Genomic DNA, 113,647 nt, shown 5'->3' with positions numbered 1-113,647 from the left:
TGGCATTAACACCAACACTTTATCCGGTGCTTAAAAATGAGGTTTGTCGCTATTTCTAATATACTGTATTTGATTTATTTATACTTGCAATGTAATAATGTCTTAATATATTCCATGTGCAATATTATATACAGAACAGCCTATAGGCTACAAACAATAGCATACATAGAGCATTGGTAAACCATTAGCAAAAAATAGGCCATGACTGTGCTTTTAACTGCTCGGTGAATAAACATGACAAAACATGAGTAAACAAGGTCACTCAAACACTGAGATGCAATACAAATACAAACAGGTATTAAGGTTTAGATCAAAGTTTTCTTTTAAACCCTTATGTGATTCGCAGCATTACTTTGTGTTGTAAAAACCATGCACATAAATGACACAACAGTGACAGTGTGTTCACAAATTTTGTGTCAAGTGGATCCGTCGCCATCTGTCGCTTATTTAACTTATCTTATTGGATATGAGGTGTACCGGGTAATTTTCTTTCGTAATATTTAACTTCTTATGTATAATTAGATGAAGTCTCTTTCTACAAATGACACTAAAGTGATTGTGACTTCCCTTTTATACACACCAACAACACCTATTTTGTTAAATGAACTTTTTCGAAACCGGAAGATGGCGGAGCTGATCTCAGTAATATGGCGTCGCTACGATGAGCCGACGCAGAGATGAATCCTGTTTTAGAAAATGTTCTCAATATGTCGGTTGTTTTTTGTTTAATTAGCTACAGCTGTTTTGTCCAACCATATTATCGCCTAATAACATACATATCTATGCCATAAAAGCTCTGATTCATACCAATTTGGATGCAAGAAGAGCGTCTGTGTTGCTGTTGAACGTGGTCGAGAAAAGATACGTGCACCGTGGCAGATTAGGTTGGAACCTATAGTCCCATGCACAAACAACATATTCGTTCCTTCAACGCTTGTACTAAAATGTTGTATTTTTAAGTGTTATACACCCTAGTTGTTTATTGGCATTCTGGACTTCGGCGAAGAAGCAGAAACAGAAGAAGAAAGAGCGCTTATATCAAGTGTTTCAAACCCTGGCGCCGTGCACTGCCATTTAACACATTTATCTTAAAGTGACATTGTCAGAATGTGTTTCACCTGCTATGATGGAGGTGTGATGTTTGTTTTGTAAATTGTTTGCCCTTTCTTAGTAAATTGCAGTGACTACAGTGAGCAAGGGTGCCCTCTTGTGGCCAATTGAGCCTAGAAAAGCTACAGAAGTCAAAAGGAGAAATAGGATATCTAGAGTCTAGAGTGGTTATTTCTATATATGGTAGAGTTTCTATATACATTAACATTTACATTTTTATATATTTACAATTTCTCAATTTCTATACACATATAAAACATGCTGGCCTGCACTTTTGGGTTCGAAACTATTAAAAGGTAAGAAAGAAATAAGAACCTTCGAGTAAATGGTTTACTTGGGGAACTGAAAAATGTTTCTAAGTGTGAAGTTTTTATACGTTTCATTTCTTCCTAAATGAAAATGACATTAATACCCAGATAGATACCCCCCTGTGTGCATCTTTTCAAACACATTTGTGATTGTTATAAGAGATAATAAGATACAAGAAATGTGGTTCTTCACATATTTGTCTTCCGCTGGTTGAACCAGTCAGACAATAACAGAAAAAGAAAGTGTCCGCCCAATTCTTTATATATGTCTTTGCACACAGTGCTGTTTCATCAGACGCTATGGCAAGTACTGCAGTGCTGCTGCTGGTTAGCTTTGCTCTAACTGTGGGCCCAGCCAGAGCTTTCTCTGGGGGGTCTATGACTTTCACACCTGGAAACAGGTATCCAGATGGATTAGTGGAGGTAAGTGAGGGGTATAGGTTACAAATGAATATATCCCATTTTAATGTACTAATGTGTATTATAAGTCTTGGTTTATTGCTATTGTTGTGTTTGAATGCTATTGTCATTTAGCTGTTACAATTTGTCTTATTTTATCGGTATTATCAGACAGAGCGAGAGAGAAAAGAATGTGATGCTGTAATATAAACTAGTGCTACTAAAATGAGTTAGACAACATACATAAGGAACTAAGGTTTTTGGTCAGAAGTTAGTTTAGTCAAAATTAAGTATTGTTGTTCGGGCATTTTTAGAAAAAAACTTTCTCCATATTTTCATAAATCTTTTATTATTTTATTTTTGCAATAGCTGTTGGGTGAACATTGTTCTTTACAGAATTAACTGTTATAGAATAAATCTCAGTCCAGGACATATTCATAGGTGTTTTTATCATTTGAAAGACAGTATTTTTTAAACTTATGTACTTGCTATTTCTTATGTACTTGCTATTTCTTATGTACTTGCTATTTCTGAATGTACTTGCTATTTCTGAATTGCTATTTTCTTGCTGCTTCGTAATTATACTACTGTTAAAACATTGCCAGCAAAAACATTTGTTTGTGAAATAATTCTTGGAATTCAAACTTAAAGGGGAAGCTCACCCAAAAATATATTTTGTGTGATTTTTTACTCAGCCACGTGACGTTAAACAAGTTAAGAGAACTTCCGGCGTCTTCGGAGCACAAATGAAGATATTGAGGTGACATCCGAGAGATTTCTAAGCCTCCTCATAGACATCATGGTGTCAGTTGTTGCCAAGGTCCAGAAAAGTACTAAAGACATTGTTAAATTGCTTCATCCGCTCATTGTGGCTCAGTTGAATTATTTTGAATACTTGATGTGCGAAACAAACCAAAATACAGATCGATATACTCTCCTCTGTCTTGTCAGTGAACGTGCGTGCTCTTGTTCTTCTTGGACAAGAGTACTTAGACGCATGCGTATTAGGTTTGTGTGCCAAACGCCGCATGGGGCTTGCCCCTATTGGACGCCAGGAAAGTGCCCTCGTGAACGTGCGCCATACATGGACAATATATCGATTAAAGTCTGTATTTTGCTTTGTTTTTCTTTGTCACATAAAGTATTCTCGTCGCTTCAAAATAAATCAACCGAGCCACTATGCGCGGATGGACCAATTTAACAATGTTTTCTGGACCTTGACAAAAACTGTCACCATAATGTCTATGATGAGACCTGGAAATCTTTCGGATGTCACCTAAATATCAGAGTATAAAATCGTACAAAAGTAGATTTTAGGTGAACTTCCCCTTTAAAGGTGCATCATGTGAAATAGCCTTTCACGTGAGAAATCAAATGAGAAAGATTGATTCAGTGTGACAACTAGCCCCGTCTCTTCTTTATGTGGCAGGTGCACGTTTACTTCAGAGAGTCCAGCAGGGGTCTCTGTGTTTCTCATCCCAGCTGGACCTGTGATAATGGAAACTGTGGTAATATCATCTACGCAGGACCTGAAGTGACAGATCAAGACCGCTCGGCTCAGAGTCTATGGTGCCAGTCAGAGGTTCACATGACCACCAATGTCAGCAGTAATGCTCCCCTCATACTCCAGTAAGATCAGTTTTATTCATAAATAATCATGTTTTTATTAATAAGCTATTTGTTTATTTTGTAATATTTTGCAGTTCCATTAGTTAATGAGTGAGTTTAAAGTCAGGCATACCTTTATTACTTTGTTTTGATAAATAGTTAATTTAACTTTCATTTGACGAAACAAATGTGCATAGAAAAAACCAAATGCTCATAATTACACTGAAAAAGATTAAATGTTCTTCGTCAACCTATTAAAGTTAATAGGTAAAGTACATTAGGAAAGTAGCCAATAGGTCAGCAAGTTACAAAGATTATCAGGCATTTATCATCTCTAAGCGTTGTGAACAGGATTATTATTTATTGAAATAGCTGTTGTTATCTAAAAAAATGTCTTTCAGTAACTCTGGTTGCTGCTGGGAGGATAATCTTCATAGTGTCGGTGGATGGACACTACAAGCTCATGTTGACACGGGACGACGGTCAGACACTCAATCTCCAAACAGACCTCCAGTTTCAGCAGCAATACCCTATATAAGGTATGTGCTATTAGGATGCCACAAACAAATCGTGTTTATTATTATATTGATCTCACAAAATGGATTTGTCTATTAAACCGCAACAGCTTCATTTTGCCTTCGTTATGGTTCTGTGTTCAGGATCCCTCAGAATTGTTTCCAGAGTCTGCACCTGCTGGCACACGACCCAGATGGAGATGTTGTGAGATGCAAATCAGACATGAGCGGTGATCACCCAAATGTACATCTGGATGAGGTATTACTTTCTTAGGACAAAAAAGCTCAGTTTTGGTAGAATTGGTTTTTGTGTCTATGTGTTAATTCAGGTCTGTGGTTCTCAAACTGTTTTGTTGTAAGGCTCCTTTTGTGTAGAGTTCATCGCTTTGTGTCCCCCCCATATAAAGACATAATCTTAAACTTAGCTATACATCAATTCTTTTAGTTGGTGGTCTTATTTTTCTGATGTTTGGTGGCATCAAATTTATGGTAAAATTCTATATTTCATAAAATGCCACAAAATCTGTGGGCCCCCTGGATCCATCTATGGGCCCTCCATTTGAGAACCACAGATTTAGGTCATATATATAATATGTTTATAAATATATCATATTTGGGAAAAGCAGACACCCCAGGGATGTTTTATAATCCATTCTTTTGTATCATTGGCTAACGTTGTTTATTTTGACTGTGTGTAGGACTTGTGTACTCTTCACAGAACTGGTTCATTGGACTTGGGTCTGCATGCGTTCGAGCTCATGCTGGAGGATTATCCAGTTTCAGAAATAACTGTGACCGATAGTGAAGGAGTCTCTTCAGTCAAAGATGCTTTCAATCTGACTTTCAACTCCAACCCCACAGCGCTCAGTCGAGTGCCTCTACAATTTGGAGTAGAAAGTATGTGAAAATTGCATTATCTCCACATGCAAATATATTTTCTGTTTAATACCCCAAGATGCGATTATCTTCCTATTCCTACTATGGAAAGTCAACGGGGGACAATTTTGAAGTGAACTACTCCTTTAAATCTTAAAAGAGATTTTATGATCGTCAAACAACTTTATGCCTTAATATAGAATCTGCGGCTTTGAACTTGGTCTAATTTTGTTTTTTAATACAATATTTAAAAGAAATGTAATGGGAAGTATTGCACAATGGACAAACATTTATTAATCCACATATATTCGATTTTATTATTTGAGACTTGAGTCATGTCCAAAAGAATGCAAATGTGTTTAGGCTTAGTCATTTGTGTTAAAGAACCAGAATAACTGGTTTTATTAAAGAAAAGAGAAGAAACATGCAGGACATTTCAAAAGGACAAACATAGAAAAACACTTGTTATTGTTCATTATATTGTTGAATGGAAACGAAAACAAAAGTGAACTTGTATTGTTTGTACAATACAGTATATGTGAAAGCGATTTGAATAATAATGCGTCTCTGTGATATTGTGTTCCACTAAATATCCAGATACAATTATAAAGTACATAATCACAACTGTGTGAATGAAAGGGACACAAACAAACGACAAGTTAATGACGACAAAATGTTAATATTTTGAAATTATGATTCCCTAGCATTATTTTTCATGAATTATGTGCTCCAGTGTATTTAAACATCTCCCTGTAACCCGTCTTGCAGTTCTTGCACCAGTTCAGAGTTGTGTGCCAGGTGTGGACAAGCCCAGTTTCCTGACACCAACTCCTTTACACGGAGATGTACATAACGCCGCTGTGGGACACGCTCACGAGATCTTACTCCGGGCCCAAAGTTCAGGCAGCAGGTCTGATGTTGCTTAAAAACACTTGACTGCAAAGAAAATTCAGTGTCTTTCAACACAGGCCATGAATGATCTGATCTGTCTTTTGCAGCATCTTAGACTTTCAGGTCAGCGGGCCCTTCAATATGTCTAAGACCCTGAGAGACGAGGGTCACGGAGTTACCGTGGCAACATTGAACTGGACGCCGCAGGAAATGGATTTGTATCGTCACGTACCTGTGTGTTTCACAGCGGAGATGCTACACAGGTAATCGGAGGTCTATCTGGAAGCCTGTTGGTAGTTGATTCTCCTGTGGAGTTTCTGAGAAGCTCGTGTCTGTTTCTTCTTTCCTAGTCAGTCGGAGATGAGATGCATCGTTGTGGTCGTGGCCAAAGCAAGGGTTCTGACAGGTAAAGAGATTCATTTCTTTATTTCAAAGGTCTCCTAATACACTTGATACCAAAATGAAAATGTTATCTATTAAGGTGAAGCAGAAGTGATCTGTGGCAGTGACAGTATCAGCATTGTCGTGAATAAAGCCTCAATGGAGGGAATCGATCAGAACTGGCTTCAGCTGAGAGATCCCACCTGCTCTCTCACGTCCAATGACACTCACATCCTGGGCACGATGTCCCTCAACACCTGCGGCACTACCGTCGAGGTGCGGTAACTTATGGGGTTTTACAGTTCTTCTTGAATCTTGCTTGGCAGCCCAGTAAAGCTAGAAGCTGCTTCTGCATGATAAAACTTCATCTTTCCATTCAGGACTCTGGAGACTTCATGGTCTTCAAGAACGAGATCAACTCCTTTGAGACCCCCAATGCCGTAATCACCAGACGCAATCAAGTCAAGATTGGCTTCTCCTGCCAATATCCCAAACTGGCCAGTGTCTCCAGCCACTACGTCAACCATAAATCTGACTACATCTTCACTGAATCCAGCTTCGGCACGTTCGGTTACTCGTTTGAAGTGTATACAGACAACAGCTTCAGTAGTCGAGTGGACCCCAACCTGTATCCGGTGGAGGTTAAACTGATGGAGAAGCTGTACATGGGCGTTGAAGCTCACTCCGCTCTCCCGAAGGTCAGACTCTTTATTGAGTCGTGCAGGGCCACTCCAGAGGACAACCCGTATAGTACTGTCTATTATGACATCATAAAAGACGGGTGAGACTTAAACATCATCACATTTATTCCTTTTACGAGTGCTTTTATCTAAAGCCACTTCCAAAAAAAAGCATTAAGGAGTTGCTACGTATTACAACGTCCTTCAAATTGCATTTCGTGCAGTGTGTAATGTTGCTGTGTGTGAATGGAAGCAGTCTGCCAAGTTGTAAAACTCAAAGAGAACAAATAACAAAGTTATTGGTTTGGGAAAAAAGAAGTCGACTCTCAATCACGCGGAGAAATCGTCTGTGGTTCTGATTTCCGCTCCGAGTCAGATTAGCATCATTGCGTGTAATGATCATCTGACCAATCAGATCAGAGTACGCTGACAGAAAGGGGGGTTTATACAGATGACTCGCCGAACGAATCATTTGGGAGTCAGTTAAGAAGTAAGATAATAATAACGGCCGTTTATTAGAAAATGTATGTACATAAACTTGTTGTTGGACGCTCTGTAAACCAAATTAGGACCCCTAAAAATCACAAAATATTTACTCTTTAATATGTTGTTTTAGGAAAATAATAATAAACATAATAAAATATATTATACATATATCATATTATATAACTTTTTTAGTGTCCGTCTAAGGCATTTTTCACCTGTTGTATATTGCTCAAAAGTACGAGCAATATCAATAGCAGGCACTTCAAATGATAGATGTAGTGCTTTTAATGTATAGTGCAGGGTTTCTAAGTGCTATCCAATAACCAGTGAGATGCTGTATATTCATGCCACACTGTACTTTCCGAAATGAAAACCTGTTGGTTGCTAGATTTAGATTATTGGCTGTCTACAAAAAGGTTTCAAGTTCGTTCTAGTGAAGAAGGCAGGAGGTCTACTTCAAAATCACACTGTCAAATCTCACAATGGCTTTTTTCTACTGTCACACCTCCTGGCAGCATATTACAGTAGGACAGATTATATGTTATTTAAATGCAGGATTTCCATGACAGTCCAAGCACTTAATCCTCAGACACTTGATATGTGGCCTGATCTGAGAGGTTTTCTATAGCGATTTTTGCTTTACTTATTATAAGTGATAATTAATACAGATATTACGACAATACAATGTTTATCAAAGAAGGCATTGTTTAATATGACAAGAACACAATGAGTATATTGTACAATCTTTTAACAAAGGGACATTGAATCCGAAAATAGAAATTCTGTCAAAATGTATTGTCATGGTATATGACTCGATTCTGTGGAACACAAAAGGTGATATTCTGAGAAAACAATTGTTGTGTGCTTATCAACATTCTTCAAAATATCTTCTTTTGTGTTCTGCAGAAAAAACAGAATGTCACACAGAAAATCATGACAGAATTGTCATTTTGTGGGCCCGATCCCCCAAGGCATTTTTTAAAAAGATTTATTTATATAGGTGTATTTTGGATGAAACGGTCAAGGTCTACCCAAGCGATTCCATGAAGTATGATTTTGCAATCCAAGCTTTCAAGTTCTCAGGACGTTTTGATGAGGTACGTCAATCATATGGTACAGGGATGTGATGTGAGCGGGACTGTTTGACTTCAGTAGAGTAATTTGTGTGGACAGGTGTACATCAGCTGCTCTGTGATTCTGTGCGCGGAAGAAAACCCAAATTCCAGATGTGCCCAGGGCTGTCTCAGCCAACCCCTACGCAGACGTAGACGAGATCTGAACCAAGAAACGGCGGGACATTACATCACTCAAGGTCCTCTGCGGGTGTCAAGAGAGACTCAGCATGCTGCGTATGGTATGTTTTAAGACTGTTACGCTCGATTTAAACATACTTTTAACTGTGCGTTTAAAGCAACGTTTTGCACATATAATTATGTTACGGAGTTTTAACCCTTGTTTTTTTATTTTGTAGCCTCAGATAATGGAGGTAGTGGGCACATCAGCACAAGCACAGGGGTCTTTGCGGGACTCTTCATCATCACCATCATTGCGCTGGTGGGGCTGTTGGTCTATAACGTCAAAAAATCACGAGCACTTGACCGTACGCATCTGTTGTCCAGTTTCTGAGATCATTTAGAGTAGATTCGTAATCTATATCTACCCAAGTTATAAATGGAGTTTCAAGTCGTTATGACTCAAAACTAAATAAACAGTTCTGTAGGGTAAATAGAACAACAATGATCTTTTGGATGCCTGTTCTTGTTCTGTAGCTTTCAGTTTAGAGCCTTAATAACTTACATTTTTTTCTTTGCACATAACATGCTTTAATAAACACAAGCCACTTTATATAGGTCATGTATTGTTGTGAAGTTTTCAATAACTTTTGTGTGGATGTTGAGAATGATCTGGCATTTATTTACTGTACGCCCAAACACATCCTTTAACAAAATACAATCAGTAAATTATTAATAATCTATGAGAATAAGACAAAAAAAGTTAAAAGTTCAAACTAAGTGATACTGTTTATTATAAAGGAAAGAGAAAGATTCAAATATCTACATTATTTAAAACCATTTCAAATTCATCTTCTATAAAGCACCTTTGTTTGCTGTCATTGTCTATTCAGAAAGTTACAGTAAGAATGTAAATGAAACGTAATAAAGTGTATGAAAATATGTAGTAAATTGTGTGTACATTAGTGCATTTTCTGTAAAAACTCTTTATCAACTGAAAGATCTCAATAAAGATTTCGAGAACAGTCTAAATTCCTGTGCTATTCCTGTGTTTTTGGAATACTGAACTTCCTGCTGTCTGAAACAAAGTGACAAAAATGTGGCAGTGAGTTCCTGTCACTTGTATTGTTTAGTTTTTCAGGTAAATAAAAGATTTTAGATTTAAGAATACATTTCTTATCAGCATATTAAAGAACTATGTTTTGAAATCATAAGGATGTGAAACGTGGTATTGAAACATTTTCGTGTGTCTCCCATGTGAAAAACAACATGATTTTTTGGAAGAGCAAAGATTTTCTTGCGACTTGATTATTCATTATAATTATTTTGGGTTTGTATACAAATCTGTAATTTAAGTCCATGTTAGAAAGTAAATGTTTATGTAAAAAACTTTAAAAGCGTAATTTCTTTATCTGCATCAGTTCAAAAAGTCTATCATGTAAAATGTTTTAATAGCAATTCAATATATCCTTTTTATGTTATTGTTTTAAAATAGCTTTTATTGATAATGGACTCGTAGCTAAAACTTCATTTCAGCTTTTCTATTAAGTATTGAGTTGACAAATGAATATGACAACATGTCATGTGATCTCAAACACACAATCAGTTTCATTTTAAGTAAACAGATCTTGTTCCAATGTTTCCCTATGTGCTATAACTGACAGGTAGGTTGAGTGCTCACATTTTTTAGATGTCATTAAAGAACCTGTCAATCAACATCCGCCAAACAAAGTGAGTATTTCAAAACAAACAGGATAAAAATAAGGAAATTCACATGCTTGGTCAACATTTTGTGCTCTATTGAGCATAAAAAACTAGACATATTTTTTGCCTGTGCAACTGAATGAAAAACTAAAACTCTTATCTGTGTTGGGAGTCAAGTTTTCCATTCCAACTTGTAGTTGGTACAGTGCTGTGTTTGCTCACGTGTATTGTTTCATTGTACCAGCATTTATCTAGTTCAGCAGATCATTCAATCGTTTTTATCTGAATGATCTTTTGCATGGCGTGTTTTTTTATAGACAGTCATGCAGCATATCCATCTTTCTGTGATACTGTGTTATTCCTAGACAAAAGTGTAATTTTTAATAGATCTGGATTCCTTCTCAACATGAAGCGTGACAGATAGAAATGTCAGCTTTCAAACAGAAACTTAAATTAGAGTTAGTGTCGCAAAATAGTAAAATACAATTTGAAGTTGAAGGAATATTTTAAATATCCTTGGCCAAACCATTAGATCTTATGGTAAGATGTATTATCTTTATATGGCTCTGTGTGCAATACAGCTTTACAAAAGGTTTTTTTTTATCACGAGTTACTGCATTCTTACCTAAATAAGTTGTATCAGTTAAGATTAGTTAATGCACAGTGAACATTAACATTTTTATTGGCTTTAACTAATATTTTCAAAGATTAATGAATGCTTAAAATTGCTCATTGTTGGTTCATGTTAGTTTTATTTTTCTTTTATATATGGAAAGCTTGTGTGGCTTGCTGTAGCGTTAAGAGAACCGGTTTAGGTTGCAACCATTTGACATAACAGATTGTGACGCAAAAAAAGTACTCGGCCTCCGAGTAAATTTTCTTTTTAATGTTTATGAATACTGAGACAGTTACACTGTTTTTTAATTACACATGTATAAAGTCAATACCATTGTAAATATATTAAGCCATACATCTATCTTTACCCAAGGTTCCTTTTAAAGTAGTGTAAAGAATGCTTGGTACATGATTTTCAGGGAAAAGGACATCTAATGGTTTCTTTGTTTTCTGCAGTGAATGTTTTCAAATAAAGTACTTGTCCACATTTTGCCTATTGTTTCAGTCTCAAAAAATGTAATCTTAATATTTAAATACTGTATATCGGCCAATATATTTATTATCGGCTTCCAGTGGTAAATAATTATCTGTTATCGTTATTGGCATATAAAGCATATAAGGTGACTGTTATAAGGCCCCCTGTTAAAAAAAACAGCTCGACCCTAAAGAGATAGTTAACTACAGACCTTCATCGAATCTACCTTACATTTTTAAAGTAATTTAAAGGTAGTTTATACTCAATTATGCTACTTTATCCAAAGGCATGAGATCAATGAAAAATTCCAGAAAACTGCTTTGATCAGAGTTACAAAAAAAAAGCTTTTGCCGTCTGACCGTAGCTTTATCTTGTTATTGGTGCTGCTAGACCTCAGTGCTGTATTCAACACCATTGACCACAGCACACTCTACGTTGGCATAAATGGAATAGCTTTGAAATTGTTTAAATCTTACTTTTATGTTTCAATTTGTAGCAATAAACAATGAGGTGTCACTTGTGCAAATCACAAGTCCAGTACGGTGAACCGGTTAGCTTTCACTGCAATTCTGATGACACTCAACTTTTGTATTTCCTCGAAGCCTCACGAAACACAGCAGTTCAACAGAATAATGGAATGCATAGTCGATATAAAAAAACTGGATGAGAAACAACTTTTTATTACTGAACTCTGACAAAACAGAAGTGTCACTTATTGGACCGAAACCCTTCATTCATAACAACCAAATTTAGGAATAGTCTTCATAAAGACGCATATTTTCAACCTTGCATACACAACACTTCCATTATACAAATCCTCTGAGGGTTAAGGCTGCATTAAATGATAATATTTCACCTATTATCTACCTTTTTACTATATTTATTTTCTTTTTATTTAGCCTAGTTGTGCAAGCACTGTCGAGCTTGCAGAGATGCTGCAGTTTCCCTGGTTGGGCCTGGGTTTTCCAAAGGACTGGGGGGCTGCTGACATCAGCTTTAGAATGTAACGTTTTAATATTTATAAATATAACTTTAAAATGTAGCATTCTGCTTCATTTATTCATTATTACATATAGTAATTTATAGTCAGTTAATATTAAATGTGTGCTTCTCTGAGATAACCACGCTGTGTGTGTGTGTGCACGTGTGTGTATATTGGGCTTTGTGCATGTGGGTGTCTATGAACCTGTGCGTATATGTATTCTGTGTGTGTTCACTTCTTTTATTTTAACTTTAATGTCTTGCTTATAGTCAATATGTTTCATGTATAGCTGCTTTGAAACAATGAAAATTTTAAAAAGCACTATATAAATAAAGTTGACCATCCTGGTAATCAAGTCACAAAAGAACAATGAACAATTTCTAAATACAATTGAACATTTCAGTTCATTCAAAAGACAAAACGGTCTGAAAACGAAACTAACTACTGGTCTTTTCTTGAATGCATTTATAAGTTTAAAATGATTTGGAAACAAAAGGCAAATAAAATTAGTAACGTTGCTTAAATCAAGGCTGCTGCTAGAAAATTCCATTCAAAAAGGGTTGAAGTGCTTTACATAGCAAGATGAATGATACAATAACAATGGATACGTTACATTCCGTTTACAAGAAGTCACAATATGACAAACTAGAAATGTAACAAGCTCTTACATAAATAATAATTACAAATCTTTACAATTTCATTTTAACAATTGTCTTTTTTATTTCTCCTGAGCAGCATGGACGTTTTATCTGAAACTTTGATTTTCAGATTTTTTGATGTGGTCTTTTTTAGTTTAAAATAATTTCTCCATAATATATCCCTCCATTTGATCTGATGGTATTGTCCAGTTGCAGCATTTTAAAAGAAAGTCATTGATTCCAACACACTGTATGATTAAAATGAACACCAAGGCAGTTGGTACTATCACAGGAAACTGTGTTGCTGAAAGTAAGGGAGTTGCTATGTAGTGCAGAAAACAATTGTGGCAAAGGAATCTGAGACTTGAAAAGAAACTCAGAAAGAAATTAATCTGGCCTTGATTAATCTGGCAATTCAAAACACTTTGACGCATCAATTTTCAATGTGAATTATATACAGGTAGACACTATGAGCCCTTTAATGTATTTGATTTTTGTTTTACACAAAGTAAAACCAAGCTTACCTCATTGCCTTTGTCCTGTTTATATTAGTGTTTGGTGTTTGTTTGGTGACTATAACAACAACTAAAGTGAAAATAGGTTTGTTTTTATAAAAGGTCTGAACTGGAACAAAAGCAAAAGAAAAACATTCTTGTCATTGTGGCGCTGAAGATCGATCTAATGCTCGGGTGACGCAGTTAACTTAAATTCAGATTTTGTCATGAACACATGAACACAAAACTATTTTGTATCGTCAGTGGTGTCAGTGAAAAATACAGAGAAATATAAAAAAATAGTATTAGAGTCTTTTTGTATTACAGTCATGTATTCTTAATTCATTTCACATCAATATTTAATTGAGAAAGTTTTAGTATGAATTTATAAATGGCTATGGCCTAATTATAAACTATATTTTTTACAGTGGCAAATATATTTTGATCAATCTATGTTATCTGCTTATATTTTTGTGAATGATTTTGGTGATAATATGTTTGAAAAAATATATATAATTTGATTAGAAATGTATCATTTTGAATCAAATCAATCGATAGCGAAATAATTCTCAGATGACAGGTTATACCTGATATGATTTTCATTTACGTTCATATGTGGTTATCAAAAAAATGTGAAGGTTTCAGGTAATATATCGTATTTATGCGGCTTATTAAAAACTCATATTTCATTGCAATAAAATAATTATTTTTGTTAGATTTTGTTTTTGTGCCACCTATTTTAAAAGGCTGGTGATCTTGTTCATCATATACCATTGGCATAATCGATAGCCAAATAATTTTCAGATAACAGGTTTTACCTGATTTACATTGTTTTCTTACTCTGATGAGCTTTCTGGAAACGTATACCTCAACATGACATGCAATACTGAACCAATCGGCGTGATATTCTCTTTTGAAATATATTTAAGATGTAGTTTTTGATTAATATTCTTCTATTCTGAGAATTTCAGCTCAAGGATTAGTTATTTCTTTAACTTTTAAGAAAGCGAACAAGTATTGTTAGAAACAGATTTACACCCCACGTCACATCATTGTTAAAGAGGAATGCAAAAGAAAACTGTCACAAAGGCAAACACAAATACAAGATTAATATTAGGTGACACTATTTGTCACAATAACTTTACATTACGTATTACATTCAAAGCAACGTTCTGGAAATGCATTTAGATTCAAATGTAATTATTATTTGATTTTCCAGGAAACCAAACATATAATATTAACAACACGGTTTAGAAATTGAGCTGTAGAAAAGAAAACCTAAAACTTAAATGGTAGAAACTAACTTAATCTCTTATACTCTGGACTGGCTTGCATTTAGTGCAGTAGACCTTGGAAAGTGTGGAGAGGTATTTGCTTTAAGAATCACAAACAAAGGTCAGATCAGTTTCGCATTTTGACCATGTGATTTCTTAGAAGAGGCAAGGAAATGTCCTCATATTTTTTGGGTGTGATTTATCAGCACACATGTCAAGCTTGACAACCCATCCCTTCTCACCTGAGATGAACTGTATATAAGAAGGTGCACAGGTGAGCCTAACAGGTAGAGTGAGTCGGAGGATTCAGGTACCATGATGTCTTCAATAGTGGTATTGAATCTACTTCTTCTAGTGTCCATCGCTTCAGCAGGACACTATTATGGAGGCTCACTGACTTTCACACCTAAAGGAACAAATCCAGATGGGAGCATCAGGGTAAGGTTATTTTTCTTTTTTGATAAAGAAGTGTATTTATTAAATTTGCATTATTTTATTTATGTAGAAAGTACATACTGCAAAAAGTGGTTTAAGGGATTTTGTTGTTTAAATCGGTAATTCAAAATAGTTTTAACCTGGCAAAAAGATGAGAAAATCTGCTTAAAAAGTAATTTCAGTGAATCAAAATGCATATTTTATTTAAAAATGAAATGTATAAAATTCCCAAACAGTTACAATCATACAAAATACGCCTGTTTAAACCAACTGTTTAGTAAACATTGTAGTACATAAGCTATTTATTATCAGATTACTTTTCATATTTACAGAGACACAGATATATTGAACTGCAACTGTTGAAGTGTAACTCACCAGCAATGTAAAAACGTTTCTCTTTTTTACCAAAAGGTTGAATTTCGCATCAAGCAAAGTTATGATGAGATTTCATGTTATTATCAACCATATTACTGCACTTCAGGAGACTGTGGCCAAGAGAGCAGTCAGCTCTTTGGAAAGGTTGACCGCAGCTCTAATGGGAGAAGTGGTTACACTAACACCTGGTGCCAAAATGAAGCTGTTGTCACAAGAAACGTCCACGGAAACACACCATTTGATATGGAGTATGTCTTCTGACAATTATTTTTGTTTATTAAAAAACATTTTACTTTGTGTTTTCTGATCCTTTTGTGATGGTATTATAGAGATTATTCCTGCTGCTGGGTGCCCACTGTAAACAATGTTGGCTATTGGAGACTCTTGACACACGTAGATCTTGGCATACGATCTGACACACATGCACCCAACCACTCCCCTCTCACCACGATTTTACCACTTATACGGTAAGACAGTTTTTTCATTGAAATTGAAATATTCATTAGTGAGACTTAAAACGAATAAGAATTATTAATATGTCAGGACCATATTAGAGCCGTGGTCTTACCATATTGTTGACAATTTACATTTTAAAAGCTTTTTGTTTTTCTTAATGGACAAAATACACACAAACCAAAATCAGGAGTAAACAATGACTTAAGGATGATTTTCAAAAGCAGTATAAAGAGTGCCTTGGTGATTAACATGTTTTTGTATGTTCGAATCATTAAGTGTCCCCCAAAACTGCCCTCGTACCTACCCCATAATGGCCTTTGACCCAGACGGTGATAAGGTCAGATGCAGATATGGACTTCAGCAGAACAGTGAATGTGACCGGTGTGACCAGCCAAGTGGTTTCCAACTAAATCAGGTAAGAAACTGTAAATCATTTGGGATTTAATCTGTGGCATGACAAAAGTTCACAATACTGTACCTGAAAAGTTCACCCAAAAATTTAAATTCTGTCAGCATTTACTTACCTTTGAGTTGTTCCAAATCTGTTTACATTTCTTTGTTTTGATGAACGCAGAGAAAGATATTCGGAAGAATGCTTAGAACCAAACATAGTTGGAAAAAATACAGAATAATTTTTTTTGTTTTGTTTAACACAAAAGAAGACATTTTGGAGAATGTAGGACAGCAAATAATTCCCTGACACTTTTGACTACCATTGTATTTTTCCTACTATGTGAGTCAATGGGGGGCGAGATCTGTTTGGTTATAAGCATTCTTACAAATAGTCTCTCTGTGTTCATCAGAACAAAGAAATGTATACAGATTTGGAACAACTCGGAGATGAGATAAAGTTTCAGTGAAAAACCTTTACGTAATGTGTTCATATTAATTCCCCATAGCATGCCTGCACTTTAGAGTACAGCAGTACCTACAACACAGGTGTGTATGGATTTGAGCTGGTTCTGGAGGACTTCCCAAGAAAACACACCACTCTCGCCTACTCTGATGGTTCGCGGTCTTACAGGTGCCCTCTAGGGAGTGCAAGGAAAAAACGTTCATCATATTACACAACTTCATACCCGACCAGTACACCGATAACAAACCCATACTGGTGGTGGTGGTATTACCAGCAAACTACCACTATGCCACCTACAACTACCGAAGCACCTACGACTACCCCGTGGTGGTGGAATCATTATCCAAATAATGTTGCTACAACTACACCATCATGGTTGTTGTGGCATAACCAACAAACTACCACACTTCCAACGCCTACTCCAACGTCACATCAACGTTCGTATGAACCGTTCAGCAAGATTCCACTGCAATTTAGTTTCCTTGGTAAGGTCACCTCTATTATATGTTCCATTTAAACTGGGTTTTAAGTGTGTCGTTTACAAACCTTTGTTTGGATATAATTTTAGTTGACCCACCTGCTCCTTCCTGCACTGAGGGACTCTACATTCCTCAATTTTTGTCACCAACCCCACAAAATGGAGAAAAAATTCATGGCGCACCACTTCGTGAACTAGAAATTCGGGTGAAGGCCACAGCAGTTTATACCACGTAAGCATTAAAACCTAGTTATACACACTGTTGCATTGTATTTCATAAACAAGCATTACATAGCGGTTTTACAATTAATTGATCCTCAATAAATAAAAGTTTTTAATATGTGCCGTTTTTATCCCCAGCGTTAATGATGTCATCATCAGTGGCCCCCTGAACATAACTAAGCATGCTTTGAGCACTGGAGAGTACGCCATCAGATGGACACCAATGAGGGATAACCTTGGAGAAAGTTTTCCCATATGTTTTATCGCAGAGGCCTCAGATGGGTGGGCAATGCATTCAAACTTTTTTAGATACTGCCAGCAACCCTTTAAGTTAACTCTTCCTATGTATTTCCAGAATGAACATCTATCAGTCTGAAATGAGATGCATTATTGTCACCGTTGGACGTCACAACGGTTTGTTAAAACATTCTGATTTATCATATTCTTTATCAGTGTCAAGCACAAACAATGCAAAATCGTTGATTAATTCTTGATTGCATGTATTCACAGTAAATGCACACGTGACCTGCACTGGAACCAACATGGTCGTTGAAATCGAGCAGCAGAACTCTATTGGCCTCCACAAGGACTATCTGCGACTCAACGATCCAGCCTGTACCTTGGAGTCAAACGACACTCACGTTTCAGCAAACATTTCCCTCAATGCTTGTGGTACCATAATTGAGGTAAATCTTTTTTTAAGTATTTGCATTTGCTTTTACTCCATGGAAACAGAATGACAGTTCCCATTGTGATTCTATTTCAACAGGAAGATGAACGCTATATCATTTTTAAAAACGAAATTGTCTCAACCGATGACCATCACAGCATCATTACGAGAAAGCATGAGGTAGAAATTGAGTTCTCTTGTCGTTATGAGAAGAGCAACAACATTTCAATGGAGTTCACTGCGAGGAGACACATATACACCATTACAGAGAAAGGCTTCGGTACCCTCACGTACAGTTTCGGGCTCTTCCAAACGGAGGACTACAATGCAATGATGAACTCCTATCCAGCAGAATTTGACCTTGGGGAAATGATCTACATGCAGATTGAATCCCAGTCTTCCATAAACAACACCGAGCTTTTCGTCGAGTCGTGTGTTGCGACACCCAACAATGACCCCAACTACCCAATGCCCTATACAATCATTCAAAATGGGTAAGAACAGGTCACCAAGAAACACAGATGCAAATTAATTCACAATGGACCCTGTAAGCTTTTTTGTATCCTGTTTCGTGATTGGCAGTCCATTCATTGTTTTACTTCAGGTGTGCCTTGGATGAAACGGTAAAGTTCTACACAAGCCATGAGCCAAGTGTCCGCTTTGGTATGGAAGTCTTCAAATTTATTGGCCTTTACGATCAGGTAAAATAAACAAACTTGAATCCTACAAAGGTTTACACATGTCCTTTAGCAGCAAACCTTATGCGTTCCTCTCTTCTCATAAGGTGTTCATCAGCTGTTCAGTAATCCTATGTGAGGCAAACAATCCCTACACCCGCTGTGCTCAAGGCTGCATGAACAGCACCGTCGCTCCACCATCCCACCATCATCACAGAAGAGATGCTCCAATCCAAACCGCCAGTCACTTAATCTCTCAGGGACCCCTGCGACTGAAGAGGAGCGTGGAGCGTGAAGGTAACAATGTTGGATACTTTATAAAAACTTAATGATGAAGTAATCACTCTGCCTTTAAAAATATGTCCACTTACTTTTTGCAAATACAAAGTCAACTGGCGATATTGCTGACGTTTCATACTACCAATACTACATATTAACTGATGTCTTTGTTGTTTCCAGTGACCTCTACAGCTTTGAACCTGAATCTAGTTTTCATTGCTGGATGTCTCCTGGCAGCGGTTGGCATGGTGTGTGGTGTTCTTATCTACAAAACCAGAGGACCACAGATCAAATATCAACCTCTTCAGTCGAGTGGAATTTAAATCCTCTCAGACTACTCTAAGAAATCATGTCTTTGTCTTTGCTTTCTCAGGGAAGATCTTTACTTTTAAAAATGTTTAAGGATTTAAATCAAATGTTTGTCTATGAATGCATGTTGTGGGGACTTTTTAGGACTTTTTATATATACAATGCGTATACTTCTAAATTCTTCCTATGGAATTCTTATTATTTCTGATGACAAATAAAAAGTACATAATCTGTGTATCTGATTGGTTAAAACAACACAAACCCTCAAAGAGTGTACAAGCAGATTTAGAAATGTAATTGTTCTATAAAAAGTGGTTTACTGACACAAACCTGGATTGCTTCATGTTAACTGCGTTTCATCGCTTATTGCTCCCTGAACTCTTTGTAAGTCGCTTTGGATAAAAGCGTCTGCTAAATGACTAAATGTAAATGTAATTTTAACAGTATGGGGTGGTGCACAGTCCCCGACAGATTTAAATATTATATCTCATTTACATATCTTAAAATATATCATTAGTGCAATTGTTTTGTCTCAAGATGCACACCAGTAATGTTTTTTGTAAGGTGTGTTTTTAAAACGATTAACATATCCTAATTTATTTAACTAAAGCCTAGTTTTAACTAATCCAGCCCCAATATGTATTTTTGTTGCATTATGCATTATTTTAGTTAAGCCACGCACAACCTGTGGTCAAGATTCTTTCTTATACCAATCACATAAAACAGTTAACATTTAGTATAGAGTAAATAGGAAGCTTCAATGTCGCATTGCAGTTACAATAAATCGCCGTTCTGAATATCAATGTGCATTTTGACTAACCAAATCACCTGTATGTGATTTAAACCTAATTGCCAGTCTATTATGACGTTATTTTTATGTTATTTTACAGCTTTTTCAAATTAACTATGAGGTGAAAGCGTCCAAGCTTCGACTTACCTCCTCCTTAGAATTCCCGCCTCCTGCAGTCAGCCTCCTGTGCGTTGCTTATTCAAGAACTATCTCGCGCGCCCAAAGCCGTTGGCGGATTCATTAACTCAACTATAATTGTTTTCTTTGTGCCTTATTGTTTTGTAAGATGTTTGTGTGGTTTTATTTTATTTTGGTTGTATAAAATGAAGTGCATATCATGTTTTGGTTACAAGCAATATAAGCTACAGAAAATGCGTAATGCATCACAAATACATTCATAAGCAACCTCAAAATCACTAGGAAAAAAAGTTTCATGATTTCTGTTTTTCCGTTGGTTAGACATTTGAGAAAGACAAACAGGTTTTGTCTAAATGGCGTTATATCTTATGTCAGGTCCTTATTGTGGAGCGGTGTTGGCCGTTGGCATCCATGCGAAAAAGCAAAAGAGCAAACAAACTTTCTCATGTTCATTTCCTCACGAAACTACAGATACTTCCAACATACCTATTATTTGAAACGAGATACGGTCACCATTTACTTTCATCTGTAAACCCATGATTAATTGAAAAGAAGTTATAGAATTAAGGCTATATCTGGCCTCGGTTTTGTGTAATCCGAGAGTAACACCGGTAGGTGCGGGTTTATGTCCGACAGGTGGCAGACACGCATTATGATTTATACATCACGGGATTAATGTTAATTTGTGCAGAAATAAAAAGGTTGTTGAGATTAAGAGTCATAAGGGGTAAAGTTCATGTGCATCCTAACCATGTGTTTGGTAATTGAGCTATATGTAGAAATTAACCAAATCTGTAGACTTAACAAATATAGCCGACATAAATGTATAGTATTGGAATACCTTTTACTTTTCAGCTCATATACAAACTGCTATAATGTTTGCCTACATCGTCACTCTTGTTAATGTTAGACACCTGCAGGATGTGTAACTTGGCCTTTAAATGGCATCGATTTTCTTACCTGACGCCACTTAACAAGCAGTTGTTCCCATCATTATGGGCTCCTGAGTCACAGGGCACAGCAGGGAGCTTCATTAATCGATTAAACTTCGCCATATTTACTGTACACAGGAGATGGTGCTATATGATGAAATTGGTATCATGTGCTCTTAATTGTCGGGAAAATGTTTACATCAGGACTGACATTCATGCACCTAAAAGACAATTTAAATAAGGATTATTGTGCAAAAGAAAATCAGTAAATGACATTATGTCTGTGGCTCAGTGCATTCTTTGGCTTTAAAGAGGACTAATCACATTAAGTGGACAAAATACTACCTCGGTCTGATCTGTAGCTTCAAACTAGTAGTAAATAGGATTCTTAATTCTTCTATAAATATCCTTTTAAATAGTTGAGCAAGAAGAACCTGCCACAAATACTTAAGTCAAACTAAATCCTACATTCTGGATAAATCAACTCTATGAGGATTCGTATTTATAAATAGTCTGCTTTATTGTTAATTAATAACCACATCAAGAAAAAAGTATGAATGCATAAGACGTGTGAGGACAAATAATGAATGATGTTTTAGGTCCAGCCTAAACATTCAAAGAAAACGCACAAATCATTTACTTGATTTATTATAATAAATATATTGTATGTACACTCATTTTACCATAAGTATCATTCATATGTACAATTCAACTATCATACTAAATTGTTGCCAAATATGAAAAGACAAACCACCCAAGCTTCATTTCTTCAGTGAACAAAACAGTGATGGGCCACGTGCACCAACAGTTCGCCGAGAGAGATACACAGATATGTCACCTATACTGAACAAAAACAGATTTCCTACCTGTTGAATAATCTGTGACCGCAGTCGTAAACTTGACCTTGTCTTCATCCAGTGATGAAATGCTCAAGTGACTAAAACTATTTTGCATGATAAACATAGAATGTGTATGCCAAATCTACATTTTCGTGATGTAGTGAATTTCTTTTCCCAATAAAAGATCTCACACCTGATGGGTTGTTAAACCTTAACTTTCTAAACTAAAGCAACTAAATTGTTCATTTCTCTTTAAATACTGATGTCAATTCTTCCCATCAAAATGTTGGCAATGCGCTTGTCTCAACATCAAGAGCATTTTAAGACGTATACATGCCTTCTGTCGCAACGTGTCGTTGCCTTTCATGTACATTCAGACGGAAAATCAAAAGCCCTGAGCCACTGTCGTCCTGACAGGCCAAAAATATATGCATCACAATCTTCAGCCATTATAAAGAGTAACTGTCACTCAAAGATTGATCACCAAATATCCCAGAATTCCAGCAATGAGTAAAACCGCGGTGAAAATGATGCCCGCGAATACTTTCATCAGATCAGTTTCTCCCTCCACCGTTTCTTTAGGTTCCTCCTCGCAAATGGAAATAACACCGACTGACGAGTTTCCGACACTGACTGTGGATTTCAACTCGGCTCCCGCTTCCTGTTTCGCCTCCACGGCCCACGGGGCCACCTGGACCTTCATCTCCATCTCCTCCATCATCTGGTCCACCTGCGCGATTTCAGTCTCCAGCTCTTTGAGGTCGGTGGTGTCGATGTTCGCATCCGCCTCGTACTTCATGTTTTGGACGCTCATGGCTCTGGCCGCCACGGTCGTGGTGCTGCCGGTCATCCCGGTCTGGATGAGGTGTCTCGTCGGCACTTTCAGCGGGAAATCCTGCCCGATCTCCAGCGATCGTTTCATGTCCACCTCCAGTAGCTCCATGCTGCTGGTGAAGAGCACCCAGAGGCGCTCGTATTCCGCGCGGTCATCTTTGCTGATGTTTTTGTCTTTCAACAGAGCCGTCAGTTTGGTCCTGTTGGCCACGGAAAGCTCCTGCGCCTTTTTACGGGTCTTTTTCAGCTCCTCTCGTAGGTTTTGAGAATCCGACGTGCTCCCCAAAGCGCTGACCAGATGCCTGTAGCAAGCCGTCACTTTGTTGAGCGCGTCCATCATCGTTTTGCATTCGTCTTTGCCCATGTTTGCGTAGCTATGGATACGTCTCTTACTCGAAATCCAGAAAACAAGTGCAAGACTAGTGATCGGTGGTCAGTCCGCTTTATTAATAATAAAAGCAACACGCTGGTGCTGATGCTGGTGCTGATGCTGCGGTTTCTATTTTCCACGAAAGCGGAGCAGCCATTCAAATGCAGGGAATTCTTCACCGTCCATGTTCCCTGACGGTGACAGAGAGCAGTCGGATTTATCACTAAATGGATCCCTAAACGGCTTTAGTTTCGCTGCCGCAGATTAGACGGCTTCGGTATGTCCGCGCAGTGGGCGTGCGGTGCGTGCGTGAACTGAAAACGCTCGCTCCTCTTCGTTGCGCGAAACGTTAACGCGCGCCAGATGCCCATTGGAAAGATAACAGGTGTTTGTTTCGAAACTCCAAATGGTACGTCTGCCTCGTATGACGTAACGCGGGCATTCCGAGAGAGCGATGTAAACATTCGGATCTTCTAATGATGGAACGTCAACAAATGTCTGCCAGCTCTTCCGGTGGTTTTCACGTGAATTGTTTGTCTGAGCCGATGATGATGTTGAGATTCTCAGAAAGGAGCAATCCGCTATTCTCTAGGCTTTGGTGATGCTTAAATAGCCTTCCAATAAAAGCTTGCTATAGCAGAATAGCCTGCAGTCAGTGTTCTCTAATAGTAGCCTGCTGGAAGATCAGACAAACTTGTCGCGTTCGGTTGGCCAATAGCACCGATTCTTTCTAACATTATAAACCTGTAAAAGTATACATGAACCTATTATATTATATTACATTATATGAAATTATTCAGGTTGGCTAAATAATCAATCCAACTATCTATTTGTATTTATATTTACCACCGTAATAAAATTAGCAAAAATATGTATTAAATGTTTAATTAAATAAACATTTTATTGTTGTAAAATAATTATGAATTAAAGTTAACTGAAAACAGGCAAAAATGCATGCATTAATGGTGCCAGTAGGCTAGAACAGCCTTAGTGGACGAAGAGGTTATAGTAATGTGTTGTAATGTCATGCCATACGCTACCGGGGGCCACTGAGCATGCATCAACGTGTGCAGTCCGGGCCTAATGGTGAGAGACGGACTTGTGACCAGAAGATTGCCGGTTCGATTCTCAGGGCCGGCGTCGGGTGCCATTGACGGCTTCCTTAAAGCAAGCATCTCACCCCCACCTTCCAGGCACAGCATGGATAGCTGCCCACTGTGTGTGTGTGTGTTGGGGTAGATGGACACAGATGCCAGATGACCTTGTAACAAAGTCTGATCAACCTGCGGAGGGTGTCTTGTGATAAAGGACCGAAAGACCCAATGAGGCTGAGGTGACGATGTGTCTCATTGATGGGCATAATCAGCAGCACGTCACCAAAAGGCATCTTTCACCCAGGAAAATGGATGTGACAATGCGATCGGACACACAACTCATGATATGTCTCTCTGATAATAGCAAGGAAAGATAAGTATGTATTTCTGTAATCATTTATCCCCAAACACCAGACGAACCCAGTGAAACCTCAGACCTAGAAAATATAGCCCTTCTTTACACATATAGCTCCAGTGAGTTTGGAACACCTCACAACTTTATCCATGATCAGAAGTGTTGACGCTGAGTAGCTTACGGGGTTTATTCTGATAACCAGCAGAGCTTACAAAGGCTTACATTTGGACTTTAAAAGAGCAAGTCATTCTTGATTTACATGATGCAAACATGCCAAAATTGGACTTACATCAAATAGTAAGATGCTACTCATAAGATGCCCATAGATAATTGGCCAATTGCCATATTTCCATATGGTGTAGACTTTATATTTGTTTTGAATGTAGGTACATGTTTCATCTGTACATATTTCCTCTGTTCAACAGCCTCTGTTCCGTAGAGGAAACACATAAGAACAGCTTACTTCAAAGTGATAGTGCAAGAACAATCTTTTGAGTCTTGATAACTTTGTTGCGACTTGGATTTGAAATGCGAGTGATTATTTGCAACCCATTCTCATCATACAATACGCCTATTCTGGCGTGCAATTTTAGCATGCGTGCATATTCAGTGGCATTTTGTCTTATTAACCTGTCCCCTAACCCCAAACTTTGTTAGCGTGCGTGCATATTGTAATCTGCACCATATAAACCCTAAACCTAATAGTATTATTTAAATAATTTCAATGTTTCCTGTTCATGTACCTTTCAAAATGGCTGCTCTCCACCGAGGTGCAGGCAAACATTGGCGTTTCTTACGTAGGCAAAATTGAAGTTTGGCGTACGTATTGCACGTTTTTGCAAAGGCATTTTATTTCCACGCACATCGATGAGAACGTGTAGCAAACTTATTTGATGCATTTCTGAAACTGACGATAAAGTGTAGTTCTCGTACAGTATTTATACATACATTGTATACATTTATACAAACCTGTATGACTTTCTTTCTTTTGCAGAACACAGAAGAAGACATTTTGAAAATGTTGTTTAGTGGCCATGTAGTTTGGCCAAATGTATTTTGTCTTGTATTGAGATCATTAATTCAAAAAGAGAGACAGAATCTTTCCAAATGACAAATCTTGGAAATGTGAGTCATATAAAGAATAATATCTCCAGCATTGTATAGTTTTTCAGTTTAATGACAAGGCTTTGTTTTCCATATGGGTCACTTTCACTTAATCACCACTAGCAACCACTCAACCGTGTGTTACATTCAATAGCATCTCATCTCAAAACATCTTATGCAACATTGAGCCTCTCATTTACAGACAGACAATTGTTTGACATAATGAATCCAGGGAGAGATGGATGACATATCTTCCTCTGCATGTCTTATTAATCATTACAAGTATGTTGACAAATTATATTGATTTCACCAATAAGAAGCAAAGTTCCATTCTAGTTATGTATTTCAGTCACATTTTAAATCTCACAGCATTGGTGAGATCCTTTCTGAAACTTTGATGGAGACATGATTTCCGAACTCTTTTTCTCAGGAGAAATATCTGAAACGCAGACGAAACGGGATACACGGGTGCATTCCCTGCGAATCAAACCCATGATATTGATATTTTCGGCTTTTATTCAAAGCAATACAGGAACTCTTATTCATTACAGGGACTTGATCTTCAATGCCATATGGTGTTTTTTTGCTAGAGAGAACGAAATCATCTGAATGAGCAGCTCTGAAATATTTGCTCTAGATAAAAGACACCATGTGGAGTTTAGAATGCCAAATATATTTGAACAAAGGATCAGTCATGCATTAATAAGGAGTGAATATTGATTTCATTTCAGCTTACCCTTATAGCACACATGCAAACGCAGGTCAAAGTCACGGCCGTATAATGGTTTTGAATCTGCGCTGATAACAGGAATGTTGCAGACAGAATCCCAGACAGGGACCAAACTTTGCTTCGGCTATGTCATCATTGTTTCTTTCAAGGAGAAGCTTCCAGGCTTCTCTCCGGGGACTTTGCCTGCAATTAACTCGCTGTGAGATGCCATGAATAAAAGCTGCTGCTAAATTATAAAGAACCTATTAAGAAGACCGCTTGACGGGTTGATGTTGTCCGTGTTTAAATCTCTAATTAAAGTATCTTAAATACAACTTCTTGTTCACAATTATGATGTTGTATATTGTTTTACTTTACAATATGAGTCATGGTTTGTCTGAGACTGCACCTGCTGGGAGACCCTGAAGGGTTTGCCTCACATAAGGGAAAAGACCTCCACAATAACCTGCTGTGTAGAATTTGCCATTCTAATCAGTACCCGGACTAAAAACAAAGCACGTCCCTGCAGGCGCTGACTCCCAAATCACATCTGAGAGTACAGTATGTTTGTAATTCATTGATAATGTCTTCAATTGGCGCAAACAAAAAATTGCCATGTTGGTTTTTTCTTAATATAGGTTTTCTGGACTACTGTGTAAATAACATGGTAAATAAATCTGGAAATTATGCTCATACTTTGCTCTTTCATAAAGAGTAAGTATCAGTTTTACTCCACAGGGTTGCATCAGAAAACCGTGTTTAAATATTAACAATATCAAATAATATATATTAAAAATGGTAATGTTTGTTTTCAAAGGTTTTGCTGTCACACCAGACATACAGTAGCCTTTATTTGTCAACTATCCGTATCTGTTATCGGTACAGTCAATACTGCAAATGACTTATATTGAGTAAAATGTATGCTGTTCAGATTTACATGGGTGCAATAATGGGGTGCAAACCGTGGTACTCTAAAACAAATACAACAATTCCTTTTGTTTTCAGTCACACAGACATGGTCGTTTTTCATGATTTTAACTCAATTTCATACTCATTTCTGCTGTGACCAAATTTAAACAGCCAAAGCGATTGAGGAAATCAAACTGATATACGTCCAGCTCTTGTTCAGGGAGAACGCCGGCTGATGGTTAATGGCTCTTTTTTTCAGTGGATGGAGCGGTCAAGCTCTTAGTCATGAAGGGCAAATGAGTCCACCAGCATCCGGCAGATTGTCAGACATAAGCATTGAGGTTTCCAAAATATATTGTGTTTAAAACATACTCTTACATGAGAACAAATCGTTGAGCTGGTTGAGTGAAAAAATTAGATGTCAGTTGTTACTCTTGAAGACACATTAAAGTCACTGGTGTTTCTTTAGAGAAAAGACTCACATGTGTCTCCTTAACAGTGACAAATCTCAACAAGTTACTCAGGTTTGAAGAAAATATTTGAATATAAGATAAAACATTTCTCATCGGTTTCCTCCGATACGATTATATTATGCTATCCACATTTTTAACGCATTATTGCATTTTTCTTCCTCTTAAGAAATTTGAGGACAAACATGGATCTTATTCATTTTAAACAAACGTGCATTAGACATCTCTGGGTCTCAAAGTACTGTATAAACATAGAAGAGCTTTTAAGGCCCTTGAAACACTTAGACATTTTCAAAACGTACATATTAATAAGAAGTACAGTACAGGAAGACTTACAGCGGAGTGCTTTTTTAATACAGAAGCTGCAAAGTAGAAACATATATAAATGGGAATGGGTCGAGTGCGAGAGGTTGGTCTTTGGCACAAACCAGGATGATCTGCACATGCTGTAATCCAGATTACCAGGGTACTTTGGGCCTCTGGATTAACACCATAATGCCTCCTAATGCTCCTTCTAATGGAAGTAGCCCTTTCCTCCATCTTCTTCTGGATTTACATAGATGCTCCTCCTTCAGCTCTGGGTTTTACAATAAGAATATGGAACGCTTCATCAGCAGAAGGTTTATCTATATGCATTTGGCAGTAAAGGTTTTATTATTCTGTTTTCTCTGGGAATGCAACTCGCAATCTTTGTGTTGCTAATGCAATGCCTGAGCTATAGCTTTATACTGAAACACATCTTAGGAAAATAAACGATTTTTATTTTAGTAAAGATTTATTTTTGTGGGTACTGTTATTTGTGTCATTAAACTTTAGTGAGGCAACAGTTCATTTGCAATTGTTTTTCTCTACAGATACCATTGCAAGCTGTGGTTACTGCTGAAACATGAATCATTTTCTGATACATTCTATATGTATAAAACATTTTCTTTTTAGTTTTCATATTCTCACTAGCTAATACTGCATTGGAAACAACATCGCAATTATTAACCAACCATGACAAGCATGACTTTTCACAATTTCGCGTGGCAATATTTCATTTTCTAATTCTAGACTTTTAATAACTAAAGATTAGAAAGGGTTTTTGTGCTCCATGTAAAGCAACGGGCCAATGTGCTCAATGAGTGAATGTGAGCCGTACTTTTTTAAGAAAAAATGAGTTTTTAAGAAAGCATTGAATACACACGAGGATTTAGTCTGCAGGACACACTCAGACGAACATAATCGATTGCTTATAAATGAATCTATGACGGGCTGTTTTGACCCATTTTAACCCATTGTTGGGTTTTCTCTAAACCCCTTTTTTTGGACCCAACACTGGCATTCTTAAGAGTGTATGAGGAAAAAGCTGCACACCAGCCGGACAAAAAGAGTAAAAGGAAGTTTATTGAATTATTGATGCCCCACTCCAGAAATTCAGAGACTGTGTAGTTCCCTCTGCGGTCACACGCAATACCTGTCCTGATATAACCTGAAATTCAATGTCAATGTCAATTTATTTCTATAGCACAGTTAAACACAACGGCAGTTGACCAATGTGCTTTACAACAAAATCACAGGCAATTTAAAAAGAAAGAAAAATCTTTTAATAAAAATGTATTAATACATTCTCCTCACTTCTACTCATGACCACTAAATGACTACCATAAATCCTTTTTGCAGTTTTTAATCCTATCTGCACCCTTTTAAAAGAAGAAGGTTTCTTATTATATGCACTAAAGGTTTTTATCATCTGCCGATATTCTCTGAAGACTCCCGCACCGACCATCTCTTCTCTCTAGAAAAAGGGATCATCCGGACGGGAGACAGGGCATCTGTCAGCGTCAGTTTTAGCACTAATCCAATCACATCTTCACCTGCAGATAGCCCAGAACTTGAGGTGAAAGTGAAAAGCTCTAGTTCTCAAGCCCTCATGTCACCTCATTCTGATCCCATGCGAGACGAAAAAGCTCTTTCTAACAGATGCTTCCAGAAAATGTGGAGTTTGAAAAGAAAGAAATCATCTTAGCGGTTATTTATTTCAACAATTAATGCCGATTAATCAGATCGGAATAAAAGTTTGTGTATAATACAGTATATGTCTGTGTACTGTGCATAGTAATTTTGTATTTATAAACACATACACGTACATGCATATACATAAGAAAAACATCAAATATATAAATGTGCATGTGTAATTTGAATTATTGGCAACTATAGATAAATACATTGAGATTTTGACTATATATATATAGTATGCATGTATGTGTTTTTGTGTTAATAAATAGTAAAAATACTTTTATTCGGGATGCTATTAATCACGATTAATGGTTTGACAGCCCTAAAATCTACAGTACCCAATTACTTTTAAAACAGGTTTCTTGGTTTATTTTAAATGGCAAAAACAGTTAGGTTTTTCCTTTTCAACACAATATTCTGTTTCACTCAGTGAATACATCAATTAATATCAAATGTTGTTTTATATTAAATATTGACAAATAACATTTTCAAACCTGAATGGCTTTATTTTTGTCAAGCTTTTCTAAACGTTTTTAGGTTTACCAGTTCCCGTCCTTCAGAAAAGAGGAAGAACCTTAAGCTAAGTAATAATATTAGAAATAAAACACAGTTACATAGCTGTGTTTAGGTTTGTGTAAAGGCATATTGATGCAATGCAATATCCACCTTTGTGTAATAATATTATTTGACATCTTTTCACCAAAAGATAAAAACAGCATCTGAAAGCCACACATCTCTTTTACTTTTAAACTAAGAACTACTTTACAGCAGTGTGCCTCATCCAGGCGTGCAGTTCAAAAGCCTTTAATGATAATCTGAAATATTAATTTAGATGAAAACATGATGTAAGTGTCACATTACTCCAGAGCACTCAAATTATTCATTGCTAAAATGAAACATCTCGAGATACTGAATTAAAATGCTGAAATCTTTGCTTGAATTTACAAAAGAGGAATTCAGTTTGTCTGCAGAGAGCATGTTTAATAAAGAATGGTAAATTATAGTTTAATAGATTAGGCCTTTTTCCCAGCTTCCCTAGTTTTTCATGTTGCATTAGTGAGATGATAAATAATTCAGGTTTAGTCAAAGGTGTCACAGCACCTGTGTCTGAATCATTAGTCCCTCATCATCACTTTTGACTGCCAAGTGACAAAATCATTAGCACTTCAAGACACTCTGAATACTATAAGTGAACAATTATAATGTTTTTAAATCAGCACAGATTAAAGGCAATACAACAATGCTATTGTCTTCATTTGTAAATACATACAAAATGCATGAATATAATGAAAATAAAGTGCTGATTTTGATGGTGTTTTCAAAATGTGACACGTGATTTGTGAAAGCATCTATATGCGTGTCACTCAAATACAGCATGGTTGTATTATGGTCTGTTTACATGCATATCTATGAGCTGGATGACATTTTCTTGATTGGAAATTCACTTTGTGGATCATGTTGTGTAAAACCAAGCTGTTGGTCGTACTCTAGGCCGACTGTTTCTGAGCAGTCTGGGAAACTCCTGCTCGCACGATTCAGCCTTTAATCTGCTTTAGGGTATTGCTGGCTGGCGTGTGGCTGTTTTTTATTTATTTATCAAGCAGACTGCTGGAATTGGTGCAATAGTGGATAAACTGTTGTGGCAGAGATTGTAAGAGTGGAACAGGAAATCCTTTGCTGGCAAATCTTTAGTGAAACTAAAGCCAGATGAGAACCCAACTGATGGAGTAAAATGTCATGAAGCCACAGCGCCTACACATCAGAATAAAACATATTTTATTAGGTCATGCAAGCATGGGTTTAAATGTTATTTGTGTTGTCCTGAAATAAAAAATAGAAGCAATTGTTCAAATGACTACTTTATAAGGTTACCTTTTGTCCTCTTCAGATAGTTTAAAAACGTTAAAAGTGTGGAAGAAACGGCTGGTCTATAGCGCCACCCAGTGGTGAATTAGGTCAAATGTGTTTTGAACTTTCACATTCACATACACATCACGTCAAATGATTTATTCAGACACATTTATCCGTGTTAAACTTGAATAGTAGTCGCATCACAACGTCGTTCTTAAGAATATATCGCTACCACTCTTAACGCTTAAGAATGACGTAACGTTAAGAAGCTTCCGGGAAAGCCAGCCCGAGAAAATAGTTTAGTTTGCTGAATATCTTCTGGGTTGTTTGACAAAAAAGGCAAGTGTTATTATAGGCCATTTTGTATGTGCTTTAAGTATAAAATAGTACACGGGTTGGGCTGCTCCCAAACAGTTTGCGATTGCTTTAACACTTCTAATATAAACTGTTCTCGACACAACAAGATTAAACTAAACGTTAAGCCTACTCGTTATAGTCTACTTTAGGATTGAAAACATCCCATAGTACGAATTTAAGAAAGAAAAGAATATGTATAAATTCAGAGAGACCGCTTTTGATAACGACTCGCGAGGTGTTTCCTAAACGCTGTCAAAGATGTTAGTCAAAACAAAGACTCTGCACTTGTATTTCTATGAATGGGGAAAAGCGCAACGCTCAGTACAGCCGACCGTTCAAGAGAAAATGGCCAATCGTTAATGACTGACGATTGGGGCCAAAAGCAAAGTTACTTTTTAGTTTAAAAAGTTTGAAAATTTTTATAGCGGGTTAAATCTGAAAAATATCTGTTCAATTTCAGGTTCCTTTCGAACACTAAATTACATTAATAGGTTGGACGTTGTGAGAGAATTCTTCTGCAGATCTGGGAGCACAAAAACAAGACACAGAGAGGCATCAAGCTTTTGAACTCATTTATTTCAGAGAAGAAACATCTTTATATAGTGCACAATACGACACTTGTTAAAACCAAATAATGTATAGAAACTATATGGAAGAAACATATTTATATAGTGCCAATACGACAATTGTTAAAACCAAATAATGTATAGAAACTATATGGAAGAAACATCTTTATATAGTGCACAATACGACACTTGTTAAAACCAAATAATGTATAGAAACTATATGGAAGAAACATCTTTATATAGTGCACAATACGACACTTGTTAAAACCAAATAATGTATAGAAACTATATGGAAGAAACATATTTATATAGTGCACAATACGACACCTGTTAAAACCAAATAAGGTATAGAAACTATATGGAAGAAACATCTTTATATAGTGCACAATACGGCACCTGTTAAAACCAAATAATGTATAGAAACTATATGGAAGAAACATCTTTATATAGTGCACAATACGACACTTGTTAAAACCAAATAATGTATAGAAACTATATGGAAGAAACATCTTTATATAGTGCACAATACGACACTTGTTAAAACCAAATAATGTATAGAAACTATATGGAAGAAACATCTTTATATAGTGCACAATACGACACTTGTTAAAACCAAATAATGTATAGAAACTATATGGAAGAAACATATTTATATAGTGCACAATACGACACCTGTTAAAACCAAATAAGGTATAGAAACTATATGGAAGAAACATCTTTATATAGTGCACAATACGGCACCTGTTAAAACCAAATAATGTATAGAAACTATATGGAAGAAACATCTTTATATAGTGCACAATACGACACTTGTTAAAACCAAATAATGTATAGAAACTATATGGAAGAAACATCTTTATATAGTGCACAATACGACACTTGTTAAAACCAAATAATGTATAGAAAATATATGGAAGAAACATATTTATATAGTGCACAATACGACACTTGTTAAAACCAAATAATGTATAGAAAATATATGGAAGAAACATATTTATATAGTGCACAATACGACACCTGTTAAAACCAAATAAGGTATTGAAAACCACATGTCAGACAAAGATAGTTTAGTTTAGAATAAATCCCCTTCCAAGACATTTAGCCAGCTGTCCGCTGTGAGCAGTAAAACCACACATCGGCTCCACTTTTTCATTCATTTATGTGATAATAAATCTAACAACATCTTCATGGAGTAGATAGGACTTGGTCGGGTTATGAATGATAATTGAAGGAGATGCCCGCAGGCATTACAAATACGACCCCTGAGAGCGAAGACTTTTCTCCGAGGGACTTTGGTACTGCAGTTCTCTAGATCCGCCGGTGGAGGGCAGAGTTGCGGCGGCGCGTGTTCGGATCTGTCACTCATCACACAGCAGAAGCAGCAGAATGATCGCGCTGAACCCCGGAAGTGTGTCTGTGTGTGTTCCTCGTTGTTTATTTCACATCTAGAGAATCTTCAACAGCCTTCCAAATGAAATGATTTCTCTATTTGTGTTTATCACTCATCTGAGGATCACAGCCAGTGGATTAAAATAATCGGAAGCCGGTGAGTACAGGAAGCCGATCCTCATCATCATGTTTGAATGGCTGCGATTTATGAGACGGAGTTCTGTTTTTTTGAAGCCATCGCAAATGGCAATAACAGGTTGTGTTATTAAAAGAAGAGTTATGTCACGTGTTTAATAAACAGGTGGTGTTTTAGATAAAGGGTGGGACGGAAGAGTAACGTGTACAGATCAATGTGTTTGTGGATCCTCGAAATCAATGCAAAACACATTTCCGTCTTCTTTTATTATTAATGTAAATGATATGTTTTTATTTTCAGCCGTAGAAACATTTTTTTAAATGAGTGTCACGTTTTATATGTTTTTTAATTCATCAGTAATCTAAAAATCTTATGGATGTGTTTTGGCACTGTAGAAATCAAGCATAGGGATATCAGATCTGTTACATGCGGACGAAAAGTGATTTTATTGCGGATGATGGCTTTATCACACCATTCTCAGCATTACCAGACAAACATCTGCTAACCAGGTTTTGATCTATGAATGAAACTTGATCCAGAAATAGTTATTTCATCATGTACTCGCATGTCACTCAAAATCTGTATATGACGTAATATTCTGTGGGACACAAATCAGATATTTTGAGGAAAGTCATAGAGGTTTGGAATGACATGAGGGTAAATAAATGATGTTTGCGGGTGAACTGTCCCTTTAAGAAGCCTTGTTGGATTTAAGTAGTTTTTCACAGTGTTAGTTCTTTAAATATAAATACATTGAACTCTAACTAAATATAGTTAGTATGAGATTATGCATTTTTATTATCTCGTTTGTTTCTCTCAAATTGTTAATGCTGTGCTAGTAATGCGTACTGTACAGTTCTGGCACGGCAAGTCAAGGTTATAAAAGACCAGAGGATAACTCAAAGTTACACACAGTGTAATATCTGTGTTTTATCTACTATGCAAAGTGCAGTTTAATATTTAACTTTCGACGCAGTCAAATGTTTTCCCCTTATTAATATTCATGGGTTCTCACCCCTCACTTTTCAAATCAGGATTCTGATCATCACCCCTGGGGTTCAGATTAGACTTGTATAGAACTGTTTTTAAAAGTTGTATATGGAAGAAAACATTCGAATCTGGATTGCTCTGTGTGTTGATAAGCTTTTCTTTCTTGGATTTATTCACTTTTAACGTGTATGTGTGTGTCTCCTTCAGGTCCCAGACTGTGGATGCCTTTTAAGTTCAGACCCAACAGGGTTTGAGAGGATGTTCCTGTGAGGGTCACTCTGTATGGTGAGTCATTTCTGTTGTTTACATCTGAACAATCCCTCACGGATGAAGGGAGAAGAGTTACCTAAACCATATCCACAGACCAGATTATGATGGATGTGATGTGTTCCTTTTTGATCGTAGCCAGTAGGGGATGTGCTGGCATTCACCCAGAACGTTCTAGCAACCGTGTAGCAACGCACATAACAACACCAAAGGATCTTCTGCATAGAAATCACTGCACTGTTTGATTTAAATATGACGATTTGAAGAATATCTGATCAGTTCTGCATTATTTCTGTTTGATTCTTAAAGACGTTCTCACTGAAGGGCCAGCGTGTCAGTTTTTGGCACTCGCACACGTCTGTCTTTAAGGCTGTTTGCTCTTTGTTTTCTTCATGATTTGCATCTCAATGCATCTCTATGTAAATGAGTCGCTGAGTATCAGCACAGACCCAACGCAGAAACTGAACTGAAAAAACTGAAAACACCCCCAGGTGTGTTTAAGCCATGAATGACAAGTTTGGACATTGAATCTTTAATGAATCACAATCATTGCTCATACTTGGGGTTACATATTTAAAGGTGGGGTAACAAGCTATTTCGTGCATTCTGACTTCTTTACACTGTTGAACGTGATTCACTCCGCCAGGGTTCGTACAGGTTTTGGAAAGGTTTTTTCGAACATGATTCCTGTTTCGTAACAAACAGGACGATTCTCCCCCCGCTCATGCGTCATCCACCGAGCGAAAGACCCCGCCCGTCGCCCACACGTCAACCAACCAGCGGAAATGCTGCTTCACGTCCTCTATTTGTTGGCAATCGGCGTGTATGTGCATAATGTAAACAACACGAAGGGATAAAGAGATGATGTGTTGTGTGCTCGTGCTGTAGTTCCGGTTCCCCTGCCTGCCTCCAGCAACTAGTGTTTTTCCGGAAATAATCGTACAGCTGTATCTCTCTTTTATAAATTTGGTCAAATTTAATACTCTTCGAAGATACAACGTACACAAATACTACTCAAGATTTATATGAGATTGGCAGAAACTGCGTGTGTTACTTCATTTTTAAGAAACTCCGGGTAGTGAACTTAGTTGTATTGTTTTTAATGTGAAGGTCTGTCCCTTTTTCCCTCTCTATCTGTCTTCATTTTCTATTAATTGAATATTATTGTAATACAAAAACGGTACATTTGTATAGCAAAAGCATTTTTAGCAGGGCTGTCCAGTACATGTTTTGTACAAGTGACAAAAAATATAGAAATGTGTCTTTTTCTGTCTCAGGACAGAATGCAGTCTTCGGGACACCGGTTGAGGGACGTGGAGCAGCATCAGCCTCTGCTCAATGGAGGAGAGGAGGAGGTGGCCTCCGGTCGCGTCTGGTTTATTCAGGACAGCTGCGGGCTGGTGTGCGCCTTCGTGACCTGGTTTCTGGTGATGTACGCCGAGTTTGTGGTCAATTTCGTCATGCTGCTGCCTTCAAAAAGCTTCTGGTACTCTCTCATCAATGGCGTGGCCTTCAACTTCCTGGCCGTGCTGGCGTTGACGTCGCACCTGCGGACCATGCTGACTGATCCGGTAAGAGACTATGGGACAAGATGCTTCTTTATGACATTTTTAGCTTTTTTTATAGTAAGTACGATAGGTTTAGATTTCACATTTGGTGTTATTTATTCATCTTTAATGTGTTTAAAGGCTGTGTGTTTATTTCTCATGTTGATGGAGTGTATTTTGTTTTTTAGGGAGCGGTTCCTAAAGGGAACGCCACTAAAGAATACATGGAGAGCTTGCAGCTGAAGCCAGGAGAGGTGATCTACAAATGTCCCAAATGCTGCAGTATTAAACCAGAGCGAGCGCACCACTGCAGGTATAAATCATCACTGATAATAACAGGCTAATATTGTAAATAATAATTTCCATATTGTCTGGCTCAGTATGATTCACTCAAAGTTTTGGAGTTTATTTTTAATTTATGATTTTGATGGAGTGGGGAGGAGCTTTGCATTGTAAATGTTAATTCATATGTATAGTCCAAGGAATTGTTTCATCTGGAAATAAGAAGGAATTAAGCTTTTTTTTATAAGAATAAATGTTCAGATGCTCAATTTCAAAGTATTTGGATGTATTTTTTGACATCTGATTTTCTGCTGGTGTTGTTGTTGTTGTAGTATCTGTAAGAGATGCATCAGGAAGATGGATCATCACTGCCCGTGGGTCAACAACTGTGTGGGCGAGAACAACCAGCGATTCTTCGTCCTCTTTACTGTAAGTGTTCCAGAAAGCAAACTCCCGGGTCTATTAAAGAGCTGCACGATATTGAAGAACATTTTCTGAATAACGCGATACATTGAAAAATACTTGCAGACCATTTAGCAATATTTTAATCATTTGAATACACTGTGCATTATAACTAGTGAGGTTGTTTCTGACCTGCTTTTCAGTTTTCTGGTGTTCTTCAGGCTTTAAAACAAAATCCATATGATTACATCATCATTTGTGCAGATGTTTTTGATGGTTATCATTCAGTATGATCATGGCAACCATAAACAGCTTACAGAAAGGCTAATTTCAATCCTCTAGGTGTCAATCTTTATTTGTTGTATCATTATCATTCATAATAAAATATTGTAGTTTATTATTGAAAGGTTACAATGTTACAGTGTTTATTGCTTTAATATGCTCAGCTAATCCTGGTAAATGTTATAGATGGTTTCATAGGATGCACGCACCTGGCCTGAACTTCTGGTCTCTGTTTGGTTATCCTTCTGGCTAGTAATATGCCAATTTATACTGGGTTTTATTTGTATTATATTGTATTGTAAATTAATTGAAACTACATAATGTTTGTTTATGTTGTTGCTGTTAAAACCGTCTATAGGAAAAGGTATCTGTGAGGTTTAGCATTTTGATATGTTGAGTTTATGACATGTGTTTTTGTTTTTTTTCAGATGTACATAGCCTCTATCTCTTTGCATGCGCTCTGTCTCAGCGGTTTCCACTTCTTCACCTGTGTTAAAGTCCAGTGGAACGGTGGGTAATCCCACAGTTATACTTCAGAATGACATCTCGCACAAGTTACATAATGTTTAATATAACATGTCAATGTTGTCGCACACTAGGACGCACTTGAGTTCAAGGAAATTCCAGCATTCCCTGTGTTTAGATTATCTGATGTGTGTGTTTATCTCTGTGTTGTGTAGAATGCAGTGATTTTTCTCCTCCTGTGGCCGTCATGCTCCTGATTTTCCTGTGTTTAGAAGCGCTGCTGTTTCTCACCTTCACCGCTGTAATGTTTGGCACTCAGATTCACTCCATCTGTAACGACGAGACGGTGGGAGCTGCTTGTTACTACATAACAATATTATATTGTGTCATTTATATTTTAATATAATAGTGCAAATAAATAAGGTACCTACAAAGAATGCATTATTTGAATTGAAATATACACCCCACAATCCTACCAAACCAACGCAACATTTTAGATAAAGGAACCTGCTGACCGTGTTAACAGTAACGTAACTTTAACGTTTTCTCCGCGTAGGAAATTGAAAGGCTGAAGAATGAGAAGCCCACGTGGGAGAGGCGGGTGCGATGGGAGGGAATGAAGGCCGTTTTCGGCGGCCCGCCCTCTTTTCTTTGGTTCAACCCTTTCGCTGGACTTCGCCTCCGGCGTCTGCTCATGGTCCGCGGTCGGAAGGGCGGGGCAGAGTTCTCTGTTTGAGCGAAGAATGACGTCTGTAAAGGCACACTTGTATGCCTATAACCCCACTCAGATTGGAGTTCTTGCTTAATGCTGTGGCAGGTTTGATGGCACTACAGTAAAATCCCGCACAATTATTGACGTGGCCCCTGGAACGATGAGGCCGCGACTCGACACGGCCCGTATGTGTCCACACGTTATTACCTCCTAAGGCGGATCGTACTTGTTATGTTTGCATCGTCTTCATGAACGCGCACACTCATGGATTTAGTTTCTTTTCAAGTGGACTAGGTTTTGGAACTTGGAAATTTCTAGACATTTAAAGGATGTCAATGGCTCTTATTCAACCTGAAGAAATCACTTGCTGTTTAAATTGAGCAACTGTGTAAAATCCATTCTCATCGCCGGTTACAAAATGCTGGTTACTTAAATACATCATAAACCAAACAGAATTTAGTATGGTTATGCGTTTTGCCAAAAATTGTTTATTGGGTGAATCTCTGTTAGAGAATGTCACGGTCATATTTCACCTCTAAAACAAAAGAATAGATAGTCTTGTTTAGGACCATTTAAATGTTTTTAGCATAGTTGACATACAAAAGTCTCATTGTTTTTCATGCAATGTGAATGTGGACATTCTATATTGAAATCAATCATAATATGAGTTCATGAGTATCATTTTAGTATTTGTTGGTGCTTAACTACATACACGCACCACAGATTTCTTCTTGATTTTGTGGTGATATATTTATCTTGAGATTCACCCTCTTAGGTATTAAGAGCTTGCAGCTAGCATCTATCTCATGTTTAACACACAATGTAAGTGATGATGTCATTTGAATCATCTTATCTTCATGTATTGTAGAGATAACTAGAGCCTCGTTCTGTAAAATGAACTCCATTCCTACAAAATGCTTATAGCTAGATGGACATGGTAACTATATGAATCTTACACATGCTGTTCTGGTAGATAAAGATAAATCACATTATGAAATACAGTACATGATAAAAGTATGTACACATCAGGTCCATGATACTGAGCCAGGAACTGTGGTTCACATGTGCATCATGGCAATAAAATGAAGTGATGGACACTTTTTAGATGTTTCTTCACTTGTTCTGCTTAATTCATATAGGCTGACTATCATGTTTTTATTTCATGTCGAATTGTGTTTCGTTGTCATCACTTTTAATCGGTAGACTGCGTATATCTTAGTTTAGAGGACGGTTTTATGGTGACCACTGAGTTTTCCTTTTGGAAAATGTTTTTATGTAATAAAGCTGGAAGCCGTTTGGCAGGGAATAAAACACTAAATTGTAATTCGCATTTAAAAAATGTGGAGCTCAAACCATATTGTCATATTCTGTCTGTAAACATCAAGAATGTTTTGTTCAGGTGTGTTTTTGGTTGACGTTGGAAGTTCAGTTTGAGGGCTGAGAACAAGTCGTTTTGAATTGCAAAACACCATTAGTTTCATTGCAGTAGGCTTCATTTCCCTGAGTAAAAAGCTATTTGTCTTTGTATCTTTTGTTGGGTAGGAAATGTGACCCGAACAGGTTTTGTGAGATTCAAACTGTATGAATAATCTTAAATTTCTTCTTAGAAAAAATGCCATATTAGAGAACGAAAATAATGTTTATCTATATCTCTAGAACGGTACAGAAGGTCACGTGAGGCTTTCTATCAACACTCCAGTTCAACAATCATGTGCATTAACACTCACTGATATTATGTTTACAAACTGTTATGTGTTTCAGTCAGTTGTTTGAAAATTCATCTTTGTGTCACGGTCCAATGTCCATTATTTTCTATATGAGATGAGGCCAGATGCATTTGAACAAAAAGGCAATTGCATTTGAACCAGAACTGACAAATGATTTTTGCATATTTATGATGCCAGATACATCAATATAGATCAAATCCTTCAGAACGATCTTGACATCAGTGCGTTTCCAGCATTTTAATCATGTTTTGAGTGTGCCGATGTTGTGATGTGATTTATTTTTACAACATTGAAAGCCTTTGTTTTACACATTCCCTTAAGAGATTTCATTAATATGCTACTAGAGGTAGTATAAATTTGTATACTTTAAGAGCAATGCATTGACTTTAAATGATGTTCCTCAGATTAGACTGGCTTTAAATTCTGTTTTATTAAACATCCGAGTTATTCATTTTCTGTAAAGGGAATATGTATTATATGCAATCCCTAAAGATTGTGTGATGAGACGACATGCCTTTTATCAGCACATCCCTAAGAATGTATCTCATACATTTTATACATAGTTTTTTTTGCAAAGAGGAATAATTATTTGTAATGTTTTTTTTGCATTAGACGTGTTTTGCATTATGTACTCTGACAGTATTTGCTTGACATCAGTTCTATTTCTAAAAAAAAGTAGAGTTGTGATTCTAGATATTACTTAGGACTGTGAAAATAACTATAAGCAGAGGGCTTTGGTCTTTGAAAGATTGTTGAAAGCCTTGGATTTGTTAACAAGTGTGATCCCATGATCAGTGGGATACCTGTTGCCACAATGTCAGCAAAATGTGGAAAATGAATCTCTTAACTTTTCCCCATATCAGATCGTTCTTCTTACTGCCCTGAACATGGATTGTTTAATACAGAGTTTGCAGGCAGAAAGCGGAGGTTATAAAATGATGTCTGTAATAAACGTGTAAGCAAATATTGTTCTGATACGTTCATCAAGTGTCATGATGTTCTTTCTTATGTAAAGTTCTTTTACATAATAGTCATTAGATTTAAAAGCTACTGCAACGCAGTTGTGTTCAGGCCTTTTTTAAGTCATGAAAAGAGACTATCAAAGCACTTCTATTCAAAACTAAACTTAAAACTACTAAAGTGCTGAACATCTACTCACTTTTTTAATAACTATATTTAAATTTCCTAAAATGTTAATGTTTTCTATGACTGCAACACACGTCTGACTCCTAATTTAAAGATCAGTGTATTTCAATAAACACTTTATTTTCTATTTAAATGGTTTGCGAGAGTTGAAAAGTAACTATTTGTCTTATATTTCATTTGATCCATAAAGTAACAAGCATGCATTTCACAACCTTAAGGTGTCATTTAATTATTTCTTAACAGAGAAAACATGGGTGTTGATATCACTGATACATATGGAATGGCGACGCTTTCCTTTGAATGTTGCACTTGTAACTCATAATAAGTGTGATCAAAACTTCGATTGAATGTAGAAAATTGTCCATTATGAGTTTTGGAGTTGGTATGCTTTTATGTGAGCGTGTCTTCACTCCTGATGTATTCCCCAACATCAGCCTGATGGAACACTACGATAGACATGGGATCAACTTTACGACACTCCTGTGTGGTCTTCGCTGCAACTCCAAAACCCTGAAATTGAGTGGTTAAGGCACAAATTAATATTCAAACGTTTCAGACAAAAAACACTTTAAAAGAAACGTCTATATTTTCTCTCCCTTACAATCCTTCTAGTTCTACATGCTTCTTTGTACCAACTGAAGAATGAAGACAGTAAAATGTACTTAAACGTAGACTCCACTTTAGACGACAAGTTTTCTACCCCGAACATTTGTAAACACTGATCTCTTACCAGAGGTACATCTGCCATGGAATACACCACCACTCCCTGATACTGCGCTGTGTTTTCTGTGATCCTCCCCAGGCCGGACTTTAAAACGTGATTGCCATACAGGAACGACTGCTCCGCCCCAGGCTTCACCCAAACCTTAAACTGCGATATCGTACACAGGGTGCATTGTAGATAAATAACAATCAATGGATAAGTGAAATTTACTATGCATATTATTAAATATTAATATTTTTGAAGACATTTATGTTGGCAAAGACTGAGCGACATCAGACTGAATGATCACCTTGGCGTAGGGTGCAAGAAAATCGAGAGCTGTGATGTGCAGACGGAACTTCTGTGTCTTTGTGAACTTTCCAAAACATGTACCAACTGACACAAGTTTATTTCTGGCAATGTTTGTGGCCAACTTCAGCATTTTCTCACTAGAAGGAAGAATGTGATGATATCGAAATCATTTTTTATTGATATTCACTTCAACATTATATTGAACCATTAAAGACTGTACATTTAGAAGTTGACTAAATCATTGTCATCTAATGCATCTTGTCATATATGCTGAATGTTTTACCTCATATAGTATATTCGATCATTATGAAGTCTGAAACAATAAGTCCCATCAGGCCGATCAACAAGAAGTTTGATATTCTCTCCAATGCTAGAAACAAAACAAATAAATAAAATGTATATGTTCATTGTGCCCAAAAGAGAGGAATGCCTAAGACTTTGTGGCTTAAAATCCAAATACTTTATCATTATCCTTCAAATCATTTTATGAATAAAAATGAAATGAATACCAATACCAGGAACACATTACAGATGAACTACATAATAACATGGTAAAAATAAACTGTAGGCAATAGGCACCATAAACAATAACAAATACGGCAAAGGACACATTAAATCATATAATACAAAACAATAGTCATTCAAATGGATTAAGTTCCCATAATACACAATAAGCACATATCCATTGTGTCATAAAAAACTAAAATACATCGAAACGTTTAATACAGAACAATGTTACGTTGTATCCGATCAGAATACTTCGCTCATTTACACTTGATGTCAAACTTCTAATACACGATATAAAAGGTACAACTTACTATTTAGAGAGCTTTTCAAACATCGTTTTTGTTTCTTCTTCGGTTAAAGGACGCATGATTTATCGTATATTAAAATCTTTAAATTCTGTAGTGGAGCTACGAATATCGCAGCACTCGCGTTCCGCGCACGTGTGAACCGTGCAGCCCGTCGCGCAGCTCTGACGTCACTCCTTTAAATAAAGTTTTCTGACGCCTTTCGAATCAACAACACTTCGCTTTCGAACATGGCTGCCGTAGACGTGGAAGACGAGAGTATCCTGGCGTCGATCTTCAAAGACAGCTTTCCAGAGAACTGGAGGGAGAATCCAGACTTCGCGGCGTATTTGTCGGAGTTGAGCTCGCACGGCGTGGAGACATTAAACCGCGAACCCGAGCGTCTTTCTGAGGAGAGAGCTCAGATTCTCCAGCAGACCCGCGAGCTGGCCTTCAGAAACTACAAGACCTTTATCAGGACCGCGGACTGCACACAGAAGATCTACACGGACTTCAGCAAAGTGGAGAACAGCGTCTCGAAACTACTGAACAAGCTCCCCAGCTTTGGAGAGAAATGCAGGTATGTGTCTGATTATATGAGATCTGTTGTCGTATTCAAATGTATTTATAGGGTCAGATCGTTGACAGGTGTACAAGGAGAGAAAATCGTGCAGTGTGAGTGTTTTTCTCAAAAAAAACCCTACATAGACTTTAGATGGGATATATACACAATATGCTCAATTTATACCAAAGGAAATACAAATGCATGGAGCCTAATGTAGGATATTGTACGCTTTACAGACTGAAGAATTATAACTCAACAATTGAATGATATGAGGATTTACAAAGCAATAAAATGAGCAGAGAGAAGAAACATAACGTTACATAAATATGTTATACTGTAGTGGAATTTCATTACAAACCTTTTGATGCTGTTTGATATCAAAACCTTTACAAGGATAGATGTGACCGTAGAGGTTTGTATGATGGAAAAGATGACCTTTTTTGTTAACTTAAAGAAAGATGTTTTTCAGGGAAAATGGAGGAATTGGGTTGCATATGTATCAGAAAGAAGATCAGATTTTGCTTCTATACTTAAATAGATAAAAATCAATATATAATGTTAATAATATATGATTGTATGTGTATGTAATAATAATTCTCATAAGTTATTTGAGAATATAATAAGCCATCTGAGGTTGTTAAGGATTGAGTTTAACTAAGACACGTGTTCTTTCCCTGGATGTATATAGTATTATTATGTTTTTATTATTTACTTATTTTTTTGTAAAAGAGGAAAATAAATTATATTTTGAAACAATCGAACAAATCGAGAGTACACAGCAAGTAATTGTTCATACCTGCATTTGTTAAAACACTTTGTGATTGTAATGAGCATTATGTAAACTGAAATATACTGTATTGTACTGAAATGAATGATCAAAATAAACATAAAATAACAAAAGACATGTAGTGGGCTTTGGACCTTATTCAAGTAGATTTGATTGTGTTCCATTGGTTCTCATTACCAGTAAAGACCAACAGAGACGATTAGTTTCCATTAAACCAATCCAATCCCATTAACTTCGATAGAATTCACCATGGTTCCTATTGTTGCCTTGTAAACAAGAGTTTATGTGATTCCACGAAAGCATTTAATTCCGATTACACATGTTAACATACTTCTAAATATTATTAGAACCGCTGTGTGAGATTGTTTTGTGTGCCTTCAGGGGTTTCATTAAAGCAGCGGAGGACATCAGCGTCAGCAGACGCATGAACAGTCTGACACTGAATCGACACACCGAGATTCTGGAGATCCTGGAGATCCCTCAGCTGATGGACACGTGTGTTCGGAACGGATATTATGAAGAGGCTCTGGAGCTGGCAGCTTACGTCAAGAGACTGGAGAAAAAACATTCATCACTGCCTGTCATTCAGGTACGTCAGAAAACTGATATTTGTAGTAAAATTATGTTAAAACAAAAAGTAATCAAACCGCCAAAAACATGGTTATGACATTTTTGCTATTATAAAACTATGGTTCATTTTTGTCAAAGATTTTTATCTTTGTTCCCATTTAGGGAATCGTGCAAGAGGTTAGAATCTCTGCTCAGCTTATGCTAAACCAACTCCTCCAGCAACTGCGCAGCAATTCGCAGCTCCCGGTGTGTCTGCGTGTGATTGGCTATCTGCGCAGAATGGATGTTTTCACCGAAGCCGAGCTGCGTGTCAAGTTTCTTCAAGCCCGCGGGAGCTGGCTGCGTTCCATCCTTGCCGCCATCCCAGGCGACGACCCTTATTTCCACATCACCAAGACCATCGAAACCTGCCGCGTTCATCTGTTTGACATCATCACCCAGTATCGCGCCATCTTCTCGGACGAGGATCCATTAATGCCGCCCGGAGGTCAGATGCTGAACGAGAGCGCCATCTTTCACGGCTGGGTGGTCCAACAGGCGGCGCAGTTCTTGGAGACTTTAGACCGAGATCTCCAGCGTGGGGTGGGCAGTCGCTTGGACTCTCTTCTCGGTCAGTGCATGTATTTTGGCCTCTCCTTTAGCCGGGTTGGGGCGGATTTCCGCGGCCAGCTCGCTCCCATATTTCAGCAGGTTGCCATGGATACATTCTGCAAAGCTATTCAGGAGGCTCTGGACAAGTTCCAAGAGGATATGAACTTGTACACTCTGATTTCTTTCCCATCAATACTTGGAAGCGCCATTCCACCGGTGGCTCCGAGCACCCAGCCGGGCACACTGCAGCCCCCCATGGCCCTGCTGGACTTCCCACCGCTGGCCTGCTTCCTCAATAACGTCCTCACAGCCTTTAATGACCTAAGACTGTGCTGTCCTATTGGACTTGCACAGGAAGTTAGCATATGTGTTGAGGAAGCGCTTATCAAGGTACTCTTGTTTCAATGCGGTCTAGCTCATGTACATAATACAAAATTGAAGGTTGAAATTTAAGATAGAATTACAAAGACATCTAGTTTTCCTTTCTTTTACAAATTATAATTTTCTCTGGTTTGACCTGAATGATTTTATGTTCCCATCTACAGGTGACCAAGCTGATCCTGGTTTTCCACAAAGCCGAGGAATCGGCCTTCAGCAGTCGAGAGCAAGAGTTATTTGTACGGTTCTGTAGTACCTTTGCTGAAGATATGGTGCCTTTCGTGAACCGATGTCTACAGGTTCTCTTTCCTCCCACTCAGCTCGCGCTTACACTAGGTAGGTATCCATGACATTGATATTATTGTATAAAATTTCTAAAAATCAAGAAAAAGTACATAACAGTCTAGCTGTTATGACTGTGGTCAGTTATATGTGCTCCTTCTCATGTTAAGAAATATGTTTGTCTTGGCCATTTTTCATTGATAATACATTTCGTTGCACTGTACTTGTATGTGTGTAATGAGATCACCAAGCCTGCTTATTTTTCTGCCCATCCTCTCTTAACACCTGTTGTATAAAGAAGCCTTTTCTCCAGTTATTACAATTTTAAAGGGATAGTTCACCTGAACATTTTTTAAAAATAATTTATTCACCCTCATGTCATTGTTGTGCGGATGAAAGAGTCATATAAATATTTTTAATTATACGAGTGTGAATAAATAATACGTTTTTATATTTGAGTGAACTATCCCTTTATTAGATAAACTTGCATCCCGTTCCACATAGTCACATTATCAAAGACAACTGAGTTACAGTTTCATGTTGCCTTTGAGGACACTGATGCCTTCATTTTTTAAATCTGTATTCCAGGTGTCCCTCCAGCACAGGTTTATAAGTACGGCAGTATCGGCTGCATCAATGTGAACACGGTTCTGGAGCCACTGGAGTTTGTTCTGCCCAAGAAGGAGCCCGTGATATCCGTTTTGGATCTCTGCACTGACTTAAACAGCCTGACTACATCCGAGTCTGATCTTCCAACAGTCAAACCTGAAGAAAGGTTTACAGAAGAGCCTGTTCCTCCTGAACAACAGAAGCATACAAAAGAGCCTGCATCAACACCTGATACTCAACTTTCTCAAAAAGAGGACATTTCAGTAGAAGCTGTGACTTTAGAATCTGACACTACTTTACATGCTAAAGACTCTACAGAGGATTTATCCACAAAAGACATAAATGTTGAGGACATTTTGTCAGAGTAAAAATATGAAGTGTGTTCTTAAATGTATCCCTGGTTCTTGGTGCAGTTTTGATAATTACAACCATCTGGACAAGCTTAACCCAGAGCTTATGTTGATCATTATCCGCCAATTTATTTGGTAAAGATGAAATCTATTTAGCTGAATATGGTTAATATTTAAATTGTGGAAAAATATTAATTGAATCACTGGGTGCATGTATGTTTTCTGTGGGTCACTGAAAAAACCCTGATGTGTTTGGGCACTGAAGCCACCTTTAATATACAGATGTCAATGCATTAGATATAGTAAGAACAGATATTGTAAAAGACTGCAAATCATTGGCACAGCATACTTTTAAGCATAACAATTTTTAACCATAAGCAATTATAGACTTTTTAAAAACAATGCCCAAATAAATGTTTATTCTTAAAGGGACAGTTCACCCAAAAAGGACAATTCTTTCATCATTTACTCACCCCCAGGTTGTTCCAAACCTGTATACATTTCTGTGTTTGGTTGGACACGAAGGAAGTTATTTGATATAGTGTTAGCAACGAGGTGTCTGGGGAACCATGGACTACCATAGTAGAAAAATTATATAAGAATATCTTTTGTTGTATTTAGGAAAACAAACAGTTCTGGGGCACCTTTGACAACCATTTTAATAGTAGTCAATGTTGACTCAGAATTCTTGTTGCTAGCATTCTTCCAAATATCTTCTTTTGTGTTAAACAGAACAAATACATTTATAGAGGTTTGGAACAGCTAGAGAAATTCAGACAGAATTCTCATTTTTGGGTTAACTTTCCCTTTAACCTATAGATAATATGAAGGACTATACCTGTTTCATCTGCTCTGATTTTAGAGTTACATGCAAACATTGCACAAAACATCAAAGTAGTTTTGAGAGAAGATTGCTTATATGTTATCTAACACAATGTCATTTGTACATTTCTGATTGTGGCAATTGTCTAGGTCTACTCTGCCTGGAATTTGACTTGTCTGCGTTGACATTCATGTCTGTTCTATGCTTTTTGTTTTTGTCACTATCTGACTTTTGGCCGGCTGTTTTGGGAGAAGAAATATAATAAAGTTTTGTTTAAATTACATTCAATATCAGACTAAGTTTTCCAATCACATGACTTTAATTTGCGTGAACCAAAGGTTTTCAGATTTAAACAAAAACAAAACTGCATAGAAACAGACCAGTTGCATGGTTTGCATAAATTATAACTTTTAACCAGATTACCACGTTAAAGGCATGATGCATTATTTACCACAAAAATATAATAAACTTTGCATATCTCAAATTCAACTAGTATGTGGTTTACATAAATATATTATTTTACACAAAGTAAAATAACGGCAAAGTTAAGCACACTGGCAAGGTAAATACACCATTTTAATGAAGAATATTGTCGGAAGCTTCTAAAGTCCATTTTTTCACAATGACAGAGTGGTGCCAGCACATTCACTTTTTAACAAATTTTTTGCGTGCCGCATTAGGATTCATCCGTCGTTTGCCTCCTCCGGTCTGGCCCTCCCGCAGGTGTAAGGTCGCCGACCTGCTGTAGATATCATGCTCGGAGAACGGAGAGTTGCCAGAAATATAATCCGGGTCAAACACATCAGTCTTCTGGCGAGCTTTCTTAGAAACCCTCTGCTGCGGGAACCGCTGGTCTTCCACCAGATGAGGGTTAGACACGTGTTTTCCTCCATGTGGCAGAGGTAGAGAGTACTGCAGAAGAGAAGATGCGAAGGATGTTCAAAATCTAAGCAACTTTATTGTGCAGATAACTGAGATCCTTCGTTCTTTTCTTAGCGGCCTTTAGGATGTTTCCGTAGAAGGCACCTCAGTATGGTTTGAACAGAACTGATGTGAGGATCAATGTACTCACCCTCTTTCCTTTTGGATTCATCACTTTAGGGTTCCTGGAAAAATGCATCTGCATGGAACCGTCTTCATTAATGGTGACAGCAACCTTCTTCAAAGTGTTGTTCCCACAATGTGGACAGAAAGACTTGTTCATGTTTGTTGTCGTCCTGAAGTAATAGAAACAACAATGTAAATAAGAAAATTAATTAATAAACAGTAATAGCAATACCATTTTTAATTACACGCAAATGTAGGACACTAAACTACAATAATAAGTTCAGTACTCACTTTAAGCAGGCGAAACAGCGAAGAATGTAGCTCCTGGTGTGTTTAATGAGCATCCCGTTCACCGAAAGCACATGCAGTCCAATCTGAATTAATACGTTCTGCCAGGAAAACAGGAAGAAGTTCAATAATTTTGTCTTATTCAAAGTCTTACTTATCCGTGATACATTCTTCTAATGACAAGGTTTTCATAATCTTTAATAATGCATCACAGCTTTCTGACAAGAAGTACCTGCATGGCGAAATCTGTGGTCACACAACCCACTTTGACATCTGCTGAGGGTCCACAGTCACCGGCCTGCATCTGTACTTGTTTAATGTTGCTGGGAGTAATCCAGTCCCCACCATCATCTTCATCATCATCATCCTCCTCGCACTCTTCATCACTTTGTTCTTCCTCTTCCTCATGTTCTCCACCATCAAGGTCATCAGATGCAGTCACATGACTGTCAGATGACAGGTCAACAGAGTGCAGCTTCTCTGCGACATCTCCAAAAGCGTCTTTCACCGTGACCTTTTCTGCCGCCTACAGAGAAAGAACAGTAAGCGACACAATCACCTTTATTCTGACAGCCGTGTATATGTCTCTGTTTTCTCACCAGTAGCTCGAGCAGGTCAAATTCAATGCTGGGCAGAGGGTTCCTCCAGAACTGAAAGGTGTTGAACTCTGAACCGTCTTTGTCTCGTGGTTCATTTGTTGTAGGTGAATTTTCCACAACAGCACCCTGTTTACCTGTTGACTTTTTTCAGATTACATATAAGGCATTAAATATTTAGTGGTAGATCTGCATAGTCATGGCTTAATATTTACTGGACATTTTAGGCCTGAATGTTCCTTTAACATCATTCAAATATCTTAATAATAATCTGAAGGTTCTTGTCGTACTTTTGATGGAAAGTGGAAACCAGCAATACCAGCAGGAGTCTCTGGATGCCTTTTTGTGCTGCATATTTGAACCTTAAACAGAAAATGTCTAAATAAAAAACATAAATAGCTTTTATTCATGATCAACCTGAATGATTCAAACATCTGTACCTTTTTCACTGGCTCTTTTTTAAGATGATCAGTACCCACATTTTCAGTTTCCAGCTGATAAGTCAGGGCTATGACTTTGATGTCTGTGGCTGACAGACTGGGGTAATCTCCTGTCTTTTTAGCAAATTCTGTGACTGTAATTTAATAAGATCAAATTCAAGACAAAGCACTGAAAACAGTCTTTCAGCATTTAAAAAAAGGCATTTTATTATTAATATAGTATTAGTAGAAGTTGGATTTACCAAGTCTTATGTACTCTGGTAATGGTTCTTTAAAATTCAGTTTGTATGGAAGGAAGGCCAGGTTCCTTTTAGTTTGTTTGTCCCGAATTTCATCAACAACATCTTTCAAGGTGTAGATGTTCTTTCCAATTTCCTAAAACAAGATATGTAACAACAGATCATTTTCCACATTTGATAAGATATGCAAAATAAATGCCACTATGCCACACTTATATTATAAGTACCAATAATATATATATTAAATGATGCCATCACCATGATACCATTTTTAAAAACCATGTTAGCACAATAAAACTTTGCTAACTTGCGTTACCAATAACCAGGCCTTACATCATATTTATAGAATAGCCACAACAATATTATATTATTACAGTACATCAAAGAGAATGTGAAGCGTATGTCATGCCCTATATTGCGCCGCCATCTTGTGAGGATCATTCTCCACTGCTATTATTGTTTCGATATGTACCGTTACTTGTTTTGTTTGATATATTGAGACATCAAAAGTGAAAGAACCAGGGGCTGGATTCACAAAACATTCTTAAAAAAAACTTCTTAACTGCCATAACTGAGAATTTTTTTGTATTCCCGAAAAAACTCTTAAGACAGTTCCTACATGTATTGCACAATATTGATTTGCAAAGCATATGTCATTTTATTCTTATGAATAAAGAAAACATTTAGAACTTTCTGACGAGCTTCCTATCATTTATCTAAAGAACAATCTTATATTTTGTCTTAAGAACAGTTTCGTGAATCCGGCCCCTGGACTCTGCGTAATGCTATGGCAGTTTTTTTACCACAAAATGAGAGACCTTCCATAGTTATAATTCCTTATCAAACAAAACACTGCAGTGTGCGCACTAGCAGCGATCCTCCCAAGATGGCGCAACATTCAATACGGCGTGACGTAGTTTCACATTCTCTATCTTTAGTCACTGCACATGTGCCAGAAAACGTATCCTCGTGCAGCAGTCATGAACTCGTCAAATAAAGCACGATGCCACCGACAACAACTCACGTGCAGAGGAGCTATAACTAGGAAAGCACCAGCATCTGCCACAACATGCTCCACCATAGCAGCCGCCATCTTGAACGAGCTGCCAATCGCGCCGATCTCGCGAGAAGCCGCACTCGCCACGTGAGGGTGACGTCGTTTGTTGACGTTCTGATTGTGGGGAAAGATGGCGGCGCGCTGGAGCAGTGAGAATGTGGTGGTGGAGTTTAGAGATGCTCAGGTACGCGCTCAATGCACCTGTATGCGTGCATCACATTAACGTGCTAGATTGTCCTGTGCGAAATTGCATTGAAACTTTGATGTAATGACTTTGTTTATTATTGTGTGGTGGCTTTAGTGTGTAAGTCACAGTTACTGTATTTTATAATGTGACTGCACATCTCTGGTAACTTTGTATTAGTTAATATCACCATCATGTAATAGTAATAGTACGTCGATAAAATGTATCGTAGTGAAGTAAAGTAACACTATATGTAGTAAAACATCCAAATATTAAATACTAAAGCACACTATAGTTTTTATTTCATTAAAGATATTAATGAATATAAATTAGCAGTTAACAGCAACTATAGTACGTGTCGTGTTTTGGCAGAGACTTTTATTTTCCTAATTTGCTATTTTATAATTTAGGGTACAATTTGCTTTTACAACAAGTACAAGTACTTTGGAAACTTTGTTGCATTTATGATTTTAAAGTAATTTGAAACTTTGAAAAACAATTGCGGCACCATATGAAAAGGTAACATGTAATACAAGGAATGTGGAAAAATATATTAATATATTAAATAAAAAAATGTATATCTGTTTGAAGTCATGTTTTATTGAAGTGTAGATTCAAGCAGATTTTGTTTTTTCAGGCTACTGCTATGTCAGTGGACTGTCTTGGCCTGCACGCAGTTCTCTCTGGGTGTGTACAACTTTAACTAAAGTCACATCAGCATGTTAACATTCCCTAACATCTGTGTCCTTAGAAACATTCCCCAGTTATTGTGTAGATGCATCTGTTATGAATTTATCGTGGCTTTCATTCTTTGTTTTAAATATCCTTATTTTAGAATAAAATTAAACTCATCAAAGCTACACAATAATACAAATATAACTGTGGAAATTATGATGTGACTTAAATGCTAAATATATTAAAACTGTGTTTGTTTGTTTGTTTGTACTGCCTCTCAAGCCGTCTTTCCATTCATACATTTAATTTCATGTCAATATTATTTATAGGAGACGATTTTTATATGTTGTCAATCTTGAGACGCCGTCTGAAGCTCCACGCAAAATCAGCCGCCAGAGCAAATGGGATGTTGGGACGGTCCAGTGGAATCCGCACAGAACCGAGGCGCATTTATTTGCTGCATCTGTATGAAAGCTTAATAAATAGTACTTTATTTAGGACAGTGTGAATTCTTAAGTCATGTAGGTTTTTAACATTGTTTTTAACACTCTTTACATAGAGTAACCAGCGTGTCGATCTGTATGCATGGCGTAATGGATTTGGCGAGCCACACACGTCTTTGCAAGGCCACACGCGTGTTATAAGGTGACGCATGTCAACTTCTAGAGCTGCCCTACTATGAACTTTGACCCCAATGTCAATATAATGCAGTATATTTCATTGTTTTTCATGAAATGTTAAATCGTTTCAGTTGCATTGCTACAGCTTTTGTTAAAAGTATTTCTGGCGTTTTACTGGTGTTTCAGTGATTTGGACTGGTCCTGGTTTGATCCAGAATTGCTTGTCACTAGTTCTGTGGACACATACATTTACATATGGGACACAAGGTACGGGCACAAAAACAGTGTGTGCTAAACAGTAAAGAAGCAGTTTGTGGAACATCTCATATTTGAGAAGTTTTCTTGGTTTTTGTTTCCAGGGACACACGGAAACCGACTACGGCATTGTCTGCTGTGGGTGAGTGTAAACATGCTGCAATTTGACTTTTTACTCTATTTACAATAAACAGCTTGTCCATTTGTTTTATTTTGTGCTCATTTATTCTCTTGCACTTATTAGCCGGAGCCTCTCAGGTTAAATGGAACAAACGGAATCACTACTGTTTGGCCTCCAGTCATGATGGAGATGTCAGAATCTGGGATAAGAGGGTGATTATGTCATTCTGCTTCATTTTAAAGCCACAGCAAACAACAAACTGATTTTCTTTGCTGGGATTAAGATATTTGTTGGAGAATATTGTTTTTGTTTCAGAAACCCAACACTGCAGTAGAGTATGTAGCAGCCCACCTATCAAAAATCCATGGTTTGGATTGGCACCCTGATAATGAATACATCCTGGCCACTTCTAGCCAAGACAACTCTGTTCGGGTGATTATAACTCTGATTAGTCATCGTGTTGCTTGTATTTTCTTATTTAACTAATACCTTCTCCGTACGGATCTACCTCAAAAGTTTTGGGATTACAGACAACCTCGGAAGTACCTTGATATCTTGTCGTGTCAGGTGCCTGTTTGGAAGGCCAGATACACGGTACGCCCAACTTTAAAAATAATCTGTATTACTTTCCATATTTTAAATATAAATGTGACTTCTACATATTGCCTTCTCTTCCTTGATCAGCCCTTCTCTAATGGGCTGGTTACAGTGATGGTTCCTCAGCTCCGCCGAGAGAACAGTCTTCTCCTGTGGAGCACGCTGGACCTCAACAGCCCCGTTCACGCTTTTGTGGGACATGATGACGTCGTGCTGGAGTTTCAGTGGAGACCGCAGAAGGAAGGTGAGAGTTCATCTGAGCGCGAGAGACACAACAGGGAGAATTCTGGGAATTTAGTTTTTTGTTAACATAAAGAAAAGTCTAAACCTATATTTACTTTGCTAATAACTGTTCATCATCTTTTTGTGTTACGATAGACTTAGATGACAATGTTTGTCCAGTTGTTCTCTTTTCTGTTGAATATCCTCCTGTTCCTCATTGCAGAGATAAAATGGCTTGCATTTGCTGTTTTTGACTACAAAAGTACATTGCTGGTACTGTGGAACAGTAACAGTGTAATTGTAATACTTTGATATACATCATGATACAACATTTTCATATTTATGTGTACTGAAATTCACATGATACTGTATGGAACTTCAAAGAACCACTGCATGTTTCCAAAAATGTTCATTACTTTGCTTCCTTATGTATGTAGCTTATTTAATTAGTAAATTCAGAACAAGCGGTCAGTCATTTTATAATCTCCACTTGTATTTAAGGTTCCAAAGACTGCCAGCTGGTCACATGGTCCAGAGATCAGAGCCTGAGGATATGGAGAGTAGACCCTCAACTCCAAAAGGTAAAACTCATGAATATCATTCAAATGGACTCTGCAACAGTTTGGTGACTGTATGCGTCTGTTTCACAGCTGTGTTGTGCGAATGATATCGTGGATGAGTTGATGGAGGGCTTGACCCTTACTGCAGACGTAGATAAGACGCTGCGATCACAGGACTCTGAACCTCCACTCAGTCCTGGACTGACAGAGAATTCACAAGGTGAGTACTTTCCACTCTATGGGTTTGATAACAGTATTTAGTCTGACAGCAACAAGTACAAGTATATTCTTCATGAAAGAATTGTTTAACCAAAAATGAAAATGTTGTCATTACCTTCATGTCAATTACACCCCCATGGGCTTTCTTTGATTTTCTGAACCAAGACACAGATTTCGCCAAATTCTTCCAAAGGATGCAAAAGCATTATAAAGTAACTCCACACCACTCATGCTGTATATTACAAGTTTCCTAAAGGCATTTGAATCAGCTTTTGGTATAAAAAAAACTAAACTAGAATCCATTATTTAATTTAAGTTTGTACCTGTGAAGTCATTTGAATGACATAATAAGTTTTTATTTTTGCATAAACTTTAAAATTGTTGTACATGTGGTCTGATTTGTGTTCTAAAAGGATTCATTCACCATTGTTCATTCACAGATCAGTTTGAAGGCCCGGGGTCCGGTCTGACGTCAGGTGGTAAGAATGATGTTTCAGGTTTGCCTCAGACGCTCCAGCAAGAGTTTTCTCTGGTCAACTTGCAGATTCGCAATGTCAACGTGGAGGTCAGTCACCTGTGTTGAAAGCCAAATCGTTATCCTTTTTGCAGAATTCCAATAAAGGACATGTTTGATCTACAGCCTCAGATCCTTAACCACCACGCACACCCAGAATGCATTGTCACTGTTTTTATAGATGGATGCCGTTAACCGCAGTTGTTTCGTGTCAGCCGACTGTGGAGCCAACCGTGTCCGTCTCGTCGTGAAGTTTCCCGCCCAGTATCCCAACAACGCAGCTCCGTCTTTCCAGTTCCTCCCTCCAACAAACATCTCATCGTCCATGAAGACCAAAATACAGAAGGTTGAAACAATAACAGAGCTTCATCCGTGAAACTATAAACTATATTTACAAAAATGAAAAACGTACAAGAAAAATTTTGTCTCTTGTAGATCTTGACGGATACATCGCTTCAGAAGGTGAAGAGAAACCAGAACTGTTTGGAGCCGTGTGTTAGACAGCTGGTGTCTTGTTTGGAGTCCGATATGGTGGGTGATCTTGAACATCACTATGATAATTCTGACTTTGGGTAAGAGTTTTGAAACAACACAGAACTCTGTGTTGCAAAGAAATCCAGTCCACAGTATTTGTGCTGCAAACATAATTGAGACCTGAATGATAATATACATATGGATTGAAGGAGAGACCTGAGCCACATATAGAGATCTAGAATTCTACAATTTTCTAGCAACTGTTTGTTCTCTGTCTCCATTTGTATGGCCAGGAGGACGGTACAAACCCCTATGGGCTTACCAATCCGGTGACACCTGCCCTTCCCACTTTTCCCAGAGTGACCAACACGTACGGCTCATACCAGGACGCCAACATCCCGTTTCCTCGCACCTCAGGGGCTCGCTTCTGCGGGACAGGTTGACTGAGATGACACCTTGCATCTTTATCATTAACATTTTTAAACCTTACGCTTTAATGGATATGGGGTCTTTAAAGGGATATATCACCCAAAAAATTTAAATACAGTCATCATTTATTTACCCTCATGTAGAAAACCTGTATCTGACTTTTTCTTCTGTGACAAACAAAAGAAGATATTTTGAAAAATGGCCCAGTGGTTTTGCATCCATATAATGGAAGTCAATGGGGTCCAGCATATTTCAAAAAAGCGTCTTTTGACATCTTCAGAAAAAAAGAACGTCTTACAATAATGAATTCATTGTTAGATTTTGGTGAACTTTCCCTTTAAAAGTTTGTTAACATTTCTTCCCATTAGGTTCCTTGGTTTATTTCACACGGCCCATGACTATGCATCGTACAGTCCCTACGACTGAACCCACTCCCAGGTAAACTTACAAATGCTGTCAAGCGAAAGTAAAGATGAATGACAATTTGATATTTCCTGATAGTAACCCTATTTGCTTATTTAATCAAGAATGATAGGATTTGTGTTGAAAGACAGGTATGTGTGTTCGCAGGTCACTGTCGGCCCTCTCCGCGTATCACAGCGGGGTGTTGACGCCCATGAAAATGCGAACAGAGTCTCAGTCCACGCTGAGGCTATACAGCGGGAGTCCAACACGCACAGACAAAGATCAAGTCTCCATCTCATCTTTTTACTACAAAGAGCGAGTAAGACTAGCTGTCCTTCCTGAGCAGAGAAAAAGACTGCAGACATTAGCTTGAGTGAAACAGAAAGCTTTGCTAGACTAAAAAACATGTAATGAAACATTTCTTTATTAGGTGAAGATAAACCACACAAGTACCTCAGGGCTTTTAAAACATTGTTGATTGTTTCAAAAGATCCCTTCGTAGATATATCTTTAAGACATTACACTTCTACTAGAACTAGAACGTCTTCTGTTAAGCTCTCCTGTTTTCTTTATATTCCTTTGGGTTATTTTCGTTTGTCATCCCCATCATCTGCTTGTTTCACCTGTGTTTAAATGCATCATTTTCTCATTTCATGGTCACTGTTGTTCTGTGCTGTATTCTGATAGTCTCTGGTGTCATGTCTCCCTCACTCATGTTGCTGTGGTCTGTTTTATCCAATCAGAAGCCCCCTCTGTCTGCCTCCCGTCGCTGGTCTGTGCAGACTATTCATGACTGTCCGGTATTGACCTCCGCCCCTTCCTGCCTCTATTTCTCTCTCTCTAATCTGCTTCCTCTCATGACAGATCACTTGTCGCTTGCTTTCTTACATCTGCGGCTTATGTTTAACACATCGGCTTATCATTCGGTGGATCATCTTATGCTTTGAAAATCTCTCTCTCTCTCTCTCTCTCTCTCTCTCTCTCTCTCTCTCTCTCTCTCTCATATTATGGGTTTGTATAAATAGGATCATGTCTCATTGCCTAGTAGTATGATAATAATACCAAGGATGCAAAACTAACATTCCCACGTGCAAATAGATAAATACAGCAATCATTTTTATTAAATGTGCAATTTGTTCACCATTGGCAGGTTCTGCAAACGTCAATTTGAGAGTTTATTTGTTCACTGTGAAAATTAATTGTCATAACTCACGCTCTTTCTCTTTAGTGCATTTAACAAATTAAAGACTTGTAATTATTTTATGGGGTGTCTCAATGTCAGATCACCACACAATTATCATGGCCAAAATAGTTCATTGTAATAATATTATGGCGACATTTATTGAAATAAATAATAATTGCTCAAATTCACCTTTCATTTTTAATGTTTTTGGCCAATAACACGCGCAAAATATTGGCACTGGATTATTTATTTATCATGATCATGTGTAGTATTAAAACATGATCAATAGGCCTAATGATGATTATTAATATTACAATTATTGACAATACTGTTATATTGTGACACCCCTATTATGTTGAATATAATTCTAACATTACATATAGTGATACATACTGTAAAAATAATTTAATTGAGTCATATTTTTTAATGGGGTTTAATCATGACATTCACCCTGCGTGTCAGATCTTTAGTATATAATAAATTCAGTTATTGATAAGAATGTAATTAATCTTGTTGTTTGTGGTTCTGGTGGGGTTCAGAAGTCACGCCGGTGGAAAGGCAAGCGAGAGGGATCAGACTATAGCAACAGACCCATCAAACTGGCTGGTAAAGTCATCATTCAGGAAATCTCCTGTCTGCTTCCTGTGCACAAAGCCCTCGGGGAGACATATGTGTATGTTCCATTCTCTATCTCTAGTCACGACTATATTACTCTTTCAGATTATATCTATCCCATACACAGCGCCAAGTGTCTCAGATTTTATCAATCTGTTCACACCTGTGTCTGTTTCATTTCTTTCTCAGGTTAAATGTTAATGACATACAGGACACTTGTCAGAAGAACGGAGCAGCGGCCTTAGCTGTTGGCCGCAGGGATTTAGCAAAGGTGATTCTACACGCTTTTATATTTTGGGGTATATGCAATGAAAGAAAAAACAGTAAGAGGAATGTTGAGAGCCCATCTTCCTCTAACTTGTATTATATATTATATAAATATATTGTATACATGACATATATTATCAAGTTACATATTATTTGTAATTCAAGTCATTAAATGTTGCTATTTTTTTGTAATGTTTATATTTCAAGTAATTTAAGTATTTTGACTAATGTAAGGTAATGCTTATAATGTTGGGGTTGTGATGAGTTTGTGGACCATGCAGAATTCGTTCTTTGCTGTCTGGCAGGAATAGGCCGATGTAAGCAGTTTTATGATAATTTACAGTCTTTGGAGTCCATTCTAACTGACTGCAATAATACAGGCAGTGCTCAATGTAATGTATCTCGCTGTCTGACTGGTATAGACTGCAGTTGGCAGTTGTTTATAGTCTGTCAAGACCTATAAATATCAGGGAATTAAATGAAATCTTCAGCCAGTGGGAAATCTAGTTTCATTTAACCTAATATCATTTTTTATAATCCAAAGCAGTGGCGAAGAACCCAAACTCCAATGATGAATAAAACATAGGGAGAGACCAGTCTCAGCCAGGAGGGCCAGGTCTCCTCTGGCGTGTTACAGCTGCACTCAATCTTTTTGAGTAAATGTTACAGAGTAACTTTTATTTGCAACTCATTTGCTTCAACTTTTATTTGTAACTAATAGACTAACTTATCAAGAGTAATAGAGTAACTGTTTGTTTAATGAAAATCATCTTATAATGTTATGTTATTCTTGCATCTACAGTAGTCATATATTAACTTGTTCACATATTTAAAAGGCTGTTTTTGGTCTGCACTATTAATGACCCACTGAAATGTCTAGAAATGAGCAGTTTGGTTCCACTGAAACAGTAAGTTAGGGCATATCGAGTGTATCCACCCCTGTTGAAAATACCCAAAAGCATTTTGTCTCGAATTTGAAGAGAAGCTAAAGTACAAAATCATCCCATCAAATCAATTCATATTGCTGGAAATGAGACACTGTTTTTTTAGAAGCTTACAATAATGATCAAACTTTTTTAATTAAATGTGTTCTATAAGGTATGGGCTCTTGCCTCGGCTGCCACTAATCTTGACCTCAATCCTGACCCTGACCCTGATGCTGGGACACCCTGGGCCAAACATCCTTTTGGGCGACAACTATTGGAGACATTGTTAGTTGTGGTTTGTGCATATAAACATTACACAGAAAGAAATGACCTTGCTTAACCTTTGACATTGTTTTCTACAGGCTCGAGCACTATAGTCAAATGAGTGACGTTCAGAGTCTGGCCATGTTGTGTAGCGTGTTCAGAGGTCACACCAGTCCTCAGGAATACTTCACTCTGTACGGACATCAGCAGGCGCGACCGGTCATCTTCACATCTCATCACTCTCGATATGTATGTTTTTTGATCAAATGTCACTTATGTCACAGTGTGTAATTTTCTTATACTTTCTCTTATCTGAGCTTAATATGCAGAGTGTAAGTAAGATATCTGTTTGGCTGTACAACAGATGAGGGAGTTTTGGGAAATAATGTATGATGTATTCATTTTTTTTTTTATTCAGATTGGCTAGTGGTGCAGAAATGATGCACTATATATAGGGATGCACCAAATTGTAAATTTTTGGCGGATTTCCGATTATTCTTTATCATTGGAAGTCGATCACCGATATATTGGCCGATATACAGTATATTAACTATATAGTAATATAACATTTCCTAAGACTGAAACAAAAGGCGAAAAGTGGACAACTGCTTTTATTTGAAAACATTGGCTGCAGAAAACAAGCCATTAGTTCTCTTTTTTCCCCCTGAAAACCATGTACCAAGCCTACTTTACACTTGTTAACTGTTCTTTAACCACTTAACCAAACTTTTCTTCAATAAACAAATGATAGATGTTTTTCCAGAGCAACCAAGAAAAAAATTGTCTAACAGGTCTCAAAACAGACAGCAGTTATGCTTTTGTTCCTATCATTTTCACATTTATAGATACGTTATCTGCATACTGTACCTACATCAACCAAGTTTGGCTAATTGCAGTAAGTGAATGATCACGACAGAAAGACACTGTACTGTATTGTATTTTAACTGTGAGTAGTGTGCAGTTAAAGAAGTTTAACCAGAGGAAATTATTTATGATTTATCGGCTATTATATATCGGCCCCAATTTTATAATCGGCCGATAACATTAAAAATTATGACCATTTATAGTGCATCCCTAACTATATGCCTTTAGATTTTCGTCATTAGATTTTTACCTCAGGATGAGTTTTATAAGAATATAGACTTTTGATAAACATTTGACATATTTGTTTGTTTGTGACGTTTAGCCCAGTGTCACCTCCAGTTCTCTAACATCTGGATCATGTTCAAGTACCTCAGATTCTGCAGCCACTCCTTGGAATATGGGTGAGATAGTACAGGTGTTTTTACTGAGGTTAGATTTCGTAAATGTTGTATTTAATTGGCGTTGCTTAGTCTCATTAGTTTTCTGAAAACATTAGGCAATACATTCACAAAATGATCTAATTATCGACATTTTTTATTCACACTTGTTATTATTCATTTTATTTATTGTTTTGTACATTTGTATTTATTCGTTTTATTATTTTATTTTAATTAATAATAGAAGTGTACCTAATTGTAAACAAATTTTAGGCCTGAAGATGCATGAAGTATTCACATAATCAAAAATATATTCCGATTAAAAGCAAATGTCTTCATATTTACTGACGCTTGTGAACGGTTGATCTGTTCAGTTTCAGGTGGTCGTGAGTCTGAACATGCACCGCCCTGGGGAGAATCCTCTCCGGATGACTATCGCTATGCAAACACTGACCCACGAGAGCGAGAGAAAGAGCAGCACGATATGAACAAAAGGTAAACATCTATACCCATCCGTTACTCCTTGCGTGTCTCCAAATGATTAACGCCATAGTTCTTCTCATCCACAGGTTACTTGATTCTTCCAATGCCTTGCAGTTTGATGACTTTAAGAAATGTTACGGAGAGATCCTGCACCGCTGGGGTTTGAAGGAAAAGAGGGCAGATGTTCTCAAATTTGTTTCTTGCCCTCCAGAGCCCCACAAAGGCATAGGTACGTTTCAGGAATGTCTCGGGTTCTGTACGATCGCTGGTAAAATTATATATTTCTATACTTTTTTTGTTCTTTCATTTGTAGAGTTTGGCGTTTACTGCTGCCACTGTCGCAGTCAGGCCCGAGGCACCCAGTGTGCCGTCTGCAAGCGTTTCACCTTCCAATGCGCCATCTGTCACGTAGCTGTACGAGGCTCCTCTAACTTCTGCCTAAGCTGTGGCCACGGAGGACACACCAGTCACATGATGGACTGGTTCCGCTCTCAAGACGTCTGCCCCACTGGCTGCGGCTGTCACTGTCTTCTGCAAAGCACTTTCTAAGACTTTCTGAAAAACCCTGATGACTTGTAGGAATAGTTCACACACAAAAAGGAAAATTCTGTCATCGTATATTCGCCCCAACGATTGAGAGATTGTAATGGTTGTAATTAGTACCTATGGGGACTGAGGCTTTTTAAGCTTAAGCGATAGTTTAACCAAAAATAAAGTTGCTGTCATCATTCATTCACAAAACCTGTATATGATTCTGCTGTGGAACACAAAAGAAGATATTTTGAGAAATGTGTCCGGGTTCTGTGTCCATGCAATTTGGGCCAATGTTGTTTGTTTGCCGACATTCTTCAAAATATCTTCTTTTGTGTTCTGCAGAAGAAAGAAACTCTTACAGGTTCGAAATGACATGAGGAAGTAATAAGTAAATGATTCAATTTAAAGAAAAAGAGAAAACACATTGAGTGTTGAAAAATAATTATCATTTGTCGCTAAACTATCCCATTAATGATAAATATAAAATCACCAAAGAAATTATTAAAAGTATTACAAAAGTAGTTTTGAAATATAATCTTTTCAATGACAGAATTATAATTTTTGGTGAGCTATTTCTTTAAGAGAGCAGATTTTGATATCGTCAAGATATGCCTCACAATTCTTGGACTCCTCTGCAGGAAGACGTTAAGAAAAAAACGATTATTGCCGTCTCGGTCAACTGACTGTTCAAGTGTTCAATTATGTTCTATACAGGAGCCTCAAAAATTTATCTTACAATAGGTCAAGCCAGCCTAGTGAATTCAGATGTTAAGTAGTGCTGTTTTTTTTGCACATTTCTACCTGTTTAAATGAGTAGATGATATAGTTGCTCTACAAGGTGCCAACGAAGTTAATCTGTGAATCATTTGTTAAAAGGGAAGAGACATATAGCTTATTGCTGATTTTCTTTTGGGGGGGGGGGGGAGTTCTACAACATGTTTATTTTCAGATAAAAGTTTCAAACAACTATTTATAAAGTTTGTTTTTGTCCTGCAGAGGAAAAAGGTCTTATGGACGAACCAGCATGTACAGTGTGCCACAACACATCTGATAGGACCGTGACCAGTATGCCAGTTGATTTGTTGGTGTAATGCTGCAGGAAATCTTTCTGGATTTTGTTTAGTGAATGTCCTAAAAACAATGTTGATTAAACATGTTGATTCTCATCACTACCTCGTAAATCAAAGGGCAAAAATCATATTATGTTTTTTAACTTGATAATAGCAAATAAAGCTATTAAGGATGTCTCGTACTGGCTTAACTTGATTCTGAATAGCGACTTTATTAAATAATGCTGACCAAAAACAAACATTTCCTCTTTGAGTTGTTCATTACGGGCAGGAGAAATCTAAAAGCACATATTAACTTGAATAATATCAGTGCCATCTTGTTGCCATGCTTTACATTTTTGCTTCGTATATATTAGTTGTATACTGTAAAGGTTTTTCTACTTGCAAGAAAATAATTAAACAAACACATAACAATCTTTAAATATTATTACCCGTTTTGTTTAAGGTATTAGCTTTGTTATTATACTGTCTTGTATTTGAGAGATATTTTATGATGTCTGTTTGTTATGATGTGGATTAATATAGACTCTCATTGATTTTGGATTGGTGAGACAGCTGACCTGCCTGTGACCCTGTTTAATGTACGTCACAATGCAGAACAAGAATTCAACAGCAGTACCAAACATCTGGGGTGTGAAAATCTATAACATTATACTGCTGTCAGGTTACAGATAGGCCTATATCTCATATGTTAACAGCCCAAGTAATGGACGTTCTTTTACTGAGGGCATATTTTCAAGACGTGGTCAGTAGCATCCATTGAATTCGTTGTAGTGTTTTTAAAATACATTTATATTATTCACAACAGACAAACCAAACAAATATGTGACCCTGGACAACAAAACCAGTCTTATGGGTAAAGTTTTCGAAATTGAGATTTTTACATCAACAGAAAGCTGAATAGTTAAGCTTTTTATTGATATATGGGATGGAGATACAAGAGTGTAAAACTCTGGAAGTAAAGGGTGCAAAAAATCTAAATATTGAGAAAATCATCTTTGAAGTTGTAAATCCGAGGCACTGTAGCAGGCCATCCACTCACAAAAATAAAGTTTTTCAATACTTTGGGTTGAAAATTCACAAAATATCTTTATGGAACATGATCTTTACTGATTTTTGGCATAAAAGAAAATCTATAATTTTGACCCACACAATGTATTTATGGCTTTTACTAAAAATGTTCCCGTGCTACTTAAGACTGGTTTTGTTATCCAGGGTCACATATGTCAAACCTGTGAATGAAATTGATTAAAGTGCTGTTTTTTAACATTTGTATCTGTTGAAGCGAGTACGTTACATTTTTGCCACGCAAGATGCCAACGAATTTAATCTGTTATTTAATTTTAATCTGAATTTAATTTTGAACGTAATATGTGGTTTTGTAACATTTGATGTGATTGTTTCTTTAAGAAATTAGTTTTAAGAGAAAACAACAACGTGCGCTTATAAGCGGAATAATCACGGATTTAAAAATAATAAATAAATAGTCACTACTTCACATTTTATTAAAAATGTATACAATAATGAGCACGCTGACACATAAGGTAATAAACACATCAAATCGTCAATATGAATCATTAAATCCTCCGCAGTTGTCTGTGTGAAGTGCGCTTCTTTCGACGTTCGAGAAATTACTCATTCCACCATGGCGAAGGCTTCTCTCATGAATATTAATATTGTCTTGCATACGTTGCTTGGTAACCCCACGGCAGCGCCTAGTTGCTTAACGTCTTAATTATTCATAATCCACGCCTTACACATAATATTGTTCGCTAATTGGACGGTCGTCTGGCGCTTATTCGCTACAGCCTATCAATAAGACATACGTCACGGACAACATTAATATTCATGACGTACGCCTTCGTCGTAGTAACGTCGCTTCAGTGCAGCCGGTCAGCGCAACGGCAGCGATAGCAGCCAGATTCAGCTGTTGTGGCCGAAGATGGCGGCGTGTGGACGTGTTCAGCTGCTTCTGCTCCTCTTGAAGCTCTGTCTTCTCTCCGTACACTCTCTTAAACCTCCTCCGGGCTTTGGGAACGCGCATCCTCAGGCTGTCGCCGTGCAGCAGCAGCTGAGAGCGGCGGTACCGAATCCCGCCGCCGCGTCCTCCGGGTCTCAGTACAGAAGACCCACCGGCTGGAAGCTGGCAGATGAGCAGGCCTGCCGGGACGACGTGACCCGGCTCTGTCCAAAACACACCTGGACCAATAACCTGTCTGTGCTGGAATGCCTGCAGGACGGGAAGGAGGTGAGGCAGGACCCTTGATGCTTTTCTTCTTTATTGTATGGGCTCTAATTGAGAGGAAGGGGCATCAATAGTTTGATCTCATATGGTACCTTTGATGTATTGTTATTTTTCATTTGATGCATTACATCTGGTACTTCACGTTGTGTAGTTCATGTGTTTATGATATTATTAATATATTTCTCAATGGTTGTTTGTTAATCATTTGGTATGCACAGAAATTCATCTTTTGTCTTCGTTTATGTGCCTCTTCTTGTTTTAAACCTGTTTGACTTTGCTTACGTACAGCACACAGAGCTGTCAAGAGCCAGAGAAGAAGTTCATAAAACTCATAGTTCATAATCCACAAGCTTGTGTGAAAAACAGACCGAAATGTCGACCATTTATTTACAGAAAACAAATGCCATTTCATCAACTTGATAACCTTTTCTATGGAAAACCTTTTCTTGAACATCATCTTTTTTGTTTCACGGAGTAAAGTCTTATGGATTTGTAGTGAGAATAGGGTGGGAGTGAATGATTTACGATCATTATTGGGTGGACTGCACCTTAAATGCAGCATTCGTAGTCTAACACTTGTAGTGCGGCTTTGGTTGCTTTAAAAAAACAGGCTTAAGATTTGTTGTTGTTGTTGTTTGCTGTGCTGTTTGACACATTGACCTAGTTGTGGGGATATGGAAATGTTTACAACCAACTTTTGTCTCATCAGAGTACTGTGGTGCTTCATTTATTCACTTCAAGAAATTTGATTTGATGGGTTGTGCTGTACAGTAAAATCAAACTCACGTCCTGTATGGCTCCGATGTATGAAAGATGTTTTCTGTATTGTTGTGATGAAACACAAGCTGTTTTAGAGCAGTTTATCAACAGCAGTTTATCTTTACCTTCACATGATCGTCTGTAGATGACTGAATCAAAATCTGAGTCTCGCTCAGTGATGCTCTCATTAAAGTTACAAGTTTAAACCTGTATAAATAGGACCATACCTCTCTCTCTCTCTCTCTCTCTTTAGTAATTCACAGACTCCGACTTCTCATTAGTGTTGAATCGAGGTCTTGCTCTTCAGTTCTTGATAACTCATTTCAACACCTGAGAGACCTTTAACATGCCTGGCTATTAAGTGCAACCTGTTCGGGGTGTTTCGTTGGCTTTGAAGTGCAACATTGTACGCCGCACTTTAACTCATCCATCCCGGCCTATGCTATCGTGTTAATTGCTCTCAGTTATGTTTAGTCACCCAAGTGTTTGGCTTTGTTTCTCCTGTTGAACACAAAAGAAGATATTTTGAGAAATATATGTTTACTGTGCATTCATATGAGCATTGTTTGGTTACCACCGTATCTGCGTGTTTGGTACCCATTGTCAAATCTCTTGTAAAACGGCATACCACCCACGCCAGCAATAGCCCGCCGGTTTTGGCATAGGCGTCTGAGAGAAGATACTAATTACGCTAGCATGAATCAAACATCAAGCCAAGCTGTGAGCTCATCTCATAGCCGCTTCCTCTTGTAACTCATGCCAAGTTTATTCGCCGGCAAACGGCTGGCTCGGCAGTCTCTAATTATTGAGATAATTGATTTGTGGAGGGTCCGTAACAGCTGTGGCCTTCTGAAAAGGTAAACGATGTCCATAAATCTCTCTCGCGCATCTCCCCGAGGTCACGTAAACCCTAGTAAACGCTGGAGGCGGGAGGTGAGGTGGTCTCGGCTCAGATGGGCCCCGTCTTTTTCACTGTCATTTGCATTTTTAGCAGCTTGCTCTACCGGTGTGACGCCGTGGCGGGTTCATTGTAAACAAAGCACCTGGCGTGACTGATGTGAGACCCTCCCGTGAGATCCAGGGGTTTGAGGAGAAGCATGGATAAAGAGAGTAGCTCTTAATCAAATATCTGTTTGGTGTGGATAAATCAAAATGCTGTTGTTTGCTGTAATGCTATTGCAATCTTATTCAGGGGAGCATCTGACAGCGCAGTGATGGATTATTTACACGATTTGTTGTTGTGTTTATGTGTGACTGCGGTCTTATCAGCTGTGACTGTAAAGAGTTTAGCGTAGACATGTCGATATCACACACTAGTACATCTAAAAGGAATTGGAATAGACTAAATACACAAATCTATAATTTTCGAGTCTGTTGGTTGGCTGCATATTTTTTATTTTATTTTTGTTAGAGGGATAGTTCACCCGAAAACAAATATTCAATCATATGAATCCTTTATTCACCCTTGTGTTGTTCAAAATCTTTGTATGAATCTTTTCTCTGTAAAACCAAAAATAAGATATTTTGAGAAATGTTTTAGTGGTTTTTGTCTATGAAATGGAAGTCAATGCGGGGCAGTGTTGTTTGGTTATCAGCGTTCTTCAAAATATCTTCTTTTGTGTTCTGCAGAAGAAAGAAAGTCATACAGGTTTGGAATGAGACGAGGGTGAACAAAAAGCAAGGCAAAATCTTTCATTTTTGGATGAGCTGTCCCTTTAAGGATTTGCCTCTTCTTAATACGTCTGTCTGCATGTCAGACCAATAGCTTTTGGCAATAATGACACCTGAACTGGAATATCTAATTGTCATAAATTTTATTTTTAGCAAAATGTAATGTCTTTTGAATTGTGGTTGACTAATGTGCGGAAATCCAGTAATGGGTTGAAGATGTGCTGCTGACATCCATTGTCAATTTTCTTAAAGAAAAGAATCAGATGTCTCTGTTGTGATTTGACCGTCAGTATCAAATGTGTTCCTGACTGATAGACAGCAGTTATTATTATATATAATGTACTTATTTTCTTAAACAAACACACAGTATATTTTGACCCTTTACAGATTGTTTAACATTTGGGTTTGACTAAAATGGAAATATTGTCAATAAACTGTTAAAGAGTCTCTTAAGTCAAAAGCGACTCTTTCTAAAATATTCCTGAGACACTTCACCTTAAGATGCGAAGCTTTTACCTTTCGTGGTTAGTCTGTTGCTGAAATGATTAATTATTGTAGTTTCTCGTTGATGTTTCAAAGTTAGTTAACTATAAATAAACACACAGGCTGTTGTGTTCAGTCACATGAAAGATTCAATATGACAGTACTGAGGAACGTCTGTTCATGTTTACCTCCTAACTTAAGGAACAGGTGTAAAGTTCGTAGAGCAGTAAATGATTTACATAATTCTTTCATGTCTGATCATTTAAAAATAAAACTATGAGCCGTATGAGTATGACAGAGTCAAAAATCTGCCAGTGAAAGAACACAATGGTCTTACTTTGGTATTGTTATAATTTTAAATACAAGTAAATGTGGCTTTTCAAGTACACAAAGCAAAGGCAAACAATTTGTTATAGAGATAAAAAAATGGTGGCTTTGTGGGTTACTATCATGTTTGATTGTTTGTTTAGTCTGTGTGGTTTGTCGTGTGTTTGCCATGGCCAACAACTGTTTATTAGATTGACGTTCAATTGGTAGTTTATTACCAATTCAGTTCATACTGAACAAAGCGGACATTTTTGTTCACTCTTTCTCTAGTCCTGTCTAATCCCTTTATCCTTCTCTCTCTCGTGTTATTTTCCTATCACAGCACTTATTTTCTCACGTGTGGATGTATGTTGTGTTTTCTGGAGTTGCACTCAGTGCTTTTTAACAGGTCTTTTACCAAAAGAGTGTCTAGGTTTGTCTTCTTCAGGTTCGTGCTGTGATTATTCCTTCTGAAAGGCTGTTAAGCGCTTGAGCAAAAAAACTACAGCACACCTCTAAACACCATTACCGCATTCCTACAGTTTCTGCTTTTAATATGACTCTGCCCACAATCTTCTTACATTAGCAAAAAATGGGTTCGCAGTAATGAACTACTAGAGAGTATGTACTTGTCTTGCATACATCATGCGACGTTTTAGGATGAGACACGTTATGACATGACTGAGCAAAGTGATTTATGATTTTCCCATGATGGATAATAAAATGGCAGAAAAATGATTATTTGGGTTTTGGGTCACATAGCATTCACCCAGAACGCCTTAGCAACTGCAATATTAAAGCCTTAGCAACCACTTATAACAACCCTGGTATTGTGGCTGATAGTTTTGCACAAAGAAACATCATTCATGTTCTCTTTACAAAAGCTTTTGAATTTACATTTCTAGCAGTGACAATTCAATCCCAAAATATGAAAGCACGTCCACGCTTTAACTGTTTTGATGTCATCATGGGTCTTGGAGTCACAATGTGTTCTGTTTCAATGATATCACTTACTGAGGTTTCAAATCTGACCCTGTCGCTGTCCGTGGTGCTGAACAGGTGTTGTTAAAAGATAGTTCACCCAAAAATGACAACGATGTTAATGATGTCCCAGAACTGTCAGTGGCACAGATATATTTATTTGTGTTCATCTGAACAAAGAAATTTAAACCGGTTTGGAACAACTTGAGGGTGAGTAAATGATGACAGAATTTTCATTTTTGGGCCAACTGTTCCTCTAAACACACATGAGGAACTTGCTGTACTTATCTTGCATAACAAGAAGGAAGAAATTCAGTATTCTTGGCATTACTTTAGGTCTGACGCAATGCTTGTTTGTTTGTAACTCGCTGAAAATCATTCAGAAGTCAATTCCAAATTTACTTACGCACAATATATACATTTAGGTTTTTATGTATATATGATTTTCTTTCATACAATGTAAAGTTAAACATGAAATTATATTTTTCTAAGTGAAGGATCAAAGTTGGCGAAATCCAACCCGTACTGTAATAAACTGTGCTTTTATTATTTTATTCTGTCATTACCTGTCTTTATCTCTTGCTCATGCTGTCCTTGGTTTACTCTGGTCATTTGTAGATGTAGTGATGCAGGTTGTATTGATCTATTGATCTTTCATAATACGGTAATTTTAGTCTTTAAAAGGAGAGAAATGATATAAATGTATATGAAAGACTTTTCCATTTGTAACATTCACCATGGTGAAAACTATCTCTAGACCTTTTGAGCATTGTAGGCCAGTCTTACTAAAATCTATGAACCTTGCCCAAATGTATGACTCCAAAAAACTGAGCCATCCAGAGAAAACTACAGTATTCAAAGTTCATTACATTTACAATATCAAAAGATCCACATCTGCTCCCATCACCCTACAGTCACAGAGCCCTGACGTACAAATAGAAACACACACTTCTGGCCGTGGTCGATTGATCCACTTAGATATCAGTATGTTCCTATTTAGGTAGGGCCTGTGCTTTGTTACAGTATGTAGATATGTTTGGAGTATGTAGATAAGTTTGTAGTTGTATTCTCATGATCCATGAGTCAATGGGTTCTTCTGGCTTGTGTTCGGTTAGGGACTGCAGTTATTGACTGTTCACACAACCCCGCCAGAATGAGAAGAAACAGACCCGGCGGCTGAGACAGTCAATACTGAGAAAATATGGTCAAAAACTTGAAATGTTTGATGGGAGCTTCTGTTTGTGTGGCTTGCGGCAAAGCATTTTCAATAATTACTTTAGCTTGTTGTTTCATACAGTTAATTTGCAACATGTTACAAAAAGGCAAAATAAAAGTCAAAGACTAAAAGTGTATATTTTTTCTCTCTCTCATTGTTTTACAGGAGACTGAGATCGCTGTGGATTGCAACCATGTAAGTGTTATAACACACATGCTTCATGAGCAGAATTACCATGAGTCATCTGCTTCACCAGACATCTGTCACTCTGACGCACCTGTTTACAAGACCCTGTTTGAGATGTTCAAACAATCATACGTTCTCTGTAGCTTTCTGTGAGCATGCGTCAATAGGGTTTAGAGAGCAGGAACATCAGTGAGTCATTTCATAAGAATAATGCTCTAATCGCTGTCTAATGGTGACTGCAGCCCACATTTCATTTGCTGTGGTCCCGAGAGGAGGATGTGATTCTCAACTCCTCATCTCCACAGCTGTGATGTTCTCATTACACTGCAGGACAGAGGTCTGCTCCACAATTCTCAAAAGAAGATCATGATTCAGGTCTCATTATGTGCGGTGTGTAGTTGAGGAATAATTATGATTCAGGCCTGATTCTGACATTTTTGAAAGTCGAAGCAGAGAGCATTTATCAGCACTTTTAGGGCCGTGTCACTATTCATTTGCAAATTGTTTCACTTACATATAAAATGTTGAGCTTTGCTTGTGTACCAGTGACAAGAACATTAATTTCATCTCATATTCCCTTATATATATATATATATATACATATCTGTCTGTATCTGTCTGCCTGTCTTTTCATTTGGCTTGTGTGTCTGTCTATCCATTTGTCAATGCGTTTTTGTGTCTGTCTGTTAATATACTGTATCTGTCTTTCTGTCTATATCCGTCTGTCTGTCGGTAGTTGTCAGACTCAGTCTGTTTGTCTGATTGTGTGTGCATGCGTGCGTCTTATCTGTTTCTGTCAATCCATCTGTCTGTTTATGTATCTCTGTCTTTCTTCCTGTCTATATCTTTCCATCTGTCTGTTTTTTGTCTCTATTTATCTATCTATCTGTCTTTTCTGCGTATATTTATCTATTTGTCTGTCTATTTGTCTGCCTTTTGAACTATTTGTCGATTTGTCTGTCTGTCTCTCTGTCCCTACCTAACTGTCTGTCTGTCCGTCCATCCAGCCTGCCTGCCTGTCTGTCTGTCTGTCTGTCTGTCTGTCTGTCTGTCTGTCTGTCTGTCTCTACCTGTCTGTTTATCCATTAATAATTCAATTTTTCTGCCTTTTTATCTATCTATTCAACCGTTTGTTTGTCTGTCTCTCTGTCCCTACCTTTCTTTCTATCAGTCTGGCTGTCCTTCTGTCTGTCTGTCTGTACCTGTCTATTTATCCATTTATTATTCTATTTGTCTGCCTTTTTATCTATCTATTCAGCCGTTTGTCTGTCTGTCTATCTATCCGTCCGTCCATCCGTCTGTTTGTCAACTTGGCTGTGTCTGTCTGCCTGTCTTTCTGTCTGTATCGGCCTATTATTCTGTCTTTCTGTCTATTCAACTGTTTGTTTCTATCCATCAGTTTATCCATTTATCTATTTGTCTCTTTGTCTGTCTGTTTATCTATCATCTGTCTGTCTGTTTATCTATCATCTGTCCGTCTATATCTATCCATCTGTCTGGCCATCCTTCCGTTTGTATCGGGCTATTTATATGTCTGCCTGTCTATAATTCTGTCTGTCTACCTATTCAACTGTTTCTATACATATATTATCTATTTGTCTCTTTGTCAGTCTATCTGTCTGTCTGTCAGTCTATCTATCTGTCTGTCTGTCTCTTAATCTATTTATCTGTCAGACTGCCTCTCCCTCTGTATACTGTATGTCACTTAGGTACCTTACAATGTTTAGTTATGCTGTCTTAAACCAGAGAACTGACATTAATATTTTTCAATTCCTAATGGTTGTTTTTCTTTTTTGACAGCTGTTGTGGAACTACAAGCTGAATCTCACTACAGATCCAAAGTTTGAGTCGATGGCTCTTGAAGTGTGTACAAGCACTATGTTAGAGGTCAGTTTTACCAGCAACATGCTGAGCTGTTAAACATTTCATCTGCAATTACCCAAGAAAGGAATCATGGTTCTTTTGTACGGTCCACGATAAATCATTGGGCATATCGGTATCGGCAGATAAATGGTCATCGGTATCAGCCGGTTCTTCAAATAAGGCCGATATATTAAAGCCGATAAATAATTTCCTCTGGTTACACTTCTTCAGCTGCACGCTGCTCACAGTTAAAAAACAGTACAGCATCATTCTGTCGTGATCATTCACTAACTGCTATTAAGAAAACATTGTTTATGTAGGTACAGTATGTACAGTATTTATGAACATGCAAATTATATACAAAAGCATATTGTTTAAATCAGACTGACGGCTGAACGTTACACATGTGGCCATTAAGAACATTTCTCTGGGTTGCTATACATCTATAATGAGTTTATTAATTAAAAAAGGGGATATTTATGTGATATAAAATAGGAAATGTTATATTCATATTTAGATCCTTCATATCGTACCAATGTTAAATAATTATCGGCCAAAATGTGCATATCGTGCATCCCTATTCTTTTTGCAACTGTATGTCTATCTGACTAAAGCAGAAACACCTTTCCCGCAAAATAAATGAAGTCTACATTTGTAATGCACTGTGGTTTTATGTTTGACGGCACTCTGAGCTGCAATCATTTAATTAAATTCCCAACACACAATGCACCATTTCTCACTGGCGTTACTAAGAGCTTGTGTGCACGGTTGTGGTCGAACTGACAATTTAATTAGAATTATAGAAATGGATTTCAGATCGCAAATATAAAATATGTAGCTTCGGTCCTCGACTATTCCGCCTCGCAGATAATAAAAAGACATTTAATTTGTTTCTCAGCTGAAAGAGTGTGCGGATGAGGAAAGAGGGAAAGGCTATCTGATGTCCTGCCTGGTCGATCACCGTGGCAACATCACTGAACGCCAGTGTCATCAATACATCACGAAGATGACCAGCATCGTCTTCAGCGACTTTCGGCTGATTTGTGGGTTTATGGACAAATGCAGAGAAGACATCAACACGCTGCAGTGTGGAAGCATCACGGTTGGAGAAAAAGTATGTTTGCATACCCGAAAAAGTGTAGTGTTTGACTTCCAGCCCAGTTAAAGCCACAAGCATTCAGACGGCTCAAGAATATCCCTTTGGGAAACCAGAAGATGCTGGCTTGGTACCAGATGGCTCGGAATTATATTGACTATAGTGCCATTCCTAAAATGTTCACGTTCTTGTTGAAACACGGGTACCCAGTCGCCACGCTTTCCTTGCTCCCCCAAGTGCCGAATGTATTTGCTCTGCTATGTTATTACTAAAGGGGACAGTCCACCTAAAAATTAAAATCTTTCATCATTTATTCATCCTCATGTCATGTCTGTGACTCTTTCTTCTGTGGAAACAAAAGAAGATCTTTTTTGAAATGTCTCAGGGGTTTGGTGTTCAATGGAAGTCATTCGGGGTCAATGTTGTTTGCTTACAAGCATTCCTCGAAATATCTTCTTTTGTATTTGGCAGAAGACAGAACGGTTTGAAATGACATGAGAGTGAGGAAATGATGACAATAACGCATTTTTGGGTGACCCATGCCTTTAAGAAAGCCTAAGGCACACTGAGTTATAGGCAAATACATACATTTTTACTCTTTAGAGACTTTAGAAGGTTTAGTTTAGACGTTATGCTACAGAAGTTAATAAAGAAGCTATTTTAATCAAAGAGCAGGAAAAAAGGGTAGCAGTTTTGCATCAATGATTTTCTGAAGATGAAAGAGGATTCCGTATCTGGCTGGATGCCTTGAGTGTTTTATAAATATACATGACATACTTCATGTCTTGCGGTCTTGTAGATAATGAGTTGTTCAATGAGCACTGAACAAATTCCAGCAATATTTCTCACATGCATATAGAACATTTTGTCTCATTACATTTCATAAAAATAACTGTGAACAGAAATACATCTGGAGATATTCAGTGGTACTGGTTTTTCTTTCTGTAACCTTCCTTTCAAAAACCCCAGAGATCTTAAACATTACAATAGTATGATATTATCTATAATTACAGCCGTGCTGTTCATTCCTTTAGCTGTTTTTGTCGGTGTCCCCTGACGTTCGTGTGTTTTCGTTCTTGTTGTCTGTGTGTGTTTGTATCAGGACCTGCACTCACAGGGCGAGGTGATCGCGTGTCTGGAGAGAGCTCTCGTCAAAGAGGCGGAGCAAGAGGAACACACTCATCCTATCAAGAGCGACTGTAAGAAAGCCATCATGCGAGTGGCAGAACTGTCCGCCGATGACTTCCATCTTGACCGTTACCTGTACTTCTCCTGCCGAAATGACCGAGAACGCTTCTGTGAAAAAGTGTGTGATACACAAACAAACGAAGTCCACATTAAAAATCCTCTCAAAATAAATGTACAGTCAAAGGGACAGTTCACTCAAAATTGTTTTAAATTCTGTCATCATTTTATCACCCTCAAGATTCTTGGACCTGCTGGACACAAAATAAGAAACTAAACAGTTCTGGTGCACCATTGACCCCATAGTATTTTTTTCTGTACTATAGAAGTCAATAATGCCCCAGAACTGTTTAGTAACAAACATTCTTCTAATGATTGTTTTGAGGGTGAATAAATGATGACAGAATTGACATTTTTTAGTAAACTGTCCCTTTTAGTCACATTTTGTATGCGTCTTATAATTGAGGACTCTTATCCTAATCTTACAATACTATGAAGTGAAGAGAGTATGCAAAACAGCACAACAGAGCCCTTCTCTCGCTGCTGTAATACCTGATACCTGATGTAGGGTGTGTGCTGGCATGAGTTCACTGACAGCTGTCACTCAGGTCCTGTGAGTCAGATGGACGTGATTTAACCACACGATTACTTTGTCGTGGGTTGGAGTGTGAAGATGAAGTGATTTGACATTTCGTGCATGATTTTGTTTTCCAGACTCAAGTGGGAGAGGGCCGAGTGTACAAATGTCTGTTCAATCATAAATTTGAGGAGGCCATGTCAGAAAAGGTGCGTCACGTATGTCATTATCGGTGTATATTTTAAAAGAACGTCGTGGGATTAAAACAAGTTGAGCTTTATCAATTGTGCATTTGTAGGAGGCTAACAGTCGCCAAAAGAACTTGAACTCATCTTAGATAATGAAAACAATAAATAAATGGTGTATACTTTAATAAATGAGACATTGCAACGGTTAAATGCATCCCTGATGTTATACCCAGTTAAACTCGAAACTTGCACATTTTATGCATAAGAATACAATAAATAGACAAAACAAACTTCAAGGAATTTTTCACTTTCAACATACATTTTCATGATAATTTACTCAGCCTGTTGTCATCCAAGGTGTTTATGTATTTTTTCTTTAGTCGAAAAGCATATAAATTTTTTTACGAAAATGATCGATCGTTTCGCTAGATAAGACCTTTATTTATCGTCTGGTATCGTTTAAAGCTTTTGAAATTGCACTGAAACTGTAATTTTGACCTTCAACCGTTTGGAGTCCATTGAAGTCCACTAGATGCAGAATAGTCCTGGAATGTTTTCATCAAAAACCTTAATTTCTTTTTGACTAAAGAAAAAAATACATTAACATTATTATAATAAAACGTATGTTGAAAGCGAACAATTCCTTTTATTCATAATAAGGACATATACAGAGATCCACCGACAAGATTTACTTTAGATATTTCAGGATTCAGCAGCTTTTCAGCTAAAATATCACACATTTACACACAGAATTAAAATACAACGATTTCTATGGTCCCAATTTGAAGTGCATTTCAGTAAACACGATCTCTGTTTTTACAAACATATCAAACTGATTGTTTATTGTATAAACGGATTCATTTCAAAAGGACAAGCAGACATATTTAATGTAACAAAATTCACAGGTTTGTTTCTCTTGAATGTCAAATTTGAATCAGTTGTATGTTCAGGGCCGTAGTTTAAAGGGTTGTCTGCTCTGTTTGTGTTTGTGTAACGTTATGAATGTCTGTGACCTCAATGAGCATTTCTATCCACAGTGTAGAAACGCCCTGACCACTCGACAAAAGCTCATTGCTCAGGATTATAAGGTCAGTTACTCCCTCGCCAAGGCCTGTAAAACTGACCTGCGCAAATACCGCTGTAACCCGGACAGCAGCATGCCCCGGGCACGAGAGGCCAGACTCTCTTACCTTCTCCTGTGTCTGGAGTCGGCAGTTCATAGAGGTTTGCACTACATTTGAACTAAACTACCGTTTTTACTGTGCGATTTGACTTCTAATACTTAGTTTAAATTTAATTTTGAGTAAAAAATTGCCTTTTTAATCCAAACGTGAAAACTAGTTTTTTTTGTTTGTTTTCAAGATTGGGTACAAAACAGAGCTGTGCAATACGAAATATTGCACATGTGCATATCGCGATGGTTTGCGATAAATAATCTATTTAGTTATGTATTGTCAAAGTTTTAGGTCGATGAGGATAGTATAGAATCTATCTGGCACGCGGATGTTACGTGGGATATACGTGCTTGCTCATGATAGCGTTGCTCATGAAAAAGAAATATCGTATTGAATATTGAATATCGCATTATTTAGCATGCTATTGTATTTTTCCTCGATATCGCACAGTCCTAGTACAAAATACACATAAGTAGTGTGAATGCAGTACGTTTGTCGATTGTTATATTCCCTCCCCGCTCCCATGGCTCAGGTCGTACGGTGACCGGAGACTGTCAGGGTGAGATGCAGGACTACAGACGCATGCTGATGGAAGATTTCTCTCTGAGTCCTGAGATTGTGTTGCACTGCAGGGGAGAGATTGAAGCCCACTGCTCCGGACTCCACCGTAAGGGCCGGACCCTTCACTGCCTCATGAGAGTGGCCCGGGGGGACAAGGGCGCGGTGGACAACTTCTGCCAGACGGCGGTGAGAATCGCTGGGGTCTGCTTTTATCACGAGCAAACAGACGTTTTATGTTGTTGGTGTGATAGTGGGTTGGTAACGTTTTTGTAGATGAAAAATTAACCACACACAGGACAAAATGCCATTTTTTGCCAGAGTGACAGACAACTTGGGTTTAAGGTGCTGGGGACAGTTTTCAGAGAATGACCTTGTGTTTTTTGTCTGTCCTGTAGCTCCAGACTTTGATCCAGTCGGCAGACCCCGCTGCTGATTATCGGATCGATCGAGCTTTGAATGAAGCCTGTGAATCTGTCATTCAGACGGCCTGTAAGCACATCCGCAGCGGAGATCCCATGTGAGTCACTCCAGCATTTGCAAAACGCATTCTACTCGGTTCTTAATGTACAAGACTTCAGGGGAAACAAAAAACTGTAACTGCGGTCTGTTTCACTAGATTCATTCCCAAAATGTTTGGACCTCATGTTTCAAGGAAAGACAGATTTTCTGAGTGTTCACACAGTTTAGAATAGTCTCTAATAATCAGAAAGTGTTGTAATAGTTTTCCTTAATAAACTCTATTATTCATTTTTTTTATGTTTAAAACGAGTTGCTTGGATATTTTGTTATTTAACACAAAGATACTGGCACATTGCAGTCCGTCATTATCTTTTATATCAGCAGGTTTCCTAGCAATACACAAAATCCCAATATGTTTATATTCAGATTTACTGTGGATATTATTTCTGCAGAACATTCTGTGAATGGGATGTTGAAGGGTTTTGTGTGTTTTAGGATTCTCTCTTGTCTCATGGAGCACCTCTACACAGAGAAGATGGTTCAGGACTGTGAGCATCGTCTTCTGGAGCTTCAGTACTTCATATCAAGAGATTGGAAGTAATCAATCAAACTTTGGATATTCTTTACTCTTGCTTTATACAGTAGATTTAATGCTTTGCTATTGTGTGTGTGTGTGTGTGTTGCAATTTTTCAATCTATAGTAAGAGTAGAGTCAGTGAATGGATTTTGTGGCACGTATTGCCTTTCCAATGATGTTGCTCCGTGTTTATTTCACCGTCTGGCTTTGAGACAGATGCCCACACAGTGCCATTATAATAAAACCATTAGATGGTCATAACTTCATTCACAGCTCATTGCTATCAAGTGATTTTTAATTACAGCGGTTTAAAGGAGGAATTTGGTTTGATGGTCTATTGTGACAAATTGGCAGTGTGGCAACTTTGTTGTTGTTGTTCTGTTCTGTGTTGTGGCCACGCACAGTTTTGCTTTAATGCTTGTATTTCCCTTGATGTAGTGGATTGATTCTAGTTCATGGCACTAAATACATGTACTCCCCAGAGAATTCTGGCACAACCAACAAAAAATCACGATACAACTGGTTTTGGTTGATACTTTCATTTTTTTTCTTGTGCATCCCCTTAAGTGTCATGTAAATTCCATAGCAAATATAAATTATGATCATTAAAGGGATAGTTCACCTATAAATAAAATAATAATAATAGTGCATGTTTTATCTGTGGAACACAAAAGAAGATATTTTAAGAAATGTCTCTGTGGTTTTGTGTCCATACAATGGAAGTCAATGGGGCTCAATGTTGTGCGGTTGCATTCTTTCAAATATATTTGTTTATGTTCTGCAGAAGAAAGAAAGTCATAAAGGTTTGGAATGACATGAAGGTGAGAAAATGATGACAGAATTTTAATTTAGGGACTATCCCTTTAAGAATCCTTGTGATGACTGGACATTATGTAAAAACCAATGACATTGGGCTATAACAGAAAGTTTATATGCATCATCCCTTTGGCATACGGCTGACTCTTTGTCTTGCGTGTTTTTCCCATAGACTCGATCCTATCTTATATCGTAAATGTCAGAACGACGCGTCCAGACTCTGTTACACGCCGGGCTGGAACGAGAGCAGTGAGCTCATGCCTCCTGGAGCTGTTTTCTCATGTCTGTACCGCCACGCTTACCGCACAGAAGAACAGGGCAGACGGGTAAGAAACATGGTAACAACTTATGGTTAGGTCATGAATGTTTGATGGGGGTTTTCTGATCATCCACAAAAGACAATGATAAAGAATTACACAGTGATGAAGAGTTTTTGACAGCATGGATCTCTCAAACCTTGGCAATTTAGTGACTACTAGTACTTTGGAAGTACTTTAGTGATATTATCTCCCAGCAGACTGAGAGCTTGCGCCTCTGTGTGTAATATGAATCAGACGGTGTAGGCTGTCTGTAGGTGTGAGACATTAGCTGTATAGGGTCTAGTGTAGCCATTTCTATCTCAAACTGTTTAATTTCGACCTGGAAAATGTTTCTAATCTGGATATATTTTAGTTATCAGATTATATGCTTTTTAGTAAAGCAGATTAGTTTTCTAGCAAGTGTACTAAAATGGCTTGATTTAGATTGTACAATACAGTTTAAAAGGTTCACATACTCAACTTATGAATATTTTTCCACATATTAGAACGATAGTTAACTATTTACGAATTACGTTGCGACTTATAAGGTTTAAAATAAATCAAAACTTTGCCTAGAATTTTGCTAGCCAGGTCTTAAATGCTTCAAGAACTTCCCATCTATTCTGAGCTTAGTTTGCCTGCGTTTTCTTCATTGTTCAGTCATATTAAGTCAATATTAAAGTGGCAGGTCACCCAACAAAGGACAATTCTGTCATCATTTACTCACCCTCTTTTCATTTCAAACCCTCTGTATGACTTTCTTTCTTCCGCGGAAAAATATGTTTTTACACAGTTATACAAATCAGATCTTGGTAGTTGACAAATAAACTGCATATGTTCTATAGTGACAGCTAAAAGTTTGGGTGCAATTTATATTATAAACATATTAAACATGAGTTAAGACACAATTTCCGACCTTCAGATCTAACAGATTACAGAGACATTTGATTTTAAGTGAGCCTAAACGTATAAACAGTAGCATATTGACGCTTTCCTTCTGAATCCTCGTATGTCCAAATTCACTGCTTTTCAGGAAAACGCTGTAAACTTGACAAACACTTTTTAATACATTTTATTGGTAAGATAATTGCACAACCCAGTGACAAACATAAAGGGTGACGAGTTATTATGATGTATGGCAAAAAAAGAAAATCAGGAAGTATGGAGAGACGAGGATCCAGATGGACAGCAGCGATATATAGAATTTGCTTGAAAAATCAAAAGAGCTGACGTATTGTCGTGATATGTGATGTTGTGACTTTAAATGTGACGCGTGTAGCTCACGAGAGACTGTAAGGTGGAGGTTCAGAGAATTCTTCATCAGAGAGCTTTAGACGTGAAGCTGGATCCCGAACTTCAGAAACGCTGCGTGATCGATTTGGGCAAATGGTGCAGTGAGAAGACCGACACTGGACAGGTGAGAAATTCAGAGTAAAGCCCTTCCGTACTTTCAGGATAAATAGGGTGGTTTCATTTGTTCTGGTCTGTTTTTAGGAGCTGGAGTGTCTGCAGGACCATCTGGATGATCTGGTGTCAAACTGCAGAGACATAGTGGGCAACCTGACAGAACTGGAGTCAGAGGTACACTACAGAATTTAGAAAGGAACAGCTTTTTTGTTTCTTTAAACTTTATTCGAGCCTACTCATTTTATTCTTCATACAGTCGACAAACATGCGTTTTTTGCAGTTTATATTGTTAAAAAGCACAAGCGTGTCCCATCTGGATTTGTGTTTACACTATTTACAGGACATTCAGATCGAAGCTCTTCTGATCCGAGCGTGCGAACCCGTCATTCAGAACCACTGCCGTGTGAGTACTGACCACACAGACTGTAACTGTCACATTTATTACTTTATTCCCAGAATTCCTCACTTTGGTCTGATCTTTTCCTCTAGGATGTAGCTGATAATCAGATTGATACAGGGGGTCTTCTGGAGTGTCTGGTACAGAACAAACATCAGAGAGAAATGAATGATAAATGTGAGGTGGGAGTGACACATTTCCAGCTGGTAAGCCAATAATGGACAAACCCGGTTTGTTGTGTTTCCTAAGTGAAATAAATGTATATGTTTCTTTTGTGAAACTGTATAAAGCTATGTAAACATATCAACATTAAAAAGCCATAAGTTTGTGTTTGTGTGTATCAGATGAATGAGCTCTACAACGTTTAATACGTGGTTTTCTGTCTTCCTTCTTTACAGATTCAGATGAAAGATTTCCGCTTCTCCTACAAGTTTAAAATGGCGTGTAAGGAGGACGTGCTTAAATTGTGTCCCAACATTAAGAAGAAGTGAGTTTGTAAATTAATTTATCTGAACTACTATTAAAGTCCCAGCGAAATAAAAAAATATTCAAATTGTTTCATGAAATATTGCAGCGTTTATAGTAAATGGCGTATCAATGTGGGTCATTTTCTTTTCTGAGATATGAGTACCTTCATAATCTTCAATTAAAATCTGAGAACGCACTTCTGCCCAGGAATTATCTGTTAACTCCTCCCCTTCACCTGTCAGTCTGCTGCCAGTTTCATTTAAAAATCAGTGCAAGACCTGTTTTTACACATCCAATCAATTCGCAGTGAAAAACGCAAGCCACGCCCACTACTTTCCATTAAAAAATGTGTCGCAATACGGAAGTCAAAACCATCACATCTTCCGATTCAGGGGGACTTTAACAAGATGTGGATTTCCTTAGGTGTTTCTAATGGATTTTCGTATAGTGTTTGTCAACTTTTAGTTTTTTGCACTACGACCTGAAAAGGTTGGTGGTAGTAGTCCTCATGTGTCATGCTTGAATGTTAAACACACCAAATTTACATTTGAGCCAGCCTCTTGTGTGTGTGGGCCTACAAATTAACATTTTGACTAAACAGATCTAACGGTGAAATTAGCATTTGCATGTTATCTCTCAGTTTTCCATACGTTCTCTTCATATGTGAATGTGTTACCCTCGTCATGTCTTGTGTGTTTGTTCACCTCAGGGCAGATGTGGTCATCTGTCTGAGCACCACGGTGAGGAACGACACGCTACAGGACGTGAAAGATCAACGTGTTTCTCTCAAATGTCGTAAACAGCTGAGGGTGGAGGAGCTGGAGATGGTGAGTCCAGAGGATGTCTTTTGTATACCACAGACAAGCATTTGCGCTCTTTAGAGCTCCTTTCAGAAAAGTCATCAAACTTTAAAAAGACATTTAAGGATCAGTTTTCAAACATTTAACTGAAGTGTTTATGTTAAAGGGATAGGTCACCCCAAAAAGGAAAACTCGGTCTTCATTTACTCACCCTCAATTTGATCCAAACCTGTGTTAAGGTCTTTTTTCAGTTGAACACAGAGAAAGATATTTGGAAGAATGTTAGCAACCGACAGTTCTGTGGCACAAATGACTACCATGGTAGAAAAATAATATTGTATAATTGTTTTGTTGTGTTGAACACAAAAGAAGATATTTTGAAGAATTTAGGAGTTCTGTGGCACCTTTGACAACCTTTAAAAAATATCTATTATGTTACTTGTCAACGATGTCCCAGAAATGTCAGTTGCTAAAGTTTTTCCAAATATCTTTCTTTGTGTTAAACAGAACTAACAAATGTATACAGGTATACAAGAAACTTAATATTTCTTCTAGGCCTTAACTGTAACTGTAAATGCGTGACCTGTTCACTTTTACCGTTTAAGTTTCTTGTTAATGCTGAAAGTTATCATGAATATTCCTTAACTGAAGCATTACATATTTACAGACTCTCACTCTCTCTCTCTCTCTGCAGTCAGAGGACATTCGACTGGAGCCCGAATTACACGAAGCATGTAGGAAAGATGTCCACAAGCTGTGTTCCTCTGTCCCCTATGGAAATGCTCAGGTAAAGGTTAACCGAACAAATCTCTTTTATTCAAATCTCTTCGATGCAATATTAGACAAAAGGTTTTGATAACAAAGCGGTCTGGTCGGGACAGCATCCGCTCACAGACACTGTGAGGTCGATTGATTTGGGTAAAATCGCTGCCGGTGTTGATGCATTTGTTCTTATCTCCTCGACGCCTCTCCACTTCATCTCAGATCATTGAGTGCCTCAAAGAGAACAAGAAGCTGCTCTCTCAGACGTGTCATCAGAAGATCTTTAAGCTTCAGGAAACAGAAATGATGGACCCCGAACTGGACTATCAGCTGATGCGAGTGTGTAAGCAGATGATCAAGGTGAGATGATCGGACGCTCACGGCACATTTAAACAACAATATACTATAAAAGTGTAAAAGCTTTCCCCGTGCATCTTTTTAACGTTTCGCATACAGATGTAAAAACGTTTGTAAACCACGTTGCGTCAATTCCCTCTTAGCTTACTCTTTGGTGAAGTTGAATTTGTGACATATATTGTTGTTTCTACGGTGATGTTATTCTTCAGATGGTTTTAGTCACTATGCACTCCAGAAGATCAGTAGCAAAAGTCTGTTTCAATTACTTGAGTTCAATGGGGCTGAAGGGAAGGTCAGAGAACTCTGTTAAAGTAAACAAGTCATCCCTCTTTGTTTTATTAGTGAAGCCATAGTGTGTGCATTTATGAGAGAATTGCTCGATTTTAAATCCATTAGACCTGTTTAGTATCACATTTAATCCCTATTAAAACAGTGACTGAATACGTTATATAAGTCTTTCAACATGGCGCTAGCAACACCGGGTTCATGGGTTTGACTTTCTGGGGAATTAATGCAATGATAGAATGTACTCATGTTCTAAACCACTTTGGATAAACGCGTAGATGTAAATGTCGAGTAATTGTATCTAAATATACTTCTCGAGTCATTCCTAGTGCGAATCAATTCTATGACGTTTTCACATGAGTTCCATGTTGTATGTTTAGTGTACCGGAGAGAAATTAATTGCGATAAGTTTGGAAAGTGATGTTAGGGCTGTCAGGATTATTAAATAATCGTCTCATCGCGATTGTTTGACCTCATCGCGATGGTTTAGGATCATCACAGTTATTGCACATCTCTATAGAAGACACTAGGGGGAGCTGTATGCCTGCATATTGCATATTTTAGTGTATGTATTGTAATTAAAGTATGGTAATACTTGTCAAATGTACCACCACAATCACTTAAAAAGAACTAAAGCAAATACCATATATATAACCTGCAGCACAATTTAATATTATTTAAGCTAAGCTCAGTTTGACAAACAGTCTACCAACATATTATAGAAGTCTTGCAAGTGAGAAAAACACAGACTAGAAGCCCTAAAACAGACAATTAATCGTCATGATCCAGGGGCGCAACTACCCAGTGTTAGGGGGGTATGCAGAAACAGTTTTGGCGCCCCCCTGCTAAATAAAAAAGTGTGCCGGACATCATCATGTATGGGCTTGAAATAATAAAGGTTTATTTTAAAAGTATTTCAGACAGCTACTGTAAGCCTACCATAATTATATGGTATATGAACACAAATATATCAAAATGTATTCATGGAAATACCTCTGCCATTTCTTTCTTTTTGCCGTATCTAAAACGTACCGAAACGTGACACAAGTGTATCGTTGTAACCGTTACACCCCCACCTTTTCCATATTAATAATATTAAGAAATGAATCTGTTGGTATCAAGCTCCCTCTACACTTCCAGCTAATGTTAGACCTTTCTGTTGCTTTCCCCTGTCTTTCCTGATCCACCATCCTCACACCTGAATAAAATAAAGTCGCTGTTAAATATAGCAGCCTAAATTCCATTTTTAAATCAGCCTAGGGATGGCATCAGATAAGACAACTATTATGCAGTAAGGTTGTGCTGCTGTTGAAATTACATTAACATTTGGGATTTTAAAAAGTACAAATATGACACACACACACACACACACACACACACACACACATACATATAGAAAAGTAATTACAGGGTCACATCTCTCTCTCTTTAAAGGTCTGTGCTGATATACATACATACATAGACATATAGCACGGATCTTTAAAGAGAGAGAAATGTGGCCGTAATTACAGTTTCCATGTCACCCAGCAGATGTAAAGTAGCCTGTATGTCTGACAGCACAGCTGAGCTAACATGAAGCTAATCGTAAAAAACAATCCATGATAAACCAGCTTTATTGCATAAGTAATGTTTTCCAGCTTCTAGTCATTTATTGTGCATGCTACCCTATATTTACCAGTTCTTATTTTACTTTAATAAAATTGAGATATGTCATGCATGGCATTGGTAGAATAGGGTTTAACCAAAATCTAAATGTAGATATCAGCAGCAACATTATTTTGCATTAAGTTAGCAAACACTTGCCAGTCAATATTTATATTTGCAAACCTCCAAGTTTGGTAGCAAATCTATTCATGATTCCGACGGTCGGCTGCTCAGCAAGCTCGCTAGCTAACGTTAGTCTGTTAACATGAATATTGTATTTGCAAGAATAGACGTCACATTTTGAATCCTACCTGTTGCCTTTCACCATCCACTTATTTAGCTACTGTCGCATCCCTTGACAGGCAATCTCCTATTTCTATCTTTCTTTTTCTATTTTTAGCCCCCGAAGGCTTTTTTGGTTTATCCATCTTTTTCAAATTCAGATTTCAACGACAACTCACTAACGTTACTGCTGCTCACGGCGCCCCGGCCCACTCGCGATATTACCCTTCTATGTCTATATAAATTATAAGATGGAATCTTATGAGGGCACCGGTGCCGCCTAGCCTGTTAGTCCTCTAAAATGTATATAACTTTTTATATATACAATAACTTGCATACATTTTATAAAAATGTATAAAACCTTTATTATTTCAAATGTTTTAAACCATCGCATTGGCGCCCCCCTATGCGCCGCATATAGCGCATACCCACTTTTTGCGCCACTATCATGATCGCAATGATTTATTACACAATTAATTGTCAGACATATTTCATAATCGTGACAGCCAATGGAAGGTCAGGTTGAGTGCATTGCATTGTGGGATAGCGAATTTTGCGTAGTTTGCATACTTCACATGGTTTTGAGATGGTATATAAGAGTTGTTTGGTATTGTGCTATCGATGACATACGTTTGTTTTTATGTTAGCGTTTTTGCACAGAGTCAGATGCTAAGAACGTTCTTCAGTGTCTGAAACAAAATAAAAACAGCGAACTGATGGATCCGAAGTGTAAGCAGATGATCACCAAGAGACAGATCACGCAGAACACAGGTACAGAAGTTTGTATATACAATCCAATTGGGGTGATTTCAACTCACTATTTAAAAACGAGATTTTTTAAAGTTACATCAACTCACCGTCAAAATTTTAACTAGTAAGTAAAAATGATTTGTAAAATGTGATCGTACTTAAAAACTTAAAGGGATAGTTCACCCAAAAATGATTCATCATTTACTCACCCTCATGTGATGTTATACCTGTAGGAATTACTTTGGTGTAAAGAAACAAAGAGGAAGATATAGGGAAGAAAGTTAGTAACTTTCAGTTCCGGGACATCAGTTCAGTTCATTTGACTACTATAGTTGGAAAAGTGTTATGTAGTCAACTGTGCCCCAGAACTGCTTGGGAATTCTTCAAAATACATCATTTTGTTGTCAGCAGAACAACAAAAATACAATATATTTTCCTTTTATTGTAATGTATGACCATCCAAATATCTTTTTTCTTGTTCATTTAAACAAAGTAATTTATACAGGTTTGAAACAACCTGAGGGTGAACTCAGAATGTTTGGGTGAACTGTCCCTTTAAGGCAGGATAAAATGTTTTACAGTGAAAGATTAGCTTGTTTCTAGAGTCTGTTGATCTGTCATGTTTAAATGCACCCGAATTGAACATTTCTGTTATTGATTACTCGCCCTCAAGCTTTCTAGTTGTCGTTTGTTTGCTTTGAAGCTTTTAGTTTTAATTCTTATGCTATTGTTGTGGTTTCAGACTACAGGTTGAACCCTGTGTTAAGGAAAGCTTGCAAGGCAGATATCCCTAAATTCTGTCAGAGCATTCTCAACAAAGCCAGCGATGCTAATGAACTAGAAGGTCAAGTCATATCCTGCCTTAAACTCAAGTATGCCGACCAGGTGTGTGTGTCAACATCACAAATATAATCATACGAATGCGCTCAGATCCATTTATCAGTAATTCCAGAAGAAAACACCATTGCAACTTTTGTTTCATGGTGACTTTAATGTTTTATTGGAATCATGAAGCCGGTTAAAAAGTAATGCAGATGACCGTTTTTTCTCAGCGTTTGTCTTCAGACTGTGAAGATCAGATCAGAGTGATACTTCAGGAATCGGCGCTGGATTATCGGCTGGATCCACAGCTACAGGCTCACTGCAGTAATGAGGTGAATAAAAAACCTGCTTCCGGATCACATCTCTGTCACCTTTGAAGATAGCATCCTGCCCCAAATAAAACCTCTTGAATGATTTGAAACTCTACACGTCACGAAATATTGAGACACCTGATGTTTAAAATATATTTATGTCATTGTGTAATTACAGTATGTGCTATAAATCAGAATTTATTATCACTTTTCTCTTGAAGTGCATTAACAAATGATCTCACTGTAACCCTGAATCAGTTGGGAAAACTTATTCGGGTTTACTTAAAAGTTATGATATTCCCAATTTTAGGTAAACAGAATTAATCCCGTGCAGATAAAACTGTACCCGTCTGTATTAACACAACACGCTAGGGTTTTTGTGTATCTATTGAAATATTTAAATGTCTTACCTGTTCTTTTCAGAAGAAATAAATCCATGTCTAGACATATTAATTCTTCTTCTCGCAAGAGTCCAATCACATTTCACTTTTCTTTGTAAACTCTCATCAGTTCATATTTCTTGGTTTTCACAACTGATGAATCCTGAGATGTCTTTGTTCTGTAAACACCGTTCTTTCATGTACTTGCTCAATAATTGTTTAAGTTCCTTTTTACTCAAAATAACTTAAAGACTGCCACTTTAAAAAGGCCGTAATAAAGATCCATAAAAGGGAAGGAAGGAGGCGGGAGCCCGCGGACATTTAACGTATTTTATTCAAATCAAAGAAACAATAACACCGAAGTCAAAGACAAATCATTAACACAAACTTAACATATGTCCGGGCCCGGTCCTCTCTCGTCACCAGTTCTGTCGCTCGTCCTTTTAATCTCCCGATCTCCTCCGTGAGATATGCAGGACCGGTGATTCCAACTATCACTCATGCAACCGGCCCCGCCTCACAGCTCTCGTCCCGCCTTCATCACTTTTCATTTAAAAAAACTAATAACACTAAGTTTCAAAATGTACTCTCCTAATGCAGTCTCACGCAAAGCATGCTGGGAACTGAAAATGATTCTCAACAGATAGTCTTGAATTAATTTGTTTAACTTAAGTTAAACTAACTCAAAAGTAAGAATTAGTTACAGGAACTCCAAATATTTATGTTAGTAGAATTCTCTTACAAAATTAAGTTGACACTACTTTAACTATTGAATTACTTTCAACATCCGGGTTTACGGTGCTGTTAAGGTTGTAGTTGGATGTTTGTATCGTACGGGAGACACACGCTTATTCTTATAGCAAGAAATGATGTAAAATGGCCCGTCAACACTTACCAGTGCAATAAAGCTTGTGTGTGCGTGTTTTGTGTGTGCTAGATCCCGCGGTTGTGCGCTGAGGAAGCTATGGCGCAGGAACAGACGGGTCAAATGGAGGAATGTTTGAAGAACAACCTGCTGAAGATAAAAAAGGAGGAGTGCAAGACGGTACAGAACACACATCCACAAACACACTTCATCTCTACACACCGCATGCTTTCCTCTCTATCAGTAGCTATGGAAACACCATTTGTATGTTTTAACCCACGTCTGCTTTTATTTGATGCTTATTTGAAATTCCCACATAACAACTAAATGCACAAGTGAAAATCATAAAACTTTGTTTATTCTAAATCTGTACGACTTTGTCTTCTGCAGAACACAATAGAAGATATTTTGAAAACTGTTGCTAACCAAGCAACTGGACTTCCTTCGCATGAACCTTTCTCAAAATATCTTCTTTTGTCTTTCACAGCAGAAAGAGTCATGTTCACTTTAGTTGCTCTAAAGATCCTAAGGGTTTAGTCCACATTCCCTCTGTTCATTTCGTAATGTTCTTGTTGTGTAGGAGGTGTTAAACATGCTCAAAGAAAGTAAAGCAGACATATTCGTGGACCCCGTACTGCACACTGCCTGCGCGCTGGATCTGAAACACCAATGCGCAGCCATCACACCTGGAAGAGGCAGACGTGAGTGTAGCTTCTTTCTCACAGGATATTTACTTCCATTCATAAATGAGTCACAAATGTGACTCTGGACCACAAAACCTGTCATAAGGGTCAATTTTTCAAAATTGATATTTACACATTATCTGAAAGCGAATAAGTAAGCTTTCCATTGATGTATGGTTTGTTAGAATTGGACAATATGTGGCCGAGACACAACTATTTATCTGGAATCTGAGGGTGCAAAAATAAATCAAATATTGAGAAAGATGTCCATCAGAGGCGCTATAGCAGGCCGTTGCTAAGAAAAAAACAAAGGTTTGTTTTAACGCTCACCGCTGTAATGACATTGTGGTGAGTAGATAAAGCAGAAATTCTTAGCTTAACATAGATGCCAAACTTGAGTGGGTTATTCCCAAAGAGCGGACAGCAGCAGGTGATGTCTGTAGGTGTGTTTCTTCACATTTTTGTTAGCGATTTTGCCGCATCAACTAACAAGAATAATGTTTACTGTTGCAAACTTACAAGATATCTTCATGAAACGCGATCTTGACTTAATTTCCTGATGATTTTTGGCAGAAAAGAAAAATCTATAATTTTGAACCGTAGCCTGTGATGTTTTGTTGGCTATTGCTGCAAATATCCCCTTGCTACTTTTGTGGTCCAGGGTCATGAATGTCGAAATCCATCATTTGGATCCGTGGGGTGTCCGTGACTGCATGTGTTTGAAAATCTTTTCCAGAAATGTCCTGTTTAATGGCTGCTCTGCAGGACAAGCAGGTGCGTTTACAGCCTGACTGCAATAGAAGATTACAGGACCGCATCGACATGTGGAGCTACGCTGCTAAGGTATTTACCTAGATGCCCAAAGTTATTCAAAAGATTATTCCGGTCTTGGATACTGATTTATGAGCTGTTTTCTTTTAAAGGTGCAATGTGGGATATTAAAGATGGGGTAACACGCAGTTTCTGTAAATCTCATATTAATCTTGAGTAACTATTCAGTAGTATTGCATACGTCGTATCTTCGAAGATTATTTCGTTAAATGGAGATTTTGTCAGGTGTAACCAACATCAGAAGTCCGTCATCCAAAATAATGGTTAATATATACCATAGACCCATAGACACTTGCTTACATCGGTTACTGTAATGTTTTCCAGGTGGCACCAGCTGAAGGTTTCTCTGACCTCGCTTTACAAGTGATGATGTCACCTTCAAAGACCTACATCCTGTTAATGATCACACTGTCTGTGTCCATCCTCTTCCTTGTGGGGCTTCTGTGTGGCCGCATCACCAAACTTGTCACCAGAGAGCTGAAGGACAGGTAGAGCGAGGATCCAAGCCGATACACATCCCATCCTCATTTTCTGCCCTCGCTTCTCTTCATAGGACTTCGGGGACTGTCTGTGGACTGGCGTTATGTGTGGAACCCACTGTAGCCCATCAAGCCAACAAAATCCACCCGAATACAAACGTTGGACTTTAAACGCTCCTCAGATAAGATCATGATCGTTTTGGGACAATATGCCTTGATTTGTGTTTGTTGTTTTGAAAATGAAAGCCTTTTACTACATGACTCTACTCATATGGTCATGTGTCAATGCAGTCTTTTTAGCACAGTTAGTTTTTTCTCCGTTCTTTGAGAATGTGTATTTACAGATAGGGCTTTAATCAGTGGCTTAAGTGAAAGTTCAGAACTTGATCATTTTTGTGGATCATCAATATAATTATCTTTTAGTTTGAATCTGAAAGTCACAAGGTGGGGTGCACTTTGAGTGGGTGTTTTGCTAAAGATGTTTTTATGTCTGAAATGACAAAAGCGATTTAAGGCCATGTTTTACAGACAAGGTTTAGCTTAAGCCAGTTAAATAAGGATATTTAAGTCGCTTTTAATAAAATGCCTTGGATAAAAACATTGCCATTGACTCGTCTCAAGATGCACGCCAGTTATAACATATTTTTAGCGATGTCAGGGCAATTTATTCTTTGTTAAGATAAACTTGTCAAACTTTCATTTTAGTCTGGGACTAGCCTTAAGCCTTGTCTGTGAAACCAGGCATGAATGTTTAGGTCTGACACATGAAATGTGGATTGTAATCTTAAATTGCGCAAAGATGTTTCTCGTCCGACATCTATATTTTTAAGGACCACAAACTTTTTTTATTATGACGATTAAGAACATTAATTTTTCCCACACAATTTGGAATGGTGGTTTTTATTTATTTTATGTACAGAAAAAACAACCACTATAATACAATTAAATTAATTTACATTACAGTAACTAAAGCAAATACATGGAGATTTCTAATAACTCAGTGGTGAAAACAAGGTGAATTTATTCTTAATCCATCCATCCATCCATTTTCTTCCGCTTATCCGGGACCGGGTCGCGGGGGCAGCAGTCTAAGCAGAGATGCCCAGACATCCCTCACCCTAGACACTTCCTCCAGCTCTTCCGGGGGGACACCGAGGCGTTCCCAGGCCAGCCGGGAGACATAGTCCCACCAGCGTGTCCTAGGTCTTCCCCGGGGTCTCCTCCCGGTCGGACGGGCCCGGAACACCTTTCGAGGAAGGCGTCCAGTAGGCATCCGTAACAGATGCCCAAGCCACCTCAGCTGACCCCTCTCGATGTGGAGGAGCAGCGGCTCTACTCCGAGCTCCTCGCGGGTGACCGAGCTTCTCACCCTATCTCTAAGGGATCGCCCAGCCACCCTGCGGAGGAAGCTCATTTCAGCCGCCTGTATCCGGGATCTTGTCCTTTCGGTCATGACCCAAAGCTCATGACCATAGGTGAGAGTAGGAACGTAGATTGACCGGTAAATTGAGAGCTTCGCCTTGCGGCTCAGCTCTTTCTTCACCACGACGGACCGGTACATCGACCGCATTACTGCAGAAGCTGCACCGATCCGTCTGTCAATCTCCCGTTCCCTCCTCCCCTCACTCGTGAACAAGACCCCGAGATACTTAAACTCCTCCACTTGAGGAAGGAACTCTCCACCAACCTGAAGTGGGCAAGCCACCCTTTTCCGACTGAGGACCATGGCCTCGGATTTGGAGGTACTGATTTTCATTCCAGCCGCTTCACACTCTGCTGTAAACCGTCCCAGTGCATGCTGAAGGTCCTGGTTTGAAGGGGCCAACACGACGACATCATCCGCAAATAGCAGAGACGAGATCGTGTGGTCCCCAAACCTGACACCCTCCGGCCCCTGGCTGCGCCTAGAAATTCTGTCCATAAAAATTACGAACAGAACCGGTGACAAAGGGCAGCCCTGCCGGAGTCCGACATGCACTGGGAACAGGTCCGACTTACTGCCGGCAATGCGAACCAAGCTCCTGCTTCGGTCGTACAGGGACCTGACAGCCCTTAGCAAAGGACCACAGACCCCATACTCCCGAAGCACCCTCCACAGGATGCCGCGAGGGACACAGTCGAATGCTTTCTCCAAATCCACAAAACACATGTGGATTGGTTGAGCAAACTCCCATGCACCCTCCAGCACCCTGTAGAGGGTGTAGAGCTGGTCCAGCGTTCCACGGCCTGGACGAAAACCACACTGTTCCTCCTGAATCCGAGGTTCTACTATCGGCCGTATTCTCCTCTCCAGTACCCTGGCATAGACTTTCCCGGGAAGGCTGAGAAGTGTGATCCCCCTGTAGTTGGAACACACCCTCCGGTCCCCCTTCTTAAAAAGAGGGACCACCACCCCGGTCTGCCATCCCAGAGGCACTGTCCCCGACCGCCACGCCATGCTGCAGAGGCGTGTCAGCCAAGACAGCCCCACAACATCCAGAGACTTGAGGTACTCAGGGCGAATCTCATCCACCCCCGGTGCCCTGCCACTGAGGAGTTTCTTGACTACCTCAGTGACTTCGGCTTGGGTGATGGACGAGTCCACCTCCGAGCCCTCAGCCCCTGCTTCCTCAATGGAGGACGTGACGGTGGGATTGAGGAGATCCTCGAAGTACTCCTTCCACCGACCGACGACATCCCCAGTTGAGGTCAACAGCCTCCCACCTCCACTGTAAACAGCGTTGGTAGGGCACTGTTTCCCTCTCCTGAGGCGCCGGACGGTTTGCCAGAATCTCTTTGAGGCCAGTCGATAGTCCTTCTCCATGGCCTCACCAAACTCCTCCCAGGCCCGAGTTTTTGCCTCCACAACCACCCGGGCAGCAGTCCGCTTGGCCTGCCGGTACCTGTCAGCTGCCTCAGGAGTCCCACAAGCCAACCAGGCCCGATAAGACTCCTTCTTCAGCTTGACGGTTTCCCTTACTTCCGGTGTCCACCACCGGGTTCGGGGATTCCCGCCTCGACAGGCACCGGAGACCTTACGGCCACAGCTCCGAGTGGCCGCTTCGACAATGGCGGCGGAGAACATGGTCCACTCGGACTCAATGTCTCCAGCCTCCCTCGGGATCTGGTTGAAGCTCTGCCGGAGGTGGGAGTTAAAGATCTCTCTGACAGGAGACTCGGCCAGGCGTTCCCAGCAGACCCTTACAGTACGTTTGGGTCTGCCGAGTCTGTCCAGCTTCCTCTCCTGCCATCGGATCCAACTCACCACCAGGTGGTGATCAGTTGACAGCTCCGCCCCTCTCTTAACCCGAGTGTCCAAAACATATGGTCGCAGGTCAGATGAAACGACCACAAAGTCGATCATCGACCTGCGGCCTAGGGTGTCCTGGTGCCACGTGCACTGATGGACACCCTTATGCTTGAACATGGTGTTCGTTATAGACAAACTGTGACTAGCACAGAAGTCCAATAACTGAACACCGCTCGGGTTCAGATCAGGGGGGCCGTTCCTCCCAATCACGCCCCTCCAGGTGTCACTGTCGTTGCCGACATGGGCGTTGAAGTCCCCCAGTAGGACGACGGAGTCCCCAGTCGGAGCACTTTCCAGCACCCCTCCGAGAGACTCCAAGAAGGTCGGGTACTCTGCACTGCCGTTCGGCCCGTAGGCACAAACAACAGTGAGAGACCTAACCCCGACCCGTAGGCGCAGGGAAACGACCCTCTCGTTCACCGGGGTAAACTCCAACACATGGCGGGAGAGCTGGGGGGCTATAAGCAGACCCACACCAGCCCGCCGCCTCTCACCATGGGCAACTCCAGAGTGATGAAGTGTCCATCCTCTCTCGAGGAGTGTGGTTCCAGAGCCCAAGCCATGCGTAGAGGTGATCCCGACTATCTCTAGTCGGAACCTCTCAACCTCCCGCACCATCTCAGGCTCCTTCCCCGCCAGCGAGGTGACATTCCACGTCCCTAGAGCTAGCTTCCGTGTCCAGGGATCGGGCTGTCGAGGCACTCTCCTCCGACTGCCGCCCGATCCACAATGCACCGACCCCCTATGGTCCCTCCCGCACGTGGTGAGCCCACGGGAAGGCGGCCCCACGTCGCTCCTTCGGGCTGAGCCCGGCCGGACCCCGTGGGGAAAGGCCCGGCCACCAGGCGCTCGCATACGAGCACCGACCCCGGGCCTGGCTCCAGGGTGGTGCCCCGGTTGCGCCATACCGGGCGACGTCACGGTCCTTGTTTTTGTAAACATCATATGGGGTTTTTGAACCACTCTTAGTCTGACCCGTCGCCTAGGACCTGTTTGCCTTGGGAGACCCTACCAGGGGCATATAGCCCCCGACAACATAGCTCCTAGGGTCACTCGGGTACTCAAACCCCTCCACCACGTTAAGGTGGCGGTTCAAGGAAGGGTAAATAAATATATATTCTTAATATATTTAGTATTAACTGGTAAAACATGCTTAATTGTCATGAAAATAACGTCTTAATGCTGAAAAGCACAAAATTTAGGTTTGCTTTTCTTCATTACATTTTTTTTCTATTTCTTTGATTTCCGATCCGGATGTGTTCTTTGTAAGATGTTCCCAGTGATCTGGGAAAAGTTTGACACGGCACGTTTAAATTTTTATGATGCATTAGAGATGAAGTGCTAAATTGTGTGAAGGGTATAAAATGAAGGCACCTCTTCAGAAGGGCAAACATTCACATCTATCTTATTGTTCCTTTGGACCAACTTTATATGAGTTTAAAAAGGTCACAGAATGTCCTGTTAGATTACTTCAGAGGTACTTTAAATCTTGTGCAATTGCACTTTTCAGTGTTTTGTTGTCTTTGACTTAGGCCTTATTTATTGTTTACAACCTAACTGTGCTTAGCTTGGTTTTATATTTGTCTGCATAAAAGGAAACATGTTTTATAAGAGGACGATGGGTCTGTAGTTTTTGGAAGCCCGCTGTACTGCGATGGCATATTTGTCTTCTTTTTGATTTGTTAGAAAGTTAATACAAGGATGACTGTGATGTTTATTTGCGTAACACCTGTCTGGCAGTGCAGAAAATCGCCACAACACCCTTTTGCATTTACTTTGGGTGAATGGGCGGAGGTCTGCATTCCGTAACATATGAAACAGCTTGCATGCTTTTTTTTCAATAGTGGAAGAATTCGTTTTTTGATGCTTTTAAGCAGTGTATACTGTGAATGCAAAGAGATCTTTGTCGAAGGTAAATCTTACAAGAACAAGACCAGGTCACATTTCACTCCATTTCAAAAGAAAGGAGGAAAAGGGAAATTATATATCGCATAGCTATTTTGCCAAAAGTTCCTTAGGACTGAAGATTTTATGCATCGTGGCCTTACTCTTGTAGAAAATTCAACACATTTTCCCCGATCGTAATACTTCACATACAACAAATACTGTGATGTATAGAAACAAAATAAACTTCCATTCAGCAAATTATAAATGTGACCTGGACATGTTCTTAACAGTAACAGAGATTTAGCATGTCATCATCAACAGTTTTTCATTTCTTTGAAATCATTATAGAAACAGTATTCTGAGTATTATATCATCTCTGGAGGAGCGTGTAAAGCTGTATAAAGCCAGTTTGTCCACAATACACGTTTTAACAGATTCAGAAATATCACAGACTTCAGCATTTAGGGACAGATTTCTACTTTGTAATATTTTGCAGACATCCTGCTTACCTCCGAGCATTGATCGTATCAGTGTGATACTGTAAATAGAGTTAATGTGCAAACTACAGACCAGGTCCAAGCTTTGAAATGGATTGAAATCATACGATCACAGTTGACTATATATTGTAAGGAAATATTGAAAATTATTTGATTTCAAATAGGTTTTTTTCTAATTCATTTTGAAAGAGAGTTGTTGATTTTTCTGGTGCACCTTACTGTTTTTCATTTACCAGGTTTCCGGCGTTACAGTATTTTATTGCTTTGAAACATCAAAGTGAATCTGCGTTCTGTTTGAGCCGGCAGTCTAGACCCAGTATTACTGTCTACAATCACATGAGGAGTGGAAAGAGTGCAGGATATTTTGTCTCTGCGTGGGTTATAAACACTCTTACAACTAGTATGCTTGCCTTCTCTCTGAAAAAAAAATGTATTTACAAAATGGCCCATGGGTATAAAAAAGTTTGTATAAATGATTGGTTGTTTTTTATATGCCTTTTTGCATTTTGGACTTTTCATGTCGCCAGGGCTTTTAGGTTCATGTAACAATGTGGGATTGCACTTAAGTAAAGGGTGTGCATTGCTGAGTCCTGTTTGAAAACCACCAAGATCACTCACAAAGTTGAAACTGGTCTCAATTTCAGAACCGTGTGCAGAGCCAAAAATCATCCTGCTTGTTTTAATGGCCCTTTAACTCTCAACAAACTCAATGCGGCTCCAACTCTGCAAGGCACTTTTCCATGTTTCATCCGAACAATTGATTTCATGTTAACTGCGGATTTATTAAACCTTGTAAAATGTTATGGCTGTGATATTCCTCTCATTCTGCCATTTTGTGGCAGATTTTTTGTTTTCTTCGATTCTGTACCGATTATAAATTGGAAGTTTAATAAAACTTGTAGGTTTTCTTAACACTTTGTTGAATTTGCAATGTTGTTACATTATAACCCTGAACAAAGACATTGTTACAGTTTTTGTTCTTCGAGTGTTTCTTCGTGCTGTCAAATCAAAGGAGGACAAACGGAGCATTTCCACGAACAAAGGATTTAAGTGCATCTTTCTCACCATAAAGAGCTAATTCAATCATTTGTTTATACTAAATCCACTATATTCTGCTGTTTAATACCACAATCGTTTTAAAACCTTTGACAGAAACACAATAGATTACTGTGAATTACAGTTCATGTCATTAAAGATTATTTATTTTAATCTCTAAATAAACAACATTGAGATCTGACAAAACACTGAAGATTAGAATCCAACTGATGATACACAGGATTTATTAAGGATTTATATATTTACATACAGTCCAATGAACACTTTTAAGAAATAATGTAAAGAATGTTTTAATGTGTTTACTGCCCCCTGGTGGTGAACAAATGGAAGTGCTTTTGTTCAGATGGGAATAATGCGGCCAAGATTTGTGACGGACCGACAGGCAAAGATAAATCACATCTATCTAAAATGACTTCGATATAAAGAACTAGTGCACAGACATAAACGTCACCTAATTTATCATTACCACATAGGCGGTCGGTATTAGCTGCTTGTGCTATGATGTGTTTCACTTCATTTTTTTCCTCGACAGTTAACCTTTCTGTCACACTAACCCAACACCCTATGACCAAAATGCATGCATCCATTTAGTCCTTATAATGAAAATGCAGCGTAGCAGCGTATATTTGACTCAATATTTGTAATGAAGTGTATCGAGCAATATTTTAGGATTATTAAACTGTGTATCATATGTTATAAATATATTCCGGAAAGCAGAAGAATAAGACAATGCAACATAGAAAGTTAAAGTGTGAGAATGCAATATTTCTTTCATTCAGTGCTCGAATTGAAAGGGGGCTGGGGGATCCGGGACCCCCATTAGGCATTGGGGACCCCCCAAAACAAGTAAAAAATAGACTCTATAGACTAAATAGACTTTATTTGAGTAAAAATGATATTGACAAATGTGATTAAATTCATACTATGGATTTGGTATATTTTGTGAATTAATAATTTACAATAATTGATATTAATTTTGTTTATGGGCTAGTTGTCATGTGACTTTAAATTTGAAACGTCAAACAACCGTTCAAATGTCATTTCTGTTCACCAAGCCTGTATTGATTTGATCCATTAAAAGCCTGCTCTTTTATGCAAGCCTGTTTTGAATAAATATAGTTATGCATATTATGATAAAATATATTGTGTATTTTGTATAAATTGTATATTTTCGACACGAACCCCCACAAAAAAAGTCTTAGGGTGGGGACCCCCAAGTTCACACTGCAGTTTGTAATATACTTGACGTGTATTTGTCTGATGCTGATGATTAAAAAAATTGAAAACATTTTCACAACAAACAATTAATTTATGTTTATTAAATATAACTTATCACGTCAATTCACCCAAACGTCATTTTCAAAACCCCGCCCTCCAAAGACGTACCAGAGCACGCAAAATGACTGACAGCCAGAAAGCTCTTTTTATTGGCTCAAATAGTTCTTGGCGCGCACTGGTGCTGCAGGTGTTGTTTTCAGACACCTGTTTGTTTGTTTGTTTGTTTGTTTGTTTGTTTGTTAGTTGGTCATTTTCGTGAGGTGTTAAAACAAATAAGTTATCGATTATTGTAATCCTGCAAATTGAAATGTATTGCGTTTACCTGCTTCGTCCATATATGGCCTGCAGCAGCGCTTCCGGTTTTATCCATAGGCTACGTAAACAAACATAAACAAGCGTATAATTTACTGGGTTTAAATGATCATTTTATAAATACCTAGGGGGTATTTAAATAAAGACCAGAAACTCATATAGGTTCACGATACATGAGATATAGCTCACCTGTATTGACAATCTTATATGGACTTCTTTCTATGGTGCTGTTGGAGCTTTGCTGTCAGAGAATTGGAATAACATGATGCATTAATGGTAAGTAAACGATAACAATGATATTTTGACGTAGGTAGCGAGTCGTGAAGGTCGAGAAATGTGTAGTTCGTAAGAGGAAAACAATAAATGCAGCGCTCGTCTTGTTGTTCTTCTTTCGTCCAGGAGGTGGCGGTGTCTGTATATATTTTTCTTTTAAACCGCAGCAGCTCATGTCATCCTTCACCCTGTCACCGGCCGTATAGTTTACAATGTTCTGGCTATAAATTGTTTTCTTTCTGGACACATACAATCGCATTGACCTGAAAATAAACTAGACCGTTTTCACAACGCGTTTCTTTTCAGATATCTTCAGAAAAATCCAAGTCTAAATCTCCAAAGATGCGTTCACGTGACAATTTCATGAAAAATATATAGGCCCTATTTTTTATTTTAATCCAGGCACATTATAACATTGGCACGTTTCCGCATTGCCAAAAATTAGTAGAAAAATGGGACACTTTACATTACAGAGTTCGTGTCATCTTGCGTTTTCAGAGTTGTATTGGGCAATAATATGCTTAATATGAATTCTTCATATTTAATTAATTTGGCTACTGTACGTTTACATTTTGTTTATAAATGATACTGATATTTTGTCTACAAGGATACTGCAGTGTAAAGTGTTATCATGTGTGTGTGTGTGTGTGTGAGGGGGCAGATAAACACATCGGGCTGCTCTGGGCTTTTGTCCTGGGGTCATGCACTTGACCCTTTTGTCTGAACTCTTGAACAGCTGCTCTGATACTGTCTGCTCCCGATACGAGCTTTATTCCTAACATTGACCACACTGTAAAATATTACCGTAAAAATACGGCCAATTTTAACGGCAAAATACTGTTCTTTTAAAAAACGGTTTAATAATGTTAATTTACAGCCATTGATCTGTAAATTAATTACTCGCTAGTAAAATTAGAACATTCAACCGTAAATCTGTTTACGGAATTTAACCGCAAAGAGCTGTATAGCAAACAAGGCAATCAGAGTTAATCTTTATTTAGTCTGGATTTACATTTAAACAGAGTAATTCAAAACATTACTGTGATAATTTACACAATCCTTTATTACAAAGTAAAATAAGTTTGCACAGTAAGAAATATACAAGTTGTAGGCCTACAATTTAACTTTGCCCTCAGTTAAAACAATTTCCCCATGGACAAATAATTAAAGGGATAACATAATTAAATCCCCTATTTAAAGGGTTTTTTCAGGGGTGAAACAAAATGACCCCATGTTTTACTCAACCTTAAAGTATCGATGATCCTCAGACAAATACAGTCGATGATATAGAAATAAAGTTTGGAAGAGAAAGGCTAACGGGTATGATAACTCAGAATGTATTCATAAAAAATACACCCTTTAACAGAGACATCACAGCCAGCGGTGATTTTAAGAAAGACTTGCCGAGGTGAGGCTGCGTTGGGCGGGGTGCATAAGTGAAATCGACTCACTTGTCCGAAACAGTTGGAGCAAATTTTTTAATAGACGCTATCTTTATTAAACGACAGCAGATCTGAACTTTATACACATACATTCTCGTCTAAACAACTCTCAAAACTACATTTTGTTACACAAAACAGTCATATTTTGAAGCTCTTGGCTCGATGACAACAGTAACGTTACTTGCGCAACTATAACGTTAGCTAATTTACGGATGACGTTTTTACAAGTCAACGAGAACACGAGTACGCCAGGAGACGGCCATATCTTCCAAGACACTGTCAAGGTAAGTGTTTTTATTTGTATTTATCTATTATTTTATTATATTGCGCTTCGAAACTTATATATTTTGACTGAGCTGCGTGGCGCGAATAACCTAGACTGACACACAAACCAGAGAGTTCTCAAATGGCCACCACTGACGAGCATCAGAAGCGGTGCGGAAGGGGGAAACTGTTAGATAATTCAACGACACTCCTTGACTAAAAGTTGTAGTAGAAACGTTACAGATTCAATCTCAAATTGAAGCTATTTACAAGGTAGTCGATCATGGGAACTAAACCAGTCTAGTTGCTCTCCCCTCCCCCGCCGCTCGGGTTCTTACTCTGCAGCACAAGAGTCATTGGCGGACCTGCTGAATGAATTCTAGTCAGTGTGACACCTCGCGGTTTTCGTAGCTGCATACATTTCATTTCAAGTCTCGTCTGAAGAAATTCATGGGATTCAAGTTTGATTATTAAATGAGTTTTGTGTCTCCACACACACGTTCTGTTGCAAATACGGTACAGTAGACTGGTGGTTTGCTTCGTTAAATTGGCGATAAGCGCATGCAGTACAACGTCGATATATAACATAATAATTTACTTAATAACTTCAAATAAAGTAAAAAATACAGTTTTGTGTGTGCTAGCGCAATATATTACATGTGTGGTATGCTTTTGTACGTTAGCTAGACCAAGAAGACTTGGTAAATTGCCGTAAAGTGACTATTACCTGAGGTAACGTTAAATCCCTCCAGATATAAATGAATGAAATTCAGACTTGTGCTGTTTCGTGGTGTTAAAGATAAGCAATGTTATTTTGCAAGCTTTGTGGACACATATGTAGTACTACACCTGCATTTCTGAGACATATGCATGTTTCTCATGTCAGGTTTAATTGTGCCTGTTTGCAATAAGTAACTCACTGTTATCCGATCTGTGTCAGTGACCTTATATAACATCTAATGTTTTTTTTGTGTCAAGTCAGGTGTAAACTCTGAAGGACCTTTTATAAGCACCTTAAATCACACATTAGAGACGGGAGGAATGAAGACTTTTCTGTCCCAGACGGATAACACAGAGATGGCCCACCTGCTTATCAATCTTCAGCGGTCCCGTTTTCAGGAACATGAAGATGGACTTGTTTTATGCATTTTCTTTCCACTAGTAATTTATTAAAATTTCTGTATTGAAGTAATTTTTTGATGTTTTTCCATGTATTGTGTTTTCTCTACAGATTACTGCATCTTCATCTGATGTTGAGAAGACACTCATTCTACCTGCCAGTCCTCGTCTGATTATGCTCGGTTAGTGTCACCGGTAACCGGTTGTTCAAATGAAGAAATCTCAAAGGCAGTTCATTGAAATTATAATGTAAATGTTTTTTTTTTTCATTTTAGACATTGGAGGGCAGGCAAATGTTGTAAGATGGATGCTTAGTCTAGAGGGCCGTATTATATTTGAGTGTACATCTTCCATCTGCAGTATCAGGAGGAGGCTTGTTGCACTTAAGAATTTCTTCGAAGGTACGACCTCTAAGAGTTTTCCATCCTTTCACTGTTTAGTGTATATAAATTCTTCAATCAGAATGATTAACAAATGGTTATTGTATTCTGTGAAAATTTGTTGAACCTAGACGCTTAATTGGAATTAAACCAGAACGAGTCTCCAATACCTGCAGAGGAAAGGTCTCCAAGAAGACCGGCAAGGTGGTGAGTAAAAATATTCATCAGTTAATCCAAAGGTTGCCTCTCTACTGAATTGCATTCTGTTATAAAAGCAGGCCGTTTTATTAAGTAATGTACTCTGTGTTGCTGAACACACCGCGTTTTTATAATTTTGAGCTCCATTGTCTTTCTCATGGATCAGCATAGTCGTGGCTGTTACACGAAAATTCACAAGTTACACGAGCAGAGCATCATCATGCAACAAGTCTGCGTTATTTTTGGGGCAACTTGTTTGACGTGACCATCGACACACAGTGCACATTTCATTCATTTTAAACACCGTGGCGAGACTGTAGCTTTCCAAGAGTAGGGTTAGAGATACCTTCTATAGATACTCTGCTTAAAGTTTTTTTTCCTATCTTTCAGACTACCAGCATGTGAAGTTGGTCACAGATGGTGGAAAGTTCTTTGCCCATTCAAGGTTTAATAATACAATGTTTTCTATTGTTTAAGAAGTTTAGATAATATGTCTATAGACTGTTCTTTTTGCACAGTATCTGTTTATGGAGAAATAATAATAAATTTTTATCTGTTTAAATATGTCTATAGACTGGGTTCTTTATGCACAACATATCTGTTTGGTAATTTTATGGTTCCTCTTCTCATCTTTGCCAGTCTGTTGTTTAATTTATTTAAATAAAAAGCATTCATTCAGAAACTCTGCTGCTAGTATTTTACTGAAAATATGCTATTTAATAAAACTGTAAAATGATGGTACGCAGCTGGAAACCATATTGCCAGTACTTTACCGTTAATTTACAGAAAGCCGTAAATGAGTGAAACCGTAAAATTACGGTTCGCAGCTGGAAACCCTGCTGCCAGGATTTTACCGTTAATTTACAGAAAGCCGTAAATGAGTGAAACCGTAAAATTACGGTTCGCAGCTGGAAACCCTGCTGCCAGGATTTTACCGTTAATTTACAGAAAGCCGTAAATGAGTGAAACCGTAAAATAACGGTCCGCAGCTGGAAACCCTGCTGCCAGTATTTTACCGTCAAATTACGGCAGAATTTTTTACAGTGCAGTTGGGGTTTTCAAGTAGTCAAAGCTTTGTGACTTTTCTTTAAACGTATTGGAGTTCAATCAAAAGAAATGTGTAAATGGTTTATTTTTAACCAGTCGCGATTTAAATGATTTAAATAGGCAAATTGTTTTGTTTTCATTTTTGAGATGTTTTTAAATGCTGTCATTTGCTATTTATTTTCCGTGTATTGAATTATTGGTTAGAGCTTTCAAATGTCGCTCAACCTGTAAGCCGGCAAATAATTTTATCATGTTAAACATATCACATTTTTAAATCTAAATGTTTTTAAATCTAATATAAACGACATTGGTTTTACAGTAAATGATGGTTTCGTCAGTAGGCTATAAAAGAAGGTTGAACATCATTTTATAAAAAGAACCGTGACTTGTTTAAACTTGTTTTAATTACGTAAAATATTTAAAGTGTAAGAAAGGCTATATATTTTACTAAAGATTCAGATTTATTTAATTATTGTTAAAACGGAATAAAGCTTAATTATCTTCAGTTGTTTATGATTATTCTCTTCCATTGATTATTATATCAGTGTAGACTAAACAGCCTTGTCATTATTACGATAAACATCATTCTAATACACTGACATCCGTTAGAAATAATAATAATAATAATACGAAAAAGAAAAATATCACTAAATACGATTAAAATAGGTACCTATTTGCATGTTAAAATTGCTTTTAGTGAATCAAGGGCCCGTTGCTATATATTAAATGTAATAAACTCAAATATCTTGTATTTTAAATTCAGAAGATATTATATTTGATTCATGGCATAAATGTTAAACGGCATAATAAGCACATTTCGCAAGTAAAAACTAATATTTATTCTCACAAGGCTACAGTTTTTCTTGGCCATGACATTTCTGATGTTTATCAAACTGATCTGCTCTCAGTGTTTGGATTATATACGATAACCTTCCGAGCAGAAATATCCAACAAAACACTACAATTATTCAAATGTGTCCGTTTTCTCTCTTTTGGGCTCTTTCAGAACATTCAGAACTTTAAAAACATTTTACGGGCAATATTATAAAGATAATTATTTCATGCGATTTATCTGTATAAGCCGTTGTTTGAATCTGAGAGTGCGTCACCTTTAAGAATTAAACCTGCTGAATTAAAGGTGCGTGGTTTCCGGTCAGCGTCTCAAGTTCATGTCCACAGCGCGTGCATCTCACGCGGGCCTATATGATAAGGTTAAAATGACTCCTTTCTGCTTTTATACATTAATACAACAATCCTATACTCTAAACAGAAATACTTCATAAATGATTTAACGGTAAACATGAATATACATGCAAATCAATAGTAATGGTGATAACCTTGTCCTGCAAAAATATATTTATCCTACATTTAATATTTTGTGGATTTACCTTATAAAATAGAAGAGAGGAGAGAAGGGCTTGCGCAGGTCCTGTCTGACGATTTGAGGAGCAGACGCTGTGAGACAGGGTGCTGGTCTGCTGTTTGAGGTTAAGGTCATGGGGTCAGCAGACAGACAGCAGTCAGGACTTCGCGCTGCACAACACATTGGATGTCATATGGAGGGCAGAAATAGGGTGGCATAAATAAAGACGTATAATTCCACAATTAATGGTATAAAGATGAAAAACAGCTCATTTCTTTCTTTCTAATTTATAGGATTTAATTATGCAGAGATGAATTATCAAATCATTTGATTGTCATGACATTTCTTTCCATGCTGCACACTTGGGCATTTTAAATTCATAATTATCATATAACCCACAAACAATACTAAGATTTTGATGTGTCCTATTATATAGACTGTGTTTAGATAAATATGTTAGTGTATAGTGCTAATATCAGCTTTTGTTAAAAATGATTCTTTTCCCAAAATAATAAATCTGGATTGATGTAACAATGACTATGCGGAGAACACTTTTGGTCACATTAGTCTTGACCGGACTGGAGCAAAAAAAAGGGTTGATTATCAGTTATGTGTCTGCCTGTGTATTTATGTGTTTTCAATGAGTTTGTAGGTCGTTTGCACAGATTTAAAAGCTCTCTTTTAAACCCCAGGCTTTCTCTCCAAAATCCAAAATAGAGGACCGTGGTTGCCATATCAACCGGCCACCTGACGTGTTACTGTGGCAACAGCAGTATTAGACAGAAACCGCTTATTAGATGTCCCATCTAAGGGTACGAAGGAGGGGGTAGACATGGGGTAAAGGTGTAGGGGGGGTGTAGGGGGCACGTATATTAAAGGAATAAAACAAGAAATAGTACTGAAGAGAAGGGCAAAGACTTACAAAAAGCTGGTTTGAAATGTTATGCTTTTTTCTAACGATAGGAACTAACCTTTGGTTTACTGTCTCAAGTACAGCAGTGAGACGTGGAGAGGTGTGACATTTGTGTCTCAAGAAAAAGGCAGTGATGAAGTGTACTCGAGGGTCGGTGGGGTAACATAATAACAGAGGCATAAGTGTCTTTCTGACAAAGCACCCACAGTAAGACGCACACACATACGCTGGTAAGAATCTGTATATGATAAGATCTCTGAACATTCATATAATAACAATATTGGTTAGTATTTCTGTGATCTCATTGTTGGATGTATTCAGGCGTGATATTTCATCAAAATTTCAACTTTCCAATATTCTATATTTTAATAATTTTAATGTCACTCATTATTAAATGTCACTGCGATTGATTATTGTTATGAGCTTCGTGCTTCACAATAAGGCTGTATTTGTAAATGTTAGCATTTGTTCACACAAACTTACAATTCGCAATAGCATTTTTAAATAATACTTTACTAATTTTTTTAAATCAAAAGTTGTATCTGTTAACATTATGTAATGCACACAAACTAATATAAACGATGGCATTAACTCAAAAAGATTTATAAATGATGAAAAACTACATGCTCATTGTTAGTTCATGTTAACAAATGCAACCTTAAAAGTCTAGAGAAAATATATACACGTATAGTCAAACAAATACAGGCAATGCATAAGTAGAATAATTTACATACAATATAATGCACATGACACTCAATTGCTGCTAAAAAGCCAGATGAAGAATTAACATATCCAGTGTTTATGCATGTGTGTGTGTGTTTAGCATGTTGTGGTAATTAACCCACATTAGATTAATCTATGAGGGTGGCATTTGTATCACAATGGAAACAGTGACCCCCAGCATTGCCACTGGCAAACAGACATATAGAGATTTGGCAGCGTGCCAGACAGACAAACACATACACACACGCTTACAAAAACACATATGCATATATGCAAACAAACGAGATCCAATGTTTTAAATATTCTGATTCACAAAGAATATAAATAAAATAATTACTTTTAACACCTCTTGTCACACTTATTGTGCCACTTTAATTTTGTTCACATAGCAACAATGTATATTTAGGCTTTTAATGTGTTACGCTGATTCTCAGGGCAGCGTTTGAAAATATATGACATGTAAGGAAACATTCCCACATGGATTAATAATTTCCTTCCAAAAGATTGAAATCCAGTAGATTTACCAGCCATTTAAACTTCCCCCTGGATAATAGCGACCGGGTTTAAGGCTGTTGTTTTCTGTTATCCTCACAACCTCTGAAGATCCCGAACACAGGTTTTCCACACCGGAAATATAAATAGGATTTCCCAGCAGACATTTGTTATTCCACTTCTTTCCAGAATATCATTCAGATAAGAAATAGTGTTTATGCAAAGTGGCTTACACCACGGCCCATTTTCCTGGTGAAAAATATCTCATAGGACCCCGTATGCAATGAAATCTGTTTATGGTTTGTTCGCTGAGCAAAAAATATCATTTGACAAACCGCTGTATCCGTGATGAGTCATGACATTACAGATTTACTTCAACAAGAACAAACAATCCTGCAGTTATCCACATTGATTTGGCTTAACCACATAAATCTACATGGTTCATATGAATAATTTAAGTGAATTTCTGGCTTACCTCTTTCATATTAAAGATTTAACATAATCGTTGATAAAATCTGGTTATACCACAGATTTGAACATGTTGTGATTTCTAAGCCATGTAACACGTTCTAAAATATAAAAATATATCATTTTTGATAATGCAGGTTAGTCTAGATGTGAGGAATGTGTCTGTTTTGCTGTTTCGCTTAGTTCAATTACACAGCAAACTGAAAAATGTGTGTGGTATGTTTAGAGAGAACCACTGATATAATGTCTTGGGTAAAAAACGCATGATTTAAGAATACATATTAAAAAATGAAATAGATGTGGATCATTTTATTTGGATTATATTACATTTGAATTATCATTCTTGGTGACTCCAATAAAGGTCTGAAGCAAAAACAAGATTGATCTTTGGATAAATAGTTTTAATAAAAGCGAAAGCAACACTTTGTTGACAAATACTGTTGGCTGTATTTTAAAATCAGTTTAGACTACAGCAAGCTGACATTGGTATTAGCATGAAATACAAAGTACATAAAAAAAGGTTGTATTTTATTAGCAGTTAAAAATCCTCAGATTTCAAAGCATCCTCAAGGGGGCGCTGCAGAAGCACCTGCCCCTCCATCAAACCTCCACACTGATTACATGCCCCGTTAGAGTTGATCATCAAACACATTTATAAAGATTGCCAGAGTCCAAGAAATATGTTTTCAAATGATTCAACATGAGCATATTATTATCAACAATTTGAGAATCGTAGTTCAGACATGCATCGTATTTGACTGCATTTGAATCCCCAATTTGTTTGTTTATATGATGAAATATGATGCACTCTGCACGTTTTACAGGATTTGTAAACTAAACATGCACATTGTGTCAATGGAAAAGAAACCAGTTTAAAACCTTGGATTGCAACACCAACCCAAAGTCAAAGCATCTGAGCTTGCAAACCGAGACCGTGTTTCAGCTTGGATGCAGGAATCACATCTTGATTTTAGCAGTTCAGTGGTCCATTTGTACTTGAAGAATTCTGCTCTATTTGTTGCTAGTAAATGAAACACCATGCTTGACAATGTGAAAACTAACGCACGTGGATAAATATAAATAATATGCAAATCTGAAGATTTCTGTATCAACATTCTGATATGAAAACTAATTTTTAACAAACAAAGTCCATATCTACAATTAAATTGTTCACATGATGAAGACTTGAATTTTTATATATTCTTAACATCGTTTTGTGCTTTTGGAAACGTATTCCTCAAACTTGGGTTACATTTTAAACCAATGGAACAAATATGCGCAATAGCAATCGTGTGTCGTGACAATGCGGATGTTTATTAATAAATCAAAAGAAAAACAAACATGTTTTATAGAAACAAGATGATGTACAATACATTTTGAGATGCTTTTAAATGTACGACTTGTTTTATTTATTATTAATTCATTGCGTTATGATAACATAAGTTGATGTGTTGCGTCTTGAGTTTTGAGAGCCATTTTTATACTGCAACAACAACAGTAAAACGTACGAAACCGCAAATGCATGTGCGTATTAACAAGCGAACCCATGTTTTATGCAATGCAGTGTCAGATTTATGACAAAACGGAAACGATGACCATAGCAGTCATTCAAGCACGCGCGTGCACGGACACATACACACACACACACATATTCACAAAGAGCACAAAAGAATTATCATGACAAAAGACAAGAAGAGTGAAAAACACTTCAACACTCAATCCTTTCATGTAAAAGTTTTAATGGAAACAATTTTGTTCTTGCTAGTGCATGAAACAGGTTTAACATATGTCATGTGTTAGGCAGGAGGAAAACTGTTGATGCAAATTTTATTGAAATGTTGATTTTATATTATATGCAAATGCTTTTACTCGTTTTAGGATCCAAAATGTTTTTATCCTCTTATTAAAATCATATACATGTAGTCTCAAATGTTACAGCTATAGCCTACACGAAATTGCACTTTCCTTTTGATTTCTTTTTTATAAAGCAAAATAAAAAACAATAACTAGTAGCTTTGGTAAATATTCTCTTCATTTAAGTCAACGTTGAGACAGACAAACGGGTTCAACAATATACACCCATGCAAAGCAGATATCGCTTTTAGGGTTTATTCAAAATGTTGCATAATATTTATGCCAAAAATCTGCATAACAACCACTGTGCACTTGAAGAAACCTCCCTAACAAATATATATTTTTACAATTTGCAGTTTTCACATTTACGTCTGTAATATGTTACAATATCTTATACACTTGCCATTTATATCTAATATTCAGCAAATAAATCGATACTGGATATAAAATCAAACATGCACTTCTCGCAGTGGCCAAGAAGAAACTGATGTATTTATCGATACGTTTTTAAGATTCCGGCGTTTATATTTGTAATAATAATTTATGATAATTATAATAGCAACAACAACCATGCGTTTCCTTGCATAATGACATCGTTATTACTGTGTCCTCGTCAAATTAATATCGAACATTTTATAAACACGATTCTGTTGGCATCTTATCTCGCTAAAACGTTCAGCTGTCCTCCGTTTTTATTTTAATGCTGTTTATGTACAAATATAAAATTGGCCTATAGTCTAATTCCATCACTCCCCAGCCCCCCTCCTCCCTGCATCCCTCCTCCCTCTCTCCCATCCTGGAATCTTATTGATCCAGGAGGAGCTAATTATCTCTTCCCCTCGTGACTGTGTAATCAGCACATGCGCAGTCTGTTAATTCCAGCCATTTTTTGCAGGAAAGTAATTAGCAGGAATAAAGACCGGACTGGTTTTTTTCACTCTCTCCTCCTTCCTCGAACCGAGCCGAAGCGCGTCCGTCGTCTGCATCGGAACCAAAAACAAAACCATTTAAATGCTTTAAGAAACAGTGAAATACCTCCTTGAACTTCACCACCACGATGTCTCGAGCAAAGTGAGCGCATGCATCTGTGCGAATGGGATCTATAAGCGTGTTTACTGGAATACAAAGCAACGCGTCCGAATGTAAGTTTGTGTCTTGTGACTGCTTTACATTTACGCTCCGTTCGCTGCTCGCGTTACGCGTTTCACATCGTGTTTACACGCGCCGAGTATACATTAGTCTACTACATGACGCGTGCTTGTTTATTAGAGCTGATCTTTTATTGTGCACATGTTACTACTAAGCACTTACGATGTCATATGTTGTCCGTAATGCAAAGCGCGTCCTGGACACTTTCTTTCATCTTTGGAGTTCCGATTGAAGTTAGAAAAGCTGCTCTCGTGTTCTCCTACCTGTTTCCCAAAAGAGTTGATAGTTGCGTAAAAGGGAAAGAAAAGGAGTAAAAAGATGTCCTCGTAGTTGATACGTGCGTTTGGTTCGACCGGTGCTGCTGTTATGCATGTTGAGCAACACCGATGCATTACGCGGTGTTGAGCGCATCGAGCTTCGCTTTACCGAATGCATCAGTGTTGGCACGCTCTACGGGAGGCGCCCGTTAATCCCCGTGCAGCGCAAATCCTTCCGTGCAACGTTACAAAGTATCCGACTGATGAAGCTCTGCGCACCTTCGCCGTTCCGCTGTGGACGGGCGCGCATTTCCTATTTTTTAACGTAGACTGCGGGAAGTAACGTTGTGTTTTTGTTTTTGATAACTGGGCTGTTAAAAAGTAGAATGTGACAATAAGGTGGCCTGGGCACGCTTGATCAAGCCTGTTTGGACTTATTCTTCAAACTAAGTGTGTGTGTGTTTACTTGAAGATACTTGAAAGTTAACTAAATCTGGATGAACCTCCCTCCCTTTGTAGTGGCCATTGAATTTCAGAAGGAGATCATGTATTTTAATGCAGAGTTATGATATGTTTTTTTTATATGAGCGTGATACTTAAAACAACAGAAGTCATTGGCTTTGTCTTTATTTGGTTATTTTTCATGTATGAATGTGGCTGTGTGTTACATTGTATTTTTAGGCGATTTGATATTGTTTCTTTTCTTATCTTCTTACATATATATTGCCTTCGATATACTGCTATCGTTTTGGCTTCATGTAGAATGCTTTCGTGTAACCCCAGGGCTGGATTATTTAAGAAAACATTTATGTTTTTTTCTTTTCACATTTTTCTTTGTTTGGAGACCC

General features: G+C 37.9%; 10 protein-coding genes and 2 long non-coding RNA genes across 12 annotated transcripts; 9 read left to right on the top strand and 3 right to left on the bottom strand.

The window, feature by feature from the left end:
* Positions 1-1,714: 1,714 nt before the first annotated feature.
* Positions 1,715-9,648, top strand: LOC306899174 (uncharacterized protein). The gene is made up of 13 exons (XM_079465257.1): positions 1,715-1,841; positions 3,247-3,446; positions 3,827-3,964; positions 4,085-4,199; positions 4,639-4,837; positions 5,585-5,726; positions 5,815-5,970; positions 6,058-6,113; positions 6,189-6,364; positions 6,469-6,869; positions 8,255-8,351; positions 8,428-8,608; positions 8,726-9,648. The coding sequence occupies exons 1-13, from the start codon at positions 1,719-1,721 to the stop codon at positions 8,878-8,880; spliced, it is 2,139 nt and encodes a 712-aa protein (XP_079321383.1). The 5' UTR covers positions 1,715-1,718; the 3' UTR covers positions 8,881-9,648.
* Positions 9,649-14,908: 5,260 nt separating this feature from the next.
* On the top strand, positions 14,909-21,066 carry LOC306899887 (uncharacterized protein). The gene is made up of 13 exons (XM_079466470.1): positions 14,909-15,106; positions 15,515-15,726; positions 15,808-15,945; positions 16,211-16,349; positions 16,834-17,275; positions 17,359-17,500; positions 17,629-17,772; positions 17,846-17,904; positions 18,001-18,176; positions 18,260-18,654; positions 18,765-18,861; positions 18,945-19,134; positions 19,297-21,066. Exons 1-13 carry the CDS (start codon positions 14,984-14,986, stop codon positions 19,437-19,439), a joined length of 2,400 nt encoding a protein of 799 aa, XP_079322596.1. The 5' UTR covers positions 14,909-14,983; the 3' UTR covers positions 19,440-21,066.
* An 856-nt stretch (positions 21,067-21,922) lies between these two features.
* On the bottom strand, positions 21,923-23,694 carry LOC306899991 (regulator of G-protein signaling 9-binding protein). The gene has a single exon (XM_079466624.1). It carries the CDS (start codon positions 23,320-23,322, stop codon positions 22,594-22,596), a length of 729 nt encoding a protein of 242 aa, XP_079322750.1. The 5' UTR covers positions 23,323-23,694; the 3' UTR covers positions 21,923-22,593.
* A 10,326-nt stretch (positions 23,695-34,020) lies between these two features.
* Positions 34,021-42,295, top strand: zdhhc7 (zDHHC palmitoyltransferase 7). The gene is made up of 8 exons (XM_079466366.1): positions 34,021-34,287; positions 35,464-35,541; positions 36,801-37,094; positions 37,259-37,383; positions 37,685-37,781; positions 38,465-38,546; positions 38,717-38,847; positions 39,058-42,295. Exons 2-8 carry the CDS (start codon positions 35,539-35,541, stop codon positions 39,235-39,237), a joined length of 912 nt encoding a protein of 303 aa, XP_079322492.1. The 5' UTR covers positions 34,021-34,287; positions 35,464-35,538; the 3' UTR covers positions 39,238-42,295.
* On the bottom strand, positions 42,005-44,163 carry nip7 (NIP7 nucleolar pre-rRNA processing protein). The gene is made up of 5 exons (XM_079466367.1): positions 43,920-44,163; positions 43,385-43,471; positions 43,100-43,238; positions 42,817-42,957; positions 42,005-42,596 (listed from the first exon to the last, which is right to left on the bottom strand). Exons 1-5 carry the CDS (start codon positions 43,973-43,975, stop codon positions 42,477-42,479), a joined length of 543 nt encoding a protein of 180 aa, XP_079322493.1. The 5' UTR covers positions 43,976-44,163; the 3' UTR covers positions 42,005-42,476.
* Positions 44,117-49,334, top strand: cog8 (component of oligomeric golgi complex 8). The gene is made up of 5 exons (XM_079466363.1): positions 44,117-44,472; positions 45,626-45,833; positions 45,977-46,795; positions 46,951-47,119; positions 47,654-49,334. The coding sequence occupies exons 1-5, from the start codon at positions 44,144-44,146 to the stop codon at positions 48,040-48,042; spliced, it is 1,914 nt and encodes a 637-aa protein (XP_079322489.1). The 5' UTR covers positions 44,117-44,143; the 3' UTR covers positions 48,043-49,334.
* On the bottom strand, positions 47,304-52,708 carry nob1 (NIN1 (RPN12) binding protein 1 homolog). Its single transcript, XM_079466365.1, has 9 exons — positions 52,482-52,708; positions 51,461-51,593; positions 51,219-51,352; positions 51,069-51,140; positions 50,782-50,922; positions 50,415-50,708; positions 50,186-50,283; positions 49,920-50,064; positions 47,304-49,759 (listed from the first exon to the last, which is right to left on the bottom strand). The coding sequence occupies exons 1-9, from the start codon at positions 52,548-52,550 to the stop codon at positions 49,493-49,495; spliced, it is 1,353 nt and encodes a 450-aa protein (XP_079322491.1). The 5' UTR covers positions 52,551-52,708; the 3' UTR covers positions 47,304-49,492.
* Positions 52,626-57,826, top strand: LOC306899833 (GATOR2 complex protein WDR59-like; the record flags this gene model as incomplete). The annotated part of the gene is made up of 17 exons (XM_079466364.1): positions 52,626-52,698; positions 53,336-53,385; positions 53,703-53,838; positions 53,933-54,018; positions 54,180-54,260; positions 54,353-54,390; positions 54,493-54,581; positions 54,685-54,801; positions 54,886-54,963; positions 55,054-55,210; positions 55,690-55,769; positions 55,839-55,968; positions 56,408-56,532; positions 56,663-56,827; positions 56,917-57,012; positions 57,249-57,393; positions 57,753-57,826. Exons 1-17 carry the CDS (start codon positions 52,645-52,647, stop codon positions 57,824-57,826), a joined length of 1,701 nt encoding a protein of 566 aa, XP_079322490.1. The 5' UTR covers positions 52,626-52,644.
* A 114-nt stretch (positions 57,827-57,940) lies between these two features.
* Positions 57,941-64,602, top strand: wdr59 (WD repeat domain 59; the record flags this gene model as incomplete). Its single annotated transcript, XM_079466014.1, has 9 exons — positions 57,941-58,108; positions 59,443-59,645; positions 59,777-59,858; positions 60,953-61,065; positions 61,143-61,293; positions 62,231-62,309; positions 62,660-62,780; positions 62,855-62,997; positions 63,082-64,602. The coding sequence occupies 9 exons, from the start codon at positions 57,941-57,943 to the stop codon at positions 63,315-63,317; spliced, it is 1,296 nt and encodes a 431-aa protein (XP_079322140.1). The 3' UTR covers positions 63,318-64,602.
* A 1,712-nt stretch (positions 64,603-66,314) lies between these two features.
* glg1b (golgi glycoprotein 1b) lies at positions 66,315-92,777 on the top strand (the record flags this gene model as incomplete). The annotated part of the gene is made up of 26 exons (XM_079465351.1): positions 66,315-66,620; positions 72,199-72,228; positions 74,020-74,106; positions 74,981-75,196; positions 76,281-76,484; positions 77,078-77,149; positions 78,166-78,352; positions 78,836-79,050; positions 79,260-79,381; positions 79,819-79,920; positions 80,889-81,042; positions 82,295-82,432; positions 82,510-82,596; positions 82,763-82,825; positions 82,912-83,025; positions 83,218-83,306; positions 83,997-84,114; positions 84,782-84,874; positions 85,072-85,209; positions 88,065-88,188; positions 88,910-89,052; positions 89,220-89,321; positions 90,618-90,725; positions 91,126-91,246; positions 91,965-92,071; positions 92,384-92,777. 26 exons carry the CDS (start codon positions 66,315-66,317, stop codon positions 92,549-92,551), a joined length of 3,408 nt encoding a protein of 1,135 aa, XP_079321477.1. The 3' UTR covers positions 92,552-92,777.
* A 9,987-nt stretch (positions 92,778-102,764) lies between these two features.
* Positions 102,765-104,356, top strand: LOC306899337. The gene is made up of 3 exons (XR_013787189.1): positions 102,765-102,856; positions 103,815-104,137; positions 104,231-104,356. It is a non-coding gene; the product is annotated as an uncharacterized lncRNA (long non-coding RNA).
* Positions 104,357-104,464: 108 nt separating this feature from the next.
* Positions 104,465-105,095, top strand: LOC306899338. The gene is made up of 2 exons (XR_013787190.1): positions 104,465-104,542; positions 104,924-105,095. It is a non-coding gene; the product is annotated as an uncharacterized lncRNA (long non-coding RNA).
* The last annotated feature ends 8,552 nt before the right edge of the window (positions 105,096-113,647 follow it).

Source organism: Barbatula barbatula (genome assembly GCF_947034865.1).
Source record: "Barbatula barbatula genome assembly, chromosome: 10".
In the NCBI taxonomy this organism is placed as follows: domain Eukaryota; kingdom Metazoa; phylum Chordata; class Actinopteri; order Cypriniformes; family Nemacheilidae; genus Barbatula; species Barbatula barbatula.
This window is presented reverse-complemented; position numbering and strand designations above follow the sequence as displayed.

What these genes read in the sequence shown, in the direction of transcription:
- LOC306899174 (XM_079465257.1), top strand. Translation starts at nt 1,719, where the DNA reads ATGGCAAGTACTGCAGTGCTGCTGCTGGTTAGCTTTGCTCTAACTGTG. An exon ending in CAAAGCAAGGGTTCTGACAG is followed by an intron (nt 6,114 to 6,188) that starts GTAAAGAGATTC and finishes TTATCTATTAAG; the next exon opens with GTGAAGCAGAAGTGATCTGT. An exon ending in TATGACATCATAAAAGACGG is followed by an intron (nt 6,870 to 8,254) that starts GTGAGACTTAAA and finishes TTATTTATATAG; the next exon opens with GTGTATTTTGGATGAAACGG.
- LOC306899887 (XM_079466470.1), top strand. Translation starts at nt 14,984, where the DNA reads ATGATGTCTTCAATAGTGGTATTGAATCTACTTCTTCTAGTGTCCATC. An exon ending in ATCGCAGAGGCCTCAGATGG is followed by an intron (nt 17,773 to 17,845) that starts GTGGGCAATGCA and finishes ATGTATTTCCAG; the next exon opens with AATGAACATCTATCAGTCTG. An exon ending in CACCGTTGGACGTCACAACG is followed by an intron (nt 17,905 to 18,000) that starts GTTTGTTAAAAC and finishes ATGTATTCACAG; the next exon opens with TAAATGCACACGTGACCTGC.
- LOC306899991 (XM_079466624.1), bottom strand. Translation starts at nt 23,322, where the DNA reads ATGGGCAAAGACGAATGCAAAACGATGATGGACGCGCTCAACAAAGTG.
- zdhhc7 (XM_079466366.1), top strand. An exon ending in GAGCGAGCGCACCACTGCAG is followed by an intron (nt 37,384 to 37,684) that starts GTATAAATCATC and finishes TTGTTGTTGTAG; the next exon opens with TATCTGTAAGAGATGCATCA. An exon ending in GATTCTTCGTCCTCTTTACT is followed by an intron (nt 37,782 to 38,464) that starts GTAAGTGTTCCA and finishes GTTTTTTTTCAG; the next exon opens with ATGTACATAGCCTCTATCTC.
- nip7 (XM_079466367.1), bottom strand. Translation starts at nt 43,975, where the DNA reads ATGCGTCCTTTAACCGAAGAAGAAACAAAAACGATGTTTGAAAAGCTC. An exon ending in TTTGAAAAGCTCTCTAAATA is followed by an intron (nt 43,472 to 43,919) that starts GTAAGTTGTACC and finishes TTTTGTTTCTAG; the next exon opens with CATTGGAGAGAATATCAAAC. An exon ending in GATCGAATATACTATATGAG is followed by an intron (nt 43,239 to 43,384) that starts GTAAAACATTCA and finishes TCTTCCTTCTAG; the next exon opens with TGAGAAAATGCTGAAGTTGG.
- cog8 (XM_079466363.1), top strand. Translation starts at nt 44,144, where the DNA reads ATGGCTGCCGTAGACGTGGAAGACGAGAGTATCCTGGCGTCGATCTTC. An exon ending in CATCACTGCCTGTCATTCAG is followed by an intron (nt 45,834 to 45,976) that starts GTACGTCAGAAA and finishes GTTCCCATTTAG; the next exon opens with GGAATCGTGCAAGAGGTTAG. An exon ending in TCAGCTCGCGCTTACACTAG is followed by an intron (nt 47,120 to 47,653) that starts GTAGGTATCCAT and finishes TCTGTATTCCAG; the next exon opens with GTGTCCCTCCAGCACAGGTT.
- nob1 (XM_079466365.1), bottom strand. Translation starts at nt 52,550, where the DNA reads ATGGCGGCTGCTATGGTGGAGCATGTTGTGGCAGATGCTGGTGCTTTC. An exon ending in CCACAGATTTCGCCATGCAG is followed by an intron (nt 50,284 to 50,414) that starts GTACTTCTTGTC and finishes TTTTCCTGGCAG; the next exon opens with AACGTATTAATTCAGATTGG. An exon ending in TGAATCCAAAAGGAAAGAGG is followed by an intron (nt 49,760 to 49,919) that starts GTGAGTACATTG and finishes TCTCTTCTGCAG; the next exon opens with TACTCTCTACCTCTGCCACA.